A 143,275-nucleotide genomic window follows, 5' to 3' on the forward strand; every position below is an offset into this window, starting at 1 on the left:
TGATAATTTTCAGCAGAGTGACGGTCTCAGCAAAAGTCTCCTCTAGGTTCGTCTCATGGATGGATCTCTGCTCCACCTGGGAGATGACTGTGTCACATGCCTCCTTCATCACCGGCGCTGTGTTGGTTACTCGTCGGCCTGGCTTGTCTGTTCCATTGTGAATGGTGGCAGCTCATTCATCACTTTGTTTTCGCATATTCTGGACATTCTCCTTGAAACGGGTGAGCGCACTGCTATTCCCAGATGAATCGATGCTCCGTTTTTGCAGTGTTGTATAAAACATCAACTTCTGGCATAAAGAAGAATATTTCTTCCAGCAGCTGCAGAAAGGCTCGGTCCTGGAGTTTTTTGACAGGCTGTATGCCTAACTTATGGTGGCCTCATCCCATCCTGGTTGTGTGCGTATGTCCTCCTTACACAGGAGAAGCACAGCGCGGTTTTCCCAAACTGCATTGACAGTTCTACTTTTAAAGTTCCATCGTACAGCGGGTGGCCTTGGAATGCGTCTCTGTGTTGCCTCAGCAAGTGCCTCAACACGTTTGGGAGCGCCTGAGAAAAAGTTGGCAAAAGCAGTTAAATCTGCAAAAAACACCTTCAGGATGCTCATCCTTGCTGAACAAAGTTGCTGCAAGGTCAGGTTCAGCTGGTGACCCTAGCAGTGAACAAACCGGGCATGTGGGTATGTCTCTTTCATTAGCATCTGTACACCTCGGACGTTTCCACTCATTACAGTCACACCATCATAAGTCTGAATGATCACCTTTTCTCCCAGCTTCAGTGGTTCCAGCACACCCTTGATGCTATTAGAGAGGCCAAGTCCAGTTTTATCTTTGACTTTCACAAACTCCAAAAACCTTTCTGTCACTGTATTGTCAGGCAAATTGTATCGCAACACAACCAGCATTTGTGATTTACAGGAGACATCAGCTGTCTCATCTGCCTGTATGGCAACAAATGATGTCTCGTCCACTTGCTTGGCTATCTCCTCCCTGTACAATTCATACATACAGTCTAACAGTTTGTTTTGTACAGTGCTAGATGTTCCTTTGAAGATGGGCTGAGCGTCATTGTGCCTCTGAAGTCTCGAATCGCCCTCACATAGTCTCAAAAATGCATCTGAATATTCAATGATTCAGAAAGTCCAACGACTTGTCGTGCCCTTGCAGTGCGGTTTCACATTTTCCACACAGTTTAATACATGTTATGATCCGACTGAGAATGTACCTGTTTTCCTCCACCTGTTTGTTATGCTGCTCAATGGAGTGCCTGTATGCACTGTCAACTTGGGCTGCCACATTTACCATGTTATTATCTGACTGAGAACGTACCTGTTTTCAATTTCACAGCATTGTCCAGATTACTCCCACTGCTCTCATGTTTTGCAATCCTCTCAGAAAGATGTTTCAAATCTTTGTAACCCGACCTCGACCAATTACCAAGTCTCCACCAAATAGCAGACATGGAAACAGAAGAGTGCATTCTTTTGTATGCTAACCGTTAGCCACTTTTTCTTCAAAAACCACTCCACGTTTAACCCGCAGTTACTTTTACCAGCAGTTTGAGTGATGACAATATCCCGTGGCTGATGGGCAGCAAGTCGCTTTACTTCAAGTTTCTCCTCCAAATTAACGGTTTCAAACCAGTATTCAAGTATGAAATCCACTTTATTAATTTTCTCAAGTGATCTGGCGTTTGTGATCTACCCTCCTCATTCTTCTTGCTGACTAATGTTGGCACCAGACAGACAGACAGCCAATCAGGTCTGAAATACTAAATTATTCTGTAGTGGGGCTACCGGCTGTCAGCCCCACTGGGCATCAAATTTGTGTTATCTCCACTGATCACACTAATATTCTGAGCATGCGTATTAATATTTTCACTCGTACAATGTACGTTGCATTGTGAGAGAGGGGCTGGCCCCATATTCATGCCTAACCTATGGCCTATTACTGCGAACTCGAATCGGCAGAATGCCAACTGAAGCAGCAAGGCAGGGACCAATGAACATGAAATAAAATCCTAACTCAAATGATATGCAATTTAGGAAGATGCTATATTCATAGATAATAAATTATAGGAAGTAATCTTCGAGAAATAAAAATAAAAATTTTGTTGCAGTTTTTTCTGTTGACAAGCCCCTAATGACCAGTCGCCCCTGTAAAGATGTTTTTTAAATACCTATTAAATCTAATGTTTATCCCTTTGTAATATTAATTTTTTGTTACAATTAACACAAATTACATATTTCAAGGCAGTGTCCCAAAGTTGATGTTGTTTTAAATCCCATTCCCATTCAAAGTCACTCTGAGCATTTAGTGACAATGGATGGCACTCTGAGCAAATAAAACATTAAGGAAAGAAATTATACACATTTCACTCATTTATTTTTCAGTTAATTAAGTATTGGTTATCTTAGACCTACAGACCATACTGTATTTTTATCTTTATTAATATTCCTGTCTTCCACATTTACCCCCAATAAAAAAACATTTTTAATCAATATGCAAATTGCCTCTGCACTTGCCTGTCTCACACTGTACTTCAGTGGTAGTCAGGGCCATGCCCTCACCATATTACTGAAAGGCACATGGTGTGGATCTGCTGGAGCTGTGTAAACGCTTCTAATAAGCTGGACCACTACGTCTTGCTAGACAAGGAAAGAAGTTGCACTAAACCAAATAGGCAGTTCCTACCAGTTCTCACAGAATGCCCAGAAGAAGCTGGAGCGTCCTTAACTGTACCTGGAGAAGTATAGTATTCAATATATCCTTTAGTCAGCTATCAATACTAGGATTGCAATACTAGGATTACAGCCATAACCCTGGTTCTCTGAAAGTCTGACTGACTTTCAGTAGACCACTCTCCTTACATGAGTGATGAAGAGGTGTTGCTTATTTGGAATTTACTTGAAGAGGCTGCGTCTGAGCTTTTATAGAGAAGGGACATCTGTCCCCTGATACATACACACCTCTTTACACAGATGGTGTAGTGTAATAACTTCTGAAATATGCACTAGGGGTGTATCCCATAGTTAAATACCTTACTCATACTCTTGGGTTACAGTTACAACCTGAAAGGTTTGACCTCATAGATTTCTTTAATTTCATGCAGCTACGGCTCGAAGAAATAGGAAAATAGTAATTCATTCTACTTCAGCTTTGTGCTTATGGTTAGTAAGCTACAATATTGTTTTAATGAGCCCTGGTCATATAGATACATATATACAGCTCCAGAAAAAAATTAAGAGACCGCTGCACCTTTCTCTTTCCTTTCCAAAAAAGTTCAAAAGGAAGATTTTGAGTGAGGAACAGAAGGGTTAAGATTAAGAGACCTACTGCAAATTGAACGCTTCTGTTCCTCACTCAAAACCTTCCTTTTCAACTTTTCTGGAAAGGAAAGAATAAGGTGCAGTGGTCCCTTAATTTTTTCCGGAGCTGTATATATAGTTCAACATTAGTGTCTCTTTCTGTTAGTCCCATCAACACTAGTATATCTCTAGGTGGCAGTATTGTGATGATCAGTTTATGCCATCCCAATTGCTAAATAATACAGTTTTACTGTAACAAATACCACCAAATAGCCTACTGACAGTGGTTCTCAACCAGGGTAATAGGACATATGGGGTTATGTGGCCTACCACAGAGTAATGAGGCCAAAGACTCAGTGGTTAAATGCATTAATGGTACTTCAGGGGTATTCTGGGCAAAGCTAAATTCAGTTGGTGGTAGCGGAACCCACAAGGGCTGGGAACCACCTGCCTACAACATACACACAAACTGTCTTTTTTAATCTTGGTTCAGTATATCTGTAAAATGTATAGATGACTAAGTTAATGTTACACATTCATTTGTATTCTCAAGGAAAGAATATTGGTGTGCTGGTGCTGCTCTTGACCACTTATCCATTAGCGACCATAGATCATAACATTTTGGCTGTGGTTTAGCCACTCTTTTAGTATCTAATGCCCTTGGCAGACACTCAGAATGTATGTCTGAGTCACCCCAGTCGAAGCCAAGATCTCAATACTGCAGAGCAGCTTCCTGTCAAGGAGAAGGATAATGCAAACTTTCTCTCTTTCTGTCTGAAATGCTGATGAGAGAACCACCACTCTGGGATTCTGCACCCCTTGTAATCTTGTCTCTTTTTCTGTTGTCAACACCTTTCCTGTAATGGCTGCCGGCAGCCCATCATCAGCTCCACAGACTATGAGTTGACCATTCATCCAAACCTCTGTCTGGCCTGTTCAAGGTAAAATTAGATGTTCTAAAAGATGATTCATGATGGAACCGTCCCGTTCATTCTGAACCCACAATAGCCCTGCTATCCAGAGGCAGTGTCTGTAAGGGAGTTTGTCTATGACAGCATGTGACAGAAATGGATTTGATTTGTTACCAAGCAGCTTCTCCTTGGTCCTGCCGGGAAATGTGCTGACAAACTGAGGGTTAGATTACCCTGCATCCTGAGAAGAGCTCCACAGCACTTGTCCCGCGCCACTGCTTGCCAATCAATGCGCATCGAGTTTCCTTTTTATAAGACGTACATTGCCGTTAATGTATTTGCATTATAGCCATTTTTCTACTGAAGTTCACAACGCTCCATAAGTTAAATCAGAGTGCATCTATATTTTTCCCAGTGTCCTCACACCCCTAATGACTTCACACCTCCTTCCACAACCATTACAACTGTGAGTCGTTTTGAATAAAATTCTGCAAACTTTGCACATCTGTTAGGGCAAAAAGTATATGATTTCTTGTGCGTTATTGATGACAGCAACGCGTCTTCAAAACATCGTATGCATCCTGGAACGGATCTGTTCTACAGACCTCTCAATCATGGGCCATTCCTTTGGAGGGCGGACAGAAGAAGCTGTAATACCTTCAAATATGTATGTAACTGAGGTGCACTGCAGCATGCAGCAGCTTAGTGACACAGTGAAAATCACGTCTCTTCCCTCCCCTCATTGCAGAGACACAGAGGAAAAAGTGGGGGGTGCAGAGAGTATTGAAAAGGGAGGGGCTTAGAGAGTTTTTGGAAGGCAAAGGACTGCGCAGCACTGCAGAAACTGGGCGTTGGCTAGAAGCAATAAAAAATAGAAAGGAGAGAAGAAAACAGGAGGTGGAGAGACATGGTCAGAGCTACAGGGAGAGGGCTGCTGGGACTGAGGGAGAGAGTGGATAGTGGGGAATGTGAAAGCGAGCATTTAACAACAGGTCACTGGAAGAATGTTGATTACTAGTTATAATTCAAATGGTAATGCAAAGATGCCAATGTTGGTTCATGCATTCTGCATCGTTTAGTTTCGTGACATTCATGTTACACTTTTTAGCTATAACCGCTGATAAGGTGGGGGTCAGTGGGGTAGTGGGGGTCAGTGGGATGGTTGGGCTATGTGATGGCATGGCTTGTTATTTGTTTCTAGGCTTTTTAATGAATCCAGGGTTAATTGCTTCCTTTTTGAGCAGTTCGGTTGTGGATTTCCTTGAGTGTTATGGATCATTGTACTGTTGCTAAAATTGTACTTCAAATTGTTTGGAAATGGTTCTGAACCCTCTTTAAGGTTTCATTTTCAAGCGTTATTTGTGAAATGAGGTTACATTATCTGTAAGTGGTGTTGAGTTAATGAGCAAATATCTCTATGTCCAAATATGAAAAGATATATAACTTTTTAGGGGTGGTTCTTGTTTCCTCACAGCCCTGCAGGTCTAAGTAAATACATACATTTAATGATCTAGTGCAAATGCATTAACAGAATTAAAGTATCTCTTTCCCATGAGGGACGTGTGTGTGTGTGTGTGTGTTTGTGTGTGTGCATATACATCCTTGGTCATATTATGTCCTTCATTCTCCATTATGGCCAAGGACGAAGGTCAGTTTGTCTAAAGGCTTTCCCACCCCATTTCATTTCACGATACATGACTCCAGCTTTGTTAAGCCCCTGGTCCGCATTGTGTCTGCATGCTAGAATATGTGCACCGTAAACACGATCTCATAAAACGTTTACATTGCTCCACTCCGGGAGAACGGACTGAAGCTGTCATCAAGTGCATATTAGCCCTTCATTCAGAAACATTACACACCAAAGTGACCAACCACACTGCAGCTCTTTAATCATTCAGCACAGGAAATAAGTGTATTTTATATTCATTTCATTTCATGCTGGTGGAGGCTCACTACTACAATAGCTCAGTCTGTCAGTGGCGCTAATATCAGTGCGTTTTCAGTGTTATTCTGTCAGGAAATAGGAAATCATGCGGATGTACATTAAACGACTGATGACTGTACTTAATGTTCTGCGTATTTCGTGAGAAAAGAACTGCAGAGACTAGTTAAATGGCTGCTGCCTGTGTCTGTGTGTGAGGTATTCACATCTCCAGGAGACTAACCTATCCAGACACATACCTCCATGAAAGTAAGGTAGAGACCAATACTGCACATACTTTATCCATTGTTTCTATTAGTCAGTGAATAAAATTTATAAAGTGTCTAGAAGCTCACCCTACTGACAGCGGAAGAAACAAAAACAGTTTCCCTAGAGTTGACACATTTGCTTTGATACCCAAAACAGAAAAGGATTGTAATGCTCTGCATTTCAATACGATGGGAATATACTAGGCATAATTAACATATCTTAGTCCTTTTGTCAGGAGAGGGAAAATTTATAATTTTGCAGCATGAATTTGCCAACCCCCCTGAGAACAGTGTAAAATATTATCTTTTTTGCAAATTATTCAAGTTGAAGTTACTCGTTCCTCAAGTTTGAGCTTTGATATATATTTAATTTACCCCCACAACTGTATTTCTTTTTCTTTTTTCGACTCTCTTTTTATCATCACACATAACCGCAAAACGTGGCTCTGATGTGAGAGCCTCAAATAACATTAAAAATGCAAGCAGAAAATGCATACACAAACAGATTAGTGAGGGGAAAAGGTAGTTGTGATTTACTAGTTACCTTGAAAATAGGCCTGTGCACTATGAGTTTGCATTATATATTACTTGATGCAACGAAGACAGAAATACATGTTTTGGGGGTGGGGTGGGGGGGGGGGTGTATGGCTTCTAATCCCTCGACAGGTTGTAGAAACTCCTTGGGGTAGGTTGGGCTCCTGTAAGCTCAATTGTTGCTTTTGGCCGGTGAATGCTTTCACTTCCAGCATGTGTGAAGCTGAAACCATTCTGGTTGAGGAAGCAGTGTACATCGAAGGACACACCATGAATGGGTGCTTCCATTGCAGAGAGGAAACAGCAGTATACAGTCTGCTCCAGTGCTGTCCGCCGAGACAGTCTTGTACACAGCATAATTACACTGATATTTTACACTAATGCAGGGAAAGGACAGACAGACAGATACTAAATGACACTATAGGAAGGTAATGCAGGAAACAAGTTGGACTGCAAACAGTATTTATAAAACAATAACAAGGAATACAGACACGCTGTTATGCCCTTTCAACGTTTGTGCATACTTTTCACATGCAAGTTTTTCCATGCACATGACAGAAGTTATGACACCTGCACTCATTAAACTATACATTTAGCCAGGCATGTAACATTTAATGCTACATTTTCTGACTAGAAAATTCTACTCCGGTCTGGTAGGCTCTAGAATAGAGACCTGTACTGTCATCTACAACCCTGCAAACTGACCATGGACACACCTACATACACATACAAAAGGAGCCGCGCCATAATCAAATACCCATCCTGCACCAAACATCAGGCAGCCTCCCTACATACACAGCAAATTTCTCAAGCCATTAAAGAGGGAGAGAAAGAGAGTAGCACAGTGCTTATTGTATTAAACAGCCTGTTACGGAATTCATCCACTGAGTCACGGATGATACATGATGGGTATGGAAAAACACTAATCCTTAATGTATAGAATTACAGGGCATCTAAATTTAAGCATCCTTTACCCACTATCCCAACTATGATTTGTGTTGAGGGTTAGGTTTCTGTGCATTCCGCATCGATCAATCAAAAATTGGTGCTCAAACAAAATGGGAACTAACAGAAAGAAAATCACTTTGAATTACAAAACAAAACAAAGGTGAATTTAACAGGGTTTCTAAAATAAATGCTACGGGGGGGAAAAAAACTGGGGGAAAACTGGTTAAGAATGCACCTCAGAAAAATCTTACCAAAATAAATATCCACACCAATTAGCATAAGGCTGGTTTAACAAGCATATTTCTCCAATACTTGACTTGTGTGTGTGTCTGCAGCCTCCCTTAAGGAGAGAGAGAGACAGAAGGTTGGAGGTACGTCCCCCGTCCCTCGGTCCCAGGGGTTGAGGGTGTGTTGGGGATCTGTATCATCTTGTTGTTTGTCACCCCAGCATGTTCTGCATGGGCCTCCTGTTCTGCAGGAAAAAGGCCAAGAAAGGGGTTTTTAGGGCAAAAAAATTTAAAGCTCTTGACTGGCCAAGTCAATCACACAATCTGAATCTTATTGAGCATGCCTTTCACATGCTGAAGACCAGACTGAAGGCAAAAGGGCCATGAAACAAGTAGGAAATGAAGGTGTGAGGATGCCTTGCATGCAAAGGATATTCTACCAACTCCTAAGCATTGACAACTGTACATTATGCTAATCCGTCCAAAGAATTTTAGCATCATCAAATATGGGGACTATGAATAAAACATGCTGACATCTGTAAATGGTTACTCGGATATGGATGAATATATCCTCAGGTGAAACCTGTGCTGGTCAGCTGAGTCTACCTAGCAGTTTTCTAAGGATCAATGTCAGCGAATAACTAGGTGATTCCCACGAGCATCTTTAAAGAAAATCTATACCAAACCAGAGCCTGCAACATTCTGAGTCATTCGGAGCAGACGTGTTCGCATCTAAACCCTTTTACATCTGGACAGGATTTCACCCTCTCTCACTTCATATGAACTGGATTAGCGTTACAAGACCACTCCTGTGTTTTCAGAGCCCACAGTAAATAACCTCCCCTTCTGTTTCCCTACAAATTATGCCCGTGCTGCCCTGCTTTTAAAGCTTTGATAAAGCTCACATCTTGTGTGATCAGCTTTGTAGCTTACCTCAGACAATACATCCACATCCACACGTATAAGTCTACTGTAAAGGTGTCGTTTGTAAGATGTCCAGCATACAAATGCAGAGAAATGGTCATTATTATATAAAGGGTACAAGTGGAAAATATCAGTTGAATCTGAGCCCTTCACAAATAGTATGTTAATAGTTTTGGTGTCCTCTCAACGATTTTCTCTACTTTATTTTCATCCAGTCTTTTTGCATTGCCAGTTTTAAAGGAATAAGGTTCGGGAGACAATTTAAATAGAGGCATCACTTTCAAGCAATGGGAGAAGACACGGATTGATATGGACCTGAAGATCCAACATGGAGCTGTTGGCCATATTTCTTCTGGGACAGAAAGTACGAGGTTGCGAATGCACATGCTAGACGAACATTTTGATGTAGGCCTACATGTCTACATTGTAAAAAAAACTGCGCCTGATCTATTCATCTGTAATTGCAATCGCGCATTATAGATTAATCGATCAGGGGCTATTTTGTTATTATTATATATTTTGGTCAATTTGAGGTCCGGGGCTGTTCAGAAAAGCCCAGGACGCAAAGGCCTAACATGCCACTGCCTCTTGTAGACACTACATACAGGGAGGACATTTCCAATTTCTCCTTTAATCTTATATGCTTTTGGTATACTTTCGAATGAGTTGTTTTTAAGTTGAAGGAGACAATACTTGCGAGTACACTTGCTGGGGTGATAATGAAAAATAATTATCTGGCAATTTGCTGAAAAATATTAATCTTACAACTTTTCTGGTCTTTTTCCCAAAACATTCATCCTTTGACCAATCACTTTTTAGGTTAGATATTTTTCAGACCTGATTTGATCATGTTGCCAATACCGAAAGAAATGGCAGCCTGTGTAAACAGTGTAAATTCATTTCCTGTTCAAAAGACAGCGGAGACAGATGAATATGAAGTTCCCTTAATATCTGCTTAAAAAGTTGCATAAAAAGTAAAATGTGACAATTGTTTGCAATGGTATGTTTCCATTGAATTGTCTTCAGTCAATAAAAAACATCTGGATGGCAAATGGCAAGTAAACATGAAGTGGTTGAAATGTTTCCATGACTCATTTAGCCTGGAGACTTAAAACACTTGTTTCTTTCTACCTGGACATTAATTGCACTCACTTAGTGTCCTAGGTCTGAATCCGTGTCCTAGGTCTGAATTCTTCGCCTACAAAAGCAGGCATGGACAGAATACAAGAATAGAAAACAAGAAGATATGCCGATCAGCCATAACATTATGAACACCTGGATAATATTGAGAAGGTCCCCCTTTTGCCGTCAAAACAGCCCTGACCTGTTGCAACATGGACTCCACTAGACCTCTGAAGGTGTGCCGTGGTATCTGGAACCAAGACATTAGCAGCAGATCCTTTAAGTCCTGTAAGTTGCGAGGTGGGGCCTCCATGGATCGGTCCTGTTTGTCCAGCACATCCCACAGATGCTCGATTGGATTGAGATCTAGGGAATTTAGAGGCCAAGTCAACACCTTGAACTCATTGTTGTGTTCCTCAAACCATTCCTGAACTATTTTTGCTTTGTGGCAGGGCGCATTATCCTGCTGAAAGAGACCAACACCATCAGGGAATACCGTTGCCATGAAAGGGTGCACATGGTCTGCAACAATGCTTAAGTAGGTGGTAAGCGGTTTCCCAGCAGAACATTTCCCAAAGCATCACACTGCCTCCGCTGTCTTGCCTCCTTCCCACAGTGCATCCTGGTGCCATGTGTTCTCCTGGTAAGCGATGCACACGCACTCGGCCATCCACATGATGTTAAAGGACTCATCAGACCAGGCCACCTTCTCCATTTGCTCTGTGGTCCAGTTCTGATGCTCACAGGCCCATTGTAGGCACTTTTGGCAGTGGTACAGTGGTCAGCATGGGCACCCTGACTGGTCTGCGGCTACGCAGCCCCATACACAAGATTATCAGTGTTATTCACTTCACCTGTCAGTGGTCATAATGTTATGGCTGATCGGTGTATATTCAGGTGTGAACTGAATGCAATAAATAAATAGAATATGAAGACAACAGGTATGAAAGCTGCGTGGGATCACTTTTGGAGAGGGGAAAGATCAGAATGCAGCTATGGGCAAAAGACGAGCTATGGCAAAGACCTGCTAACAGCTTGGAATAATTTACCACAGAATTAGAGGTTGCAGAGTTAGTCTTCCACACAGCCCTCTACCAGGTCCCTATAGACTGGCTCACTGCCATCGATGATGGGAGCTACTCCACCTGTGTCAGTCAGCAAACTTGATACCAGAGTTTTGCCAGGTCCTTATAGACTATGTGGTGAACTCTACGTTTTCCACTCAGTCACAGGTGAACAAGGAGTACAAGATGGGTATGAACACACGCAGATGAGGGGTACCCAGCGTGAGGGTGATTGTGTTTTTGCCTACACTCACCACCTGTGGGCAGCCTGTCAGGACGGCCAGGATCCAGTAGAAGGGGAAATGTGTAATGGTGTCGTAGTCGATGAACAGCACTCTCACACGTCCCTCGTCAAGGAGGGCGGTGTGGATTGCAGTTGAGATTGTTTCGCCCGTCGATCTGTTTGGGCAGTATGCATTCGGGGGAGGATCCAGTGTCTCTGGTGACGATGCTGATGTGAGCCATGACCAGCCTGTCACAGAATTTCAAGACTGCAGATGAGATTGGTACCGGGCAGTAGTCATTTACGCAGGTTTCCTTTGCAGTCACGGTTGTAGGGTATGTGTTGAAGTTTGGAAATACAAAATATTCACCTGGGTAAGAGTGACTGAAGTTTGGCATGTCTGCGAGCACTCTCACCCATTTTTACAGGTGCCCTGTTGAGAGCATCCTCTCAAGCTGCATTACTGCCTGGTACGGAAGCTGCACCGCTGCTGATTGCGTGGCCCTTCAGTCTGTGGGGCGCATCATCGCCTTCCATCTCTCCCCTGTGCAAGGAAAGCAAGGAACATCACTAGACTGCAGCCACCCAGGCTATGGTCTGTTCACACTGCTGCCGTCTGGTAGATGTTACCCGGAGCATCAGGACATGCACTTCCAGACTCACAAACAGTTTTTTCCCCCAGGCCATATGTCTTCTCAACCAGCAACACTGATCTATGGTAATATTGATCACATGAACATTTCAAATGCTCTGATGACCTTCGATGTACATTCAGTGTACAATAGCATACTTGAATGTACCATCCATAGGCATATTACACTTATGACTAGCACGCGAATGTGTACAGTTGGGCTTTGTCCAGAGTCTTTAGGCAGAATCTAGACAAGCCGCAAAACTAGGTGAACAAGAACAGGGATGACTGGGTGGCTGTGATCAATGACAGCAGGAGTCGTCAGGCAGAATCTAGATCGGCAACACAACCAGATGAACTTTGGACAGAATTCTTGAATAACTTTGTAAAATATTTGAAAAACATTTTCAGGGTGTATTGAAAAATGCATCTACACTTAAATCAACTCCTCTTGCATGTCTTTCTCTGTCATCAGTCTGCTCTTTGCGCCATCCTCAAATCTCTTTGGTCATTAATGAATCTGTCATTAATGAATCGTCTCCCTCCAGATTGAGACTTTATGGCTTCAGTTAACTTAAGGGCTATAAACAAAAACACCCACACACAAATAGGAACAGCAACAACATAGCCTACTGCGCTCTTGTCCCAGACTGGCACATACACAACTGATCATTACCCACAAAACATCCACTGCTTTTTCAGCATAGAATTAATACCCCATAAAAGTACATGATGACATAGACAGATGCATTTCCACAGGCAGAAAGAGAAAGAGAGATTCAGGGATGGAGAAGGTGACTGGAAAATGCTGTTTACCGATCTTCAGCAAATTGCCAGCGAAAGTACAGCACAATATAAGCAGAGGTGTGGAAAATCCCTGTGTTCAGTGAAAATGTTCTCTGTGTTGCACAGTGACTCTTTGCAGACAGCCTGGCACTCCATCTTGTGGCTTCCTTCACAGACATTCATGGATCAGTGCATTTCCTGTTGTACACATCAGTGTGTCTAACTGCCCAAGCAAGATCCAGAGAAAGCTGCTTGTTCTGGGGGTGGGGGGCTTGACTCATTTTAATATTCTTTTTCAAAATTGGGTTTAAGAAGTTTTCTGAAAATGGGCTGGAACTCTTCTGTCCTAGGCTTAAGGGGAAGCAGGTTCCACCATTGGGGTAGATGGACAGAGAAGACATTCTAGATAGGTATCGGGGGGTATGGTATCACAGTGAGTTAAAGTAGTCCAGACGTTAGATGATGAGAGCCTGGATAAGGACCTGCCCCTCTTCCTGTGTGAGGTAATGTCGGACAAATCTTATAGAGCATTGACCTGCAGGAGTGAGCCAACAGGTTGGTGTTTGCCAGTAACAACGGGGGGTGGTCCAGGGTAACAGCATGGTTGTGTGTACTTTGGGAGGAGGGCACCGTGGAGGTTTTGACTACATTGGATAGGTCTTGGAACTGGAGTTACCAGCAATTTTATTATTACTACACATTTCAAACCATTCTGACATCCCCAGATGGTATTATTTAATGTTCACCTTTATTCACATCATTTTCTTTATTAGTATTGTGTCCTTGTTATTTTATTTACCCGATTTATTCACATTGTTCTTGCATTGTTGTGAGGGAATATTTTGGGGTGGCAGGGAAGACCCTTGATCAAGAGTGTTCTAATTCCCGAGCCAACAGGAATGTGTTCTCAGCATACTGTAGGTACCTTTATTTTTATTGTCAATACTTTGTGTGTTCTCTTTATATGATGAATATGACTTTAAATCAATCTACTTAAAAATGACTAAAAACAAATGAAAACTGCGTAGAAATTGAATTCATGTTTTTTTTTTACTCTGTCCAGCTCTCTTATAATCACTCAAATAAAATCCAGACAGGAGTGAACTCCAGTCAGGGAGTACTATGGTCTATGTTATCAATTTTTACCATGTGAAATGTTCAGTGCAGCACCCCAGATCATATCCAAGGCTTATTAAAGCTTCCAGGGCAAAATGTGTTTGACAACACTTTATTAAATGGAGAAATTATGCAAGGGCAAGGATATACTGTACATACATTAGAGTCAGTCTATTCCAGTCACACTGTAGGGTTAATCCAATCACTGTTCTGGCCGTTGGGCAGCTTTCGACATTCTCCCCTGACTAAAAATACTGCTGAGCTCAGCACACAATGCTTTTAGCCTCATCATCAGGGCAAGACCTTGTCAGGATGAGAGCGCGTGGATGCATTTCTGTGCGTGATAAAGCATACGCGTGCAGGACGCTCAATACTCTGCTCTGCGTCCTCAGTAAGCATTGCAGAATTGCAGCAAACGGGCAGAATTCAACCTAACCCTGCTGGTTATCGCTGGCTTTAATTTCCTTCATTTTAGTTGGTTAAGTTAAGTTAATATAGAACAAATCTTTACTAACAATGACAGCCTGACAAAAGGCAAAATATGTCATTTTCCGAAGAACCAGGAGCTTTTTTTTTATGTAGGACAAATGAATAACAGAAACCACATGGCAACGACACTAACATAATATAACGCAAATTGATGATTGAAATTGTCAGTTTATCTAATCCAGCCTAAATATAAATATCTCAAAGAAATTATATCTCATGAGGCCATAAACAGTAACGAGTTAGGCGGCATACTTTCTACAAATGTCTGGAACTCACCGATCGTATACAAAAATGTTTTTATTAATTGCTGAGGTGAACTTATTTTTGATGACAGGAGTTCTATTAATTGGTACAAATAACTACTTTTTTAAAACATGAAGTATCACTTTTTTTTCCTGTTACATGAAGGTATTAATGGGTTTTTTTCTACACCAATTTCACTTGTCTGCAGACTCATTGCAACAAACTTCTTTAAAATAGAACTGATCCATTCCTCTCTGACTAAGATTAAATGTTGTTGCTTCAATTTTATGAATTTTTTTAGTATTCATTCATGGTTAGAGCTAAGTCCACCTGGAAATATCAACCACGGTTGCTGCAATCAGAAGACCTCTAATGTATTACTCCTCCTGATAGGTCAATAAATCTGAGCTGGCTGTCTCTATACAAATTAGGTTGCAGATGTCCCACAAATCATCCTAGAGCCTAAGTTGAAAGGGGACCTGAATCGGAGAGTGGCCAGGAATTCATGCAAAAATATTCTTAGTGCTAGGTTCTGTTTTTGTTCGGTTGATTTTTGTCCTTTGATTTCAAACCTAGCTTGTACTTTTGTATTATTGTTTACACATGTGTCTTGTATGCCCCCTTGTTCTATCCCTATTTAAGTTCCTCCTACCCCAGTGTTTATTGTTTGTGGTTTTGTGTGTGGGTGTGTGGGTGTGTGTGGGGGGGTGTGTGTGTGTGTTCATGCTGGTGACTGTGTCTTTGGTGAGTCTGTTTTGTTGAATACTTCTGCGCCTGTGTCCTGCCTCCATGCCAGTGTGACACCTAGGGCGTTTTGGTCAGAACTTGCTGCGGTGGAGTGCCATTAACTCCTCGACGGGGGTTGGAGGCCGATATCTCTGTTACCTAAATAAAGAACAATACCATAGTTTCTTTACAGATGGTCAGTAAGGCAGCTCCAATATGGCTTCCATGATTTATCATTCAGAAAAACTATTAGGGTCATAACTTCCATGGATGTGATAGGGATTTAAACTTTGCAAATGACATGAGGTTTTGTCAATGGAAGGACCCAGCCACTGTCCCAAATGGTTATTATTGAAAACAAAAAAAATACATCTTTCTAAGGCTAACTATGTGAAATCAAAACTAAAGGAATTAAACGTTCCCTCCCGAGAGAGGAAATACAGAACAGTTTTCATTTGCGTGACTGCTTGGAGGTCTTTAGACTTATGGGACCATGTGGAGTAGAGTGTTCTGTATGCTTCGCACACATTCAGAGAGGTAGAGAGAGAGAGAAAGAGCGAGAGGGAGAGCGATGAGGAGAGAGGGAGCTACTGATGCATTGCAGATAAACTGCAGATCCTGGATAACCCCTCCTGTTTCAGTTCCAATGGAGCCATCCGCCAAACGCCCGATATGACATCACCAATGCTTCCCCCTCATCCCATGCAGCTCAGCTCTTTCAAGACCCTCACCCCACACACAAACACACACACGAACACACCCTCACCGCCCTATTCCAGGTTAAGCCTAGCAAGCACTATCCAGCCACACCCATTTTTGATATTCACTCTGACATTCAGTTAACAGCGCTGCTCAAACATTTCATCACAACTCACATTCATTATTTATGTGGGATACTTTAATTAGCTATAGACCATGTATTTATAACATTTACCAGGCAGTAAGTTATCCGACAGATTTATTCAATTAGGACATTTATTTTAAAACATTGTCAATACCTGCATCAACCTATTGAAGTCACAGACTGGTTAATTGGGAATGTATGTGCGGGATGACTGTAGGTTTATTTCAGGAACATTACTATTCACTTTTGAAGTGCAACTGGACATACAAACCTACAGGGCTCATTTAGGTGGAGTTATGTCCTAAATCCTTTGAAGGATCTAGGTGGCAGAAAAGCTGCTTACTAAGGGTAAACATTTCCAGTCAAAAAGATGGAAGCTATTATCCACATAGACAAACCACTATTTTATCATTGTGAACAACAGCGGACAAAGGATGGAGACTGAGAGTTAGACATGCCTGGGATAAAGGGTGGTGCTTTGGGAGGCATGGGAGTGGAAGAGGGGACGGGGAAATGGAGATAAATAAGAGATGAGAGAGAGGCTGAGTGAGAGAGGTGGAGAGAACAACCTGTTATTTATGATCAGCTGTGGCTGAATCTGGCCACCTATCAGACCATGTCTGTCCTCTAACTCACCCAGCACACAGCACACATACCCACACATCCTCAGTATCATTTCCAATTATACATCACTAGTCTGACTTTCCTATTAACATATGAGCATTGCCTAAATCATTCCATTCCAACACAGCTAAATCCCTTAATTAATAAAACATATGTCTCAACAGAAAAACTACTAAAGGAAGTCATGTTTCTCTTTACACTAATGCCATGTTGAATTTATCAAAATGACCGTCTCTTGAAACACTCTGAATTTTATAAAATTATACAGGATGTAAGCAGTCTATGAATAAGGTAAAAAAAAATATGTCCCTGCGTCTGTGTAGATTTCCTGGCACTGTTTCTAAATGCCAACATTCTGATTGATTGGTTTTTCAGTCAATTTGTGATTCACTTGCAGGGTGCTGTATTTACAATAGCTGATGATGGTGTGTGCTACTGTAGCTAGACACAGGTATTTCATTGCGGGGGGTTATTTTATCATGCAAAAATGTATCTTCTGTATCTAATTATGTAGATCTTTGTCCTTCTAAGCTTCAATTAGTCTGAGATCAATCACCCTAATACTTATATTGATTACCTATATGTCCAATGCCCTTTGATCTGCCCACTTTCCCCTCCTGGAGAAGAGGGATGAATATACTCTCATATTGCCCTGGCTATACTAACTACTAATATTATTACTACTAACTTAGATAGAATATAATCACTCGTGCATCAAAAATGAAAAGGGACTGAGCAGAGACATACATAATAGAATATGAAGGGGGCCTTGAGTTCATGAGTTCCTATTGGACTTTATTGATATGCAGAGATCTCTTATGAGAAGAACTTATGAGACCTAATCTAGGTGAATCCGTAGACCTTAGCTGGGTCTCCTCCTTGTTTGCAGCTGAGTCTGCAGTGCTGGTGGCCAGGGGAGGCAGGGGGGTGCAACACGCCACTGGGAGTTAGCTGGGAGAGGAGAGCTCTGCTCCTCGGCCTGGGCTGGGCTGGGCTGCTCTGCTCTTGGTTCACAACCTGCTTCTGCTGCAGTGCAATTTGAAATCCCTCCAAGCTGCAGTGCGTTGGAGCCCAAGCCCCAGACTGAATGAGCCCCCTCCATGCATCACATCACACCACCCCTAGCTCTGACAGCCAAAAGCAACATAAAGGCTGGGTGGCTGGCTAATTGTACCTGTAAATTAATGGGCTGGGGCCAACAGGACAGTGGAGAATGAGAGGCAACAGAAAATAGTGGTGTAGGTAAAGAATTTGCCAAGAGAAAGCAAGAAAATTAGGGCTGTATGTTCACCCAAATACAATTGGCCTGACTACACACCCACTTAAAATAAAACAAAGGCTTTAAAGAGTGAATCAACCCTGACAGAAACTAATGTTGATGTGAATTCTGTGGAAGGCATATGGGAGGAAAAGTTTTGTAATTTTTTAATGAAAGCCTTGCCAGTTTTGATTAGGGGAAATATGACCATTTATGACTAACCATTAGCCAAATCCTGAAGCAGTGAATTTTGTTGCATTGCCTGCAGCAGTTGCAGCTACAGGGTTTGCAATGACCTCAGTTACCTCTGACAGGAGTCGAGCAGGACCGATGGGGATCAATAGGATTGACATCAGACCACAGCCAATCAGAACTGGCAATCGATGCTGCGGCCTCACCCCTAGAGAAAACATGTGAGTGCAGGGAGAAGACAGCAGCTGCTCTGTCCCATGCGGTCTCAGCCACAACCCAAAGACTAAAACACATTTTGATCTATTAAGGTTAATGTTATACTAAGATAACAGTTAGATGATGTGGTAGACTATGTTAACCTTGTATTAAAGACTATTAAGAATGGTCCCATTGCTTCTGATAATGCTCAGATTTAAAACACTATGGAAGAGATTTAGCGTTAAAATGCTGAACTGTATAAAGACACCATTCATAAATGCATTTCCAATTAATTAGGCCAATTAGTTAGCAGAGAAAGATAATTTGTTAAGAAGAAATGTGCCCTGAGAAACTGGGGATTTCCATCATTGTATATTGTATATACAGTACATACATGTATGTAAGCTGGTTTAATAAAGCAAACATGGTTTATTAAATTGGATTCAAAAGTAATCATCATGTAATTATAGTTATCACACCTCAACTAAAATAAGCACAATTCAAATTGCCAGACTAGATCCTCAGACAGGAGGGAGACATGTTGGCCTAATTATCGAAAGAATGTTACAGTCTGAATGCTTATTCATTTGTACGGAAATTGGTTAGAAATCAAAAAATATATATATAAAAACAGGAGCACAAGAGGGCAAAACTATCAAAATAATTAAAAGCAATAACATTGAAATGATCAGTAAGACACTTTAATAGACTAACAAATTACAAAACGTGTTTTTAAATAAATCAGTATATTTTGTGGCCTTAAAATGCAAATGTGAAGCAATTGGATGTGATAGACTGTCATGTAATTTTCCAAGGTCATTTCCTCCAAACCTATTGCAGGATATGCCTTAACTCTTATTTTGTCTTTTTGGCTGCTTTCTGTCCTTTATCCTCTCCAAGTGACCAAAACCAGCTTCAGTCATGTTGACATTGAGGCTATGAGGTGATCAATCTAATGTGAGTGTTCCAGCTGAACAGTCCGAGCAGGTCTTTATCTTATTTGGAGAGATTTAGGTCGGACTGGCAATGAAAGAAATGTTTGTTTTTTGCCAATCAGTCGTTTTCCCGAAGGTACAGCGTAAACTTCTTCTCGTGTGGCCTAAGTCTGTGTATAAAGGTCTATAATCAGGTCCGTTTTAAGTGTTATACAATAAATTGGAGAATATTGAATACTCGTGAAATAAATAAGTATTGAATTAAGCGAAAACGTCTGAACACAAAGTTTGAAACGGACGGGATTAGATGTTTGCGGTATATACATGCGCTGTCCATGGTGCTGATATTGGTCTGGTATGAATTGCGTGGGGAAATCATTTCCGATGTGACAGCTTTTGCTGATTAACATTAGGGAAATAAAATGTAGGCTTACAGGACATAAGTCACCTGTTCATAGCCTGATGCTGCACATTGGCTGGTGGAATGAGTAAATGCTGAGGTGCGATCATTTATATTTATTATTTTACAGGAGCCAAACGATAAAGAGATCTCAAAGGTCAATGACACATCTCAATGAATTTCTTAACATCTATATGTTTTCACACGAATTGTTTAATTTCTGGAAAGGTAGTGATAATCGCTACTTTCAATGTATTCTCGCTATGTGTGATTATTCTTCTGCTTTTTAATAACCACCCACAAACACACCCACATGGTGTCTTGAGCAGCACACGGAACCGCTAACAGAGTCTGGGCGGTTGAGACGTGGCACCTCCCCCTCCAATCGATCAATGAGCCAGTAAAATCATTTCCTACTTGCCTCGTTTGAGCGCCTCTCGACTATATAAAGGGTAGCCGGTGAGTCTAAAAATGCTGTGAGCGCCATCCACCCCGCACCTGCACAAACACACCCACACACACTCAGTCCACTCCACCTTGCACACCATCTACACACGCAACCCCTGATCTGGCCGGATGAGTTACCACCCGGTGGACACGATAGGGAGTCCATTCAGGAGAAGCATGGAAAGTAGAACCAGCTACGGTCGTTCTACTGGCACCCCCTCCAGCGGGTTCCGTTCTCAGTCCTGGTCTCGGTCAAGCCCCGGCTCCACGATGACCACTAGGAGCGTCAATATTCCGGTAGCCAGAGCTTACAGCTCCACTCTCCTCAGCTCCGCCGACAGCGTTGATTTCCGTCAAACAAACGGAGACTACAAGCGCTCCAACGAGAAGGAGCAGCTTCAGGGGCTCAACGACCGTTTCGCTGGCTACATCGATAAGGTGCACTATTTGGAGCAGCAGAATAGCCAGATCGAGGAGGAGATCCAAGCGCTGCGGCAGAAGCAGGTTTCTCAGTCCCAGCTGGGCGACTTATACGACCAGGAGCTCCAGGAGCTGCGTTCGATGCTGGAGCAGATACACCACGATAAGGCACAGATCCAGCTCGACACGGACCACATCGAGGAGGACATCCAGAGAATTAGGGACCGCTTTGACGAGGAATCACGCATTCGGGATGAGACGGAAGGCATTATCCGGGCACTGAAAAAAGATATGAACGATTCAGCATTGGTGAAGTCTGAGTTGGAAAAGAAAGTTCAGTCACTGCAGGACGAGATAGCCTTTATCCGTAACAACCATGAAGAAGAGGTGAGCGACCTTTTCGCCCAGGTGCAAGCGTCTCAGGTGACCATGGAGAGGAAAGATTTCCAGAAGACGGACATCACCGAGGCGCTCAGGGAGATTCGCACCCAACTTGAGGGCTACTCCAACCAGAACCTGCAGCAAGTGGAGGACTGGTTCATGTGCCGCTATTCCAAGCTAACTGATGCTGCGGAACAAAACAAGGATGCAATCAAGTCCGCCCGTGATGAGATCGCCGACTATCGCCGCCAGCTCCAGTCCAAAACTGTTGAGTTAGAGGCCGTCCGTGGAACCAGGGAGTCACTGGAGAGGCAGCTGAATGACATTGAGGACAGACACAACAGCGACCTATCCAGCCTGCAGGTATGATCCCACTACGGGCATTCTTTTCATACAGAATTCTTCTGGCAAAGGTATAATGTTCCATAAAGTTATGTATTTTTTGTTTAAACAGAGAAGCAACTTTGGCATATTGGTAAGAGTAAATAATATAATTAGGTGTTTTTCGTTTCTAGATGCTTAAAGTTTATATGAATCTCAAATTGTGAGAGTTTTGAGGATATCTTCCTGACACTTTTGCAGTTTTTATTATTTTGAATATAGGTCTATTCGTATAGATTATTCCCTATTTTAATAATAGAAAGAAGCAGTTTTATTGAGTCACAACATATTGCATTTGTTTTATCTTGAACTAACTGAATGTTTTTATTGTGTTCATAAATATATGTTTTAACATATATTCTGCGCAGTTTAAGTGTTTGTGCATTTGGTTTTGCCTTGACATTGTGACTCAATGCTAACATCCTAAGGACATACCTTTTAAATCCCCAAACCTTGTTTGAGCATCAAGCACGTCAGTAGGTACAGTCAAGACATTATAGGGTTAAGGGGAGACACAATGCTGCAGACCTTTTTTTTTCTTTGCTGCTGAGTCAGAGACGCGGGTCGATGTGTTGATTGGCTGTGTGCTTGCATCACCCCACACAGATTCCAAGGACTGTTGAAAAAGTGTGTATGGGCTGTCCTTGAAATAACGCTGTAGGCCTACACTGCGTCAGAATAAATTATTCCCTGAGCATTAATAACCTTTTGCGCATGAGGTGTCCATATCTACTCTTTTTGCATTTTCACTTCACATGAGGAATATGAAAGTACTTTGTCCTTGTTATTTTGTTATTTCACATACATTTTAATGCAACCCTAGTGCTTTAATGCACTGTCAATTTTTTTAAATGTGCTTTAGAAATATTTACTTACTATATATTTACTTACTATATATATATTGTCATATTGCTTAAAGAAATCTGTCCTTTTAGAAACCTGCCTCCACAAAACAAGTATTCTAAATAGTTCCACACAGGCCCATGAATTAACCAGCTTGTATCTTTACTGCTTTTTTTGTTTACAGGAGACCATCCATCAGCTGGACAATGAGCTCAAGGGAACAAAGTGGGAGATGGCACGTCATCTACGTGAGTACCAGGACCTGCTCAATGTCAAGATGGCCCTCGACATTGAGATTGCTGCATACAGGTAGGCCTATGAGAGCGGAATGCTATTTAACTATTTAAACAACACTTCTAACAAATGTTTGGACAGATTACAGTCCAAAATATAAGTAAAATAAAGTAAACAAGCACTTTTCATAGGCAAACAAACGTTTATATTATCGAAGCATGATACTATATATCCTTTTCTACTTTTCTTATAGGAAGCTTCTAGAAGGTGAAGAGACCCACTTCAGCACTTTCCCTTACCGCCACACTGTCACCTCCTCTAAGAAATCCAAGTCTGAGCCTCCCAAACTGAAGGTCCAGCACAAGTTTGTAGAGGAGATCATTGAGGAGACCAGGGTGGAGGATGAGAAATCTGAGATGGACCAGGCATTAGAAGATATGGCCCAGGAATTGTCTGACGCTCTGGAGGCTGAGGCAGGAGATGACGGGGAGGAGGAAGGAGAGGATGAAGGAGAAAAGGAAGGAGAGGGAGAAGAGGGGGAGGCTGATTCAGAAGAGGTTGTAGCATCCACTGAAGCTCAGGTGAGCTCTAGCGCCCCTGTTGAGGAGGAGGAAGAGGAGGAGGAGGACAAAGAGGGTGCTGATAAAGAGGAACAGGGAGAAGAGGGTGCTGAGGAGAAAGAGAATGAAGATGGTGAAGAAGGAGAAGAGGATAAGGGTGAAAAGGAGGTAGATGCAGAAGTTGGTGATGAAGGAGAAGGAGATGTAGAAGATGAGGTGGTAGAGGAGACAGTCCTGTGCTCTAAAGCCCCAGAATCTAAGGCCTCACCAGACAAAGAGAAAGCTGGAGAGAAGGAGGAAAGTGGAAAAGACGAAACTGCAGAGGGAGAGGAAAAAGAGGAGGGTGATGGTAAAGAGGAAGATGCAGGTAGCATCAAGGAATCCAAAGATGAAGATGACGAGGATGAGAAAGAAAAGAAAACAGATGACCAGGCAGCTGTAGACAAAACAGAGTCTCCTAAAACAGAAGCAATGGAAATTGATGTGCCAAAAGATGAGGACCAGAAGCTAGAGGTCCCAAAAGCCTCCAAGCCAGACTCACTAAAAGCTGAATCCCCAAAGTCTGAATCCCCCAAGACTGGGTCACCAAAAGCTGCATCCCCCAAACAAGAATCCCTGAAATCTGCTGGATCCCCCAAAACTGAATCCCCCAAACCAGCAGGATCCCCCAAATCTGAATCACCTAAACCTGCAGAGTCTCCCAAATCTGAATCACCCAAACCTGCAGAGTCCCCCAAATCTGAATCACCTAAACCTGCCGGATCCCCCAAATCTGAATCACCCAAACCTGCAGAGTCCCCCAAATCTGAATCCCCTAAACCTGCTGGATCCCCCAAATCTGAATCCCCCAAACCTGCAGAGTCCCCCAAATCTGAATCACCTAAACCTGCTGGATCCCCCAAATCTGAATCTCCTAAACCTGCAGGATCCCCCAAATCTGAATCACCTAAACCTGCCGGATCTCCCAAATCTGAATCCCCTAAACCTGCCGGATCTCCCAAATCTGAATCCCCTAAACCTGCAGGATCCCCCAAATCTGAATCCCCTAAACCTGCCGGATCTCCCAAATTTGAATCCCCTAAACCTGCTGGATCTCCCAAATCTGAATCACCTAAAACTGTAGGATCCCCAAAATCTGAATCACCCAAACCTGCAGGGTCCCCCAAATCTGAATCACCCAAACCAGCAGGATCCCCCAAATCTGATTCACCCAAATTAGGATCCCCCAAGGCAGAATCCCCTAAGACTGAGTCCCCAAAACCAGAGGCCCTCAAGGCTACCGAGGAGAAAGTAGACATAAAAAGCTATTCAGAGGAAGAGAAGGCAGTAGAAAAGAAAGACGCTGCTATGAACGGAGATGTGGAGAAGAGTTCCTCAGATGACAAAAAGGACGAAGCGAAGGAGGAGAAGGACATAATCTCAAATGGTGTAGATGAGAGTCCCACCAAAGATGACCCAAACCAGAAAGATGACCCCAATCAGACGGTGGTCATCACCAAAACGGTGGAGACCATCACCACTGATGAGGCCGGAGCCAAGCATGTCACCAAATCAGTCACTGTCACCGAAACTGTGAAGGAGTCTGAGGACCTGCTGCAGGAGAAGATCGTCTCCAGCAAGAAAGTGGAGAAACACACAGTGAAAGTAGTGGCCCAAACCGAGTGACCACGCTCCAACCAACCAACCCACCCCAAGAGAAGGAGGACACAATCACAAGCAGTCAACCCAGAACTAATATAACGAAGACATCATCCAGCTAGAGCGATGTAATTAAGATATCCACCCTAAAAAAAGCTAAGTGAGAAGCCATATGATGCGACAAAGCTACAATTTCAATAATGCATGTTGAGTGAAAGCTTTAAATAGGCTTTGCTGCAGATGTGTCATGCGGTCAGGAAAACTGGGGAGTGGGACTAAGTATGACTTTTGTTTCTTTGTGCAGTTGACAGGAGTGCTCATGGTGAGGGGGTCTGCATGCTAGCTCAGGGAGGGAGTCCCCCCTCTCTAACCTGTATGGATGGATAGGAGAGTGATAGAAATGTATCTTCATTCAAATTCGTTTTTTTTGTTAGAAAAAGGGGGGCCTGGGTGGGAGGGTCCACTTTAGAGACACATTTTCAAACAACTAGCCTTACTTATTATGTGAAGATACCAACTGAGCCAAAAATACAACCGACCACAACACCATACAGTGAAGAAAGAAAGACAATGAACTCCTGATCATAAACATACATACCCAAAGCAATTAAAGCATAAATAACCTTTCACAAACTTCCTCGCCTTAAACATGCTTTTTATCAGTGTCTGTTATGTTTACCTAATGAGTGCAATTGAAAGTTAATCTGTAGATGCGCACACAAACATAGTTGTATGCATAGGATGGACTTGAATTTAAATACTGAACATAAATGAGGTGCTACAGTTTGCAATCCTGAGTCTTTATTGATCATGAACAGTTTCCCAGCAGCATTTGCTCAATAAATGTCATACTGAAATACAAACATGGTATCCTGTTCCTTTTTGCACTTGTCCTGTCATCTCCTTTAACACTTGTATTGACAGTAGCTTTTCTCCATCTTTATTTATTTTTAGAAATAAAACAAAACCACATGAACATCACAGGCTGTCAACTGGAAATATTTAAAGCCATAATCTGTGATGTATTCATATTAGCAAATACTGACCAACCAACAATAAAATGCACCCCAAGGGATTTTGTATTTTAATATAATAGTTGATTTATTACCAAAGTTAACTATTTTTAACTTCATTCACAAAGCACATCTATTTTCTTCTTTTCATGTGCTTCTCATACAATAATGAAATTATTTACCTCAAAACTGAAAAGCTCAACTAATTAATTAAGCAAAACAGCAGTAAAACGACAGTGGAAACAATAGTACCACAGCTGCCTCCTGCTGTGCTCGGTGGCACCGGCTCGGTTCCACGTTCCTGCAGATCCATCGCATCAGTTACTCCCGGACTTGTCTTCATTATCGCCGTTCTGCACACCTGTGTTCAAATACCCATAATCAGTATGGCTAAATGTATCCGTCTGTTCCCCCGTCTGCATGTCAAGCATTGCTCTTTGAGTGTTGTTCTCATGTCTCGTTATCACTTGTAGTTTGTATCCGGTTGCGGGCAAACAGTTGTTTCAATCAAATTTATTTATAAAGCCCTTTTTACAACAGCAGTTGTCACAAAGTGCTTTACAGAGACACCTGGCCTTAAACCCCAAGGAGCAAACAACAGTAGTGTTGAATTTCAGTGGCTAGGAAAAACTCCCTAAGAAGGTCGAATTTTAGGAAGAAACCTAGAGAGGACCCAGGCTCAGAGGGGTGACCAGTCCTCTTCTGGCTGTGCCGGGGGAGATATTAAGAGTCCAATTGGAATAATAAATAAATTACTCTGGGCTAAATCCAGAGTCTATTTGATTTTAGACTAGGTCAGAAGTATGACCAGGTGGACAAGGACAGGGACAGCAACAGGCCCCCCAAACCAGGTAATCCGCAGGTGTGGACCAGGACCTCATCTCCTTCTAAAATGTAAAACTGGAGGAAACTGAGAAAAGTTAGTAGTACATCCCTCATATCCCCCAGCACAATAATATAGCAGCGTAACACCTTGGAACTGAGACGGGGGGGTCCGGTGACACTGTGGCCCTACCCGGGGGAGGCCCCGGACAGGGCCCAACAGGCAGAAAATCAATCCAACCACATTGCCAGGCATCAACCAAAGGGACACCCACCAACCGCAACCCCCCTGAATGAGGGCCGAGTATTACTAGCGGCGTACAGCCCAATTGCAAGTGCGCAACAGAGAGTCAACAACAAGCCAGTGACTCTTCCCCCGAAAGGCATTGGAGGGAGGGCATCCCAGTGGCGACGAGAGCCCACCTGGCAAGACAGCAAGGGTGGACAGTATCAAACCTACTGGTCACCTTCACGCCCCCGGGCCAGGCTACACCTGATTATAAACCGTGCTGTAGAGATGAGTTTTTAGTAGACACTTGAAAGTTTGCACTGAGTTTGCATTTCTAAACTTAATTGGCAGATCATTCCACAGGAGTGGAGCTCTATGAGAAAAGGCCCTGCCGCCAACTGTTTGTTTAGAAATTCTAGGTACAATTAAAAGGCCTGCATCATGCGATCTAAGGTTACGTGTAGGTATGTATGGCTGGATCATTTCAGCAAGGTAAGTAGGAGCAAGTCCATGTATTGATTTATAGGTTAAGAGTAAAACCTTAAAATCAGCCCTAACCCTAACAGGCAGCCAATGTAAGGACGCCAGGACAGGAGTAATGTGTACAATTTTTTTTGTTCTAGTTAGGATTCTAGCAGCCGTGTGCAGCACTAATTGAAGTTTATTTATTAATTTGTCTGGATAACCAGAGAGAAGAGCATTGCAGTAATCTAATCTAGAAGTAACAAAAGCATGGATTAATTTTTCTGCATCAGTTTTTGATAGAAAGTTTCTAATTTTTGCGATGTTTCGAAGATGAAAATAAGCAACTCTTGAGACATATTTTATATTTTCTTCAAAGGAGAGGTCAGGGTCAAGGGTAACGCCAAGGTTTTTTACAGTTATTTGGGATACGACCATGCAGCCGTCGAGGTTCACAGTGAGATCTGCTAACAACGCTCTTTGTTTTTTGGGTCCTAAAGGAGCATTTCTGTTTTATTTGAGTTTAAGAGCAAGAAATTCTCTGTCATCCACTTCCTAATATCTGAAACGCATGCTTCCAAAATAGCTAATTTAGGGGCTTCTCCATGCTTCATTGAAATATATAACTGTGTGTCATCAGCATAACAGTGAAAGTTAATATTGTGATTTCGGATAACATCGCCCAGAGGGAGCATGTATAGTGAGAACAATAATGGGCCCAGAACCGAGCCTTGAGGAACTCCAAAGCATACCTTTGACTTGTCAGAGGATATGCCATCCACACTAACGAACTGATATCTTTCAGATAAATAAGATTTAAACCAGGCTAGAACATGTCCACGTAGCCCAATATTGGTTTCCAGTCTCTCTAAGAGGAGGGAGTGATCAATAGTGTCAAAAGCAGCACTAAGATCAAGAAGCAACAGGATGGATGCAGAACCTTTGTCTGAGGCCATTAGAAGGTAATTTGTTACCTTCACAAGTGCAGTCTCAGTACTATGATGGGATCTAAAACCGGACTGGAGTATTTCATAAATGTTTTTTGTCTTTAGGAAGGCATTCAGTTGTTTGCCCGCAACTGCGTTCAATGCCTTTTTTAAATAAGACAAATAGGCTAAGACGGGAGACTATGAGCTGCTGTACTGTGCAGTCATAAAGAAGTAAGTACACCCCCTGGAAATATTTCTTTCTTTCGTTTAGGACACATTAATATTTAATCTTTGCTTCAGTACTACTGACTGATAAAGGTAACCTAATTTAACAAATTACACAGAGATATTATTCTCTCCAATAACTTTTTTTTTATTAATCTAAAATCTACAGAAATTTAATTTCATAGTGCAGAAAAAAATTTAACTTCATACAGCTGTTTCTAGTAGCTGGCTAACCATCTCTTACATCGACTGGGAGGAATTTTTGCCCACTTTTCTTTATTGTACTACCTCAACAGTATCATGGTCAAGGGCTTCCTTGCGTGCATGGTCCTCTTGAAGTCTCCCCACTGCTTTTCCATAGGACTGAGATCCAGGCTTTACTCAGCCATTTGAGCCATTCTATTGTAGCATTGCTTGTGTGTTTTGGATAATTCTCCTGTTGTAAGATTCATGTTTAGTTCAGCTTCAGCTTTTTGACAGATGGCCAGGACTGGTACAATGCGGAATGCACGTTTGACTCAATGATGGCAATACTTTTTTGTTCTCCCCAGAGATATCTAACTAAAGAACACTGAACATTGACCTATTGGGTCAGGGTTCAAGTCGGGGCTTTGGCTGGACCACTGAAGAACTCCAAGCCACTCCCGAAGCCACTCCAGTGTTGTCTTGGCTGTATTAGGTTTCTGAATGAGGTTTTCTGCAAGGAGTTCTCTGTGCTTTGCTTTGTTCATCCTTCCCTCAATCCTGACCCATCATCCAGTCCCTGCTGCTGAGAACCATCCCCATAACATGATGCTCCCAAAGCCATGCTTTACTGTAGGGAAAGTATTACCCAGGTGATTCGATATTTTTATCTTGGGTATGTACTGAGTTTCTTCAACTTTATGGTATTGGTTTTTACTCTGGCATGCACTGTGAAGTTTGGGACCTTATATAGACTGTCATGTGTTTTTCTAAATCATGTCCAATCAATTGAATTTGCCACAGGTGGACTTTTTTGCTTTGACCTTAGGAGATTAATTGTGAAACACGTGCATTTAATCAATTATTTTAAAAAAGTCTATAAAACAACAACATTTGGAGAAAGACAAGCTGTCTGAATACTTTCCAAAGGGACTGTACCTAAAAAAAATCAAATGATCTCCCTGTAAATGATGTGTTTTTGAGCTGTGCTCCCATTGGTTGTCTTCATGTTGACCAGAGCCATAATACACATATGTACACTGTCCATGTCAATATTTTGCTAACAGAGAGATTTTATCTGATTTATTTGTAAATAGATGGAGTACAGTAGGAAAATAATCTATGGGATGAAAAGCTTCCATTCTAGAAGTTTACCAAAGGACGATTTCAATAAATAAAGTGGCAAAACAACCTACTCTACAAAGAAAATGGAGTAATTTGGATATCCCCAGAACGTCAGGAAGCTGCCTTATGGTCTGCTGAACATCCAAAAGACTGGAGGTTTATGCTTTAATTACTTCTGTAAGTGGCTTTCACTTAGGATTTACAGTCAGGATGTAGTGGGCTGAAGGAAGGAACTACAGTTCATGAAGTGTCATGAAATAGTCATGAAATATCCCAGTATTTCAATATCTTAAAGCAATTTAAACCCATGACTGAAAGCCTGTGTTATCATTCACAGCCATAATATGACACCATAACAATGTCACAACTGTCGGACTTTCTGCAGCTGTTTCTCGCACTGGGCCACATTGGTGATGCCAGGCCCATGCCGGGGGCTGTACGTGGAGGCTGGGCCCCAAATCAATTGGTGTCCAGCATTACGGGCGGCTAGACTGCAAAGTGAATGGGCTTGTTTGAATGTCAAAATGGGTGGTGTCATGTCGTGCCTGGTGGGCCCGGTTTGGGGTTATCTTCAGATGGGGCTGCAGTGTCTCTGGCCCCCCCCCACCCCATCCCTGCCTAGTTTCACGCCATTCTGGTTTTGTAACGGGGGACTGTGGTCAGTCAATTCTGTCTCAGACCCAATTTTTTATGTTTCAGTAGTTGAAGTGATTGAGTTAAAGGGTGCTAATGAGTCCTTTTCGATCCAAGGAATGTTCAACGATCTGACTTAATGGTCATCTGAACATGCAAAAACACTGATGTGTCTCAAGAAGCTCTTGTACTTTTATAATGTTCACCCAGCACATACAGAAGAGGAGTCTAGCTTCTCCTATGGTTTCTTCCTTGGTTCCGACCCAACAAGGGTTTTTTTCCCTGCCCAGTGTGCATCAACTCTTGTTGTTGCTTGCTCCTTGGGGTTTCAGTCTGGCGTCTGAAACAGCACTTAGTGACAACTTCTTATGTAAAATGGCTTTATAAAATAAATTAGATTTATTGATATGGATGATTGTGTTTAGAAGATGGCTTTTACAGGTATGTAATAGCTTTTACGGGCTGTTAGGCACTTCTTTTAAGCAACTTATGAAGCATTTAATGGATAGGTTGCTGATTTGTAAACCCCCTGAAAATCATGACTTAACCTGATAATGTAATAATGAATTAATTGATTGATTGAGGATCTGCCGTACATTAATTAATTAAGTTTGTGGTTAACTAAGTCACCATGTTTTCTAACCACACTGTCAGCTAAATGTTTATCAATAACATTTTCATCAACCTGTACCGTGAAATGATAACGTCACCCAGAGGACCGTAAATACAGTTTATTTATTATTTAGCAGTAAGGAGAGTCTGGGACAGCCTCCAACAATACATTACACATTGCATTGCTGTCAATTGCATTCCACCATCCAAAACCCCACTCTCACAGACAGGCAGAAAATACACACTGTAGGGATGATATGACCACATTTTGTAAGCATTTAATCTTGATGGTGATGAAGTAGTGCCCTGAAAGATATATTGTATTAAGCACCTTGTTTACAAGCTCACTGGATTCGTTCATGTTGGGCTTGTGTTGCAGTTTGTTGAGTTGAGGTTTTGTTAGACGGTTGTTTGGCTTGTTGGGTCTTGCCCTTTCAAGCTTTTGGTTTTTCAGGTTTTTCTTTCTTCTCTTCAGCAGCTTTTTCACTCTTTGGCTCTGTCTTGGGAGTCTCGGTATCACCATTCTCTTTTTTGGTATCTGCTTTGTCATCTTTCTTCTCCTCACTTTTACCTTCATCTTTATCATCTTCGTCTTTGTCTTCTTCATCACCCCCTTCTTTATCCTCTTTCTCTGTGCCCTGTCCTTCTGTGCCTTCCACTCCATCCTTGTCCCCACCCTCATCCTTCTCTTCCTCTTGCTCTCCATCCTCCTTTGCAGCTTCTTCCTTTTCTTCCTCTTCATCACCTATACCAACGAAGAATAATTAGGAATATGGGAATCATTTTGTTGTTAGTGGACTGGTTTCAAACTATTTCAACATCTATGCAAAGCATGAAAATAATATGATCAATATTTACATTATAGCTTTTGCCTTTAGGGGATAATATTAACATTGTAAATATTATTTTTAGTGGATAATATTAACATTATTTAACATTTTCCTTAGGGGACAATATTAACATTATAAACATTATCTTAAGTGGATAATATTAACATTATAAATGTTATCTTTAGGAGATAATATTAACGTTATAAACGTTGTCTTTAGGGGATAATATAAACATAATAATAAAAAGTTAACCTTCTTCATCCTTAGTCTCATCCTTCTCGCCTTCCTCTTCACCATCCTCCTCTTCTTGCTTTTCTTCCTGTTCTTCCTCCTTCTCCTCCTCCTCCTCCTCCTCCTTCTCTTCCTCCTTCTCTTCTTCCTTCTCTTCCTCCTTCTCTTCCTCCTGCTGTTCTTCCTTCTCCTGGGGTGGGCTGGCAGACTCCTGTTGTGTTCGGCTGGCAGAGATAATGTCATCTCCAGAGGCAAACGAAGAGCTGAGGAAGCGTGAGGTCATTAGGTAGGGGGCACTAGAGGTCATGCTGGACTGCATGGAGAACATGGAGCGGCCGAAGGAGGGAGTGGCTGACAAAGTGTGGCCATAGGCACTGGACATAACCCCAGACATGCCCACGTTGAAACGAGACTCTTCCCCCTCCAGCAGCTTCCTGTAAAAGAAAATGATCACAGGAAGATAATGTTTTGGAATAAAAGCCTAAAAAGCCTGGACAGACATCCATACTATTACTTTTTATTGGTTTAAGTTGTAACTCTGGTCAGTGCTCCTTATGGAGTCCTACCTGTAGGCAGCGATCTCAATGTCCAGGGCCATTTTCACATTGAGCAGGTCTTGGTAATCCTTCATGTAGCGAGCCATCTCCTGCTTAGTGGCCCTCAGCTCATTCTCCAGCTGGCTGATAGTGCCCTACAGGAGGTAATGTTAGGAGGTAATGTGACGGATAATGTCTGTTCACAGTGAGTTACAGAAGTTCAGGGAATTTGCCTAAATGCATTAATGTGACCGCGTGTGGCCAACATTTTATAAAAAAAGATTTGTATGGCATATTTTAATCTCTGATAGTCTGATCTAATAGTTATTTACCTATTGATAAACCGTTTCTAAACCTGCAATTATTAAATAACTGTATACACTTTATTCATTCTGAAATATAGCATTGATTATACATTTGCTGTATAATTGTATCTTGAGATTGTAGCACTAACCTGCATGCTGTTGATTTCAGCGCTCTGCTTTTCCTCAATGTCATGCAGTTGTTTCTCCAGAGAATCGTTGAGGCCTCTGCAGGCATCAATCTCCAGCAGCCGTGCCTGGAGCTGTCTACGATACTCCCCGGCCTCGTCCCTGGAGTTCCTCACTGCGTCGCTGTGCTGGGCCACGCTAACTGTCAGGGAGCCAACCTTCCCGCGGAACCATTCTTCAGCAGACTGCATGTTCTTGGCTGCCAATTTCTCGTACTGGGCCCGGATGTCCCTCAGAGCCCCAGACAGGTCGGGCGTGGCGGCCTCCATCTCGACAGCCACCTGTGCCCCTAGCTGTGCCTGGGCCTGGAGCTCCACCACCTCCCCCTCGTGGAGCCTCTTGAGGAAGGCCAGCTCGTCCAGCAGGGTCTCCACCCTCTTCTCCAGCTCGGCCCTGGCCAGGGCAGCCTGGTCGGCCCCGCGCCGAGCATCCAGCAGCCTGCCCTCCGCATCCTCACGGGCCACCACCTCCTCCTCGTAGCGGCCCTGCACGGCGCTCAGGGCCTGCTCCAGGTGCTCCCTCTGGCTCAGGGCAGCCTGCTGCTCCCCACGCGCCTCCTCTACGGCGGCCCTGAGGGCCCGCACCTCCTGCTCGTAAATGGACCTCAGCCGGGAGGGCTCGCCGTGCCTCTGTCTCAGGACCATCAGCTCCGCCTCCAGGGCGTGGTTCTGCTGCTCCAGCTCCCGGACCCTCTCGATGAAGCCAGCGAAGCGATCGTTGAGGTCCTGCAGCTGGACCCTCTCCTGGGTCCTCACGGTGCGGAAATCCGAACTCACCTGGGCCGCCTGGCTCAGCTCCAGCTCCACGGTGGAGGAGGTCTGGGAGGAATGCAGAGCGCGGCCGGGAGAGTAGTACTGCAGACGGGAGCTTATGGAAGACAGGGGGGAGGCATGGGTGGATCGTGACCTGCCCCTGGTCACCACCCCTCGGGGTGCTCCCTCCGTGTACCAGCGACGGTAGGAGGAGGAGTAGTACGGGTCAAAGCCGAGGGAAGTCATGGCTGCTCTGTCTGGCTCCTTCTGAATGTGTCTGCAGGGCTCAGGTGAAGAACCCACACTGATGCAGCTGCAGTGAATCCGCCTCTTATAGCAGGAGGGAGAGCTCTGACGCAAGCGCTTTCCCAAACTCTGACTATGCAGGATCAATAGGCTTACACTGCAACACAGAGAGAGTGAGAGAGAGAGGAGAGAGAGAGGGAGGGAATGAGGGGAAGGACAGGGAGGGGCGTGGAAGAAGCTAAATGGATGCAGGGAGTGTGCGGGTGGTTTTAAGGGCAGATTAATATGTTTCTAGTTTAACTAGCTGTCATGCGACATAACTCTGACAGCATTCACATGTAATGTAAAGAAATGTGGAGTTAGATAAACCATCAGGCTATTGAAGTTTGTCATGTGCCTACTATCTGCAACATTTTCAAAAATGAATAGTTGCATGAGACAACTTGAGTTTGGACTCACTTGAATGAAGGTCCCTCGGTCCTATCTGCAGGGTAAGAGAATGGGCAGCAGCAGCCTACAGTTTGTGTTCCTAACAAGCTTCTCATAGAGTGACCCAGTACCACCCCTGCTGGTCAATATAAGAGCTGCCCCATATCTGCAGAAAACCTTCAGCGATAAACACAGCAGACATGGCTGGAGGAAATGGTCAAATTTAAGATCAAATAGGTTACAAATTGCCGAAATATGACCAAATATATGGTCAAATACATTATAAACCGGAATGCACTGATGTGTTATCCCTGTATTTAATTGAAAATAGCACAAAAAAAACATAACAAATGTTGAAACTGAGAAATGTAATAAAAATCCATGCCCATTTTGAATTTAATGCCACCAACACATTTCAAAAAAGGTTGGGACAGGGGCTTTTTTTTTTGCAACTATTTTTTTTTTGCACCCAGACTCTTTTACTACGGAGCTATGCAATTGCAATATGTGCAGAATGTGGTTAGGCATTGCCTTGCTGAAATAAGCAAGGCCTTCCCTGAATAAGACATCATCTGGATGGCAGCATATGTTGCTCCAAAACCTGCATATATTGTTCAGCATTAATGGTGCCTTCACAGATTCTGATTCTGGCCTTTGAACTGTGTGTTGATAACATGCCGTAAGGTCCCTTTCCTCCTTAGTCCGGAGGACACAGTGTCCAAGATTCCCAAAAATTATGTGAAATATTGATTTGTCGAACCACAAGACAGTTTTCCACTTTGCCTCAGTCCATCTTAAATGAGCTCGGGCCCAGAGAAGGTGGTGGCGGTTCTTGATCTTGTTTGTACATGTTTTCTTCTTTGCATGGTAAAGTTTTCACTTGCATTTGTGGATGCAGCGACGTACTGGATTCACAGTGTTCCTGAGCCATGAAGTGATTTCCACTACAGAATCCTGTCTGTTTTTAATGCAGTGCTGCCTGAGGGCCCGATGATCACGGTCATCCAATTTTCAGCCCTGTCCCTTGAGTACAGAGATTTCTCCAGATTATCTGAATCTTTTAATGATATTATGTACTTTAGATGAGATCTCTTTGCAAAGAAATGTTATTCTTAAATTGTTTCACTATTTGCCTGCCTGTGCAGTCTTTCACAGAGTGGTGAACCCCTCCCCATCTTTACTTCTGAAAGTCTCATCCTCTCTGGGATGCTCTTTTTATGCCCAATCATGTTACTGACCCGTTGCCAATTAACCTAATTAGTTTGAGATGTTCCACCAGGGTTTTTTTTTAGCATTACTCAATTTCCAGTCTTCTGTTGCCCCCATTTTTTAAGCATGTTGCTGGTAACAAATTCAAAGTGGGCATACATCTTTTAAGAAACAATAATGTTTCTTAATTTCAACATTCAATATGTTGTCTTTGTACTATTTTCTATTGAATATAGGTTTTAAATGATTTGCACATCACTGCATTCTGTTTTTCATTACATTTTAAACAGCATCTCACCTGTTTTGGAAACAGGGTTGTAGTTAACTCACAAGAGAAGCAGAGTATAGAGGGAACCATGACTGGTTTTGACTGTAACACTGTACTGCCCGCCGTGTTGTCGACTGACATTCATTTCTCCTGTTCCTCCCCCTGCTGAGCGGATGGGGGGATCCGTCCCAGATTGTCAGCTGGGAGAATGGTTAGCACAGCGAGTTAGCATCTATTTCAGCATAGTGAGTATGAATAATTCACCTGCATTGGCAGTGTGGGGATCTGGTGAAAGAGCAGGCTTGTGAGAGTCCATGCTCAGGTGCAAGTTAGCTGTTATTACAGCGGTACATTTTAGAAGAGTTTAGGGTTTTTGAGTATGTTTTGTTCATGGATATGCTGCTGATAAGAGTGAGAGATGTGTCAGTCAGAGATCTAGCCGGAGTTTAGTGCTGTATATGAAGGTGTTGTATTGTGGATATGGGGTGCTGGATACAATATGAAGGTGTTGTATTGTGGGTATGGGGTGCTGGATACAATATGAAGGTGTTGTATTGTGGATATGGGGTGCTGGATACAATATGAAGGTGTTGTATTGTGGATATGGGGTGCTGGATACAATATGAAGGTGTTGTATTGTGGATATGGGGTGCTGGATACAATATGAAGGTGTTGTATTGTGGATATGGGGTGCTGGATACAATATGAAGGTGTTGTATTTTGGATATGGGGTGAAGGATACAATATGAAGGTGTTGTATTGTGGATATGGGGTACTGGATACAATATGAAGGTGTTGTATTGTGGATATGGGGTGCTGGATACAATATGAAGGTGTTGTATTGTGGGTATGGGGTGCTGGATACAATATGAAGGTGTTGTATTGTGGATATGGGGTGTTGGATACAATATGAAGGTGTTGTATTGTGGATATGGGGTGCTGGATACAATATGAAGGTGTTGTATTGTGGATATGGGGTGCTGGATATAATATGAAGGTGTTGTATTGTGGGTATGGGGTGCTGGATACAATATGAAGGTGTTGTATTGTGGATATGGGGTGAAGGACACAATATGAAGGTGTTGTATTGTGGATATGGGTTGCTGGATACAATATGAAGGTGTTGTATTGTGGATATGGGGTGCTGGATACAATATGAAGGTGTTGTATTGTGGATATGGGGTGCTGGATACAATATGAAGGTGTTGTATTGTGGATATGGGGTGCTGGATACAATATGAAGGTGTTGTATTGTGGATATGGGGTGCTGGATACAATATGAAGGTGTTGTATTGTGGATATGGGGTGCTGGATACAATATGAAGGTGTTGTATTGTGGATATGGGGTGCTGGGTGCTGCCTCATGCTGAGTCATCAGTACAGTCACACTCCACCAGGAGCTCCTCCAAATCATCCACCACTCCCATCCCAGCCTCCTCCCGTCTCTCTCAGTCCCCTTTCTTTCAACTACACAATTATTTTACCCTACTTTGTTCCACCCCACCCTCTCTGTATCTCTCTCTCTCTTTCTGTCAGTCTCTCTCTCTTTCTCTCTCTTTCTGTCTCTCTCTCTCTTTCACTGCAGTATCCTCAGTCTTTGGCACTTCAGTTTTTTTGATACTTCTAGCTTGCTGCTTTTTATATGAATATACAGGATCACACAAGACTGAGTACACACCTCACATTTTTGTAAATATGTGATTATATCTTTTCAGTGAAGAAATGACACTTTGCTACAATGTAAAGTAGTGAGTGTACAGCTTGTATAACAGTGCAAATTTGCTGTCTCCTCAAAATAACTCAACACACAGCCATTAATGTCTAAACCGCTGACAACAAAAGTGAGTACACCCCTAAGTGAAAATGTCAAAATTGGGCCCAATTAGCCATTTTCCCTCCCCGGTGTCATGTTACTTGTTTCTGTTACAAGGTCTCAGGTGTGAATGGGGAGCAGGTGTGTTAAATTTGGTGTTATCGCTCTCACACTCTCTCATATTGGTCAGTGGAAGTTCAACATGGCACCTCATGGCAAAGAACTCTCTGAGGATCTAAAAAAAAGAATTGTTGCTCTACATAAAGATGGCCTAGGCTATAAGAAGATTGCCAAGACCCTGAAACTGAGCTGCAGCCCGGTAGCCAAGACCATACAGCGGTTTAACAGAACAGGTTCCACTCAGAACAGGCCTCGCCATGGTCGACCAAAGAAGCTGAGTGCACGTGCTCAGCGTCATATCCAGAGGTTTGGGAAATAGATGTATGAGAGCTGCAGAGGCTGAAGGGGAGGGGGGTCAGCCTGTCAGTGCTCAGACCATACGCCGCACACTGCATCAAATTGGTCTGCATGGCTGTTGTCCTAGAAGGAAGCCTCTTCTAAAGATGATGCACAAGAAAGCCCACAAACAGTTGGCTGAAGACAAGCAGACTAAGGATATGGATCACTGGAACCATGTCCTGTGGTCTGATGAGACCAAGATAAACGTATTTGGTTCAGATGGTGTCAAGCGTGTTTGGTGGCAATCAAGCATGGTGGTGGGAGTGTCATGGTCTGGGGCTGCATGAGTGGTGCTGGCACTTGGGAGCTACATTTCATTGAGAGAACCATGAATGCCAACATGTACTCAGACATACTGAAGCAGAGCATGATCCCCTCCCTTCAGAGACTGGGCCACAGGGCAGATGAACAATGCCTTGTTAAAGACGCTGAGGGTAAAGGTGATGGACTGGCCAAGCATATCTCCAGACCTAAACCCTATTGAGCATCTGTGGGGCATCCTCAAATGGAAGGTGGAGGAGCGCAAGGTCTCTAACATCCACCAGCTCCGAGAAGTTTTCATGGAGGAGTGGAAGAGGACTCCAGTGGCAACCTGTGAAGCTCTGGTGAACTCCATGCCCAAGAGGGTTAAGGCAGTGCTGGAAAATAATGGTGGCCTCACAAAATATTGACATTTTGGGCCCAATTTGGACATTTTCACTTAGGGATGTACTCATTTTTGTTGCCAGCGGTTTGGTTCATATATTTTGTTGGTAGCAGGGGCATTGATTTGACCCTGATGTTTGGGCTCAGACTCTCAGTTTACTAGGTTTCAGACTGATTCAACCAACCAGAAAACCATGTGAAATCTTTGTTTTATTCTCAGTTTTTTGGGGGCACAGGGAGCAGTTTGAAGCTATGTTTTTGAGATCTTCTACATAATACCTTGCTTTTCTATTTCTATATGTTGTGCGAATGCTGCTGTATATGTAAGTTTAACAATACATATTTACAAAAAAATTAAGTGGGATGTCTTACAGCTACATAAACAACTGTAGTTTTATTGTAGTGTGATATGCAGGCTAGTGGTAGCCTGTTCAAATAAGTGTTGTATACATTCCTATATATGATTCTCCCAATGTCAAACCATGTTGAGGCACAATGTTATAGTCTTTTTCTCTCAAGTCACTGCTAGCTTAGTATAGTTGCCTGTCTCAGTAATGGCTTGGATAAAGGTAGTCCTTGGCCAGAGGAAGTAAACTAGTTTCCCCGGGACATCCTTTCACTGTTTCAGTTGTTCCTCTCAGAAACTCTACCGACACTTTATAGAGCCATAGAAGCAGCAGCCTATTCTGATCTTTACACTTTTATTCCTCAGCGCTCAGTTTAAAAGTCATGTTACTATTTTAGCTCAAACCATGACCTCTGCCATATCCCTCCACTTCTGCCCAGTATGGCTGAGCCTGGCTGTCCATCACAGGGTGAAGTGCCGTCATTGGTGGAGAGCAGTCAGAGCCCAGCTGCTGTGCAGGGCCACATTCCAGGGTTCTATAAAAAGAGTGTGTCAAGAGTCTCTCTGGGCTCACAGTCGGTTTCAGAGTGTGTGTGTACCATAAGGGAGGGTGTCTTGAGCGTCTGGTAAAGGAACCTAAAGAAACACTGCAAACATGACCGCCGTCCATAAGTTGGTGATCGTCCGTCATGGCGAGAGTGACTGGAACCAGTACAATAGATTCTGTGGCTGGTTTGACGCGGACCTCAGCGAGAAGGGTCTGCAGGAGGCCAAGAGTGGTGCCCTGGCCATCAAGGACGCCGGCATGAAGTTCGACGTCTGCTACACCTCCGTGCTGAAACGAGCCATCAAGACCCTGTGGATCATCATGGAGGGCACCGACCAGATGTGGCTTCCCGTGCATCGCACATGGCGCCTGAACGAGCGCCACTACGGCGGCCTGACCGGCCTCAACAAGGCAGAGACGGCTGAGAAACACGGAGAGGAGCAGGTCAAGATCTGGCGTCGCTCCTTTGACGTTCCTCCTCCCCCCATGGATCACGACCACGCCTACCACAAGATCATCAGCGAGGTACGAGCCGTGGGTTAGGTTGGTGACGTTGGTGTTGAGGCGTAGGAGGTGCTAGTACCACACAGAACAGACTTGAGATTCAAGTTTTAGGCGTGTAATTCCTAAAACATGATTTGACTTGTTTAAAACTACTCCTAGAATTTGCACATTTTAAAAGGAGCCCAGACAAATCAAGATGCTCACAATATCCTACAAATCTTTGTTGAAGTCAAACAAATTAATGGAACAGCTTTTAATGCAATTGGATGACTTGATGAATGTCTACATATACCGTCCAATATCAACGTATTGCTTGAGTTACTCAGCTAAGTCATCTGCCCCTGGGTTAGTGAGTTGCACGTATCCCATCATGTTGTGAGGGTATATTTGATCATTGTAGCTTAACCTCCTGTTCCATCCTCCCACCAGTCAAGGCGCTACAAGGACCTGAAGGCTGGTGAGCTGCCCACGTGCGAATCCTTGAAGGACACCATTGCCCGAGCTCTGCCTTACTGGAATGATGTCATCGCACCACAGATCAAGGCAGGCAAGAACGTCATCATCGCTGCCCATGGCAACAGCCTCCGCGGAATTGTCAAGCACTTGGACAGTAAGTATTAGGGTGACCTGAAGATAGAGTGGGAGGGATAGAGGGGAGACAGGGAGAGGACATCGAGAGAGTGGTCAAACAGTGAGAGAGGACAGTTACAAGGATGTGGGAACGTTTAAAATGACAGAGAGCTCTTGAAGGAAAAAGCTAGAGTTCAGGTTTCACAAGGCATGCCCAGGAGGGTGAGGTCAAACATCACAGACCTAACAGACGCATAGCCCGTGATCAAGTCTGCACTCTGGATCCAATGGTAATACTAGTTCTGATCCACTGATAATGTTAAGGAATGGAACACTGGAGTGATACACCGATAATACTAAAGGAATGATTCACTGAACATATTAAAGGAGTGATACACTGATAATATTAAAGGAGTGATACACTGACAATATTAAAGGAGTGATACACTGATAATACTAAAGGAATGATACACAGAAAATATTAAAGGAGTGATACACTGATAATTCTAAAGGAGTGATACACTTACAATATTAAAGGAGTGATGCACCAACAATACTAAAGGAGTGATACACTGATAATACTAGTTACTATAGTATACCAGATGCGTCCTGACATGGATATAGAAGTGCACACACATGCACGGACAAACTATTTCAGATCATAGGGTTTTATAAATAGCCAGCTCCCTGGAGGTCAGACGGCACAGTGGAAAAGGCCATGGACATGGTTACCATTACAGACACGACCTTTCTGCAGAAAGGTTTTGCATTCTACAGGAGTCTCTGGAACTGGGCGATGTAGACTAGGTTGCAAAAGGAAAGTACTGTACTGAAAGGACTGTAACTTAGCTCTCTGTGGGAGTAGGGAGTGACATCTCTCAAAATACATAAATGTAGCTTTTCTTAAGAGCTGGATAGTGGTTACTAGTATAGAAACATATCAGCCTTCCAGGTCCTGTACTGACCTTGGAGAAAAATAACAATCCACAGGTTGAATACACACCTCAGTTGAGCTCAAAATGAACCATCGGTATGGATTTCACCGCGCTAGCCTCTTCTTACATCTTTCTCTCTGTCTCCTCAGACATGTCGGATGCTGCCATCATGGAGCTGAACCTGCCAACAGGTATCCCCATTGTGTACGAGCTTGACGCAGACCTGAAGCCTGTCAAACCCATGGCGTTCCTCGGAGACGCAGAGACCGTAAAGAAGGCCATGGAGGCTGTGGCTGCCCAGGGCAAGGTTAAGAAGTAAACCGGCCAGGATGGTTCAACAGGAGAGAAAGACTATGACTGTCCCACCCCCTCCATCCCCGCATTCACCTGCAGTGCATTCCATCCTGGTTGTGGAGTGTATCTGAGAGGGAGCCACATATAACCCAGATATAGGGGTGAATGTTCCATAGAACTGTGCTGGTGGTAGCAGTACTGCACAAGTCCTGTCTACTCACTCAAACACACAAACACACACACTCTAGTGGAGTGTCACAGGCCCACTATAGGTTTGGGGGAGCCCTGTCCTAAGGGCACCACACTCTGACACAACAAATAAAGAAACCACCATTTTGTGTACGCCTGTTTCTACTTTCATCCCTTCGCACCTGTTTTTCATGTTGTTTTTTTCGAAAAACTAAAACATGTGGTCCTTCTATGTGCATCCTCCTCCTCTCCTGTTCCTCCTAGCTTCTCCTCCGATTTACTCCTCCCTCCCACTTTCCCCATCCATGCATCCAGGGGTATTTCATTGCTTTCAGCGGTGCAGTGGCGGGGTGTGGCAGTGTAACGTTATCCAGAGGACGAGGCGGAGTGTGGAGGAGAGAGAAGGGCTGGGTCAGAGGGTTCGTTTTGGCAGCGTTCCCATGGTGCAGGAGCACCTCGTCCGACTCCCTCCTCTCCCTCCTCAGAAGAGACACTACGCTGGCTGGGGCTGGTTTGGCACTACAAGGGCAGGTGCCGGGGGAGAGTGTGCGCACGTGCGTTTGTGTGTGTTTGTGCGTACGTCTGCGGGCGTGCACGTGTATGTAAAAGGGGTTTAGGGGATGCAAACCAAGACAATGTGTGTGGACACATCCTAAACAGTTGTGGTGTCGGGCCCCTAATACATACCAGTTACAGATGTTATTCTAATCCTCAGAATGAATAGGTCCGTCAACTAGCACCACTAGCAACTGTCCTTGGGTTGATGAATTGGCCGGAGAAGAGGGCAGTAAAAGGAATTACAGTACCTTTTTATTAAATTGAACATAAATTACATTAAACGTGGAGTAGGGGCAGCAGTTTATCAAGTACTATTTTGCACTAACTACTCCAGACCCCAAACGGAAGGATCTAAAATCTCTAAATCGAATTACACTTCCATTACTTTAATGAGAAATTCTTCCATTAAATTTTGAGAAAAACCAACTGGTTATGAGACAAAAAGCCTTGAAATTCTGTTTTTTAATGGGGTGTTTACACTGACAAACAAATTAAGCTATTGCAGTAAAACTTTCTTAAATAACATAGATGCTTCAGGTCATTGTGAGACCAGGGTTGAAGTCCTGCTTGAGGATTTTCTGAGGCATCTCACACAGAGCTGTGCATTTGGCCAGCGCTATCCAGGGCTGTGAGGTTAGGAATTGAGTATTTTTGCCACGTGTCGTCTCGCTCTAGCCACTCCTTTTGCTGGTTTGGGCCACTTTGAGCTGGATCATGGTGGAAGGCCAGATAGCGCTTTCCTTCCAGCATGTGAGGATTCTTGTCTAGACTTCCTGGTTAAGTGAGTATCATGATAAGAATCAGAAAGGCATCAAAGGTGTTTGGGAAAGACACAACTAATCATCCACTGTCCAGAATTCACTGGAGCTGACTAAAATAAAGCATGGCCTCAATCCCAAATTTCATGTCACAAAATAGGGGACAAAAAAAAAAGGATAAAAGTAAAAAGGATTTGTGTAGCATAAAATATCTGTTCTACTTTGCATTGAATATAATGCTTAATTTAAAGTAACAATCATTCATCCACATAATCATAAATCAAGACAGAGAATTGTTTACTTTCAACCTGTACAGTATCAGGCCAGATCTATGTAGAACAGCTTGTGCAATCCTTGTAGTGTTATTATAGAAATGAACTGCCACACCACCATTGTTTATTCTATCTCTAGAAGATGGTACCCTCTAGCGGTGAGAATAAACATTACAGCTGCAGCATACTCCAATGAGACAATACAGACCTTCCAATTTCATGTAATCTTCCTTCCAATGCAGAACAAAATGCATTCAACTAATATTATTGTTTTGCAAACTGCCGTTTTTCTTGTTCAAACGACCTTCCCTTTGTCTTCACCTAATTGAATCAACCAAGATTGAATGGAAAGGCTTCAGTGACCAAAGGGACGAGTTGCTTAAGTAACCCCTTGGTTAAGTTTTCTAACATAATTTGATTATTTAAGTTCCCATGTGAGGACGCAGAAAAGGAAGTATCCACAAGGGAGATCTAGACCCACAGCAACTAAAAATAATTATCTGAAAAGGGGGGGTGCACATGTATATCAGACCTAAAAGGTATTATCAGCAATTGTTTGCTTCATTTACTCTTATTTTACAAGCTAAGTCTGACTAAGGACACATTCTCATTTACACAAATGACCTGGGAGCAAATTACAGTAGTGAGTGCACACATTTTCAAACTGGCTCAAAACCACTGCAATTCAAAGGTTTGGGGTCACTTAGAAGTGTCCTTGTTTTTGAAAGAAAAGCTATTTTTTTGTCCATTAAAATGATAGCAAAGTCATCAGAAATACAGTGTAGACATTGTTAATGTTGTACATGACTACTGTGGCTGGAAACAGATTTTCAATGTAATATCTGCATAGGCATATAGAGGCCCATTATCAGCAACCATCACTCGTGTGTTAATGGTACGTTGTGTTTACTAAGTTTTTCATTTTAAAAGACTATATCATTAGAAAACCAGTTTGCAATTATGTTAGCAACACTGAAAATTGCTGTGCTGGTCTTTGACAACACTATACATTAAGGTTGTCCATTGACAACAGTATTCATGAAGGTTTCTTTTATAGAATAGAAATTGCAAAAACAATTGCACAAGTTCATACCAAGTTCCAAGATGGCTGTGCATTGGATTTAGAACAGCATGCTCAATCAGTCATCTAGTGTATGTAGAAATCATTGGTATAAACCAGTACTTTTCAGCTGCAGACACAGCAGCCAGATCTGGGCTGTTCATTAATTACTGTGTCTGTGAAAAAAAAAGATCTCACCAGAAACAACCAGATGGTATGTGCCAAAATGAGCCCTCATTCAACTTTCTAGTCAACCAAGAGATCACTTGCAAGAGTATTTCCTATTAAAAACATTTTTTTTAAACACACAGGGCAGAGAAATGTAGAAAATAGAAGAGGACGTGATGCAGGGTCCACTGACACACCCAGCTTAATGTTTCCTTTGTAAATAAAAACACATGTTTTTGCTACATAAAACAGACAGAGTTAATTTGATGGAATGCAACTGTGTTATAAAGTTTTTGTGTTCTTGTACGCACGTTGTCTTGGTTATCTGTATAAGCACTTAAATGTATGACAACTGTAGAAATGGCTTTATAAAATACATTTGATTGTTTGAATTTGATTCAGTTGTATATTTCTTGATGCAATGAATAACCCTTATGAAACTGAGCTTTGAACAATATTTAATTTAAATAAAAGTGTTATTTCAAGACAATGTTTTTTTCCAATCTGGTTCGTGTAATAATGCAGTATGTTGAATAGCCCTGGCACAAACATTACCATGACTCGTTTGAATAAATCCCAGTCTAAATGTTGACATCCAAAATGAATGTTGCATGTATGTCTAACCATTTCGGTCTGCATAACATAGCTGCAATAGATGTGGAGAATCTGCGCTTCAGGCGCATAAGGGATTCCACATTCCAAGGTGAGGCTGATTTAGGCATTAGGGATGTGTCTTTACATGCCTGTATGGAAGGTAGATGGGCCAGAAAAAAACGCTCCATTGTGCTTGAACTTCTCATAGGCTAATGTACGACAGAGGAGCATGCACATACCCACAAACCTATATACAGAGCTTAGTTTGACCTGAGTATTTAGGCCTGCCTGAGACATCCTGTTTTTCTTCGCCTGGAACATTCTTAAAGCTGGAGGCGTGAAGTGAAACAGAGATACTAAACTTCATGCAACAATGAGGTTCACACTGACACACAAAGGTTGAGTTATGCATAGGTTAAAAGACTTCTGTGGTATCCCTATGAGAGATTCCATTCACCACTGTTTTGAATTCAATCACTCCCTACACTAACTGAGACAATAGTCAGTCAAAAGCGCCACATACAAAGCCTTGCGGTCTACCCTTCAACTATGAAAATGTTGCATACAGTGTTAATGAAACTGAGACACTGTAACCTATTCAAATAAAAAACAACCTTTCACCTACCAGGGCCATGTCATTTGCTGGGTAGTATTTACAGCACACAACACACATTGACTATACAACTGAGATAACCAAGGAGTTCTGGAGTCTCCAATCTTAATGAGTGTGGCTGAATGACAGAGAGGATGTGCCCGGGCTATGTTAATGTCCCTCTATCACTTCTGTCTGTGTTTGTTTAGCATGTGTATGGACCTCAGCCGGGGATTAGCAGGGTACTCCAGGCCCAGACAGGGGACAGATGGGATCTGAGCAGCCAGCATGGAGGACTCTGTGGTAGGGGAATCAACTTGAGAGCCCTGGAGCATCCATCCACCCCCCATTCCCACTGCCCATCCAGGCCCAACGGGCCACCAAATTGCCAGGCCCATTAGGCCTCATAGGGCCACTACCACTCCCGAGGGTCCAGAAGGCACATAGGATTAGCCAAACTGCTTCCCATTGTCAAGGACAGAGACAACTCAACCCCCGTTTCCCCCATTTAATACACAACTACAGACATCAGGAAGGCGACAAGCCAATAGATGCATTAGAGGCATGTCTCAGGATGGTACACTGTCCCATTTTCCATCCATACAATGACTGCATCAAGCCTTTTACTCTATGAACCAGCTGGATGCATTTATAGTTTGCTTAGGATGGTTTGTCCAACAATAACTTAATGGTAAATGAGGACAGGATGATTTTCTTTGTTAGCAATGTGACTATTTTGAAGACATCCATGATAATGCCATGATGAAAAGATCCTATAGAGGCTACAACAACAAATACACACCTCTTACCTGCACCCAACAACTACGTAGTGAGAATTAAGAAGAAGAATATATAAGCAGAAATATAGCCAGACAGAAAATAATTATAAAATAAAGCAACAACATACCTAACACTGTACACCAGCAGTAGTTTAAGAAAAAACGAGTACTGTCTACTAGCAGCAATCTGGGTAATGTTAATGAACATTTAGATATGGCAAGGATGGCAGTAATATACATTAAATAACAGTGTAAACTAGCAGCAATTGGTAGAATTATTGAATATTATAGATACATACAGTATGAGTGTAATAAGCTTATGAATGGTGGCATAGCATACTACAACTACGTAGTGAGAACTTAAGATTAAAAATGTAAACACTGCAAAAATATGGCGACGTATCCTTCTCATTATTCAACATTTGTTCAGATTTATTTATTATCACGGTGAAATCCACAAACATCAAAAACAACCTCTGTCCATACTTATAAATTATTTGGGTAACATTTTATTAATTCAGCAGACCTTCTCATCCAGAGCAATTTGCAGTTAGTGCATATATTTTCAGATTGCTAGGTGAAACAATTCCACATCCCCGCAGCTAAATTTCTAAAATGTTAACTTAGAATATATAAAAGTAACACCAACATTGCATAAGACATTTGACCTTTAAAGTTCCAATTGAGCAAAACATTCCAAAATAAAATTGTGCAAGTACAGTACATATGGAGGGTGTATGTTGTGTTTGGACCAGCCCTTTCAACAGTTTTCTAGAAACAAAAGGTCATGTTCAGGCAGCAATCCACGAACAGCATGAGAGTACGCGACCCCCCCCCCCCCCCCCCCACATCACCTAGCCTGATGGGGCACTTCAAAGGTAAAAAACCAGATAACGGGATCCCCGACACTCTGATGGAAACGCCCATTTTAGTCTCACAAGCCCCTCCCTTTCTCTCCTGACCAATGGACTCCAGAGGTCAGACATTCTAAAGTCTGCAAGTTGAAGATGTCGATGGGAAGGTTCTGTGAATGATAGTAAGCCTGACATGATCCATGGACTTGCATCTCTAGTGCACCACTAGTCATATAGCATAGCAACACAAGTGACATCAGCGTACAGGTTTGCTCAAGGAATTTGGCTTTTACCACTGATCGTTGTGGTAGACTCTGGGAAATACAGCATATCTTGGTAAGTACATGTTTTTCAAACCCTACTGGATTCATGAGTGAGTGGTCCTGAAAGCGAGGAATAGAAAGTCCATTGCATAATTAAAGCGTTTGTCTGTGAGGCTCCATGCTCTTGCTCTCTCTCCATAGCTGAGGCCCAACATGATGACCACGTCCCCCCCTACAGCTGACCCTTACCTCCAGGCGGACATCCGAATGACCCTGGAAAAGTCTGACCTTTGGAAGTCCTTCCACAACATAGGGACGGAGATGATCATTACCAAACATGGCCGGTAAGATTCCAGTATTGTTCATCCTCACATTATGGTCGCTGCCATCTGCAAACAAGCTCTTGATTGGTCACACACCATTTTTTTATTCCATTCATATCCCATGTCCCATTCATGTTGGTGTGACTTGACTACTTTTTGCCCTGAATGACTTACAAGCTAGCTTTAGCAATGTAGTGAATGTGTCTGTACTGCTGGTACGCTTTGTCTTATTTAGACATTAGTGTTGTGGTCAGAAATGGAGAGGAGAATAATGTTAGTGTGTTTTTGTGGATCAGGAGGATGTTTCCCCACTGTAACATTGGTTTATCTGGACTCCAACCCTACACCAACTATGTCCTCATGGTGGAAATGGTTCCTGTGGACAACTTCAGATACAGGGTGAGAACCGTCATCCTTTCATAATGCCTCATATTTAACATCATGCATTTGAACAATGTAGACAATTGTGCAAACTGTTTACAAGAGATTGTTTGATAAGAAAAAAAGTTAAATAGTCAGGCCTCCTTCTGTCGGGGATTAGAGAACAAACTTGTTCTCCCCCAGCAATCTGTCTGCATCCGGCATGTTGTCCAGACGGTATCCCGCCCACATCCAGCCAATCACCAGACCTGCTGCATATCAAAGACCATTACTACTTCCTGTTTTTTTACACCCAGCTGGTGGTGCAGCCATTTAGCATCAGTCCTCCACTAGCTTCCCCCACTCCAATCAGTCCTCCACTAGCTTCCCCCGCTCCAATCAAAGTCACTGGGAAGCAATCACTCTTGCATCCTCCCACTGGCCCTCCCCTTAGTACACTGTTGTTTTTGGCCCCAGTTTGTCATAGCAGTTCCTTCATATATGATGTTGATTATATTGTACACACATATGCCAGAGGAGACTATTGAGAATGCAGTGTGCACTGCATATTTATACATACGGCACTGAGGAGTATGGGAGGTTATGTGGAGTGTCTACGTGTTAAGTCTTGTCTTGAAGTTGTGTTTCACACCTGGGTAACCCCCCCCCCCCCCCCCCCCCGCTCCCTGTCTCTCTAGTGGAATAAGGGCCAGTGGGATGTTGCTGGGAAAGCTGAGCCCCAACTTCCCTGTCGAACATACATCCACCCAGACTCCCCCGCCCCCGGCTCCTACTGGATGAAACAGTCTGTGTCCTTCCTCAAGATCAAACTCACCAACAATACTCTGGACCAGCACGGCCATGTAAGAAATCTGTTTCACCCTGGACCTCCATATTCCAGACTGCCAGTACTGAACTGCCAGTAGTGTTATTAATTGATTCAGCCTGAGTTGTATTTTGTCCTGTCCTCAGATCATCTTGCACTCCATGCATCGCTACGTGCCACGTTTCTATGTGGTCCAGGCTGACAGTCTGCACAGCGTCCACTGGGGACACTTCCATTCCTTCTCCTTCCCTGAAACCTCCTTCACGGCAGTCACTGCATACCAGAACACTAAGGTTTTCTACAAACCCCTTTATTAAAAACATGCAGCACAAATGGCACACCTAATTCCCATGCTCTTTGAGAATGAGTGCAACATAATCTGATGTACTCCTTCCTACTCAGATTGCTAAACTGAAGATTGACCACAATCCCTTTGCTAAAGGATTCAAAGGGGAGAACAGCCGTACTCACAGCAAGAGGTAGGTATCAATACAACCATAACAACGTGCCAGTATACTGAAATAGAAAGATTTCTAATTTGTTTGATTTGATCCCCCTCCTAGGTGTCGACCTAACCAGAGTCAAGGGAACAATTCAAAGAAAGCCAAACAAGACAAAGACCCAGAGTACAAAAGTCCTCCTGGTACATACAAATATAAATATTTATTTCATATGAAATTGTTATTATGTAAAAGGTTGTCCAGCCCATCGGCTTGTTGAGAGTCTTATTTATTCTATACATTTTCCCCAACAGACCTCCAGAGGGCGAAATTAGAGTGTGAGCCAGCAGAACCAAGGAGGACCCTGGGATCCACAGGGAAAGAGTCTGTGGCAGTGCTCTTCTCCCCATGGACCATCGAACAGGACCCGTCCCAGAGCCAGAGTCTACACACTGAACTACTGGAGCTCCATAACCACAGACAGGATTACAGCACTGAGGAGCAGATGGTACCTGGCCATTCATCTAGGTCCTACCAACCATACAGGTACTGTACAACCAGCAGCCATACATGAGCACAAACATACATATACACATATTTATACACAAACTTGACATTTTAGGGATATTGCATTCATGGTGATGTAAATCATGGCAATGCAACCCTTTTCCTGTGTACATCAGAATTCATTGTTCCAACTACTCACCACATGGAAGTCCTTAGCTATTTGTTCAGTTCAATAATTGCCCAAGTGAATGTGACAGTCCAGGACCGGGGTTGCCCAACCCTGTTGTAAATACTGATCTTTGTAATTTTTAAGGAGAAATCCACCATTGTGTACAAAATATTGAGATAAATAGAGTCGCATTAACAGGCAGCACACCAAACAAGAGTTAACCTGTGGCCTTATTATGCCAGTTATAGCAGTACACTCAACAGACCATGTGAAGTTAAAAGTCCTCTGAAATGTTCAGTCAGGGTCTTAAAGTTCACGTAACTGGGTTGATACCACGACCGCAACAACGACCGTCATTAGTAACCATATTATGTTTCCCATTCTCTCTAGATCGGTTGAGTATGGTAGACTTCCCTCTCCGTCTTCTGCCGTGGAGGTTTGTGAATCCCGGCGTAGCTGTGAGCCTCACATCCCAGATGTAGCTACTGTTCCTGGGCACGAGACTACCAAATCTGACCCTCTCAGGGACGGGTGTCACCGACACCACCCCATGGTTCCAAACATGCCCCAGGACTACAAATTGTCCCCTGTTCACCTGCCCTTGTCCTCCAGAACCTATCCTGGGCCCCTGGGTTATAGTTACCCCCTCCATGGCCACTACCCCACTGACCCAAGCATGGGTCAGTGGGGGGAAGGCGGTGCAGTACATTACCCTGGACAGTACCTTCCTCCCCTGCCCTTCCACACCAGCCAAACACAGACCACAAACCACAGTGCCAACCAATGCGGAGGTTACCACCTAGGAAACACAGTGGCAGAATGGAGCTGGAGCCAATACATGAGTTTGGACAATGAGGCTGATCTGACTGTCAGACCACAATAGTTACATTTGAATCATATGATGTACTAACCAATATATTGTATTGTAGTTTTTTTGTTTAGCTTGTTCTCTGCCATACACATAAGTGTCAAGTGGCGTGTGCGATTTTAAATAAAAAGCAGGCAGATGAAATGGCAGGAGGCTATATTATACAATATTGGACTTAAAGGAGAGTTTAACATTTTGATGATTTCTCACACTGAAAAAAGTTAATATTCCACTTCTAAATAGAAATATTTAAAAATGGAATTAAGTCATTAGAGTGTGTGAAAGTTTAAAAATGAATCAGACCAAAGCATAACTTGAAATCAATATTTTCCTTAATGTTACTTGAAAGAGATTCAGCCATTCATAAATAAACTTGCTCAGGTGCCCTGATCACTTCAATAGAGTTCGCTTGTGGTGGCTAAAGTTCGCTGACATTTTGTAATGGTTGTTTAAAACTGAACTATTGATTAAAGTTACAGTTGGTCCATAGTCTACCTTCAGAGTGAGGAATCATCTTACATCAAATACAATTAAAAGAAAAATTCTGGACTGAGTCTGTTTTTGTAATGTGCCTGCTGATCCAAATGAACTGCTTTCAAATGGTTCTGGGTGTTGAATGATACATTGAATGATGCATCTAATGTTGTGTTGATTCATCAGATTTAAAATAATTGAAATCAGAATATAACCAAAATTATGTAATGATATCCTATATTAAATATAATTCATTATCAACTGAGATCCCCATATCAAGATATTTCTCTCTAGGGAATTTGCCAAGTCGTACATGGCTTAAAAATATAGTTTGTCAAAACCTATTTGCTTGAAGTTCCTCTTACCTTGGGTTGTTTCTAAAGGCCCATAGGGTGATAATCCATTATTAGCTATTATTTACTTCTTCCCCTTCACAGAGTTAGCTTAAAAAGCATTAACAATATTTACATTTTTTATTCATTCAACTGTGCGACCCCTATAGAAAAAGCTAAATTGCAACTGGAAATTCCCTTGAAAACTCTCCAAACTAACTTTAACCTGAAATAACCTGTTGCCTATGTCTTCACTGCGAAAAGGTTGTTATTGTGGCAATATTCTTTTTTAAATTGCAATGATACTTGTTTTTCTGTTAACTTTGTTCACAAACAGGATTAACTATTTCCTGCGTTGTGTGTCTACTTGTTTCCTTATGTACATTTATTTTTCATGTTCTAGATTAAGCTAACTGGGGAGAAGAAATGTCTAGTAATGGATTATGACACTAAAGGTCTTCAGACACAATCAAAGTAAGGGAGAATTTCACCCAAATATGAATATTTGGCAACTTTTACCTTTAAAACAAGCCATAGCTGACTCCAACATGAAATCAATGTTTTTCAGAAGATACTGGACAGAGAAATCCAGAGGTAAGTTCTTCCTTACATTGGAAAGCATAGAGACACACATCAATAAGTCATAGAGCAGTTGGTAACGCAGGATAAAGATGTTGAAGTGCCCCAAGATTAGCCTTAACCCTGATGATAGAGAGAGAGAGAGAGAGAGAGGGAGAGAGGGAGAGAGAGAAAGACATCATGATTATAAGGTTGGCCTGGTTTCCAGGGCAGAAGGTAGGAGCATCTGTGCTGTAAATGTTTAATGGAGAGTGCCTGCAACTAGGCCATTGTGCTTCTTGGAGCATGTTCTACACAAGGCCAGGGTCAGTGGGCCTATCACAAAGCTCCACATCTCTGCATGTTTTTATACACTACCATTCAAAAGTTTGGGGTCACTTAATGTTCTTGTTTTCCATGAGAAAATACATGAAATTAGGCAAATTGAATAGGCAATATAGTGAAATGAATAGGAAAAAGAGTAAATTACATGGTTGGAAATAAGGATTTTTAATTGAAATAATAATTTTGTCCTTCAAACGTTTGTCAAAGAATTGTCCATCTGCAGCACTTACGGCCTTGTAGACCTTTGGCATTCTAGTTGTCAGTTGTTGAGTTAATCTGAAAAGATTAATCCTGAAATAGCTCACACAAGTTGGATTGGCTTGATGGAGCTGACTATAGTATAGTTATTGCATTGTTTGGAGCAGTGGGTCATTGTCCTGCCGTAGGAGAAAATTGGCTCGAATCTAGTGCCATCCATAGGATATGGCATGGTATTGCAAAATGAAGTAAAAGCCTTGTTTCTTCAAGATCCCTTTTACCCTGTACAAATCTTCCATTTTACCACCACCAAAGCACCCCCAGACCATGACATTGCTTCCACCATGCTTGACAGATGCGTCAAGGATTCCTCCAGCATCTTTTCATTTGGTCTGCGTCTCATGAATGTTCTTCTTCGTGATCCAAACACCTCAAACTTAGATTTGTCTGTCCAAAACATATTTTCCTTCATCTGTCCAGTGTCTGTGTTCTTTTTCCCATCTTAATCTTTTCTTTTTATTGGCCAGTCTGAGATATGTCTTTTTCTTTGCAATTCTGCCTAGAAGGCCGACATCCTGGAGTCGCCTCTTCATTGTTGACGTTGAGAATGGTGTTTTGTGGGTAGTACACAGAGGTGGAAAAAATACAAAGTAAAAGTACTCGCTGTGTTCACCAGTTTTGGGAAGTTCTTATGTTAGAGCAAAATGATTAGTTTTGAACTCCCTTTACCTTTAAGCCTTCATTTCTCAGAACAAGAAAAGACTGACAAGTTTCAGAAGTAATGTATTTGTTTCTGGACATTTTGAGCCTGTAATCAAACCCACAATTGCTGATGCGAGTGGACTAATAGTGAAACCGATAGTGAACGAATATAAAGAATCAGCCCAGCAGTTTTCAGCTGTGTGAACGTAATTGCTAAAGGGTTTTCTAATGATCAATTAGCTTTTTAAAATTATACATTTGAATTAGCAAACCCAACTTGGCCACCTGGAATGCAGGTGATTGCTGATTGCTGATAATGGACCTATGTAAATATTCCATAAAAAATCTGCCGTTTCCAGCTACAATTGTCATTTACAACATTAACAATATTTACACTGTATTTCAAAATACTGTACAATGTGATCAATGCTAAATTAATCTCAAAACAATAGCATATGTTAACTTTGCATTTTGTACAGTATTTTGATAAGGAGGTGTAGGCACTTTGTAGCTTTCCTAAAATAATAATGCAAAATTATGAATTCAGTGCCTTGGACCTGTATTAAACAGGAAAACTTGATTTAAAACTTAGTTTAATAAATGGTTAGAAATGAATTAAATAACATTATTAACTACTTCACATACAGTTATATACTTTGGGATGCACACCACTAGTTGGATATCCCCATTTCAAATTGAACAAATCAAAATCTGTTTTACAAAAGTATTGACCCACCAAACCAAAGTATTTTACTCCCAAAATCTCTGGGGAAATTAATTGATGAGGAAGCTTGTGGCATTGTGCATGCAAATAGCTAGTAAATTAGAATCATTTATAACAAGAATATTGAAATTACATTTAGCTCCTGTACAGACCAGTATGTCACAGCTCCTCCTGTGATTCATGGAGGTTGCATCAGCCTGGCTGAGTATGTTCCAGAAGAGGTGGAAAAAGTGCAAGTACTCAACTGGGTTTGGCTGTGTTCACTACTTTTTGGGAAGTATCTAATTACGATTTAAGTGACCAGGTAAAGGGAGTTCAAAACTAACCAGTGATCAATTAAATAAAAAGAAAGAGTGTAAATGTCCACTTAATGTCACTGGTTAGTTATGCACTTTGTTTCTCTGGTCATTTTGCTATAACTTAGGAACGTCCCAAAACTAATGAACACAGCAAGTACTTTTACTTTGTACTTTTTCCACCTATGTGTACCAGCTTTACACATGTCAGAGGGAAATCATCGCCAAATCTAGTTAACACAACTGCTCCAGGTTGTTTGAACCAAGCTTGTGGATCACCATTTTCAAATAGTGTTACAGATTCAAAATGGTATTGAGATCAGGCTTGGACGGGGCCGTTGTAGGACATTCACCCTTTTGTTAATACTCCAATGTTGCTTTGGCCTTGTGCTTGGGATCATTGTCCAGCTTAAACGTGAATTTACTCTAAAGCTTCAGATTTTTAGCAGATTGAATCAGGTTCTCTTGCAATATTTCCCAGTCCTTCCAGATGAAAATAATCCCCATCACATGATGCTGCCACCAACACACTTCACTCTAGGGATGGTGTATATTGAGACATGGGCAGTGTTAGTTTCGTGCTACAGATAGCGCTTTGAATTTTGTCAAAAATTCCATTATTACAGCTGGTTGCTGTCATGTGTTTGGATGGTACTTTTTGTCACAGGGCAAAATTCCTATGGAAAAAATGTAGGAGAAAGGGAGTGTAAAAAAGAGTGATAACACAAAGAAGGAAACTATTACTGCACTACTATCATACATTTTTCAACTATTAGCACAGCATATATCGACCTTTACAGAAATAACTATAAAATCCAAGACCATTTTCAGGCTTCAAAATAAAAAAGAATCCCAGCCTGAAAGGATCCTGAGAAGGCTATAGGTTCAGCTGACTATGCCAAAATAAAAATGAACTAACATATACTATGGGCTAATAATTTTTTCTGTTCTTTCTGCTGCATTTGCACAAGTCACCCAACGAGAAAATAGGATTTCTTTACAGGACAAATGGATGTTCCAGAGGGGAGATGAGGCAACAGAGAGGACGGCGTGACTCAGCAGTCAGAGTTGAGGAAATGCCATAAAAAATAGAGAACAGAAGAGACATACCTTTCTCTAAGGAGCATCTTACCTCTCTCTCTCTCACACACACATAAATGCAAGAATGCACCCAAATAAATATTGAGAATAGGACATAAAATGTACAGAGTGAGTACACTTTGTGTGAACACTTTCATTTACAAAACCAATCAATGCTGACTCATTAACTTACCTAGACTGTCACAGAGTTGCATCCTGGTCGACTATTTAGCAAGCATAGGGGATTGAGTTTTCCAAATTTTTCACGGCTCCAAGGGCATTAAGCATCAATTTGGGCACTTTAATCCAACATTGCATACAATTAGCTTGAGGTTGAGCGGGTAATGGACTGGAAAGAAGCATGGATCGACATGGTGCTTCAGAGCCTGAGGAGGGGTCAGCCATCATTCACTTCAGAAAGTATTGCAGAAGCCACTGCGATCACAGACCAAATTAATACATTGACTGTACCATTAATGATTCCAATTTAACCTGGCGGATAGCCATAACGCCAAGGGAAATGAGCACAGACGTTGTATAGAAAGCTAAATAATCCAGAACATATGTGAAGAACTGTTTTAGCTTCTTGGGGCCTAGTTCGAGAATCTGCAGTAGTCTACATGACAAAGGTTGGCTGGTGAACAGGTAGAAACACATATATTGTCCGTAAATAAGCAATAGGAATATTAGGAAGAGGCACACAATTGCTTCAAATTTGGCACAAAACAATGCCCTCTTGTGGGTAATCATTGGTCTGTTGTGTTTATGCAGTAAAATGTAAAATGTAATTGACTAGGCTACAGACTCGTTTATTTCAGGAGCACACAGACCCAGAGACAGTTACGTAATGGCCTTATTTATATCGCCGCCAGTTGCAGTGTCACTTTGTCCTATAGTCACCCAGCAGCAGTGGTAACCCCAGAGTTGGCCACAGTCGAGCCCTCATTTATGCACCTGTTGCTGGGTATCATTGCAAGCATCATGAACCCAGCCGGCTGCAGCGGCTGGAGATGACTTACAAGGAGTGGAGTATAAGACACGAGTGTCAAGAAGCACAGCTCTAACGTGGTACAGTTTTCTAGTTCAATCTGAGTGGATGTATAAAAGACGCAAATGTGGAATGCCCGTGTCATGTTTGGGCAATGGCTACTCTAAAGCACTATGGATGGGCATGTTATTTCATCATGTGAATTGCTGGAAAAGGTCTTCCTAAATAACATAAGAGGCTGGGTACAAACTGGTTTCCATACCAATGAAAGAACTCAAATGCAACTCTCCCATGACCTCTCTCCTCCATCACAGAACACACTCAGCTTTATCACAAAACATACCTTAAAGAAATATGACATGGTAGGCTGGGGATTGTCAGACTATGCTGATGTTGAAGCAACTGTTCACTGAAAGGGTATAGTGAACTGCATATGTATTTACCCATTTACAATGAGGAACTAAAATTCAGTTAACAGGGATTTTGTCACTGATTTAAAGGAAGAAATTGTTGGGTGAAAATTAAAACTTTTTTTAGCATAAAAATACACAAAGACTGAATTCAATAAGAATGCACCCCCTTGGCTTTGACATAGTAAAATAAGGTGTGGTTCAGCCAATTGCCTACAGAAGCCACATAATATCGTCACATGATCTCAGAAAAAATCCACCTGTTTCTGGAAGACAGAGAACAGTAGATAGCATATCCAAACACCACCATAAATATCCCGAGCATGGTTAAATCCATTATATATTGAAAGAATACGGCAGAAACACAACGGTTTGGAGCAGGCCATCCACCAAAAACTGACAAACTAGGCATGTTGTTTTGGTGATCAGTGGCCCCAACAGAAACCGAACAAGCTAGAATTCCACAGCCAGAACGGTAGAAATGGTTTGCATGTCCTTATGACCAGGGTGTTTCACAACACTAGGCTGTATAGAACAGAAAACCATTGCTGAAAATAATAATCTACTGACGCATTTTCAACTGAAACCTGAGATGGTTGCATTGCATGTAAGGTCTGTATGCATACAATTTTCTAACACGGGCCCATGGACTTAACCTCACTCAGACTGAGGGGTACCTTCCACAATGGCAGTAGGAAAAAGCTTTAGACTAAACCTTGCCCTTGAGAAGTTTTTAACTCTAGGTCAGTGCTGCGTCTGCAAGCATTCTTTTATTAGCACTTCATTAACATTCATTAATTGCTTTCTTTCTCCTGGGCACAGCCACAATGAAAACTGGAACTTACAGAAATGAAGCAGAGAGCAACTGTCCCCTGCTCCAGATATTTAGTCAGTTTGTCAGTCCTGCTTCAAAAACAACACCACCCCCTCTAAATCTGTGCTGAACAGACTTATTTGGGGCATTTTCATTCCCTCAAAATAAAGAGATCATAGCAACTTAAAGAAGTAGACGTAAATTTTATTTACTTGTTCTGTACATAAAGGGCCATACCATGGGAAATATTAACACACGTAAATGGTATAAGAAAATAAAAGGCACAATTTTTAATTTTATGAATTAAGAAGACAACATTCAGGCTCTCTAAAACATGAGGAAAAAAGCACAGTAATACTGTTAATGCCTTTACAAAACAAATATGAAGCAGTTTAAAAACATATACCTAACAAATGTAAATTAGGATTGGTGTATTGCTTAATCTGGGGGTTTAATATGGACAACGTAAACCAAACTACATTTAAATAGATTGATTCCACAATTACTGAGAAAAAAACCAAGACAAAACTAATTTGAATGAGGAAATTTGAAATGACACAAAGCAGCATTTGACCTGGAAGAGAAATCTCCAAGCCAAGAGGTCATGCAGAGGCCACCAGCAGGCATTAACTTCCCTTTTTAAAAGTCACCTTCGGTCCAATTTTTTTAATAACAGTTATTTAAAACAGCTGGCTAACAAAAAAAACAAAAAAAGATTACAGTCTGGACACGATCGATAGATGGTATTACTCTACCCAATGAAAAAGCACTGGGGGACTGAGGGAAAGCACTTGGGGAGAGACAAAAGCAAGGGCAAGCATGTTTTCTTCTTTACAGCAGAGATCTAGTGGAGCACTTTATCAACGCACGCTCACCCCTCCTCACACACACACACACACACACACACACACACACACACACACACACACACACACACGCGCACGCCAGAGAGCAGGAACACTCTGACATCATAAGTCAGACATACCAAAGATAACTGTTTTCTCCTCAGGCCCCACGTTGGACAGTCAACACGGCGTGACACAGGACCGGGTGGGTGTATTCAATCACTATAATAAGGCCCATCCACACTTCATGCAAAACACAGCAACACAGCGGCATTCTCTGGATAGTTCTAGAAACTTCCGTGCAGTTTCAATTTTGGAACAGACCGTATTTAAGGCTAAGTGGCTCTGTTTGCGTGAAGTGTGTAGCTGCCTTTAAAGAACCTAGGGAGAGAACAGGGAAGGATTGCTTGTGCTAAATTTGCATTTTTCAGTGAAAGGCATAGATGGGGTGTCATTGGCTGGCTGCGACCTTTACCCACCTCCCGTGACCTATATTGGATGCAGGAGGCATCCGTCTCATAGAAAAGCCATTACCCCTGAACAGTACTTACAAGCCCTATTATAACATTGGCTATAGCCTGGTCACAGCCATGCAGTTATATTACAAACACCTCGCTCAGCACTCTGGAACTTATGGCACAAATTAAAGAAAGGATGTCATCCCATATGGCCATTTCACATGTTGTCTGGGGATAACATAAATAAAGGAACTGTGGACTAGGTCAGTGTCACTGAGGCTCTGGGCTAATCCAAGAGGACTAGATCCACACGGCCTTGTCCTCTGTCAGCCTCTGCCTTGCCTTCTAGTCAGCTCAGCTTGTGTCCATCCAGAGATTCTGATCCACACACATAAACAGATAACAGTAAACTGTGCGTGTGGTTAATATAAAACAATAAATGATTGTGTTGAGAGTCCGTTCTCAACCCTCACCCTCTCCTCACCCTCTCCTCACCCTCTCCTCGCTTTCACTCATCAGGTGAGACAGCTTTTTGGGAGCCATGGAAACACATAACCATGGCAATGAAATGAAAAGACAAACACTGACCAGTCTGTAACCAGGTGGGGCGGGGATTTGACGGGAGCCTTTTCTGGAGCTGTAAACAGTCAAAAAGCCGAACAATGGTTGGCATTACGATAACAGGGAGCACTGTGGCACAGCCCTAAGCAGGCAAGCGCGTAACCTTGGTGACACTGGCGGGTGAGTTGGAAACAGCCATCAGGTTGAGGTGTTGCTGTAGGGAGGTTGGCTGGGGGACCAGGTCATTCATTCTCATCTGGATTCTGGGGGTCCATTATTTTGACGTGAGTGAAGGGGAAGAGGCCCCTTCGGCCATTCACCTCTCCCTCCCACTGACCACTGATGTTCATCCTGGTCACTTTGACTATATCTCCCACCTGAGGACAAACGGAGGAGAGAAGAGCACCCACCACAGGTTAACAGTACAGACAATCAATGGGATCATTCCAACCCCCCATGTATTTGACTCTACGGAGGGGAAAGCTTTGACACTTCTTGACCCCAATCTGCACAGACCATATGCTATTCACTCCGGATTAAATGTGGGAAGTTGGCATTCTTAAGAGGATGATTAAAAACTAAAACTGAAGGGCAGGCTCTAGATGTTGTAGCAGACAGATTGGCTCGTGATAAATATTCAAGGACATTGAAGTCATCTAGACATACATACAGATGCTACCATTATCAGAATCCTTCAGGCTTATTCCGCTACTTTGAAAAGATTACAGAATGATGGACGAATGAGGTCCTGATCACTCCACATCGAATCCCAATGTATAAATAACATGAATTATCTATACCTAATGTTGTGCGGTCATTAAATATTCTAATCAGAGCATTAATGATGCTTGTACATAATGAAGATTAATGCAAGGTTAATCAAAAATGTTGCATTAGACTGGCAGTAGGTGGATTTCACCAGGTCAGGTCAGGTATATAACTGGGTATTTCTTCATATTAACGTTACTATAACGAAAGGTTCTGTTTCCTGAAGCAGATAGGGCCCAAAATAGCCTGCAATTTTTTTTAAATTTATGCTGTAGGCCATGAACTCCTCTGAGTAAACCAGAGAAACTGTGACAAAGCTAGCAATGAGACTGAGGAAAACAGTGAAATGACACTAGAGCAAAAGAGACGCTTTAAGATGAAGTCACTGAAAAGCGGTTCAGTTACTAAACTCTTAGCAGCTCCACACGTTGGGCGAGACAGAGTGATTGTTAGCAGAGCTATTGGTCTTGGATAAAGGCATGTTTCAGCTAGACAAATATGTGGCCTGCAAGACCATGTCTACAAAGCATCCAAATGAGTAAGTGAATGACCATGAAGGACAGCACAGTGACTACGGAAGAACAAATCTACATCTCAATGCTTAGTCAGGCTCAAAGTGTCGGTAAGAAGAGTGGGTGTAACAGTGCAGCAACACCAGGGGAAGTCCCTGACCAACTTGCACCCACCTCAGGACTTCTGTGAAAACAGATGCACCATGACTACACTGTCTCAATTAAAGGCGGTTTACTTAGTCGGGGGTTCTAGTACACTGACGCTGCTGCTTACTAGTTACTGCACGGCTCTCACTTTTAATCGCTCCCTCTCTACTCTGAAACAAGCACACTGGTCTGGATCCGAAGCAGATTCCATGATTAAGTTAGATTTGACTTAATCCACGTTGGTGCGGGCTACAGTAATATCCACTTACTAAAACCGGGCTGTGTTCTAGGGGAGGCTGCTGGTAATCCAAGGCATTAATCAGGCTTGCTCTAGTTTGTGAAAGACAAGGTGCAATTAGCACATATCTGATAGGGTTGCCCTAACAACCATGGGACAATGCAACCAAGCGTTGTGGATGAAGAGCGTCATCAACAACGAAGAGTCATCATAACCATTATTTAGAAGAAAGAGAAAATGGATTTCTGCCCTGGCTCTTCACAGCTGCCGCAAGTTGGAGCTTGTAGTCAGCCTCGACCGGTGACTAGTCATCACAGTCAAATAGCCATGGAGCTTTTAAGTGGCAAAGCAAGGACAGGAGATATCTAGCAAATTTCAAATCAATGAAACCATGACATGCTACAACAAAGAAGAAGCAAAGTCAGGCTGCAACTTCATAATCTGAATTAAGTTAGTTGTAGTATTTTTTTGTTAGTAGGAAAGGGAGAATGCATATTGCCTGGATAAGTTCTTCCTAACTAGGTAGCTTCTCTATTCGGTTGGATAGAGTCAAGACAGACTAGTGCTGAATAACCTATGGAAGCCAGACGTTTGTGTAAGTAGAGCAAGTTAGCTGGGTTACTGCTGTCAATCTCTTCTGCTTTAATGTCTGTCAGTCCCACAGACAAGGCCCCACGGTCAATCTTCATTGAGCTCCTGGAAACAACAGAGACGGCTGCAACCAAGCCATGTCATGCCAGCTAGACAAACATCTAGATTTTATCGTTATTTATCGTCCTTCTTAGCTGATTGGCGGAACACGGTTAATGAGACATCTCAGGGTTTCTCTCGGCTGCTCTCTAAGGCATCAGTGGGGTTATTTCATACTCATTTTGCACGTCATGTTCTCCAGCCTCCCCTTGGGGAAGCTGGTTCTTTAGGGGTGATCTCTGGCCCGCAGGAGCCCGTGGAGCTTAAACAGAAAAGAGTCCAGAGCCACCTGCCACCGCTGATTACTCAGCATCTCTACTCCACCAAAAGCTGACTACATTGCACATCCTGCAGAAAATCAACACAGACTGATTGATAGGGTCTACACCATGAGCCAGGCCAGGAGACCTTGGTGAAGACACAAATTAGTAATGCAAAACATTTCTGATGCAACAAGCATATTCTGTCTCCAGCTCAGCTGTCTATAAATGACTCAGTCCATAATATTTGACACAATGGGTGAAGTGGCAGAGGGCTTGAGCTCCTCACAAAACACAGTGCAACTTCCACACAATACCAGCTCATTAAAACTAATGAATTGTACGCAAGCTAGCAAAGCAAAAGAAACATTTTGAATGTCAGCACAAAGGACAAATTGGAAATGAAGGGCTTGAAACCTCCCATAGCGAAGATATTCTGGGACAGAAAATGAGGGACTCCTACCTCTAGAGCCAGGGCAGTCTTGTCATAGGCACAGGGTACTCGTTTCTGGATAGCCTTCGCCATGACTGGCCCATTCTGCATGGAGGGCAGGGGGGTGATGAGCACCCCAGGGGTGCCAGGGGGCAGGGGCGAAGGTGGCTGAGGCTGGGCGTAGGCGTGGGCCGGCTCAGGGATGCCGTAGCTGTTGGAGTTGCGGGAGCTGTGGGGGGGCTGACCAGGGTGAGGGGAGGGCCGCACCAGCTTCTCAACGTAGGGCACAGGAATCATGCCCACACGGCCCTCCTTGTTCTTGGCACTCCACCACTGCTCTTCAGGCTTCTCCAGGATGATCAGGATCTCCCCCTTCTTGAAGTGCAGGTCCTCAGCATCGCTACCTGTGAAGTCATACAGAGTCCGCACATACTCCAGGTTGTCCTCTGGGGCAGGCATCGTCTGAATGGGGCCGGTGCCAATGGCAGTGTTAGGGTACCTGGAGAGGAGGTCAAGCAGGGTGAGACAAACAAAGACTACTGAAACATTGAGCTGACTTCATGGAAATATACATACTAGTCCCACTTCAGATAATTAGACAGGAACAATAATAAAAACTCTAAAACATTAGCAGGAACTTTGCTATTAAGGTAAGGTTTTTAAATAAACACCTGTTAAATTTAGGACAAACAGTGTACAGTTAGTTAAAAAATATTTTTTTAACATAGTATGATGTGTCAAATCATTGGAATTCCAAGAAACTTGAAAACCTAACTTAATTGGTTTGAGTGCTATATGACCACAATTGCTTACCTGGGGGCGGGTTCTATCAGTGTAGTCGTATCCAGGTAGTGGATTTTGTAGAACTCCAAAAGAGCAGGGAGGTGCTCGAATTCTTGGTCACCTATCTTGAACCTTTTGCTTGGCAAGGAGTTGATGATATAGTGGGATACTTTGGAATTTTCAGACACTGACAGTACATAGTCGCCAGGGCAGGTCGAGGAATCCCGAACCAAAAACATGCCATGCCTCTGTCCTTGTAATCTATTCTGCGCCTCCTGTCTCGACACAGGTCCAAAATACCAACTGGACCGGTCTGATGAATCAAATCGTGCAGATGACATATTCGATAAAAATTAAATTAATTAAAAAAGAAAACTAATATATTAGTTTCAATAATAAATTAATCTCAGAAGTTACCTTAATTCGCTAGATGGAGATATTTAACGATAACGACGTCAATGCGATTTTGACAACTTGTCTACAATGAAGGGCGAGCCGTCGCCCTAAAGTTATTGTCTTGAATTGATTTCTAGCCGAAGGCAGCAAGCTTAAGCTAGCTACATCCAATAGAAACGTAACCTGACGTTTCAGAGACAGGCTGTGACTAGCTTGAGACAACTTTAAACCATAATGGTTCTTCGTGTATTGTCAATGAAAAATGTCAGTCAAAAACTACGAACAACTACACAAATAGAATGTCTGACTGCAACAATGATCAATCAAGGTTCCCCTTTTCGCTCTCTCTTCCGAAAAAAGTAACCATCAAACGTTATCTCATGAAACAATATATCTTCAGTCACTGTCAGTAAATGAGAACGGAAAAGGTCGCCTCACTTGATCAAACGAATCTCCATGTTGATACAATGTCGCAAATAATTGCGCGCTAAAGCTCAGATTGTTCCTTTGTATATTCTTTATCGAAGTAGTAAAGCAGGATTCAGGCAAATATCTGTATTTTTAAAATCCTTTTCATAAGTCCCGAAAGACTTTTGAGGCAGTAACAAAAAATGGCGGCCTGCTACACGTCTTCACATAAAATGAACTCACAATAGCGTGACTCGGCTCCGATCCGTGAATTTAAAGACTCACAAAAAACACCGTTTTATGCGTATCTTTTGGTGTTCGGAAAAATTAAATAATAGTGTTTCTCCAGTATTTTTCTTTTCCTTGTTTATGCTCGGCTCCACTCCTCCAGCCTGATGGAGTCCGAGACCGAAAAATGGCGGCTAGAGGGCGGGTCTGCGCGCTCCCACTCTATCTGCACGTCACTGACGCCTTGAGCGAGTGCTGCTCAAACACTATGGCGGCGTTCAAGACATCTCGGAACCCGGAAATCTATGCCCTCCTACTCCTGTGCCTTCATAACAATTGGTGGAAGACAGTATTCCATTAGTTAGACGTAAGATGGCACAACTAAAACTAGCTCATCAAATAATATAACATTATTTATAAATGTATTGTTTTAAATATTGGTTATGGTCCTATATCTTCACAACATTTGGTTATATCACTCAATAAGGTGGGCAAACTAAGGCCAACAATTTAAACTGGCTTGAAGATGTGGAGGATGGTAAAGAAAACATTCCAGCCCATTGTAAATATCTAAAACAAGGTCAAATGTACGCTAAAATTATAATTGGCCATTTGCCTACATGTTTTAATGACTACCCCTTTTCTCCCCTTGATTGCACAGCTTTATATGTCACTACAAAATGGTGTAGCCCTATGTTGAATTTCAATATCCTGATGTAAAAGGGATTTTGAAAGGAAACTCACAGGGGTATAGTCATGTGAAAAATACCCTGTTATATATTTTTTGTTACATATTTGGTACTCATTGGTACTCATTGAGCTACATTACAGCTAAATTAATTGATTAAGGAAACCCAATTAAATACATCTATGCCATCAAATTAACAGAAATACATGTTAATTTGATGGCATAGATGACCAGATGGACAAGGACAACAAATAAATACATCCCTAGCATCAATAGCTGGTGTTATCCCCCTTGGTGACAATTTATGTTGTCCTTGTCCATATGGTCATGCTTCTTACCAGGATTGGATTGGACTTTGGACATAACCCAAATGCATTCACTAATTATTACAACTTGTACACTTAAAATGTTCACCCGGCACAGCCAGAAGAGGACTGGTCACCCCTCTGAATCTGGATCCTCTCTAGCTTTCTTCCTAAATTTCAGCCGAGTTTTTCCTAGCCTGTTCCTTGGGGTTTCCGGCTGGGTGTTTTGTATAAGCACTTTGTGACAACTGCTGATGTAAAAAGGGCTTTATAAATACATTTGATTGAAGTTTCCGTTTCTTGTAACTGTCTATCAGTCTCTTACATCAACTAGGAGGACTTTTTGCCCACTTCTCTTTAAAGTACTGCTTAAACTGTGTCATAGTCAAGGGCTGTCTTGCATGCACAGGCCGCATGAAGTGCCCCACAAGATTTCAGCAGAAATCAGATCTGGTCCTTGCCTTGCCATTCTATAACCCACCACCTCTTCTTTTTGACCATTTCGTTGGAGCTTTACTTGTTTGGTCATTGTTCTGATGCAAGATCCATGTTTGGTTCAGCTTCAGTCTTTTGACAGATGGTCTCACATTCTCCTCAAGAATTCTCTTGTAGAATATGAATTTGTGGTTGACACAGTGATGACAGGTTGGCCAGGCCCTCAAGCAGCAAAGCAGCCCCAAACCATAGTGCGACCCACTCCATGCTACACGTTTGGTTTGAGGTTCTTCTGTTCAAGGGCAGGGTTTTATCTTCACCAGACATGGTGTCTGGCATTGTGGCCAAACAACTTTACCTTTGACTCATCTATCCAGAGTACATTGTTCCAGTAGTTTTGGTCATTACAGACGTATAGTCTGGCAAATGTCCATCATGTCTTGATATTCTTTTTTGAGAGCAGAGTTGTCTTCTATCCTGATGCAGTCCAAGTTTGTGCAGTCTTTTTCTGTCAGTTGACATGAGCTTTTCGACACTGATTGTGGCAAGTTAGGCCTATAGAACGGTTAACGTAACTCTTGGATCCTTACAGATGTTTATGAGCATCTTACGATCAGATCTTGAGCTCAATTTGCTGGGACGACCTGTTCTATGTAGATTGCATTTTCTTAATTACTTTACTCCATTCATAAATGATCCATTAGACCGTGGGATTATGCTTGGAAATGGCATTTGAACCTTTTCCAAACTCATGGGCATAAATAATATTTCTTCTGTGCCCCTCGGATAGGCTTTTAGATTTTGGCAAGATATGTTACCACAATCCTATGTGGTTATGACCAAACAAGACCAGGTTTCTCATCTACTATCCCTCTCATGTTATTCTCTGTTTATTTTCAGATAATTTGCACTTGTTTCGGTGCACATTAGTAATTTCTTGTGATGGTTAAGGAAAGGATGAACTATCTTTCTCAGAATAAGGAAAATGCAATTTGTTTCAATGTTTTACATTCTTTTTGTGTGATTTTTGAAATTGGGTTAACTTTATCGGTTAATCTGGTTGGAATTTAGCTAAAATATCCTGGTGTCCAAATATGTAACAAAAAATATTAATTTCAAGTGGGTGTACTCACTTTTTCACATGACCGTATATCTAACTGTTCAACAACAATATATTATTTTTAAATGGGCTATGATTCAGAAGGTAGCTTGTGATTGACATCAACATTTCACCTCACTGAGACTGCTAATGCTCAAGAGAAAGTTGCTGTATAGGCTATTTAGTCTAAAAATAAATAGAGGTCCCACCAGTGTATTTCCTCATTTTTTATTCCTATTAACCCTCAACTTCTCCCCCATTCAAGCTTCTCTGAAGTGTCATCATCTTGGCCTCCCCACACAGCCAGAAATGGATGCTGTATTTTAATGCAGGATGTTGCAACCCAAAACACCTACAAAAAACATAATGCTAATTAATACAGGCATGGCAGGCATTAGAAGTAACATTAGCACGAACAATATCAACAATATAAGAACAGAAAATATAACATTAGGACACTGAGTTCCTGTCTGCCTCTTTTGCTTTGTTATTCTAAGAGTTTTCTTAGTCCATACCTCTTGAGACAAACTGGCATAGAGCCGGTCTCATCCCTGCAACACAGTCTGAATGTTAATAGATTTGCACCCACTGATTGTTACTGGGAAATGCCTGCCAATTCCTGCAAAGGCTCACTGATGCAAAAATAATTATAAAACAGGATCATTTATTATGGTAATGTAAATGTCTGCAAATCTTACATTAGGCCCATATTATTTGTACATTGCATTCTTTCACTGACCAATATGTAACCTATACTATGCAGAAGGATTCATCACTGAAGGATTAGCTGAATGTTGGCAAAACTACTCTCTACTCCAGGCAGCACTGAGTCAAGAGCTGCCCTCTGCTGGACCCACTGTTGGTATTCTGTGACCAAGATTCAAACCTCTGGGTACAACGGCACAGTTGTACTGTGGGGCAGTGACACTTAGACCCCGGTGGCACTTGGGGGCGAGAAAATCTTCTAAGCAATCTCTTTAATTTCCACAAAACGTTCCAACTGCAGAAGGGTTGTGTGAGGATGGTGAAGGTCACAAGATCCCAAATGGATAAAGGTGTCCGAACAATGCGTCATCAAAGGATCCAGGCAAGCCTAGTTCAGCCGGCCCACAATTAGAAGAATGAATGTTGTTGTCGCTGGCTGGTTTCGATCCATGGTTTTCTATGTGGCAGACTGTGTCTTTAACCATTACGCTATTTAAACAGCATGAATGCAACTTTTACCTCAGCCATTACATTTTTGCAGACATAACGTGGACAACAGAACGTTTATTAACCGAACTAAAGTGTACTCTTATACATTACTGTAGTTGTCTAGCTAATAGATATACAGTACCTATAATGAAAACAATGACTCCAATCACTCCATGGCTGGTTTGTTTTTTTAGAAAACAATATCAATATAAAAGGGTCACATAATACAATTATTCTCTTAAATATATGAGATTCATAGTATAACAGAGTGTATATATCATAGTGCGATGGCTGAAAAGTATAAAGTGGATAAATATTTCTGAGAGAAAAAAAACTGAATCAAACAGGGGTTGAAATATTGAAGGGCCGAGATATACCCACAACACCACACGGCCTGCTGCTATTCAGTTCCTCTCTGTATCATCCCCAAATGTAACTTTACCCCAGCCATTACATTTTTTGCTGAAATAACGTGGGCAACAGAACGTTTATTAACAAAACTAAAGTGTACTCTTGTACAAAGATTACTGTATATGGTCATCCATACAATAACAGTTGAATAGGAAACCATGACGCTACGTGAACTACGAGGAAATTGAAAGCACTGGCTGAACCTCAAATCGTATACTATGTACTATAAGTATGGACTTCGCAGATGATGGTGAAATACGTAATGTTTTGGATAAACATTTTTATTTCAATAAATCAATCAATCAAATGTATTTATAAAGCTCTTTCTACATCAGCAGATGTCACAAAGTGCTTTTACAAAAAACCTGGCCTTAAACCCCAAGGAGCAAAAAACAGTAGTGTGGAATTCAGTGGCTAGGAAAAAAACCCTAAGAATGCCAAAACTTAGGAAGAAACATAGAGAGGACCCAGGCTCAGAGGGGTGACCAGTCCTATTCTGGCTGTGCCAGGTGAACATATTAAGATAACAATTATAATAATTAATAAATAGGTGTGGGCTGAGTCCAGAGTCTATTTAGACCTAGTCCAGGTTGGAAGCATGACCTGATGGACAAGGACAGGGACAACACAGGGGAGGGGGAGGTGTCAGCACAGTGAGGCATCGTCTCGATCTGCCACACAACCAGGAGGACTCTGGACAGGGACAGCAACGGGTCCCCCAAGCCAGGTACTCCGCAGATGAGTGCCAGGACCTCATGCCCTCCTAAGTTCAAAATGGGAACGAGACTGGGAAAATTCAGAAAATGCATTCCTCATATCAATATATTTATATTTATATACACTCACCTAAAGGATTATTAGGAACACCATACTAATACTGTGTTTGACCCCCTTTCGCCTTCAGAACTGCCTTAATTCTACATGGCATTGATTCAACAAGGTGCTGAAAGCATTTTTTTAGAAATGTTGGCCCATAGTGGTAGGATAGCATCTTGCAGTTGATGGAGATTTGTGGGATGCACATCCAGGGCACGAAGCTCCCGTTCCACCACATCCCAAAGATGCTCAACTGTTGACTGTGGGGGCCATTTCAGTACAGTGAACTCATTGTCATGTTCAAGAAACCAATTTGAAATGATTCGAGCTTTGTGACATGGTGCATTATCCTGCTGGAATAGCCATCAGAGGATGGGTATATGGTGGTCATAAAGTAATGGACATGGTCAGAAACAATGCTCAGGTAGGCCGTGGCATTTAAACGATGCCCAATTGGCACTAAGGGGACTAAAGTGTGCCAAGAAAACATCCCCCACACCATTACACCACCACCACCAGCCTGCACAGTGGTAACAAGGCATGATGGATCCATGTTCTCATTCTGTTTACGCCAAATTCTGACTACCATCTAAATGTCACAGAAATCGAGACTCATCCAGACCAGGCAACTTTCTTCCAGTCTACAACTGTCCAATTTTGGTGAGCTCGTGCAAATTGTAGCCTCTTCTTCCTATTTGTAGTGGAGATGAGTGGTACCCGATGGGGTCTTCTGCTGTTGTAGCCCATCCGCCTCACGGTTGTGCGTGTTGTGGCTTCACAAAAGCTTTGCTGCATACCTCGGTTGTAACGAGTGGTTATTTCAGTCAAAGTTGCTCTTCTATCAGCTTGTATCAGTCGGCCCATTCTCCTCTGACCTCTAGCATCAACAAGGCATTTTCACCCACAGGACTGCCGCATACTGGATGTTTTTCTCTTTTCACAACATTCTTTGTAAACCCTAGAAATGGTTGTGTGTGAAAATCCCAGTAACTGAGCAGATTTTGAAATACCCAGACCGGCCCGTCTGGCACCAACAACCATGCCACGCTCAAAATTGCTTAAATCACCTTTCTTTCCCATTCTGACTTTCAGTTTGGAGTTCAGGAGATTGTCTTGACCAGGAACACATCCCTAAATGCATTGAAGCAACTGCCATGTAATTGGTTGATTAGATAATTGCATTAATGAGAAATTGAACAGGTGTTCCTAATAATCCTTTAGGCGAGTGTATAGGTAGCTAGGACACGTTTTTCCTGAAATGTGAGTATAACGTTTATTTCACAATATTTGACTGCATCACCGATGGGTAATACAACGCCGAGCGTGTTTTCGACATTCAGGCAGCTAACTTAAGCACAGTTATGTCTGCCTATATCTGGTTGGCTAGCTAGCCAGCTAGTAGTAAACTACTAAAGTAATGAAGGTATCTAACCTAGGGTTGCGGGATCGTCCCGTATTGAAAAATAAAAAGCGCTGTCCCTTACAGAATCAATACGGGGTGCAATTTGTTTCGTACAAAACCCTTAAGCTTAGATTGCCACGAAAAATTATGAAATCAAAATAGTTTCATGAATAGTTTCAAAATAGCAGAGATGTTTATAATCAGAATGACAGGTGAGTTGTCAGTCACCGAACGTCATCGTTGCCCTGGTTACGGAGACTCAGACGCAGGGTAACATCAGCAGTGCGATTCTCCCAAGTATGTTGATAGTTCTGTAATAAGAAGATACGACCCTCCGCACGCACGAGCTGTGTATATGTGTGAGAGAAAGGTAACCACATAACCCACTTGGTGGAAAGTAAAGTCACTTTTGTTTAATATAGCACATTTATAAACAACAGTAGTTGACACAAAGTGCTTTACAGTCGAGGCAGATGGATTAACATCTGCCTCAAAACAGGTATAAGTGCAGGCGCTAGAACAAACGTTTTGGATGGGCTTTTGATTGCCATGGGCACATTTGTCCTATTTATCCATATATAATAGTAGCTTAAGCACGACGGACGGAAAGCAAATAGTATTTGCATGCATGGCTTGCTGAGGCTATATACTAGCAACATACAGAGCTGTCAATCAAATTTGAAAGCTTTAGTAACTGCAGTAGTTATACGTTCTTTGTAGCATAGTGATCACATCACTTAAAGCACATCTTCGATCCGATCGCATTTGCAGATGAAGGCAAGACAGCTAGCCTACATTCCCAACAGCAGATGAAGGCAAGAGAGCTAGCCTACATTCCCAACAGCAGATGAAGGCAAGAGAGCTAGCCTAAATTCCCAATAGTTATTAGTGAAGTACAGTATTGGGAAGCATTACCCAAACTATTTTGGGGGGCAAAGAATTCTTGCTGGGAGACAATGCCCCTGTGCCACCGGGTCTGTATACATGATTAAGGGAATAATACAAAAAAGGCAACCATACATAATTGTACATATAATACATATAGGGCAAGACTAAAATGGAAAACACTTAAGACAACTAAAATTATGTAAAATCAAATCAATAAGAAGTTAAGAGAAATCATAAAACCAACAACAGATTAACCAACACAGTAAGAGGAAGTAAAGAGACTTGACAAAAACCAAGGGACAACATCAGACTGAACTAAAAGCAAGCAAAAAAATTTATGTATTTAAATTTGATTTAAAATTGTCAATGGTGGAATGGGACTTAATGTGGGATGGGAGACTATTCCAGAGCATGGGAGAAGCAACAGACAAAACTAGGCTACATAATCCTTCCTGGATGGGGGGTTCTTGCTTCTTCCAAATCTTCCAAATAGTTTATTTTGAAAGACCAAATATCTTGCCCATGTCTATGATCTGATGTTTTAATCCTTAATATAATTGATGCAACTGTTACTCTTATTTAATCTACTTCCATTACATTAATGTTCACAGTAGCCGAGGACTTTGAAAATGATTAATAGAAATGCATTTCTATGCATACAAATTGGTGCATTGAAATTCACCAGAATGTAGGGAATGAAGCATCTGACATTCTCATTGGGGAGGACCACCAGACCCTGCTTCATTTGTGTCCCCAGGGTTTGGGGCCGCTGGCAAGGTGTCCCTTATTCTTCCACGTTGAAGGTGGCAACCCTAATCTAACCCTACAGCGTGATATGTTGTTGACTTGCACAGCTGCATTTGGTTTATTCATTATGATTCTTGCACATCTAGCTAGTGTTAATGGTTATACAATTGTGCTCATAAATTTGCATACCCTGGCAGAAATTGTGCAATGATGGCATTGATTTAGAAAATATGACTGATCATGCAAAGAAATTGTATTTTATTTAATGGTAGAGATATGAAGCCATTTATTATCACATAGTTGTTTGGTTCCTTTTTAAATCATAAGGATAACAGAAATCACCCAAATGGCCCTGATCAAAAAACATACCCTTGAATGTTTGGCCTTGCTACACACACAAAAACGTGACACAAACAGGTTAAAGTGGCAATTAAAGGGTAGTTTCCCACAAATGTGGCTTTTTAAATTGCAATTAGTGTCGAAAAAGGTGAAGGTTCTGGAGTGGCTATCACTGTCTCCTGGCCTTAATATCATCGAGCCACTCTGGGGAGATCTCAAATGTGCAGTTCATCCAAGACGGCCAAAGAATTTGCATGACCTGGAAGCATTTTCCAAGACGAATGCGCAGCTATACCGCCTGCAAGAATTCAGGACCTCATAGACAACTACTACAAAAGACTGCACGCTATCATTGATGCTAAAGGGGGCAATACAAAGTATTAAGAACTAAGGGTTTGCAAACTTTTGAACAGGGGTCATTTCATTTTTTTCTTTATTGACATGTTTTGTTTTATGATTGTGCCATTCTGTTATAACCTACAGTTGAATATGAATCCCATAAGAAATAAAATGTGTTTTGCCTGCTCACCCATGTTTTCTTTAAAAATGTCACATATATTAGCAATTCTCCAAGGGGTATGCAAACTTTTGAACTGTAATTGCTCACTGACAATAGTGAATGGAGGATGACATCAGGCATTCTCAAAGCAAAGTTTATATTTCTGAATACAAGGATACTCTACTATGTAATTACTCATTTGAATTCGTGGAGATTTAATAAATACAAAGTATTTTGTACAATCATACTGACAATGTGATGTCAACCAAAGACATGGTTCATAACAAAAAAATATAGTCAGCAAATCAGCAAAGATCACTACAGTATTGTTAATGCATTTAGTGCATTTAACACTTTGAATATTAGGGAATGTCAATCTAAAAATACTGCAAAGGAACTGAAGAGTGTTCACCTATTTCCTTGAGGTTTAGTGTGAGGGACATTGATGGTCATTGTGAGGGGACATTGACACAAGCTACAGTAGGAAGGAAAAACAAAGAGAAATACAAACACATTATATTAAGGGTTACTCCTGATAAAAATATCCAATATTCCAGTTTGTTTTAAACTTAAAGGATCTTGGAAACCCTAGGTGAACCATGATGTGGAGGTACTATCACTCTGTGCTTACATTCTGAGGACTAACACATGCATACAGTTTTCCTTTTATAACAACTAAAGTTAGCACGATGTGCAAGACTCATACTAAATGAAAATAAAGTCAACATACCGCTATCTAGTCAGTCGCGCGGTGGGGTTAGATACCTGGCTTCATTACTTTAGTTCAGCAACTGTAGCCTACTAGCTGGCTAGCTAGCCAACCAGATGTAGGCTGACATAACTAACTGTGCTTAAGTTAGTTGCCTGAAGTCGAAAAAACACTCGGGGTTGTATTTCCCATTGGTGATGCAGTCATTTGCTGAAAATATTGTTATAAAAATAAACGTTATACTCACATTTCAGTAAAAACGTGTCCCAGCTACCTATAGACTTCAATCTACTTGGATCCAGTTCGGATTTTCCATAAGTCCCACCAAGCGAGCCCACTGAAACCACGCACACGAGAACTTGTCGATCGAATGTGTCTCAATAATGTGTAATTATAAAATTCAGATTAAAATGTAATTAAAATGCAGATTTGTAAATGTAAGTCAACACTTGTAAATGTTAAACAACAGTTGTAAATATTTTACAGAATTGTGTTTTTTTGTGAAATATATTTTACATTTTCACACATTTTATTTATATTTGTGAAACATGTTTACATATTTACAGATAATGTTTTTATTTACAAAATATTTTTTCACATCTACAAATCCTATTTTTATTTGTTGTGATGAATATACGCAGGGATTTTCTATATATATTTACGAATATTGAGACACATCTAACTCCATACAATGCGTTCTGAGTAATTGCTTAGCTGCACAAAATGTTCTGCTAGTTTTATGCTTTGACGCCACAGGTATGATCGAGGCTTTAAGATAACGTGACGCAGACTTCCGTTGACCAATGGGAATGCTGCATTTTTAGACCTATGTTGGTGTACCCATAGACATAATAAAGAGTAGACGCAGCATTGGCTGCTGGGCGCGAGAAATACGGCCGCCATCTTTGACTGGTCATACTCCTATTTGCGTAGCAGCAGAAGCAACGATGCCAGAGCACTGTGCAGCGTACTCCTGCTCATATCGGCGGACCATCGAAAGCAGGGCTCAGGGGATTACTTTTCACAAGTAAGATTTAACTATACCGTACTATTGGTTGTATTTTGAGACTAGAATATTACCAGAGAGTTGAGAAGGAGCAAGGATCTTTGATATTACTGTACTGAAATCGTATCCAGCTAGCTAGGCCATGTTTACTGCACCAGCCGGTGTTTGACTAGGGGAGGACTGACAATTGACTAGGGGAGGACTGACGATTGACAAGGGGAGGGCTGACGATTGACGAGGGGAGGACTGACGATTGACGAGGGGAGGACTGACGATTGACGAGGGGAGGACTGACGATTGACGAGGGGAGGGCAGAAGATTGACAAGGGGAGGGCAGAAGATTGACAAGGGGAGGGCTGACGATTGACAAGGGGAGGGCTGACGATTGACGAGGGGAGGGCTGACGATTGACGAGGGGAGGGCTGAAGATTGACGAGGGGAGGGCAGAAGATTGACGAGGGGATGACTGACGATTGACTAGGGGAAGACTGACGATTGACAAGGGGAGGACTGACGATTGACTAGGGGAAGACTGACGATTGACAAGGGGAGGACTGACGATTGACAAGGGGAGGACTGACGATTGACAAGGGGAAGGCTGACGATTGACAAGGGGAGGACTGACGATTGACAAGGGGAGGGCTAACGATTGACTAGGGGAGGACTGACGATTGACAAGAGGAGGACTGACGATTGACAAGGGGAGGATAAAAGCTTAATCGGGGTGATGTTTGATAAGGCGACAGCGGATACTTGACCAAGGGAGGGGTGACGTTTGACCGATGGAGGGGTGATGACTGAGTAGAAGGAAGAACGGAGTTTCTGGGGACGAATGATAATGTTCCAATTATGGATGCTGTAGAGGCTTGATAAGTCATATTCTATAACACTGACTTAGATTACAACTGACGCAAGAATGCTATTGTAGAAATAAAGCAAATATTACTGGTATAACATTGGCCAGCTAATTTTACACAAGTGGCACAGACTGTATCATATATATTTATATAAATAAAAGACGGTATTATCATTGTTGGGCAGTACTAGCTTAGCTAGTAACTTAGTATTTTGGTAGTAGCTTCACTATTTCCAGAATCAAGTAACTTTTCAGTAGTAGTAACTACTTTATTTACCAAGTAGCTTGGCCACACAAGCTACTTTTCTTGTCATGTGAAATTAGCACAACTTAAAGTAGCTTCCTATGTAATGAACTAGCCTACTGCTGTGTTTGTGTTACTTAGCTTGCTACATTTGACTGGGTGGTAGTTTTTGTGTAGTGAAGCTTTATTCATGACAGAGTAACTAATAGCTTAGCTCACTGCAATTTCCAAGTTACTTGCCCAACACTGTGTATTATTCACGTGTAATTCACCCTAACAAAAGTAAGTTACCTCTCATGTCTCATACCCACCCTACTTAAAATAAAGGCAACAGAACATCTGATAGTAGAATGGTTTTCAAACAAGCTTATTATTTAGTTCAGCGGTATGTGCTCACCTACAGGTTCAGCCAAGATCACTTGGAGATCCTATTTAATTCAATCAGAGCGTCAGGTAGGGTTGGTGTTCTTTTAATTACAATTTTGAAAATATACCTAATGAATATCTTTATGTCTTGTGAGTAATGTATGTATTGTGTGCCTGTTTTCCATATAAGGAGGCTGGAATAACAATCCATCGGCACTTCCAGGCCATCTTCCGCCGCCTGATGGTTCGGTGTGGTGTCTCACCTGTGTAAAGCACTATATAAATATAATGTATTTTTTTAAATTATTATTTTAATAAGGTGCTGAGTGCTGCAGAGAGGGTGATCCGCCAAGCTTCACCAATGCCAGCTCCTAAGGTGTCGACAGTCACAGACAATCGTCTGGTAGGAGATTGGAACGGAGGATGTTTTTCTGCTTGGGGAACACATTGAGGAGACTCAGTTTGGCATCGACAACCATCATTCTGACTTGTTGTCATTGGTTGTGTCTGTGTTTCTCAAAATAAGGCTGCACCACATTACCGAACTCACCTCTATTGAACTGCAGAAAGGGAGCACAAGGAATAACTGTCCTCTTTCAGGGGTTTTAGAGCGTGTGCATGTGTGTGGTTCCACGACAATTCAAGACTTTAATCCTAAATTCCAGCATCCCAAAACTAATTCTAAGCTTTATATCTGTACTTTAACCTTACTCATCACACATAGTATCTTTATGTCATATCTGTCATCATTCTGACAAGATTAACACTGAAACTGAAAGCAATGGCTTAAAACTGCCTGAAAACAGTGGTCTGTCACATTTTATGTGAATACTGCTGTAAATGTTGGTGGGTCTGTAAATACCTCTGTTTGTTTGTGTTTCATGAACTCTAGCCTCATGGTGTGTCTCCAGGAATCCAAATGTTGGTCTCCTTTGCCTTGCACTGGGTTTGTGAGCTTGTGTATTATGAATTTTATCTTTACATTATGTCCTTGTGTTTGTGATTGTCTTAGCCCTGATCTCTTTCCCTCTGGGTTCTGAAAAGCACTTGTAACTGTGTTTTGAAAATTGCTACATTAATTAAGTTTGCAGACTTTTCAAGGGAGTTTCAACAAAGTAAATGTGCAGTTTAAATAAAAACTGTCACTTTTCATTTCATCCTGCTATTTTAGACTGGGATCCATGTGTGTATGTTGGGATGGGGGCTGTGAAATGAGAGAGAGAGAAATATATATTTCTGACTTTACTGCCACTATTTACACATTAGGTGTTTCAATCAGAATGATAGTCAAACTGGAAATGTTCCTGTTTTTCTCCCTTTTTGGGGATTATGTTCAGTTTTGATGAATATAAAACTATGAATATTAAAATACGCCGAACCATGTGTCCTGTATCATAGCTACATGTATGACCTTTGCAGCAAAAAAACCCGCGTGAAAATCAGTAAGGTATTCACTGAGGTATGATTAATTAAATGCGCAGCTCGTTTCACCTGCCAAAACAGATTACATTGAGTGGAGTGGCGGACCGGTCCAAGATGGCGGTCTCACGGCTCGTCAGCGCCAGTGGGCAGTAGCGGTCGATGCCGCGTCTACTCTTTATTATGTCTATGGGTGTACCCCCCAACACATTTTCCTGTGAAAAAAATTGGTGAAACACTACAATTGTTCCATTATATCACAGTGTATATATTATGGACATCTATTTGCATTATAATGTAATCTACATGTTAGCCCTTCAATAGAAAACATCTATATTTTGATTTTGACTAGTTAATAATAACCAATAATATAATTAATAATAATTTTGGGTTGCCAGCAACATTGTTTGGTAATACTGCCACTCAAAATTGTCAGTGTATCATTATGTTTTAGTGTGTTTCAGGTGCAATAGCAAACTTTACCATTTAGTCCCGAGGCTACAAACCTATGCAGCTGTGTGTGACTGTGCTAGAAGACCTGGCTCTATTATTTGCCGTGCTGCTTGTGGCAAAGTCATTTCTAAGTACTAGCACAGGCCCTCTAATTATCTCTATGGTTCATGTTTTCCGTGCTGGAAAAAGCGAACCGTACATTTGCCGCTTGTCTGACTCTGAAAACGATGTCTGCAATGGAGGTTCCAGGACCAGACAGTGATTGGAGGAGCCCAGCATTCAGACAGAAAGTTGTTGCACAAATGTGAGGCAATTTTGTTTTTAAACATTGTTTTTATATGTTGCACAGCTTTTTATATTTTAGTTAGCTGCTATAACGACACACTAGCTAACGTGGTTAGCTAACCACAACTTATTCAGTGCTCTGAAATCCGACGGGATACAGTACAGTAGCTAGCTAGCTAGCTAGCAAATTAGTTAGCCAGTTAGCTTATTGTAGCTAACGTACTGTAACAATACTGAGTTGAGTTAGCTAACCACGAAATCATAATCGGAGTTAATGTAGTTAGCTGTCATTAAATAAAGTCATACGTTTTTTGTTTTTAGCCGTCTTGAGGTTTGGTTTCTCAGATTTCCTTACTACGTAGTTACTACATGGTTAGCTTGCTAAACAACCTGCCCAGCAAAGCCAAATCGCTATCCTTCCTGTGTTTTCTTCCCTCGTAACGTAATAGTAGTTTTCACAGAGGTTTTAAACCTATATTTGCCTGATTTGTGCATACTCTAATGGTTAGACCCAAAGTTAGTTACCTACCTAACTATTAGATTGCTCGGCTAGCTATTGACAGTTCTAGCCACAACAGACCCCGGTGTTATTCCTGCTTATCATTGGTTTAAAATCTGTCAGGAGTGAAATATTTTACCTTATATTAGCTCCCGCAATACAGCAGGCAAAATCGATCAAATCTCAACATTGATTCGATCTCAACTAATCCCTTTCTCTTTTTCAGTGAGGAGGCAATGAGAAAGGCTGGTACTGCACATACCAAGTCCAGCAATGATATGGAAAACCATGTTTATGTAAAAGCAAAAAATAGAGTGAGTAAAAGTTTTAATTCTGGAACACCTAATAATTGTCAAAAAGTTTCATGTGTGTATTTGTTATTATTTAGCTTAGGAGAAATGGTCATTGGTGTGGTTATTTCCTTCTGAACAGGAAGAATATTTGTCCCTAGTGGCAAGATTGATCATTCACTTCAGAGACATACGTGAGTACCCCTCATATCTGTCCTACTATTTAGGTACAGCATACAGGACTGGCTAGTACCAGCGGTACCCCAGGCTCATTCCAAGATGGGTAAAACCTTCCTTAAAGCAAAGGTTTGCTATTTTTGAACCTGGGGCCTTTTTTCAGATTATTAAGCATAAATCTGGACTTTGGAACTTATTTTCTCTTTCTCAAATGATTACAGTTTTGAGTTTGTTTGATATGCTTTTATTATTGTTATTAAGCAAGCCTCTCTCTGGGCTACAATGGAAGTGAACGGGGCAACCGACATAGCATTTGAAAATATATGATACATTCGTTTTTCCAAAACGGGAAGGCCAGGGGTTTATTGACAGTCTCTGTATGTTCTTCTGGAAAATCTAAATTTAGACCCCCTTTAAACCCCAATAGAATTCTAGAATACTGCTGTTGTTTACTGAATATTCTCAAAATTAAATTATAATTTTCTCACACATTTCAAACAGAATCCAAAACCAAATTACAAGTTAACTTGGTTTTAAAGAGCATGTGCTCTTCTTTAATTTGACAACACATGAATGTTACTTGGAATAATTTAATTTGTTTTCTCCCATTAACAATCAAAAGAAAGAAAGAAACATCTAAGTTTATATAAAACGATATATTGCAACGAGATTGAGCCAGCAGTCAAATTAGGTCCGTACAGGTGATCATAATGTGTTATCATAATAAAGGATTGCATTAGGTAACAATAAATCCCAATTCTTACAGCACAAACTCTCCTCCTTGCTAGGCATCTGCTTGCACCTCTGGCAAGGACACCAAAAGTTCCCCAAAGTTCTTGCCCAGGCCTCAGGGTAATTGCGGATCTTCTTCAGCTCTCCTCTTATACATTGCTTCAAATTCCTGGTCTGAATACTCTGGCTCAAACCTGTTGGCATTGCCGTCAAAATAGTGGGCTGGTTCAGGCAAGCAATATTCTGTGTTCCATCGTTTATCAAACAAAAATGCCAAATTGTATTTGCTGCTGGTTAACAGACGTTAATACACTACTAGCTAACGTGGGCTAGTTTTGTAAACAAAGCCTTCGACCAGATAGTCTCCTCGTAAACAGATTTAGCTGCGCGGCATTAGCTAATACAACACGTTATCCAGAAAGAATAAACAGCGATAACCATTGATCCAATGCCTCTTTTTGGCACAAATTGTTTTCAGAGAACATACAGAGACCTATATCAATATGCCATGGCCCTCCCGTTTTGGAAAACTAAATGTATCATATCATTTTGAATGTTATATTGGTAGTCCCGTTCACTTTCACTGTAGTCAGGAGAGCCTTCGTTTAAAAATAAAAAATAGAAAAATCTCAAATCTAATTCCAAAACAAATAATGTCTCCACAGTCCAGGGATAGGCTAAATAATGGACAAAAGGCCACAGGTTCAAATATAGCAAACCTTTCCTTTAACTACTAAGCCCCCCACTCTTGGAGTTGTTGAATGAAGATTTTACAGTGAAGTGTGTAAGCTAAGGTTAACATGTTTTAAAATCTGTTTTGTGTATATTGTATGTTTTTATTGTTGTAATACAGGGCATGGTTTTTCATGTGTAAATAAAATGTACCAAAAAAATACAAATATCATGTTGAGTTTTGTAATTGTCTGTGGTTTTGTTTTTCAGATAAAAAAGCACAAGGAGGGGGCCCAGGTAAATGTTGGTCTAATCCTCTATATACTCTAATACATTTGGAACAATATATCCGCCCGCCTATATTATTGTACATATTGTCTGATATTTTCCAGATCCCATGAATGCCCTGACAACTCTGACAGGTGTTCCAGGGGTTGCAGGCTCCATCAGCATGGGGCCTCGACCACCTGGGGCACCAATGGGTGGCATGGGGACCATGGGGCAGATCCAAATGGGCCAGCATACCATGGCAGGAGTGACTGGAAATCCTCAAGCGAGTGAGTGAATTTCTCAAGCTTTTTAACTTTTAGTACCTTATGTTTATTTTGGAACGTTGCCTATTAGCCCATACAAACAGTTGGATAAAAAGCCTACTAGTCATGACATCTGATTTTCTGTTGGGGACCTTCAACTCATGTTTCTTAGTGCGGCTCAGATCATGTAACCAGAGATTAGGGGCAGCAGAGCAGGTACAATGTCACTGGAGCATGGGGAAGGATGTGGAGAGCTCTGAGTGGGATTTCCACCCACACAACTTGGCTGACATGCGCTGCTCCACAACTCTATTTTTGTGTCTGTCCACATCCGTAGCGAGGCTCAGGTGTAAAGCATTTCCTCCGGGACTTTCCCGAAGTTTTCAGCAGGTGGATGTGTGTTTGTTTTGTTCACATCCTCCCTGTAGTAGGAGGTCCAGTGCAGATGCAGATGCAGATGCAGATACAGCAGGCTCAGTTCCAGCAGTTTCAGCAGACAGCCATGCAACAACAGCAGCAGCAGCAGCAACAACAACAACAGCAGCAGCAGACTGCCATACAGCAGCAGCAACAACAGCAGCAGACTGCCATACAGCAACAACAACAACAGCAGCAGCAGACTGCCATGCAGCAGCAGTTTCAGGTCCAGCAGCAGCTGAAGCTCCAACAGTTACAGCAGCAGCAGCAGCAGCAGCAGCAGCAACACAATCAGAACCAGCAGCTCCAACAGCAGCACCAAAACCAGCAGCAGCAGGCCCCAAATCAGCAACAACAGAACCAGGTATAATCTCCAAAGCCCCACTAGGATAGTATACCACTTTCACATCAAAGTGGAACTGACAGCATTTTAGCAATATGGAATCTTGTTTAAAAACATTATAATGTGCACACTGTAACAACATGACGCCCTTTGTAAACATTTTTAACTAGCAGTCACTCACATACAGTGGCGAGAACAAGTATTTGATACACTGCCGATTTTTGCATGTTTTCCCACTTACTAAGCATGTAGAAGTCTGTAATTTGTATCATAGGTACACTTAAACTGTAATTAATTTATATTTTATTGCATGACATAAGCATTTGATACATCAGAAAAGCAGAACTTAATATTTGGTACAGAAACCTTTGTTTGCAATTACAGAGATCATACGTTTCCTGTAGTTCTTGACCATGTTCGCACACCCTGCAGCAGGGATTTTGGCCCATTCCTCCATACAGACCTCCAGATCCTTCAGGTTTCAGGGCTGTCGCTGGGCAATACAGACTTTCAGCTCCCTCCAAAGATTTTCTATTGGGTTCAGGTCTGGAGACTGGCTAGGCCACTCCAGGACCTTGAGATGCTTCTTATGGAGCCACTCCTTAGTTGCCCTGGCTGTATGTTTTGGGTCGTTGTCATGCTGGAAGACCCAGCCACAACCCATCTTCAATGCTCTTACTGAGGGAAGGAGGTTGTTGGCCAAGATCTCGTGATACATGGCCCCATCCATCCTCCCCTCAATACGGTGCAGTCGTCCTGTCCTTTTGCAAAGAAGCATCCCCAAAGAATGTTTCCACCTCCATGCTTCATGGTTGGGATGGTGTTCTTGGGGTTGTACTCATCCTTCTTCTTCCTCCAAACATGGCCACTGGAGTTTAGACCAAAAAGCTCTATTTTTGTCTCATCAGACCACATGACCTTCTCCCATTTCTCCTCTGGATCATCCAGATGGTCATTGGCAAACTTCAGATGGGCCTAGACATGCGCTGGCTTGAGCAGGGGGACGTTGCGTGCGCTGCAGGATTTTAATCCATGACGGCGTAGTGTGTTACTAATGGTTTTCTTTGAGACTGTGGTCCCAGCACTCTTCAGGTCATTGACCAGGTCCTGCTGTGTAGTTGTGGGCTGATCCCTCACCTTCCTCATGATCATTGATGCCCCACGAGGTGAGATCTTGTATGGAGCCCCAGACCGAGGGAGATTTACCATTATTTTGAACGTCTTCCATTTTCGAATAATTGCGCCTTCTCACCAAGCTGCTTGCCTATTGTCCTGTAGCCCATCCCAGCCTTGTGCAGGTCTACAATTTTATCCCTGATGTCCTTACACAGCTCTCTGGTCTTGGCCATTGTGGAGAGGTTGGAGTATGTTTGATTGAGTGTGTAGACAGGTGTCTTTAATACAGGTAATTAGTTCAAACAGGTGCAGTTATTAGAGGTAATGAGTGGAGAACAGGAGTGCTTCTTAAAGAAAAACTAACAGGTCTGTGAGAGACAGAATTCTTACTGGTTGGTAGGTGATCAAATACTTATGTCATGCAATAAAATGCAAATTAATTATTTTAAAATCATACAATGTGATTTTCTGGATTTTTGTTTTAGATTCCGTCCCTCACAGTTGAAGTGTACCTATGATAAAAATGTCAGACTTCTACATGCTTTGTAAGTAGGAAAACATCGGCAGTGTATCAAATACTTGTTCTCCCCACTGTAGATTTGGTTATTTTCACATTTCTGTACCTTCATAGAATGTTGGACAGTTATGTAGTGTAAGGCATTTTGTGAGAATTCTTTAGCAATTTAGTGGAAATCAATGCACATTTGGACATTCACCCTGGTTTCCAAAATAGTTGTGCATGGAAATAAAGACAGAATGCCATGATATGCAAATAAATAAATTCCTTTTTTTTTATATTATATAGTATGAAGACAACATATCAAATGTTGAAACTGAGAATTTTTGTTATTGTAAAAATACATGCCCATTTTGAATTTGATGCCAGCAACAATTTGGGACAGGGGCGTGTTTACCACTGTGTTGAAATGTTTTCATATTCTTGCAATGATGTAGGATTTCAGCTGCTCAACAGTGGGGTCTCCTTTGTCGTATTTTTCATTTCATAATATGCCAAATGTTTTCAATGGGTGATAGGTCTGGACTGCAGGGAGGCCAGTTTAGCACCCGTACTCATTTACTATGGAGCCCCTCTTTTGAAATACGTGCAGAATGTAGTTTGGCATTGTCTTTCTGAAGTAAGGCCTTCTCTGAAAAATATGTTTTGATGGCAACATATGTTGCTCTAAAACCTGTATATTTTGTTCAACATTAATGGTGCCTTCACAGATGTGCAAGTCACCCATGCCATGTGAACTAATGCACCACATACCATCATGGTTGCTGGCTTTTGAACTGTGTGTTGATAAAAGGAGAGGGACCATCTGGCCTGTTAAGACTGGAGGATGTGTCCATGATTCCCTAAAAGACCTCTTCTAAGAATTCAGCCAGGTTAGCGACTGTGGAAGCGTTTAGTTAACTTTATTCAAATGTTATTGGGACGCCACATTACATTTTCATTTTCCACATTTGCCTGCATTATTTCAGTCAGTTGCATAATTTTTTTTATGTGCTGGTATGCACATTCACTGTCAGTATTAAAATGTTAATAAAAAGCCATTTGGCATTTAATTTTCAAAGGCGTTACCCGCTATGTGGTTCACATAATTCAGATGTGAAAAGTGAGAAACAGCGCCACCTGTTGCAATTGAATTTCCACGCTCTAATGCGTTTTCCTAACTTAATGAAAATGACACTGCAATGAGATGTTGGATTTTGCAGGTCTTATTGAAAGCGATCTGATTTGTAAAACATTTTAACAGAAAAAATGCTAACAATCCAGTTGAGTAGGCTACAGTTTAAAATGCTAATTAGGATAATTTTGTTAGGACATTATCTTTAGTATTCTATGGGCTATTTTTTCCAGACTGATTTTTGATTACTGCAATTTTAATGTTGTTTGCGAATGTCTCTGATCTGCTTTTTCAAGAGGGATTATCCACATCAATTCGTAGTATATTTGTATGACTATGCATATTTAGAATAAAATTACCATCTTTACTAATATGCCCATTAAAATAAGATATCCCACACCCCTGTCAAAACATTTCCAGCACCCCTGATTATTGATGATTCTTTGCCTGGTCTGTGCTGGGTTTGCAATCTATTTTTGGTTTGTTCAAGAGACTTCTTTGCCACGCATTTTTAGTGCAAGTCCCTATGGCGCTGTCTAATGTTGAAATAAGTTGCTATTGATGCCGTGTGTTGTTTTAACCACTGTCTTACAGGTTTTGCATGTTACATTAGTTTGACTTCTCTCTGGAAACTTTCCCAAACAAGATTAATTATTTTTCAGCACCAACTCTTCCCTTGTCTTCATCACATTGTCCTTACTTAAGCTCTGCACTAAGTGGAGAGAAACACACTATTCCTTCCTCTGACATGGACGATATTTTCATGTGTGATGTCTGTTGAGACTGACAGCATCCTTGCATGTGAAATCATGACTGTAAAAAAAAATGGATGACGCCCATTCGCTCTTTTCCATTGGTGAAAACTGAAGCCGCCAGTGTCCCGATACGGCGCTGACATCTTGGACTTGCGTCTGCGCAGATAGCGATCTTGGGACCAGTTCTGCGCAATAGTTATGCACAGTAGCGAGCAGGAAGTAAAGCCGTAAAGCCGCAAAATCAACGGCCCCACCCCTGTGCCCCGCCCTCACAATGTACTGCAGAACAACCCATTATGTCCATGTGAAATTATATCAATTATAGAAATTTAGAGATTTAATGTAAAGCTCCAATCTCCTCAGTCCTCCAAAGGAGGATGGCGCTTCAGTGGCTCCTCGGCTCAGATAGCTGTCAATCACAGCTGTGAATCACGACTTCACACCACCGTTTTTAGAGCATTAAATAACTAACTAAAAACCAACTTATTTTAAAAACAATCTCTTGAATTTACATTAGCGTGATACAAACTACAGTAAATGACAGAAACCAGCTTCGGAAAAAAGATATTTGAAGGGTAATTTAATTGTTTAGTTGGTCTCGCGTCCCATTGAATAACATGGGGAGGGCGGGGTTTATGACCTATACTGGGACCACTCACCAGGGGGCGATCGAGACGTTTTGGCTTCACTTTTCAGGGCTTGTGCGGCACGCTTGTATGAAATAATGGAGAAAAGAGGGAGTGATCTGAAGCAGCGGTATGAGGATAGAAATGTACACATCGTTCAAAACACTGCTACCTTCCTTGATCCAAGGTTTGAGGACAGTTTTGTGACAGTTTTGTGAACACAGTGGTCAAGCATAGGCTTCTGGGGCTAACATATATTGCACAGGAGGAACACATGCTTCAGCAATCAATACAACTAGTGGGAAAATAAAGGGGAAGTATGCAAGAAAATAAAACTGATTTGAATAGCCTGCTGTCAAGCATAAACATTTAAAAGGTGAACAAACACCGGGGCCAGGAGAGGACCCATCTGGCACTGCACAACCCTCCCCACAGGAAAAACTGGCCAGTGAGTTTTTGATATATAACAAAATGCCTCTGACAAGTGCTGATGAGAATCGACTTGCTTGGTGGAGAACAAATGAAAAAAGTCTACCAGAAAGTTTTTGTGCATTTCAGCTTTAAGCTGTGCATCGGAGTACGTTTTCAGTACCTCTGGGTTCATTTGCAGTCCGAGACGATCTTTACTGACCCAAGACAATATTGACATGCTAGTGTTTCTCTCAAGGAACCTAGCGATTGTGAAAAAGCTGAAATAAATCACAAACACTGTCATAAGGATGCGTTAGCAAATTTGTTTTAATCATCAGTGCTCTCACTAAAACTGTGTTGACATTCACAGTCGTATGTTGTTGTTCTTGAATAATTTTGACTAAAATACTGCTCAATTCTGTATAGGTGGATACAGCTAACAATGTGACAGTCTTTGAATTACAACCTGATAGCGATTGTATTTGCTCACAAAGCGATATGTTGGTGATTTTTAAATTGACCTGCATCAATTCATTCGGCCTACGATGCCTTACGCTACGTCATGAAATTGAATCAAATACAATCTCATACAAAGCTGATTTTGCAGCGTATAAATGTCATTTAAATTATTTTACATATATTATGATTGTTGGTTTGTCACATCTGCCGAGTACTTAAAATGCCGCCAGTTTAAATTGTGAAGTAGACATGCTGAAGGCATTTCAGTATGTTGGCGCATTAGAATACATGTAGTTGGTTCAAGTGTGAGGCTTCAAATGATCCTTTAGCATTCATGTACCTTCCCCCATCTCTCTCATTAGATGCACCCGGCAAGGCTCCAGCAACAACAGATAACTCAGTTACAACTCCAGCAGCACACCCAGTCCATGCAACACATGGTCCAGCAACAACAGGTCCCGCCCCAGGCAGCCCAGCTGCCTCCCCACTCCCAGCAGCAGCAGGGCATGGTCCCACATTCTTTGGCCGGGCAGATGGCCCCCACACAGCACGTGACCATCAGCTCGCTCGGTCAGCAGCAGCAGCAGCAGCAGCAGCAGCACCACAAGCACCAAGCCTTGCAGGTAAAGCAGCGGTGGTGTTGAGAAAAAGATTCACGTCAAGTTTGGGTCACCGTTTACAACAATGGCAACCTTTTGTTGTCCTCTATAAGTTTACCACCGATCGTATACTGTTTTTACACACCACTCTGCTTGCTTGCTTCCCTGTGTGTGTGCGGCCAGGTTAGAGTGTTGCAGCAGCAGCAACAGCAGCAACAGCAGCAGCAGCAGCAAGTCCAACACGCAGTAGCTCTGGCTCAGCAAGCCGTACCGGTCCCTGGCCCGGTAAGAGCTCAGCACGGCAGGCTGACTAGAGACTGAACGGAGTGCATGTTTTCGTATTTACCCCTTTGGAATGACCACACTAGGTCATAAACTTTTGGGTCAGATGCCGTGCGAAAGGCAGGATAATTTACTGTGGATTTGCCCTGTGTCTGTGACCATACTTCTGCGTAGTGTTGCGTGTTTGAAACTTCTGATCTTTTTCTGGTAATATAAAATGGTTTGGTACCAGAGTTACATTTTAATTTTTCCCTTGCCTCGTCTGTCGTCAGTGAATAGTAGGATCAGGTCTGTCAGTGGGTTCCTGCTCGACTCGTTTCTTTTGAGCTGTGGCAGGCATTTAGTTCTCACCACTTTGTCCTTGCTTGTTGCACAGAAATTGGATTATCCAATGGATGCGATACAGCATGGAGACATTTTGAAACTGATCATTACATAGCGGATTAGCGTAAGGATCCTGCGAAGGATAATCCAATTGGCCAGCACCGTACGAGTTTCAGGGTGTTAGTACCTGAATATGGTTTCCTTGACTCCACTTATGGCCTGTGGACATAGTCAAGGTGGATGACTGGACAATGTTTTTCCCCTCGAGCAGAGTAGAAAGACTAGAATTTCTGGTTAAACAATCAGCGTTAATTCACTACCCTAGTTACTGACATGATGAACTCAACATTGATTATCATTAAAGCATTCATTAATTCTGCATGTTCCTCTCATTGTAACCAGAATGACTGTTTCGTCATCTGCCTGGCCCGCATCTCTTTAAAAACAATGCCTGTGTCTCGCACACACATGCAGCACACACATTTTACACATCAGTCATTTAGCAGACACTCGTATCTAGTGCTATTTACAGAAACACTTGGGTTGACTTGCTCCAGGGCGCAATGTATTGTGCATTTCTTTTACTGGCCCAAAACTCTGATCACCAGGTCATCTCCTAGCAATCGCCAGTATAAATACATCTGCAATGTCATTTCATCTGCAGTCTGAAATTGCTAACTCAATGCATTCACACACTAATACTGAATAATATTAATTCCCCTGTATTGTGAATAGGCTACACATGTTGATTCAGCCAGTTTCACATTACATTTACCGTTAAATGAAGTATGCACTCAGGTCACATACTCAGTCATTCTTTTGAAACAGCTATAGTACCAGCTCAGTCCCACGTTCCAGCTGTATCATTAGTTTTGAGGAAAAAAAAAAAGTGACATTAGAGAAAGCAATGCATCCCACTCCCAAGATGACTCTCTACACAACTGAATGCAATGATTTTCTGATGGGTCAAAGACAGGGTGGCATTACTTTCAAAAGGTGACTTTTAGTCTGTGTTTTTGGAGGCAATTTCCATGGGTTGATAATGTGACTCGAGTGCACCTTTTAAATGAAATGATTATTATTATTGCTATTCAGCTATATCAGTGAAGTCTATGTGATTGTATGATTGTTTATTTCACATATTAATGTATAAATTGCTTTTTCTTTTCTTTTAAGAAATGGTACTTTAAAATATTCTAAAGTTGTGATGTAGTCCGATTTTATAGGCCCAAGGACTGAACCGAGCAGTTGATGAGTTTTTCTGAATCAAATACCATTTTGTGACTTTGTCCAATTCCATTATTTTCTGGTATTGTTTTAGTATTCAGTACCATGGTGGTAGAAAGTGTTGTGATACTAAACCAGGCATCAGTGTCATAGTAAAACAATGGGTACTGTCACAATACTACTTCAGCTACATCCATGCCGTTGTAGTGTTGCTCTTAGTGTTATCAGGAAATCAACTGAATTTGTCATTTGCATATATCTTGCTTTCTGAGAATTTAGGCCTGGTTCACCACCTCTCTCTGGTCTCCAGGCAACAGTGATGGGGCTAGGATTCACTCCCTCCAATCCTCACTTCCTTCCCCACCTAGTATTCCCCTTGACCTCTTTACCCCACTGCTACTTTTCCCCATGGAATTTTTCTCAGATTGAAACCCACGGGTGGGCTGCTGAGGGAAATGACTTTATTGTAACCTAAAGCTACTTCAGAATGTCTTGTCCGCCCTGCATGTGTTGTTCACGCTGCAGCTGCATGCATACGCTGTTCTGAAAAGACCAATTCTTCAATGGTGTTAGACATTTTGAATGCTAGGCGACCACCTGCATTCAAACCAAATCTCCTTCCTCCCCCACCTACCACTTCCCTCTAACGCTGTAGAAACATTTGCTTAAGTGTTTTACTTTCTGTTTTTTGGCCTACTAGCTTCAGACTTTATGATGTATGTTTTTGCTTGTGTAGAATTTACCACCAGCCGGAAATGGCGGAAATCAATAGGCAAATATTACAGCCAATCAAAACAGCGGTGAAGTAATTAATATAATTCCACTATTACAGCAGATTTATGTCCACTTTCTTCAATTACAATGCAGTCTGTAAAACCTATTTTGTCTATCACCTTCAACTCAGGTTCTGGATCTACCTGCACTACTCTTAGAGGCAAAGGCATCATTAAAGGACCCCCAAACGCTCATTAAATTGTTACATTTGCAGTTGGGGAATCACTGCTGAGACTCTTACTGGGGTTAAAAATATAACTGTTTCTAGATTAAACAAGAGCTACATACATCATCTTTTGCATTGTTATTTTAATCAGTTGACAGATGTTTAGCTCCTGTACATACAAACTGCATGGTTTGGCCTTGTAGAGAAGGAGCATGTTCTCACTGGCCAAGGCAGGCTTTTGTCATGGCAACCATTCTTTATGTGATCTCTGACCCCGAAGCCAGGGCCGTATGATTGTCAACACTGCCTGGCTGCGTCTATCTAGGGTTGAAGATCTATGTGCCAATGAGTGTGTTTATGCTCGTCTTCATGTGTAGAGTTTTGCCTCTTGTGTGTGCATGCGCCTCATCTCCGCTGATGCACTGCGTTTCTTGTTTTGCTTGTGACATGTCTGTTGTCCCCTTTGTCCTCCTCCAAGATGGCTCGCCCTGGGATGCCAAATACAACCCGGTTGCCCCGTGCTGCCCCGAACCCCGCCATAACTTCAAACTCTGCTACCATGGGAGGACAGCAGCTGCCACAGGTATTTACGCCAGGGTAGAGTGACCAGGCAGTCTTTCTACTCTGACCCTGACCTGACCCCCCATGGTGACCAGACCTAACTCCGTGTCCCTGTGGTGTGCTTCGTCATGCCAACCTCGCCCCTCAGTGCAGTTCTCCAATACCCCCCCCACCCCCCCTTCCTTACAAAAAACAATGGAATTAGACCTGATAATGAACGTAGGATCTCATGCTGAGTCATAATACACCTCTGTGGATTTATGGAATGAGCTGAACTTTCCCATTTGGAATGGACAAAGGGTATGTTTATAGATGTTGTTGGAATTCTAGTGTATTATTTCTTTCAGTGTTAGGACAGGGGGCCAGTATTTGTAGTGGTGTTTGGTAAGTACCAATAAGAAACATTTTTTCCCCCTCAGCTTCTTCACGAGGCACTGAGGCCTTGCTGGGCGTAATGGCTGAGGATTGTTGGATGGTACCGGCATCCAACCAGCTAAAGATGTGCTGGGGTCTCTGCTTGAAATGTGTCTGGTGTCAGCCCCCTTTTTTCTTTTCTCGTTCATTGGTTCAGCATACACTACTGCCATCGCCGTCGCCGGTACAGGTTCTGACGCCTCAGTCCATGCCCCCTCCTCCACAACCACAGCCATCGCCACAGCCCCCATCCTCCCAGCCCAACTCAGTCAGGTGAGCAAATATGACACACCCGCTGTCTTACTGACTACACTATGAGATTCTAGAGTCGGATTTCGGCTGGAGCCTTGACTTGTCATTCCCTGGTGTCAACGGCCCCTTTGTATTGTGTTCCTCACAGCAGTTCTGGTCCCACACCGTCACCAGGGGGCTTTCAGCCAAGCCCATCCCCCCAGCCCTCACATAGCCCAGGAAATGTACGCACCCCCCAGAACTATGGCGTCCCTTCTCCAGGACCTCTCAATACCCCAGGTACTGTCCTAGCTTCTCACCTCCTTATTATAGCTAGCATTCTTAATTGGCTTCATGTGGGATGTTGTTTTGAATGTCCCAGTAGGCCACGTTTCAGAAGGTCAGTCCGGCCTATTCCCAGTGTCCCCATAACAGGGTTCTGATCAATGTCTTGCATGGCTGTATGCTGATGTGTAGGGAACCCCAGTTCAGTGATGAGTCCAGCCGGGGCCTCTCAGCTGGAGGACCAGCAGTACATGGAGAAACTCAAGCAGCTCTCCAAATACATTGAGCCCCTGCGCAGGATGATCAACAAGATAGACAAAAATGAAGGTATGCGCTCACGACGCGCTCTTTATTTATTGTCTGATCTTGGCTGTTCCCACTCACTAAAAGGTGTTGTGTTCTGAACAGATAGGAAAAAGGACCTGAGTAAAATGAAGAGCCTGCTGAACATTCTCACTGACCCAAACACAAGGTGAAACAATACAAGGGTTTATTCAAGTGTGTCAGTGCCTGTCTGTGTTTGTCTCAGCAGTTATTACATTTTATCTGACTTGCAGGTGTCCTCTCAGGACCTTACAGAAGTGTGAGATTGCGCTGGAGAAACTGAAGAACGACATGGCTGTTGTAAGCTTGACACCACGTGTTTTAACTATTGAGCACATTAACGCTGCTCTATTTATGTTTGGTTCCCAATGTCTTTCTGTGGTAAATTCATAAAGGTTATATGTTAAGTGAACGGTCAAAATCTTAATCCTGGCAACTACTTAACAAAGGGTTTCCTATTTTGTATATTAAGAGCCGGCCTAGAAGAGTGAATGTCTCTTACTGAGTGAGTGAGTGAGTCCGTCGTTCCCTGACTGACTTACTACCCCTTGTTAAATAGCATAGTGGTAAGAGACGCAGGCTACGGAACGACATCTCCTTTGTTTGACTCCTGTATCTGCCTAAACACATTATGCCTAGGATTTGTTCAGGACAAAGACTTTGCTGGTTATAACCTTCACTAGCTACGTTATAGGAAGCCTAAAATAAATCAGTTCTGGTGGATATTAGGATTTGTTCAGGATAGACAAACACTTCGCTGCCTACACGATTCTCTCGTCTTTTCACCTGACAAAAGTCAGTTATAAATATATCGTCACCTATATTGATAGATACTCAATGTCATTCACGAATGGCTAATTAGCTGTTAAAACAGCCAGTGGTAAAATAGGATTTATTCAGAATAAAACAAAACTTAGCTGGCTACAACCTTCTGTAGCTATGGGAAGCATAAAATGAAACTGTTTACTGTAGTGATGGCCAAATGAGGCTTCATTAGCGTTATTTTTGCAGCAGGATATTATGCTGGCAGCACTCTTCATTGTCACAATAAAAGCCATAATTGAAATATGTAAGGCCATATAGTTAACAATCTAGTATGTAAAAAAACAACAGACAGCAACAACATTGGAACGGACATTAAACATAAAATCACAGACAAGATTGTTAACTATATCGCCTTATATAGTTCAATGATGGCTTTTATTTTGAAAAAGAAAATCTGAGTTAGCGCTGCTAGCATAATATCCTGCTGCTAGAAGAACGGCCATCACTAGTTAACTGTTATATTCCGACTATTTCTTCAGGATAGTCAAACACTTCGCTGGCTACACGATTCTCTCGTCTTTTCAGTTGATGTAAAAGTCTGTTAGAGTCACCTATATTGATACACTAGTTATTCTATCAATGTGATTCACGAATGGCTAATAAGCTGTTAAAACGGCCAGTGGCAAAAGCCATAGAGTTAATAGATGCTGTATGTGGTGATGGTAAAATTACTAAGAAACGTTACAAAATTTAACACAATGCGTAATGGTGTCTAGCGACATATTACTGGCTAATATGTTTTTAAAACAGCCAGTGGCAAATGTCATGCAGTTCATATACTATTTGTGTTGGAGGTAAACTGAATAAGAAACGTTACTCAGTATAACATGATGGTTAATGGTGTCTAATGAAACTTGACATGATGTTAATGCAGGACAATATTATATTATGTCAATATGCGATAATGACACCTGGCAAACAATGTTGTAGTGGTTAAAGACACAGCATTTCACGTGGCCGACCTGCGTTCGAATTTTGAGAGGGCAGCCACAATCAGTGCTTTCTATTGCGGGCTGGCTGAACTAGGCTTGCCTGGTTTCTTGTTCCTAAATCTGTTCTAGCCGACGCCGCCTCCTCCACCTGTTCCCTGTACCAAGCAGCAGTACCTGTGTCAGCCAATTTTGGATGCCGTCATGGCAAACATCCGCTCGCCTGTCTTCAATCATTCATTGTACCGTACCTTTGCCCCTGCCATGACAGCCATCCACGGGCCCCCTATCACGTGAGTTCATATAGAAAGTCTGTTAAAGAGTTCAGTTGCAAAATAGTGAGTCTGCCACCCGAAAACCATGTGCATCTATTCTCCACCCCGCAGGGGGCCTGTGATAGCAGCCCGGAAGAGGAAACATGAGGAGGATGACCGCCAGACCATCCCTAACATCCTTCAAGGGGAGGTGGCCCGCCTTAACACCAAGTTCCTGGTCAACCTGGACCCGTCGTTCTGCAGTAACAATGGCACTGTGCACCTCATCTGTAAACTAGGTGAGTTCGGGGCTGGGCGACTACATTCAGCTGGGGTGCTTTGTCAAAGTGATGCATGTCTACACTGTATAAGGGCAAGTTAGCCCAAAGATATATTGTATTTGAAAATAACTGCTTCACAGCTTACTTACATTGATGCATGTTTACATCTCATTTACATTTCTGGGGTAACCTGGTAACAGATTTTTTTTTCAAGTCTGAATTCCTGGTGCCTTTTTATAAAAGCTTGTATTTGAGAACACATTATGTAAAAAATACTGAATAATGAACTTGGCCTCTTACCATACACACGAATGCACCCTGTTTCTAAATCCGGAATGTTGCCCATTCCAATATTGCGGTGACAGTAATGCCCTTTAAATGTTGTATAATTAGAAACAAATGATTTTGCAAAAATAACAGGTATTTATGGAGGGGTATTTCAACCTACATAGGTTAGATTTACCTTGATTAAGCAACAATATTATGTGCATGGCCCATGGTCCTTTATTTCACTGGATTGTCATTACTGTACCTAGCTAGCTAAATAGCTTGACTAAATGTCATTTGCTGTATAAAAGTCTCACTGCCTAGGACATGATTAACTACCCACTTCAGACATAGTTGTAAACTGAAGTGGCTTTTCCTTGGTATAAAGCATGTCCATCACTAGGCAACCAGAACTGTCAAATCAAAAAATCTCCAGCTATATTTGCTCAGCGTATCTGGGTGCAGGCTACTTCATCCTAAAACCCAACCTTATGGTTTATTAATAATGTAACTTACAAAGATATTAATCAAAATAAACACATTGTTATATCTGAAGAGAGAAGATAAGGTATTAAGGTTAGTGAGATGGTTGGCTTTTGGCTGAAGCGGTGCTGTTTAGGGAAGTGGGTTGTGGTGACATACTACTGGCCACATATAATAGCTAATGCTGTGTGAAGTGGACTAGACACTGATATGAATCTGACCTCCCACTCAGAACTCCGTAATATTCCTGCATAGCCTACATTTCAAAACTCCCCATGATATCTTTTCCAAGTGTATGTTTCATTTTGTTATATATTTTTTAAACTGAACCACATGTTTTAGGGTTAATTCTGTACATAGGTAACAAGTAAGGATGTTGAATGCTGTGTGAAATCCCACCGTCTTAAAATACCGATGTCTAATGCTTTTATCTGTTTTATCCTTCCAGATGATAAGAATCTGCCAAGTGTGCCTCCTCTCCAGCTCAGCATCCCTGCAGACTACCCTGACCAGAGCCCTCAGTGGGCAGACGATGGCCAAGTGTATGGTAAGACAAATTTTAGTCAAATGTAATGGGGACTCCCGGGTGGCTCAGTGGTCTTGGGCCCCACAGCGAAGTGCATCTGCATCATCTTACTCAGGTTGTGGCCCTAGGAGTCCTGCAAAGGGTTGTCCCTGGGAGTCCTTTTAAAGCGTTGTGTGAAGTAGCTCAGCACAGTGTCTCATTGCATCGAGACTGGTCACAAAATGTTTATTCAGCAAAACAACTACCAGTAATGATTTTGAATCCTTTTTTTCTCCTCCAGGTGCTAACCCCTTCCTACAAAACGTTCATAGAAATATGACCTCCAAGCTCCTTCAACTCCCAGACAAGCACTCAGTGACTGCACTGCTCAATACTTGGGCACAGAGTGTCAGACAAGCCTGTCTATCTGCAGCGTAGGGGAGAGCCTCACATCACCTCACCATCAAACCTTTGGGGGGGGACAACATAACTTATCATAAAGACTGAGTGAGCTGGAAGGAGTTGGCTGTCTCCATGGAGCATTTGCTCTTCCCTATCACTAGGGTGTGCTGCTGAGGCTTTTGGGATGGGTTTTCTAGAGATTTGAGGTGAAAAGAAATTATAACAAAAAATTGATTACTTTGCCGTGTAAAGCTTTCAAGTATGTATTCTTGTTTGGGGAATTTTTCTTTCTGTCATAAATAAATACTTTTCTGTTCTCCTGTTTTTTCCCTAATGAACGTAGACGCATCCCCATCATTTTTAACTGTTAAGAAGCAATTCCGCCAACAACAACGGCACAACCAACATACTTTTTATTTCTCCCTAATAAATGTATATCGATTGAATGTTAAAGTTAAGTCAGCTGTAAATGTAGTCCTTCAATGGTGATGATCTGTGCTGATCCTGATCTTGGTGAGAGAAGCTGGAGTTTGGTAATGCTGGCTGGGCCTGCTGTGTGGTTTGTCTCTCAATGCACTGTTCTCCTCAACCTGCTCCTCTGTACAGCCTGCGTCCTCTTCTGCTTGTCTGCAATGCTGGAGCTCAGGCTCTTTTTGATCGATGGGAGGACGACTTTCTCGGTCACACCGGCCTGGTTCCCAGACCTGGAAAGGGTATTCAGAGAGATTGTTTTAAACTGCAAGATTAATGTTTATTCATATTAAATAAAAGATTCACTTACATTCTCTTGGGAAGTGGTACTAGTTGGGGAAACTTCACTACATCGGCCTTGCTAAGAGGGAAAACAAATAATGAACAATTTACCAGTATTTCTTTGTCCATTTATTTAAATCATTAAACCAATGCCTACATTTGTCCAAAAGTATTCTGTCACTTGCTGCACATATGCAATCACTAAAGCCCTTAAACTTAACTCTAGACATCAGCCAGCTCCACTCTGTTTTTTCATTGCAAGCATATAATCAGGGACGTATTTAGATCTGTGACACAAGGTGTGTGCAATTAATGATGTGGTAGAGCAGAAAACCTGCAGGCTCCAGACATAGGTTAAGAGTATGAAGATCGTTTGACCACTGTTTACCTGGTGCTGTCAGCAAGGTTATCCTTTGTCATTATCTGGTTCTCTTGAGTGATTTTGTTGAACACAACGCCTCGGAGGACAGACTTCACACGTGTAATCTACATGAAACAATCGGGGAAAGAGATGCCTCAGACAACACACGGAATAACTAACTAGTGCAATGTTTTTTTTGTTAGCAACACACAAGCAATGTGTTACAATCTGCTGACTCAAGTACAAACCTCTAATGTTATTCTCTCTGGACAGGCGGGCTGGGTAGAATTTTTTTTTTTTTACCTTGGTAGCTACACTGCTCAAAAAATTAAGGGAACATGTAATCATCACAGTTTAACACCAGGGATATCAATCTGTCCAGTTAGGAATCATAAGCGATTGTGAAAAGTGTCACCTGTTTTGGTGCAAATGAAAGTGACAACTGGTACACTGGAGAGGCAACAGCAAGACAATCCCCAAAAAGGGAGTGGTTTTGTAGGTGGTGGCCACAGACAATTGTTCTCTCCTTATCCTTCCCAGCTGTCAGAAACAAACTGGAGGCATGAGGGCCCAACATCCTTTAGTGGGACCTGTGCTCACAGCCCAGCACCGCCCAGCGATTGGCATTTGTCAGATAACACTAGATTGGCAGGTCCACCATTGGCACCCCGTTCTCTTCACAGATGAGAGCAGATTCACACTGAGCATGTGACATGAAAGAGTCTGGAGACGCCATGGTGAACCTTATGCTGCCTGCAACACCATCCAGCATGACCAGTTTGGTGGTTTGTCAGTGATGGTCTGGGGAGGCATATCCTTTTAGGGTCACACAGACCTCCATGTGCTGGCCAACGGTACCCTGAATGCTGGGGTGAAATCCTCAGACCCATCGTCAGACCTTACCCTGGTGCAGTGGACCCTTGGTTCCTCCTGGTGCAGGACAATGCCTGGCCACATGTGGCCTGAGTGTGTAGGCAGTTCCTGGATGACGAAGGCATTGATACCATTGACTGGCCCTCACGCTGCCCAGACCTGAATCCAATTGAGAAACTCTGGGACATTATGTACCAGTGCATCCAACGCCGCCAAATAGCACCACCGACTGTCACAGGAGCTCAATGATGCCCTGATCCAGGTCTGGGAGGAGATCCCCCAGAACACCATCCGCATAACTTTTTAGTAAATATCAGCATGCAAAGTAGTTGTAAACTATGAAGGCACGCTGTACAGAGGACATTTGAACTACAACAAATATATACTTTGTCATGACGATAAATATATGGATGTGTTCTAGACAAATGTGCCCATACCATTTTAATGACTGATTTGGTGATCTAGAGTGTTATTATTTTTAAGACTTATGAAATGTAAAAGTGTGTTAACTCCGATCTCCAGCAAAATAACTAACTTCATGGTTTTTGAGGCAGACAGCCTTGCTTCCCTGCTTCAACGGGACTCATGCTCCACCCCCTCATTCCGAGATAATGATTGCGGACATCAAATGCCAACTAATTTCTCTCATAAACATATAGACAGCATTGTGGGTCATACTGCTTCCAAATGTTGAATTGGTAAAAATAATTTCTGTGATGAACTATTAATTCATAAGGTTAGAAGTCACTTATGAAACATTTTCACGCCAATGCAGAGAAAAAGGTGTTTTGGAAGATTATTGGATGGTATGTTATGCAGATTAAACCAATGCAAACCTATGTAAAAAAAACATTTTTCACAATTTAATTGGCGAACAAAGGTTTCCCATCAGATTCCCTGCACACTGATGTGAAAGATAAGATTTATGAAAGGTTAACGGTCTGACCTCCTGAGACTGAAGGCGGTTGGCGTTGTAGAGCTGCCGTATGATGGCTTCACACTCTGGCAGGGTGGCGGGTCGGGGGGGGTGGGATGAGTCTCTGTGGATTCGGAGGGGCTTGAGAGATGTGATGAGGCCTCCCCATATCCCTGACTTGTGTTCTTGCCTTGCTACTCGGGCAGCCTCATTGTAGACGTGAGCCACAGTAGCGCCTGGGGCTATGGTGCTTCCGTGGGGTAAAACAACATTTGTAGACAACATTAGGGCCTATGCACGCTACAGGAGACTCAGTGAGATTAATAAGACCTCATTTGCATTAGAAATCTTCTGTAATGTGATGTCTATTGAAAATATGATTGATTAGTTAACTAACAACCTCTTGTGAAAACTCATGTTACAAACTCAGCAACAGTAGCTGTCTAGCTACCTTTAGTTGAACATATTCAGTGTTGTGTTGTTTCATATAGCTCAGTTATCTAGCCAAGTAAGTTTTCATGCTTGTCAAACTCTATAAATACTGCTACTTGGTGCACGAAACACCTTTGCTATTGTGACTCATCAGAATGGCTGATCTTGGTAAATGAGTCTGGACCTGTGGAGATGAAGATTCTGATGTGGTATCATAGCAACCATTCCTGTAATGCAGCAGATTGGTCGTAATGACATGAAAATGCTGTTAATTTGGGTTTGCATTTATACAAACATTATACTCTGATTTGTATCTTAACATGGTGGGAATTAGCGTTCATTTGAACACTTCTGTGTAGAGGTATAAATGCAGGTATATATGGATGCTTACCTGACCCCTGGATCTTGAGATGGGCATGTGTCTTCTAAAGACTGCTCTCGGTAGACCCCCCTCTGTGCCTGGTTCTCACTGCACTGTGCCTGTAGTTTTGTATTCCTGCAGCTTGATCCTGAAGAAATACCTCAGGTAGAAACATTTGACCCCAGCAAGTAGTAATCTGCCATATGCATTGATTTGTATCATGGGATGTGATCCTTTCCGTTCTTGGTCCCTAGAGAATTAGTTACAACCAATTGGTTGCAGCATAAATGTAAAAGATGTAAAAGATGATTTAAGCCTACCTTCTCTGCAATACTTTGAAGGCTCCATGATCAGCTTATACTGCAGCTCTATAACGTTCAAGATGCAATGTGAAAATGACAGAACAGGTGACAGACAACTAGATGTCTGACAGGGGGCAGCAGCATACTGTACATCTACTGCCGTCTGGAAAAAAGCTATTTTAATATGGGTCCAAGAAATCCTTTTCTCAAACCGTTTCATGCCAAAGATCCTCAAATATGCTGAGCCTATTGCAGAACCCCCTACTGTTTTTATATATATATATATGTATATATATATATATATATATATATATATATATATATATATATATATATATATATATATATATATATATATATATATATATACACATACACATTTGTTCACACTGAAAACACATCTGTAGGCCAATATACTGTAAGTATCAAACAATTAATCAACGGAGTTCATCCAAACAATTCAGGGACTTAACTGCAATATTGAAGAGCCTTGATTTAATATATTGTTGATGGCCTAATATGGAAAACACTGCCCCAACTGTATACACAAACTGTCAAAACTGTCACATTAGTATCAGTAATTACTTAATTTGCAAAGCACTTTTCTCACACCCAAGCCACTGATTTATCAAAATCATGTGGTCAATATGTATTGACATTACTAACACTATACTGGATGCATGCATTGTGATTTGAATACTTTTAGCCTACATGTTTTTGATGGTTTATTAATGAAACCTATGTAGAAAAAGCATTAGTCTCATCCTCCACTTGATTTGTTGGATTATTGTGTGGTCTTGAGCAATGAGCAAGCAACCAAAAACAGGATTCTTATTGCACTGGACTTAAGCTCCTCCATTCCGGGGGATCTAATTTGTGATTAAGGCCCTGCTTCAGCACAGCAACTCTCAGTAGATTCTGCACAGTTAAAGACAACATTTAATGCCATTCGGTTTCTTATCACACTACTCGCTCAACCAGGAAGTCTAGATTAGAATGCTTATATGCAAGAAGGAACACACTCTCTGGCCTTCTACTTCATTTGAGCCCACAGGTGCCTAAACCACCACAATGAGTCCTATTGTAGGCAAGTCAAGGGAACCATAAACCAAATGAATCCAAGCATACACCCAAACCTAATTTACAGGACCTCTGATCTAATCCAGCCCTTCTCTCTCATGTACAGGAACGTTTCTTATGAAAGGCCAAGGTGACTAATAAAACATGACAATAGGGGTGGATTGGAGTGTGAGGAGGTGGTTTCTCTCATAGGCATTATGGTTTTATAGTTTGAACATATTTATTCATTCAAGTTATGTGTTTGTCACACTTATAAACCTTCAACAGTCCAACAAAAAGTTAACAAATACACCATTTCAACCACTCGGGTACACATACCTATTAAGCCCACCAAATCTAATCTTAACAATTTCTACAAAACAAGGTAAAATTAAATACTAATCTCTCATTTTAAAGTTTTATGAATTTACACATGCCAGGTAAAGACATTTCATAAAATATGTGAAAAGACTGCACTGCATTGAGCTTAATGGGTACCAAATGTACCCAATAAGCCCATGGGTGATTCAAATAACCCCATGTCCAGATTTTGTGTTAAAATAATGCTCAGAAATATATTTGAAATTGTGGACACATTAACTTGAACTTCACGCAACTGATCATTGACATTGGCTCATATTACATTTGAATGGTCATCAATACAAAAAAATTAAAAAGACTAATAGAAATATTGCATTCGTCAACTTTGACGGCATCATTCACCAGTAATATAGGGAAGGCTTATCTATCAGCTGCTGTGCAATGAACAAATTCCATGTGCACAAGGAGCCCACTAGATTGGTGGTATTAACACTCATTAATACGCAAATCTACCATGCATTCGAGCTGAACAATCTCCCTTAAAAAATGCAACACATGCAATGAAGCTTAACAACAACAAGTTCTCTAAATAGCAGTCAATGAGACACTTTTTTAGATTGACATTAACATGCTGATCCCTCTTCGTCCTCTGTTATAATGGCTTAAATATCTTCTGTTCAGGGGCATTCGTTTTGCACATTTTCATGTTAACATGTTCCCATAATGGGAAGCTTCTGCCATCTTCCACTTCCGGGTCACGGGGGCAGCAGTCTAAGCAGAGATGCCCAGACTTCCCTCTCCCCAGACACTTCTAAATAAAACATTTGTTCTCATAATATAATGCAATCAAAAACACCTATGGCATCTGTTTCTTTACAAAGTAAACAAATGAGGGAAACATACATAAATTAAACATTACAAAAGTATATTTTTTCTCTAATCGATTTCAATCCCAAGATGGTAGTGGGCTTAAAGGGTATGAGGGCTAAATAGGTACACTTAACCTAACATAATGGTAATAATGTTATCTTCCTGTTGTAGTTGAGCAATCATTTTCATGTGTGTGACTGATATGAAATATTTATAGGACTATGAAAACATTCGCAATCCATTAAACTGTCTCTTTGAAACTCACAGAATTGACAAAATGCGAATGGCAAAATTTCCAGACGCAAAAGGTCCTTGGATACAGTGTTAATAACAATCATGGAGTTTTTGCACACCACTTCATTGTCTATTGACTGCACTTCATGAGGTGGCTGATTGTAACCTTGATAATTTGGTTACCTGCTTTGTAAAAAAGTTGTGCCCAAATGTGTGAGGATGTCTTTAAATTATGATCATCTGACAATTTTGTGCTTTTAAATTGCATGGTTATCGAAGTTTTAAATAGTTTTCCTCAACCCTTCTGTTCTCACATCTTTTTTTAAAGCCTTTTCAGTAATTGAACAAGGCCAAACTCATGTTCTGGAGCTTCAACAAAATGGTGCCTACACACACAGTCACCCTGTTTCTGGCACCTAGCCAGCTTTGCAGAAATTAAATTTCCCCAGACCAGAGCCTTTGCATGGATTATCTTTAGGAGCAGGCCAGACTCTCGCCAAGCACAAACACTGGAGAAGGGAAGGGAGAGGCTGGCCCCGCTAGTTGTCACAAAACACTTTAGCATTCACCCTCTTGACAGCGGAGCAAAACATTTAAAGAGGAACAACAATCAAATAATCACCTATTTGAAGTCCCAGCTTGCAAACAAACCATTGGTTTAGCAAACTAAATGAGAGACAAACAGAGCAATGCATTTCCCTTGATAACTGCTGCACAGCTGAACCTCATTTGAGAGTTCATGATAAAGATGCAGTATTGAGGCCAAGTCAGGGGAATGAAGGATGAGGTCAAGGATGTGGTGGATGTGTTATTGGTGTAAGTGAGAGGTCTCATCATTGTTAAGGATGGTAAGTGATGTGTTGTTAGTTACGTCTCCAAGAAGTGGTTGACAATACTATGTACTGTGAGTGTTCAGTCTGCCTGGCAAATTAAGGACCATGAAGACAACCTCAGCCTGGCTGGTGACTGTAGGGCCCTGAGGACAACCTCAGCCTGGCTGGTGACTGTAGGGCCCTGAGGACAACCCCAGCCTGGCTGGTGACTGTAGGGCCCTGAGGACAACCTCAGCCTGGCTGGTGACTTTAGGGTCCTGAGGACAACCTCAGCCTGGCTGGTGACTTTAGTGCCCTGAGGACCACCCCAGCCTGGCTGGTGACTGTATAGCCCTGAGGACAACCTCAGCTTGGCTGGTGACTTTAGGACCCTGAGGACCATCCCAGCCTGGCTGGTGACTTTAGGACCCTGAGGACCACCCCAGCCTGGCTGGTGACTGTAGGGCCCTGAGGACAACTTCAGCCTGGTTGGTGACTGTAGGGCCCTGAGGACAACTTCAGCCTGGTTGGTGACTTTAGGACCCTGAGTACAACCCCAGCCTGGCTGGTGACTGTAGAACCCTGAGGACCACCCCAGCCTGGCTGGTGACTGTATAGCCCTGAGGACAACCCCAGGTTTGGTAGGTAGTGTTTTTCAACCCTCCTGGGCGCCTGCCCTGCATGTTTTAGATCTCTCCAGAATGGGGTTTTCCTCAGGGCTCTTAAGAAACACTGATGTAAAAAAAGAATGTGAAAACTTTTGGCTTGTGTTTTACATCAGAGATCTTAGCCAATAGAAAGGAAGAGCAGCAGATTGGTGATATATAATCTAATTCAGATAACTGAACAATTGATCGATGCATCACTACATTAAATCAGTTTAAGTGTAGAATCTGTGTTTCGCATTAAAATCTCCTGTAACTTGAGCACAATTTCCTGTCACTAGCTGGGCCACAAATGCGTTATTGCTTCTAATACCTCTTACGTTAATGTGAAAATTAGATGGAGGGGTTCCCAATCTCTTATAAAAACTATTTTCAGGGGGTTAGGACCTATGTGAGCTGGAAGTTAGTTCAAAGGTTTGGTTTGGGGCTTTTAATTGGATAGAAATCTCTGTGAGGTGTAAGGTGCAAAGGCCATATAATAGAGACGCTTGTCCGTTCTGTAAATATATATTTTACCCCACCACCTCCCCCCATGAAAAAACATCCTTTATTATACCTAATTCAAAATTGTCACTATGCAACCACTTGGCTTATAGTGTGTCATACTGTATTTTGGCACTGGCTCAACCAGTCAAACCAGGTAAGCGGAGCCGGCCAAGAAGAGCGAATGTATCGTACTGACTGACTAGGTAGTGCGAGGTAAGCATCCGTTCATGCTTTTTGGGGTAATATAGGCTAGAACAAAACCACTTGGGCAGTAAAAGAGTAGGGGTTTACGCAATTCTCTAGTCTTTTCACTTGATGAAAAAGTCAGTTATCATCACCTATACACTGCGTGCACAATAATTAGGCAAATCTTATTTAAAGATTTATTTTATTTTTGAAAAATCACAATGCTTTATGTCAATCCAAAATATAACTGAACCTCAAACCTGAATGTTAAACAAAGCAAAAGTTAGTTTTGATATTTCTCAGGGGAATACATGATAATACAGAATTATTAGGCACCAATTGGTGTGCAGAATTATTAGGCAAACAAATCTCCCAACTCACGTGTTTATTCTACATTTTTAAAGTGTAACAAATAAGTAACACAAAATTACAATAAATTAAATGTATTCAGTGACCAATATTACCACCCTTCTTTTCAATAACTGCCATGAGCCTTCCATCCATGGAGTCTTCTTGATCTGTCCACGATTACCTTTCGCTGAAGCAACCACAGCCTCCCAAACGCTGTTCAAAGAGGTGTATTGAGAAAGGCCCACAAATACTCTATAGAATTTAAATCAGGAGAGGTAGGGGGCCAGGTCAATATTCTGGCATCTTTGTGGCCCTTGCTGGCTAGCCAAGCAGTAGAGTACTTGGATGCATGTGATGGAACATTGTCCTGCATGAAAATCATGGCCTTCTTGAATGCTGAGAACTTCTTCCTGTACCTCTGTTTGAAGAAATCTTCCAGAAACTGGCAGTAGGTTTGGGAGTTGAGTTTCAGTCCATCTTCAACCCAAAAAGGTCCATCTACCTCATCCTTTATGATAGCAGCCCATACCAGTACCCCTCCTCTACCTGGCTGGTGCCTGACTGAAGTGGTGCTGTGTCCATTAGTGATCCAGCCACGGGCTCATTCATCTGGTCCATCAAGAGTCACTCTCATTTAATATGTCCATAAAACCTTTGAAAAATCTGTCTTCAAGTATTTCTTTGCCCAATCTATACAGAACATTTCAAATCTTATTCAGTGGTGGTTGTGTTTCAGCCTTCTTTACCTTGGCCATGTCTCTGAACACTTGACACCTTGCAGTTCTGAAATAGGATGGTACTGGAGGATGATGGGTTCCTGGTAGCTTCACGTTTAATTATTCTCAAGTCTTTTGCAGTTAATTTGCATCTATCCTTCTCCATGCATTTTTTACACCCCCAGTTGACTATTCGCAACAAAACCTTTGATTGTCCGGTGGTCACATCTCAATAGTTTAGCTATTTCAAGAGTGATGCATTCGTTTGAAAAGCATTTTTTTTTTTAATTACTTTTCAGTGTCAGTTAAATCTTTTTTTTGGCCCATTTTAACTGAGGTCATGAAGCTGCCTAATAATTATGCCCACTTTGATATGAAGTGTAATTCACTGTTGCCACACCCTCCCTCATTACACAAATACATATCACCTGAAAAGGATACAATCCAATGAGCATTCAAGTTGATATGTTTTGGAGTTGGAAAATGTGTATAGTAATAATGATACAATCAAAATACTCACTTGCCTAATATTTGTGCACGCAGTGTATTGATAGTTATTGTATCAATGTCATTCACGAAAAAAAAAAAAACGAACGTTTTGTGTCAAGAAATTAAATAGCTTTGGCAGTGTATAGTTCATCATCAGTCTCGCTGCAATTGCTCAATTATTATGACTATTCCAAGTAATAAGTTAGTAGATGCTAGTAAGCCTATTACTGGCTAATAAACTGTTAAAACGGCTAGTATCAAAAGCTATACATTTTATAGATGCTATACATTTTATAGATTTGTGGTGGAGGTAAACTTAATGAAACGTTAGTGCGTGACAAAATTATCTAATGTCGAGATGCTATGCCGACAGTAGTCAAACGTGTAGCTTAGCGGCACAGTCGTTAACGTTAAACCATTCCTCGTGTCTTGGTTTGATTTCAAATCATGTTAGGCTGGGGATTGGATTCATATCGTGATTTGACATTGTTTGTACTTTTCCTTTGTACGTCCTATCGAGTTACAAAGTGAATTTCAAGTTAATAGTCTCACCTTTATTTTTCCGTCTGAGGTCATCTATTTCACCGTGTAGTTTCTGTAGGGTTTCCTTGTGCTGTAGTTGCAAGAACTGAATATTCCTCTGGAGCGATGCAACAATATCCATGTCGCGGCAAGAGTGGACTTCGCCTCTGTCCACAGCCGGGGAGGAATCGGACGGCGTATCAACGTGGTTGGCCGGCCAAGGACGTGGATGTGGTAACTCAAGACATCCAACACGGGACCAGTGTGGCAAATGTCGTACGGGTGGAAGACTGTTGCCTGACATAGCTAAACTGCAATTAAGTTGACTAGCACGAAATACGCTTTAACTTACTGTACTGTAGCTGTCGTACAGTAAATGGCTAACAACATTGGCTAGCTAATTAACCAGCAACAGGTAATTTGCTAAGTATACGCGCATTATTAACAATCGTGCAGAACGCCTTATTGTAGATGTCCCCACACACAGACACAATAATATGCCATGTTTAAGATGTTTTTAAAAAATCAGCAAAGGTCCAAGTCAATTACTCACAGGTATTAGTGTATTTCCCTATACTAGGTCCATCGTTGCCATGCCAACCAGACTACCTGGCTCTGATGCCCTTTTACTGACATTTGTGCGCATGTCCACTAGTAAAGAACACCGTGCTTTTCTTCCTTCGCTTTTCGATTAAAAACATGCAAATACATAAGTAGGCTTTGCGACAGCCAGGTTCTGGCTTGACATTGCTCACTAAGTGACTAATCAGTTGTTCTTTACTTTAAAATCAAACAGAACCTTCAACCTTTGGTTCTCACTATTGGCTGTTTTTTTCAATTATTTAGAATTTTCAAAACCAAACCGAATTGGTCTAGGTATTTGCCAATTCTGGGGAAAATTTAAGGGGTACATGGTGTTGCCATTAAACCCAATTTTTCCTGTTTGCAACAATCAGTGGACACCCATGAGTGTCTTTTAAAACCTGCTTTAAAAGTACCAATTACATTACACATTATTTCATGACTAGAATATTTGTGCAAGAATCATTCATGTATATTACCTGTTAATATTGTAGTAATTTATTGATATGACCTGCTTTTTGGCTATATTGTATTTCATTCATTTGGAGTAACTGGGAATTCTGTGCAACTGTGTTGTATTGATGGTTGATTGATTGATGGTATTGCATTGTTATGTCTTTTGCCAAGTCATCATTACACATAACTGGTTCTCAATTGGCTTACCTGGTAAAAGAAACATATCAATTTTGACAATTAAATTTAAAACAAATTTAAAATGGCTATAAAATTGCAATAGTAACGCTATTTGGTGTTTCTAGGTTCCATTTATTAATTTTTTTAACAAATCAAGCAAACTATTGCATATAGCAACCAGGGAATGTCATCAATTTCTGGCAGCGTGCCCCAGCCTCAAATCATTGCTTCCATTTCCACAACATTGCAGGGCTTGGGGGGAGATATACAGAAATATCACATACTTCCCCTTTTACTACTACTACCACCACCACAATTTGTGCAGAAATAAAAATAATCTACAAAAATACATGGTACCATCATATTAGAATTAGAAAGGGTTTATCAGTTTGTGGCAAAATAATCTAAGGTATACCTAGCAAAGATCCAGACATTTCCATTTTAAGGATAGAGATCCGTGAGGCAACCAGCGATGGTTTAGTACGGTTTCCCAAACCAGGGGTCACAACATCATGAGGTTGCTAAATTTGAAAATGGGGTTAAAAAAATAAATAAATAAGGAAAGATATTGTGCATAGAATTGGGGTTTCACTAGTAACCTCCAGCAGCAGCAAAATGCAGTTTTATTTAACAGAGTAGACACGACTAGGTAGTAAATCACACTTGATATACAAAAAACTGTGATGTTATTTTCAACCCAGTTATTGCATGATCTTTCTATCCAATTTTTCTTTTAGATGAAGTGGGGAAGATAAGAGGTTTTAATGAAAGCAGAACTAGTGCATCAAAAGGCAGCTGCTCAGACCGTTGGACCACATTTGATATTCCATTATGCGTTTTAAAACATATTTCCTTCACATCAAAATATGATGAGATCAGTGTAAATAAATGGTGAGGTTACAAATGTTTTAAAACCACTCAAATTTAAAAGATTAATAAATCAAAGATTTCGAATGCCACAATACGATATCTGAAAAAAGCAATGCTCTTTTGCATTTATTTACATGATTAAAAACACTATTACACAGGTGGCCAAGCATGAAGGCAAGTGGTGAAGAAAAGCCATGTCATATCCCTGCTAGTGGGACTTGAGCCTGAGTTTATCTCCAAACAGGGTGATAAAGAGTCCATAGAGAAAGCCTCCTGTAAGGATGAGCAGAGTGCTGGATATTGGGCCAAAAGAGAACAGTGCCCCAAAAATGTAGAGAAGTAGAAGCATCAGCAGGACTCTGTAGCTGGCTAGAGGGCGTAGACTCAACCGTGGTCGCCGGTTTCTCTCTGCTGTACGCCGTGTCTCTGGCCTCCTCTGCTTGCCGTCTGCCGCAGCCTCAGGGCTGGCCAGGTAGTGTCGTCCCAACCGGCCCAGGAAGTCCGGCCGTGAGCACAGTGCTTCCATTTGACCTCCAAACTGGGGATGTGAGAGGGGCAATCACGGTGATATGTCACAGACAGAACTGACTAAAACAAAAACAATGTACAAAACTGATGTACATAATGATATATACAGTTAAATGAATGCACTGCTGAGGTCTAATCCAAGTAATGATTGACAGGTTTAAGATATCCATTTTAAAAACGGCAAAGAATTGCCTTGTCATGTACCCTCTCATTAATGACAGATGAGATCTTGAAGAGCAGTCTGACCAGGACCGCATTCTCATAGCTCCTGATTGGCTGAAGTTCTGGGTCTCCTTGGTATTCTATCTCAAATCTACGCAGTCCATTGATGATCTGCAAAAACATCACAATTTACAGGAATCCCTTTTTGATACAGTTGGGCTACCAGTCTGTGGTAAGGGTAAGTTGAATAATTAATGTGACCTGCATCCGGCCCAGATCTGTGAGGATGAGTCCATTATCCCCCTGGATACAGTCAGGTAGCTGCCTGGAGTTCCCATCATCCTGACCAGAGCCTAATGTGGCCATAAGCTGAGACAGCTGCCCTGTATTCAGCTGCAGACGACACAGCAGGACATATTTTCACAAACAAATGATTAGATGAGTTGAAGAATTAGGTTTGAGTAAATACCAATGGCTGAAGTGCTCTAACCTACCCGAAATATCTGACAGAGGTAGTCCAGTGATCTCTCCAAAAACTCATGGGTCTTCTTGACACACTCGCCGGTGTCGTCCATTTCTCGTTCATTTAAGGTGTGGTTAAGGTCAGGGAAGCCCAACCCAAACCAGGACATGAAGGAGTTGTTAGCTGCCACCTCAGCTGAGTGATCTGATATCCTCTTGGCGGTTTGCCTCGCCTGAGCAATGATCTGAATGAGCCTCAGGATCTAAACCACAGAAGAATGACAACAGTGACCACTGCTGACTTGCCTCTGAAGCTAAGCAGAGTCAGTCCTGGGATAGAACACCAAATGCTGGAAGATGTTTTGGAGGGCCTGTAGGGGCACTTTTCCCTCTGGTCTAAAGATCAAATCCCAATGCCCCAGCTCAGGGAATAGGATAATGCCACCTATTGGATGGGTCAACAAAACCAGCTTGCAAATGGCCAATTCATCCTCTTTCCTCCTACCATAAGAAAAAAAGTATAATTGTAGGCAATCAATGTGCAGTGCTTTTTTTTAGTTGGATCACTGGCTGAGAGGGTCATACATCATGACTGGCAGCAATACTTACCCTCTCACAGCTAAGATGCTGACATCTTGTGTAAATGTAAGTATGTCAAACTAGTAAACAGGCTAGCAGACCTAATTGTTTAGCTGCAGGTGTTATAATGTACATATCTTTCCTTCCTTTATAGAAACGCGTGTGTGTATGTTAATGTTTGGTGGTGACCAAGCATAAATACACTGGATATGTAATGGGTTGGAACAACGAGTCATCTTAAGTCAAGGAATTCACAGCCAATCGCTCAGGCGGCTCCAGCTAGATTGTTTTATACTAACTTTTCAATTACTAACATTTTAACATCTTTCTTGCAGGCTTTGTTATTGGATTTGGGCATTTTTTTTAAGCGTGGTTTATAACTGTCATTTTCAAGCCAACTATCATTAACATGGCATCCGTTTAGGCCCATGCCCTCTCTTGTTTCTTGATTTAGAAATGTTTTTTGACTCTTGCAAAACACTGGATCTCAAAGGATTGTGGCATTTTATATTTATTTTCGGACAATAAGAAAATATTAAAATTTTCCCCTTCAGCAACAAATATCTTCAGAGAACACACTGACATCCACTACTCACCGCGCCTCTCAGCTCTGTGCCAAACATCTGTTTGTATTGACAGTCCTGGCCCTCCAAGCCATACACATGACTCTTCACCCTGAACACCCCATCTGTTGCCATGGGCTGCCGGGCAGACAGAAAGCTGCCACCGTGGCCCGGTGTGAGGAAAACCCGGTGCTGCCGGTGGTGGAGGACGTGCTCTGGCTCCAGAAACAGCTGCTCTCCTGGGCGGGCAGGTGGGAAACGGGAGCAGGTTTATGGTAGGCAGGTCAGAACAGGTAATACTACAGGCCACTACATCGAACAAGCATCATAACGCTGGCTGAAGGTGTTCGCCATTACCTTTCTGTATCATCTCTGATAGGTTTGGCTGAGCAAAGACTTTGGCCACCCTGAAGACCATTAGTGCGTTTTGGACATTGACCAGGTCTGTGCGTACCACCCTGTTTAGGAAGCCCTGAAAGAGCTTTGTGTACATAAGCAGGTTTTCCTGAACAAATGAGGCCCTGAAAGAAAAGAGGAATAACTGGTCAATGCTAGTCATTCCCTCAGAGTTATACCTTGAACGGAAGCACTGCTAACATTTCTCAGGTACACTTTTAATCTAAGCTCACCATTTATCAGGTACACCTTGGATTGGATCTGTCGGAGAAGTGGTCTTCTCTCCTGTGTACCTCCAAGGCTGGATGTAGCTAAGCCATGTCTCCAGGACCTGAACACAGACAGAATGTGGGGGCAGTAAATTGTGTTAGATGGACTTAATGAGAAAGGTTTGATTGACAACACCCCAGCCCACCTGGGAAGAATGTGGATTTGAAGTGTGATACCCACCGCTCTGAAGGAGGCATCTAAAGGCCAGTGACCAAAGCAGTGTTGGAGAAACACATAGAGCTTCTGCTGCACAAAACGCTGGACCACCACCCTACAGTGACATTAACAGTGACAGGGACATTGCGAATTAGACAAAACTCTATTTGAAGTTGATGCTGGGGAGAATGGGGACACTCATGTCTGAGCCTAAGGGTGCTCACTGCTCAGCTCACCTCTTGAACTCCTCTAGGGGGCTAGTGTGGGAGTGGGCTGAGGGTGAGGAGGACACCTGCTCCGGCTTTAAGCTGCAGGAGAAGGCATGGAGGTGCTTCACCAGCAGACGCACCACCAGAACATGCTCTTCTGTTGGGGTGAAGGGCTCCTGAAACAGCAGCCAGTCATACACAAATCCACAGGGACAGCAGCCAATGACACTAAGCTCCACAGACACCGATACCCAATCACATAGTGGGCTTGGAACATACCCCTAATCCTATGAACCCTTTGCAATGGTTACCGTTTGTCAAATAACTCAGCTTAAGAAACATATTGTAAATTGCTCAATTCATCAACCGAAACTGTTGTTACCGCTTAGCTTGTGACATTTCACCTGTGTCTTGCTCAGAAACAGGCACATACTTCAAACAGATACAGATCCATTATTAGAATGAGGAAAGTAGATGATTTATGATTATCAAAATGATTTGGGCGATTTAGTAGTTGATGCACTGTGTATATAGTAGTAGTGTTTTTGCATAGATGGAAGAATTAGACAAAACTGGGACACGTTAACCACAGGATAGTGTGCAACACCAGACATCAGCAGGACATGCTTTATATGAAATGACACACACACACAAACACAGAAAATCTAAAAACAACAACAGTATGGTTTGAGGGCTCATTCTTCTTTCAAGGATACTTCTCTATTGGACAGATCCTACCGAGATATTTGACATAACGTTAACACGGTGCCATATGAAACAGATGTGTATTTCACTGGTTGGGCCAGCCAGGCAAAATGGTTTAATAAAATGCAACGTAACGGCCTTGCTTTCTTCAAGAGAAGTACCCTTGACATCCTAACCTTAAGGCTACTCTGTCCTTAGGGGCTAAGTTTACCTCCAGCAGGACCCGTGGGAGTGGGAGTGAATGAAAGGGGGAAAGTACTTGGTACGTGTTGAGGGTCCCAGAGCCAGGAGGGGTCAGGGGTTGGCACGGCATGCTGGACAGACTGAGGCGATACTGCAGCAGCGCCAGCTGTACGACCCATCACAACCAGGGGAGGAAGAGGAGGAAAACCAACAAAAACACAGTGGGGAAACAGAGAGAGAGGGTGAAGAGAAAGGGAAGGAGTGAGGCGAATATGATCATAGAAAAGGAGAAAAGGGATGGTGCATTGGAAAAGGAGTGAATCCAAGAACATATAGATATAGTAAAGAGAAGTGGAAAAACAGAACACAAGGACAAGAACAAAAATAATTGACCACAGGAACACAATGCTATGACAGCTAAGATGATGCAGTGCTCCCTTTTCACACCCATGAGAGAATGGGCTTTAAACAGTTAATATCCCGATCAACGAGAGGCACAGAAAACCACACATGGTTAATAACAGATGTGTTAAAGACATTTGAACGGTTCACAGGTAAAAGATTTGTTTCAGTTAATTGGCCAAGACCGGATGTTTCTCAGGATTAAAAGGGGGTACTGCATCTCTTACCCTCTCTGGATGACCTCTAAACAATGTAACAAAAATGGCATAGACTGTAGCCTAGACTACTAAGGGCCAGCTGGAATGGGATAGACTGTAGCCTAGACTACTAAGGGCCAGCTGGAATGGGATAGACTGTAGCCTAGACTACTAAGGGCCAGCTGGAATGGAATAGACTGTAGCCTAGACTACTAAGGGCCAGCTGGAATGGGATAGACTGTAGCCAAGACTACTAAGGGCCAGCTGGAATGGGATAGACTGTAGCCTAGACTACTAAGGGCCAGCTGGAATGGGATAGACTGTAGCCTAGACTACTAAGGGCCAGCTAGAATGGGAAGGCCTGTACTCCTTTGGAGATTTGAGTGTGTGGATAATGGAAGTGTGGTGATATGCAGTCGTTTGGCTTAGCACATCATGGAGCTCGCAACACCAGGGTTGTGAAGTTGATACCCAAAGGGGCCAGTAAGAATAATCTGAAAATGTAAGTAGTCACTACTTTAAATTTGACTTGGATAGGAGAGTATGCTACAAGACTGACATGTAAATGTTAAATATTCAAGTGACGCGTGGAGATGATAACCAGCTGAGCAGCCCAACATGTAGAACAGCCAAGAGCAAATCAATAAGTAGCCACAAGCAGCATGCACAGGGCGCGAGTAAAGCAGAAGCACTACTACCAGATACACATGCCAAATTGGTGCAGTAAATTTGCCCTGCAGCTGCCCATAGGACAATAATTCAGCAACCAAAAAAGGAAAACCATCCATAACAATTAAGACCACCTTTCAGGTAAAATTGGTTTGTCATTTTACTTGGATCATTTTGATGGTGATCACCAATATGAAATTGGCAGTAGACAGAGTAAACTGGACTAGTTCACCAGCCATACAGCCCGTAGAAGGTGTTAACACCTGCAAGGTCATCCTTGTGTGGCTGTCACACATTTCAAAACATATTTTTCTAGGGTTATGTCCACACTGCCCTCCCTGCTGTTATTTAGATACACCATTTGAGGTTTCGCAGTCCGTCCCATCATCTTGTAAAAGTGAAGGTTCCACATCATGATGACTAGACTGACTTTTTCTGTCCCACTTGCAAAGGTTGGATATACAGCACTCTTGATAGGTATTGGGACAGTAATGTCAAAGTTTTTACTTTTGCTTTAAACATCACGTTCATCTTTTAATCGTATTTTCATGTCTTGAGTGTACAACAAAAATAGCAAATTTGACTTCACTGTTCCAATACTTATGTAGGGCACAATAATTTACAGACAATTATTACTGCAATTATTCTTTGGTACAATTGATACTACCAAGTGTGAATAGTATCAATTCTCCTGAAATCCTTCATACATGAAAAGTAACATTATCCAGGAACCGAACATTATCACTAGCTATCAGATAGCAACGTTTATAGTGGTTTTGCCATACATGTTTACTTTACATTAATTCTTTAGTTTCTGCTGGCGTTTAACACCCACTTTAATCAACGTTTATGATAGTTAACCCCTGTACAGTTAGGTAGTTAGTTTCTTCTTAAAATTCAATATGATACAGATAGCAAGTTTAGAAAACACCACTGATATACGCCACTGATTATACTTTCCATATTTGTGCCCGTCCTTAAAAAGAAGATTAAAGACTACAAACTGAGGACAGACCTTGTGCCTGACTTCCCAATTACCATCAAAGACACAAAATACATTTTGTATATCCTAGTGTTGTCACAACAACAGAATTTTACACTTTGATTCGAAGTATGATGATACTTGATACTGAAATGATACCATGGCAAAGAGCAGGTACATAATCACATCCCCATAACAGTGCCTAACCACATTCGATAAAAGATTCACCAAAAATGAAAAGCAAAAAGCAAAAATTAAGGTTTAAAGTTCCAAAATGTTTGTGTAGTGTGCAACACTAGTTTACCCGAGAATGCAGCACAAAGCAGATAGACACAAACTGCATTTCTATAGCCCAGGTGTGGAGTCGTGCAAGTGATTATCAGATGGCACTATCCCCTTCTACCAAATAGTAATGGTTGTATCCCCAAAGTCATAGCCAGAGGACAGGTTCATTTTATGCAAATGACCAAGCGGAGTCCATGTCTGAGGGTGGGTGGAGGTAGGCCTATTCATGATACTCGAAGGGGAGAGGAGGTTGTGATTAGCCAGTCAGCCGTGCAGTGCTGCAGTGCAGGGGAAGGGGAGGACAGGGGAGCCTGGTGGTGGGATGGGTTATTTACTTACCTTCACCTGGGGGGACTGCAGTTTCTGGTACATCTCCAGAGAGTAGTGATGCAGCCAGATCTCCACAAACACCTGGGGGGGAACAGAAAAATAAGAGAGCGCAGACTTAGTCACGTATCCCGAAACACTTTCAGAACAAATTAAGATGGAGTCTCACCTGTAGTAAAGCCTCTGACCTCCAGATCTCCTGGGCTGCAGGGTCAGCGGTGACTGAGGGCTGATGGGTAATGTGGCGCTTGAGGAGGCTGGTGCTGTGGATGCCATACCCCGCAAACGGAACGCTGGGAGCCCTAGAAAGCAAAGACACCCCAGTGAGCTCGGAGTTGTAGCAGAAGGAAAGCAAAGACACCCCAGTGAGCTCGGAGTTGTAGCAGAAGGAAAGCAAAGGGAGGCAAAGGAAAAACATCTTTCCAAAGTTCTCCTACTTATCACAAATCTCACAAAGCTCTCTCAGTTACACTTGACTTGATAAATCCCCAATGTTGACTACCTGGGAGCAGGAGGAGACACAGAGCCTCTGTTGTCTGGAAATGGAGAAGGGGGAACACTGCCCTCTGTAGGGAGGAAGTACTTCAGATAGGTGTCAACCAGCACAAAATACGCAGTGTCTGAACTGCTCACATGCTGGCCTGGAGGGTAGTTCTGTGAAAACACAACATAACACTTATGAGATCAAATAAGTCAGATTTTTGTTTTATGGACGTTATAGCCCACAATCAACAATTACTGATAGATGAGCATTGTTTACCTTTGGTGTGATCAGGCTAGAGGCAAACATGAACATGTAATATTCAAAGGGATCTGAAGATGGTTAAGGACATAACATTAGACTAAAACAATTGTTTAAAACATTGTCTTTCTGTGAGAAGTTGAGGTCTGGGTATCAAGGATACTGAGTGCTAGGCTTAGTGTTTGCAGACCAGACGGAGGAAACTGCAACTTGTTGTGAAAAAGTGGGCAATCAGGGAGGACGCCTTCCTGAATGGATGCCTTTACTGGACCCTGCAAGACAGAATAACAACTAAGCTTTGCACCAATCCCTGTTGTGGAACACCTCGCTACATATCACATTAAGATTAAGTACTGTTTAAAGACAGCTGAGACTTACAGGTAGAAAGCTGACAGGTATTTCATACTTGTACTCTTCTGCTTGGAGTTTGTAAACAAGCTTCATCATTGGCCCACTGGAAAGAACATTTAAGCAGAAGGAATTCAGTATATGGTATAGTACTTAATTATCCCTCCCAGGATGAAATGGGAGAGGGAACTGGCTCGGCAGCGGCTCTTGTGCCTGACATTTGGCTGTAATGCAACGAGACATACTGCAGCCCAAAACAACACCAATGGAGCCTACTGAGCCTACCTAGGATCCAGAAATTCCATGACAATGTTGTACTCGTTGCTGCGTGCCTGCAGGAATCGCAGGTTCCAGCCCGTGATGACCCCATCCAGACTCCCAAAAACGCTCTCTACCAGCCAGGGGAAGATCAGGTGCAGCTCCTGAGGAGGAAGAGCTCAGTCACTAAAGCACGCCTCCATTGTTCCCCCTTAAGTCACCCTCCACGTCCATGTCAGAGGAACTGGAAAGGAAAGGTCCGGCGGAAGGCGAATGCGCTCGTTAACCAGGCTGAGTTTAGCCCATCCAGATACAGGCACAAAGCTGACATGCTGACTGATTAAACAGGGCCACAGTTGGATAGCAAGGCGCGCGCACGCACACTAACACACACACCACAGCAGCTGTTCTAGAGACCATGGTTTCCAGACGGCATCCTCCCGGCCCGATTCCCTCTGATCCCACAGAACCCACAGTAACAGCTGCTACACATTCCCCGTGGGTAGGGCTGTGACGCCCATGGAATTCTGGATGACTTATTGGACAGCCTTTAACCTAACTGTTTCAATAGCAACACAACCGAATGTACAAAATACATTTTAAACTAGTGACTATGAAAACAAGTAATCAAGAAAAAAAAAAAAAGGATTAATAGCCACATTGCCGAACTGACAGCATGTTCCATCTTATAAATACAAGGCAGCCTATGACCTTTAAAAAGGGTTATTATAAGGACAAATTCAGGTCACTACTCACTGCGCCAGAAACGAGAATATGGCAGGGACTTCTGACAACAACTGACTACAAAGGAGAAAACTTTGCATGGGGGGGGGGCTCCTGCTGCTTATGCGGTCAGTGGGCTCACGTTCTATGTGGACACCGAGTATGACTTTCAAGAATGTTAATCCACACAAGGCTGCAGGCAATATTGCTACTTGCCCCTGTCGAAGTGTATGCGATTATTATTTCAAACACTATACGAAACAGTTGATTTCTAACACCCCATTCTGAGGATGCACATCAACTTGCCAGAATGCATTTTCAACCTCACATTCCCACTCTGTGGTCCCCACAAGCTTCCTGATATCCTCAATTTTTCCTGTACCCAAACATGGAAAAATGGCAGAGCTAAAAATGACTAATGTGCTTGGGCTTTTATCATATACCCAGTCTTGTCCATAAAAGCCTGTCATTTGCAAGGCTTTGTAAAAAGCTGGCATCGTTCTCTTTTCAGCCTCTCTGATCAGTCGACTACTTGCTAAGTCATCACATTTGCAGGGACGTCCTGATCGTCTTGGCAGTTTCATACACCTTCCACTTAATAATTGTCTTGTCTGTGCCCCTAGGCAGACTCAAGGCTTTAAATCCAGCAAGTCAGTTAGACAAATTTTTATGTGCTGTAATGGTGAAGTGGACATTTCTGGGAACAACAATAGCTCAGCTGCAAAATGGTAGGCAAAAAGCTCACAGAAATGCAGAGAGCTGAAGCATGAAGCAAGAAAAGCTAATCTGTCTGTGGTTTCAACATTCAGTACAACTTGACTCTGGAAGCTACATTAGCACATGAAACTGGAAACGTTCTTTGGAGAGATATACAGTTGTGCTCAAACGTTTGCATACCCTTTGAGAATTGGTAACATATGTACCATTTGTAAAGAAAACATGAGTGAGCAGGCAAAACATGTCTTTTATTTCTTATGGGATTCACATTCAACTGTAGGTCATAACAGAATGGCACAATCATAAAACAAAACATGTTCTTAATAGTGCTATGGACCATTTTTATGTGTCCTGAATAAAGAATAGGATGATGAATACTGTGTATTGCCCCATTTACCATCAATGACAGTGTGCAGTCTTTTGTAATAGTTGTCTATGAGGTCCTAAATTTTTGCAGGTGGTATAGCTGCCCATTCATTTGGCAAAATGCCTCCAGGTCATGCAAAGTCTTTGGTCGTTGTGCCTGAACTGCATGTTTGAGATCTCCCCAGAGTGGCTTGATGATATTAGGTCAGGAGTCTGTGATGGTCACTCCAGAGCCTTCACCTTTTTCTGCTGAAGGGTCAACTTGGCCTTGTGCTTAGGGTCATTGTCATGCTGGAAAGAGAGTCCAAGAGCGTCCCATGCGCAGCTTTTTTGCAGAAGAATGCAAATTGCCTGCCAGAATTTTCTGATATCATGCTGCATTCATCTTGTCATACATTTTCACAAGATTCCCTGTGACTTTAGAGCTCACATACCCCCAAAACCTCAGTGAGCAACCACCATGCTTCACAGTGGGGATTGTATTCTGTTCACTATAGGCCTTGTTGACCCCTCTCCAAACATAGAGCTTATGGTTGTGACCATAAAGCTCTATTTTGGTCTCGTCACTCCAAATTACAGTGTGCCAGAAGCTGTGAGGGGTATCAAGGTGTTGTTGGGCATACTGTAACTGGGCTTTTTTGTGGCAACTCGACCATGCAGCTCATTTTTGCTCAAGTATCGTCATATTGCGCTCCTTGAAACACCCACACTGTCTTTTTCCAGAGCAGCCAGTATTTCTCCTGAGGTTACCTGTGGATTTTTCTTTGTATCCTGAACAATTCTTCTGGCAGTTTGGCTGAAATCCTTCTTAGTCTAACTGACCATGGCTTGGTATCAAGAGTTCCACGGATTCCACATCTTAAGTGATTGAACAGTACAGTACTGACTTGTATATCTTTATATGTCCTTTTCCATCTTTATAAAAGTTCCATTACCTTGCTTCGCAGGTCTTTTGACAGTTATTTTCTGCTCCCCATGCCTCAGTATCTAGCTTGCTCAGTGAATCCACGCTAACAAAATCATTGACTATTTATACACAGACACTTATTAAAATTTAAAAAGCCACGTGTGGGAAATTCACCTTTAAATGCCATTTTCACCTGTGTGTCACCTTATGTGTCTGTAACAAGGCCAAACATTCAAGGGTATGTAAACTTTTGTTCAGGGCCATTTCTGTTATCATTATGATTTAAAAAGGAGCCAAACAACTATGTGATAATAAATGGCTTCATATGATCACTATCCTTAAATAAGACTTTTGCATGATCAGTCCTACTTTCAAAACCAATGCCTAGATTTCACAATTTCTGCCAGGGTATGCAAACTTCTGCCAGGGGAGCACAACTGTATCACACTTCACCACAGGCAGTCTTATTGACTAATATGGATTTGGCAGATCCAAGGAAAACGCTAACTGCACAAATGGTCTGGGGCCGTTTTTCATGGTTTGTGCAAGGCCAATTAGTTCCATTGAAGAGAAATCGTAATGCAGCATACAATGACTTTCTAGAGAATTCTGGCATTCCCAGAAGAGTGGAGGCTGATATAACAGCAAAAGGGCGACGAACACCACCATATTAATCCCCATGACTTTCTAAGGAGATGTACAACATGCAGATGTTCACATACTGTTGCCCATGTAAGAATTTACCATGAAAGCATACGAATCAGTGGACAATTAACTTTCTGCATGATTTTAAAGGTGACTTGTTACACCTCATGTAATTTAGGTTTGCTAAACAAAGGGGGTGGGGACATGGTAAAACAATTGCTAAAGGTATTACCCCCACTGACAGAACGTCAAATTGATATCAGTTTCGCGGGTTGAGGGTGAATCATTCCATTAAGGACAACATTTAAATCTCATGAACAAATGGAAGATCGGCCAACTTCACCTTTGCGGGATAGTCATCAATAACTTTCACCAGCTCCTGGCAACGCTGGAGAAAGGGCTTGGTTGTAGAGTTCTCTTTCAGGTTGGCCTATAAAAAGAAGGAAAAGATAATTACAGCCGATACCAGTACCAGCTGGAGAGTGCCACTTCTCCATTTGACAACAGAAGCCAGGAACAACCGGAGGGTGCCGGTGCACCGATTCATCACAGCCACTCCCAGTGAACTTAACACAGTCGATATTGAGATACTGTGTGTCTTCCGAAGCACATCCGACACGTTCTGGCTCTTATCGTGCTGCTCGCTCAACCAAGACGTCTAGATCAGAATCTTACATTCTGGAAGGAATGCACTCGTTCCACCTCGATTGAGACCACAGGCGCTCAAGGGGGAGGAGGCAAAGCAACCATATTTGATTACTAACCACCCAAAACTAGACCGTTCTGCCCAGTTGCCCCGTCTTTCGGAGGACCCCTTTGCAAATCAACTGAACACATCAGACACAGGCATTTCAGTGGACACTTTGTTAAAAATTAAGTGAAGACAGTCATCTTGATGATGGTTAAAGAATCTCTAGCGGCATCTTTCAGTGTAATGTGTGGATGTCAAATTCACATATCAGCAGTAACAGAGCACTAACTGCCACTAACCAGAAGGAAACTGGGCTGCTGCAGGGCTTGGGCAGCCATAGAAGAACCTTGATGCGATGAGTCAGTTCAGAATCCTCTTGACACCTGGGTATGCAGGAAACCAGAAAGGATTCAGTGGCTTTGGCATTGTTGATTCTTTTGTCAAGCAAACAACTAGCTAGCTAATATATCTAGCCATAATTATTTATGAATGAAATTGCTCCTTATGGAGATATTTCACAATGGCCTTGGTGAAAAACCTCTCGTTCCGTTCTTAATAATTGCTCCTGCAGGATGCTCTGGATAAGAGCGCATATTATATTACTAAAACGTAAATATTATTAGTATTTATGAAAACATTTACAGGTAGGAAAAGAGAAAAAAAAACATGATATTTAATGTAAAAGAATAAACAATATAAACAAGCAATTTTGGAGCTAATATGAATGCTTGTCAATCAAAGATGAAGGCATATTTCTCTCTGTACCCCAATGGAGGGGCAAAACGATATCAACCTGTAATAAGCAATGCACTAGTGATAAAAATGTGTACTATTTTTACTGACCAATCTCTGAGTCGTTCATTAGAAATAAGTATTTAAACTAATTTGATTTATTTGAATAAGTAACACCCAGAGCAAGCAGGACCCCATATCAGCAAATTATAGACTTTCAGGATAAAAAAGGCTTACTGCAGTAATTTGTGACTAAGTGCTGTAATAGTGGGTTCTATACAATTGACATTTCTAGCTGCTATACAAAAACTGGGTCTTTTTATGGCTGCAATTGGATTCGAATGTCAATGTTGTACTATTGTCCACTGCACTGTGACAAAAATACATGGCTAGATTTGCTTGAAGAAGGCCTACAGTACCTGCATTATTATGCGCGTACAGTATTGTTCTAACGCGATGGTGGCGATTATTAATATTAGTTCCTTTCCGACGACACCCCATATTTTTGTGAGTACCAAACGTATTTCTGAGGTAGGCCAAAATTTAGAGATTTAATTATGTTTATATTCTTCTGAGCTCTAAGGAGAAAAAAATTGACCTCTTCGGTCTGGTACTACTTTAAGGCAGAATACCTGTGTAACATCCACCACTTTCTGTAACTAGTACCGCGCATGCTTAGCTTAGCAGCTAACCCCGCTGACAGTTTGTGTGGCATGCAGCAGTATATAACAATCACAGGGCTGACCAAGCAGTTTGTTTTGCTAAAATACTATAGCCTCATCTCACAGAAAAGAAAACTACAACATACACTGGGTAAAAATGTGTCTTACCAAGCTACATCGACAAGAAATTGTGCGACTTCAGTTCCAATCTACCGCGTCTCCCATCACACACAGCAACACTGAAGCGGAAATGATGTAATTACCGTAAAACAAAACGAAACGAAATGCCCACTTTCTTGTGAATACTGTGCGTCATAGTGCCTCTGTGTGGACATTAAAAGTGGGAAGGAGTCAAGCTATCTGGAATTAATTTCCTTAACACTGGATAAGTGTTTCTGATTTCTATGATCAAGTCAATCAATAAAATTCGATCAGGGACTTTTACAAATAACAAAGAAAATGTTTTAAACCTCCCATTTTGAGCTGTATATGTAATATGTTGTATATATGTGCATAATCTATACTTTTTATGTTTGAAAGTGAATGTTTTTGATGACATTCGGCACTGATACATGAAAGTACAAAATATTCGGTGGCCAAAAATCCTGAATATACATTTTAGCAAATATTATCTAGGAATATCTTGTCACTTCTAGTCCAAAACTAGCAGAATCATACAGTCTACAACAATGCAACAAAAGCAGGATGGGATAGAAAAAATACTGGGATGTCTCTTATGCGCTCCGCATTCTCACTTAAAATTACAGCGCTAATTAGGCCTCCTTCTTGAAGGCAATGCAATCACTTCAATCGCAAGTCGGTGTTGACACACAACCCTCAGTGGAGGAAGCAAACAATATAGTATTTGATTTACCACCCACTATACCTATTATGTTTTTACTAGCAATACAGTAGTTAATTACATTATCATTCATTTAAATGCATACATCTATTCTCCCGGCACTGCCTAAATCTACTTCATGGAAGATTGAATCAAATCTATTTTTAAAACCTTGTACCATGAATTTGGAATTTGATGTATTTCACATACTATATTCTAGCTGTATGTTCTATATCTGCAAAGTAATTAAATCCTTTCTGTTCCACTTTAAGAGGCTGTCTGCTGACAGGACTGAACTCCTTCCATTGGATTGAAGAAGCTCTGGGCTACTCCACACACAGCCGCGGGAATATCTTTTGATCATGGGGTGCTGGGAATAAACGAACAGATGACGCATGCCCATCGACTGCGGCACCCGCAGCACCCCGGCTTCCCACGGTCATGACTCCGGGAGTGCACAGAAACGACATTGGAGCGGTTAGGGTTAACTGACCTGCTCAGGTACAGAAAGAAAGTGCTTCACCCGTTCGGGATTACCACCAGCAACCCGGTTAGTGGTCCAACACTGACTGTGCTGCCCATGATTTCATTCAATGTAATAAGTCTGGCGTGTTTGATGTGTATGCGAACCCCAAGAAAAGTAGGCTAAATGCTATAATTAAAAGGAATATTAATACACCAAACGGAACATTGGTTGAAGAGGTTACAGAGATTTGCCTTTTATATAGGTTGTCAGTGTTTTTTATTGCTTTGCAGTTCCCTGTAGTGGAATGCACCATCCGTATTTTGGGCGTTAATGAATACAAATACATTATCCTGCATTCAGATCTCCGACCTGTGTCTCATAACCAATTATTGGCTATGCAACTTATAGCGTACGACATACACCTGCGATTATGCTGACCCTTTTTGGTGGAGGTGTGGGAAATGTGGGTCGGGGGAAACGTATGAGGGGTTTTGGCTCCAAAAAGGGACTGAGACGCGTGTTAAGGGCACACATCGTCAGTCAGTCGTCAGTAGCTATTTCTTGTGGATGGTCTATCAAAACAGCAGAATACCAACGGTGGTCACACTGAGAAAGGGCGAGTTGTTATCCAGAGCAAACAAAGTCTTAGTTTTATGTATTTTTGTAGTTTACTTTAATATCTGGACTATACCCTTCAATTGTATGCATTGACACACATAAGTTGTAATGCAGGCCATCTGGAAAGTTCACCGATGTAAGATTTATTAGTACATTTCCTCAAGTGAGGCTTAGTCTTTATGTGTCTTGACTATTTACATTGTTTTGATCAAATGCTTATGTTGTTTCAATGTTTTCGTTCAAACTGTGCTAGCCAATATGTCTGTTTGAAGCTAGCAAGTGGCACCGAAGGTAGCATAGTTATTATGATCAGGGGTTTGCAAACAAACTTGTTACATGAGAAAATATCACTCAAGACCAGTGAAGTGTTGCCTAACTACTGCCAATGTGCAAATGTAGCAAACACCATCACAGAGTATACACTACTGCAATGTTTTAATATGTGTTATATTATTTTTATAAGCACATTTTAGAATTAAGGTTATCTACACAGTTTACATCCAAGTGTTTGGAAATCGCAATTAGTAGTCATTATTGGAAGATCTGCCCAAAAAACTGGAATTCAGAATTGTATCAAAATTGTGCAGCCCAGTAGACACCTATCGGAACAGTGATTCCCATTTCAGATTTTCATCTAGATGAGAGGCCCCTAAGCAAAATTTGCAGTCGGGCTCACTAGCAGTCGGGACCCCTAGCGGTCAGGGGCCAAAAGCAACCGCTTATGTCGCATAAGCCAAGAACTGGCCCTGATACATTTATAACTCTACCTTCCCACAGCTAGACCACTTCTGCCCATAGGATTTGTCGCTATCTGATTGTATATCAGATTGACCCAATAAACCCCTATTACTCAAGTATCTGCTGACTAAATATGGATCATACCACCTTTTTTTAGTAAGGTTGTAGCCCTGGTACCAGATATCTGTCAGAAAAATCTGTTCATTGAAGGAACCCTGAACTGTGTATTGAACCCTGTACTTGGATTGATCCTTCACACAATATGCTCCTATCTCAATTTCTAGTGAACTCCTGAATACTGGCATGAAAATCACTAATCTGTTTTATGTCTGGAAGGTCTCAAACCCCAGAGGTATCAATCAATCACATTTATTTATAAAGCCCTTTTTACATCAGCAGTGGTCAGAAAGTGGTTTTACAAAACACTCAACCTGAAACCCCAAAGAGCAGCAACAACAGTGTTGTGCACAGCAGCTAGGAAAAATTCTAAGAGGGGCCAACATTTAGGAAGAAACCTAGAGAGGAACCAGGCTCGGAGGGTTGTTCAGTCCTCTTCTGACTGTGCCGGGTGAACATTTTAAGAGGACAAGTTGTAATAATTAATAAATACTACTCCCCCAACACAATACTATAGCAGCGTAAAACCTTGGGACTGAGAGAGGGGTGTCCAGTGTCACTGTGGTAGCGACAGGTAGCACATATTTATTTCACTCGATTTTCAAATCCATTCCAAAGTATTCACCTACTCTTGTAACAAAAAGTAGCAGGCATGGTAATCTGTGATCATAGCCCACTTGTGTTGCAAAGGGTCAGAACGGATTTGTAACTGTAGTGGGGTCTAGGTATATTGGGGGTCTTTGTGTATAGCAGAGAGACTTTTGTTCAACCCATAAAATTGGTCCAGCAAAACACTTTATGTGGTTAATTGAGGACAATGTTGCAGAGCATGTCCAATGATGGTTTAGGGTCAGATCACATGATCACAAGTTGGGCTGCATCCTCGATTACCTTCAAGAAGCCAGATTAATACATTTTCTTATTGGAGAAAGGACAAGAGGAAGAAAAGAAAGAGAGAAGAATTAATTAATATATTTGCTGGAGTGTGGAAGTGTGTGTACCTTAAAGAAGATGCATTTTTTAGAAAAAGGACTGTGGTGAATTCACTGTTCAAAGCAATGCATGTCTACTTTTCTGTGGTCAATTATTACTTGAGGATATTTCCTGATGTTTTCCTGAACTTGCCAACACCATTTTGATGCATGTCAGTCATTACAAACAACAGATCTAGATCCTGTAATTTGATTTGCCTACTTTTACATATTTAGGGGAGTAGCCTAAAGGCATTTTTTAAATCACATTATTGTTTTTAATAGCCGTAATGTGTCCTAAAATGTTTAATTAGGTTAATTGATGGACTAACCACGTTCTGACAAAGTTAAATCAATAATTGTGTTGTTACTAGTGTAGTAGACATTTTTACATTACTACTTTTGCCATACAATCCATGTTGCTGGAAGCCACACATTCCTTCAGCAGTCTTCAGCAATAACACTACCTGGACCTCCTCATGGGTGCAGCAGCTACAGAAAGTTACATCACACACATAAGAATCACATCACACATCGGAAGGACTGAAGCTGCAGTCTAATTAGCAGGGTTAGGCTCCAGTATTTGGTTGATGAGAGAGACAGAGCCCTGGAAAGGAAGAGGCTGGAGTATTGGATGAATCCAATACTGATCTACAAAGGGTGTCTAGACAAGCTGACTTGTGGGGAAGAGAGAGTACGTTACACTGGGAGTATCAACTGTAGGAGTTAGATGAGGACAAAACACGAGAGAAGGAATGAGAGGGAGAGAGAAAATACATTTTTGGGACATCTTGATAGCTGCCCAAACTTGTTCTCACAGATTAAGATACACATCAGCTTCCACAGAGCTGCCATGTTGAAAGACTGAAAGGCCCGGCTCTGACTGGACAGGATGAGGGGAGTGAAGCATGATAAAGAATTAGTTTTATTATTTTGCCCAGATGCTTGTTGACTGTGTTTTGCAGCGGGTGACAGTTGATTAAAATTGCTTTAGAAGCGGTCGGCATACCAGGCATCGGCCAGGTGCCCTCAATGGCTCTCGCAAACACAACCCATTATTATAAAATAAATGGTCTTTTTATGAATTTACGCAATTGGAAATACAATCTATTATTGGAAAATCATCAGTATGGTCAAATTAAATATATTGTCAAATGATTTTGAAAATACAGTAATGCAGTAAGGTGTAATGCAGTAAGGTGAAGTAAAATAATGTTTTGTTAATCATACATCTGCATAATTTGCTCATTATTTAATACTGAATTGTGTGGGCCTCCATAATTATATAGTGCTGCGCTATACAGCATTAACTGTATTCATGTATTTATTATATTTAACAAAAACAGTTGGTCAGTACACATGCCTTATGTTTGTCCAGTAGTTACAATATCCCCCTCTTCTTTTTTTATTTGTACTTAGATATTCTAAGTATGTTAAAGACAACACACACCTGAGGCCTAGGAGGTGGGTTTGGAATATGATGGGGTGGGCAGCTATGTTTCTGGCACAGATAAGAGAGTAAATTGCCATCGAAACCTCCTTTTACTCTGCGTGCTTGGGTCTGCACATTTTCTTTTTACCATCCTGTTTTGCTTGGGATTGAGGATTGGACAAAATAAAGGTGACTGCTTCAATTCTATCCCTATTGCCCCTGTGGCAAATTGGCCCTTTATCAAACAGGGCTTCATCTATCAGTGCAAAGACGGGTATTGAAATTGCTCCACCGGCCACAAATCAGGCCAATGGATCGGCCCTTATCTGAGACAAGGCCGTCATCACTCTGAGGCTGCTGTGAGGAGAGCAGTTGGGCAGTAAGGGGTGTTTTTCTCTGTTTTCCTGTGATGGATGTCACCTCACTGACCCCGCTCTGACCAGATCACCTGAAGACTGTTCAAACCATCAGTTTTGTCACTTCTCATTGAAGACTAACCAGCAGACAACACCAGTGTTGCTAGTATTGTTTTCTCCAGGAATGGGAAATGTAAGAGTCTGGGTGAATCAACACCGTTATTCTGAGTGATATAACAACAATAACTCAGATGTATTTTAGCCAAGCCCAGGGATTGTCCACCCGTGCCAGTGGCACATGTATGCACCCCAACAGGCAAGTGGGTATGCACCCCAACAGACAAGTGGGTGTAAACCCCAACAGGGCATTGGGCATGCACCCCAAAAGGGAAGTGGGTATGCACCCCAACAGGGAAGGTGGTATGCACCCCAACAGGCAAGTGGGTATGTACGCAAACAGGCAATTCAACAATATGCCAAGGAGATGGTTTACCCCGAGTTGGTTAAGCAAAGTAGTTAAAAAGCTGGCTGCAAACAGTGACTCTAAGGTCCTGTCAACGTACAATGCCCTCCAGAAATATTGGTAAAAATTTTATGATTTCGTTGTTATTCATCAGCTTGATCTTACACCCAAAATATCAGAGAAATCTAACCTTTAATTGAAATAAAATTCTCAAAGCTACTACAAAAATATGCAATCAAGAAAAAAATAATCTTCTCAGAAACATGTAGGTCATAATAATTGGACATTGCGTCCATGCCAACAAGATATTTGGACATCATGCCGGATGAAAGCCTCTACTTTCATCTAGACATAAATGTCAGTACTTGGAGTTTGATAAACATTATTCAAAATGTAATTGGAACCTGGATCTGTAGTCCGATGTCTTGATGAGAGGAGAGGCTTTCCTCTGGTCTTTCCATCACAACTTCAGTTGATTTACACATCATAATTATTGGCCCTGCAGCAAGCAGGGATTGAGCACTGGTCTCCCAATGACGTCCTGGAGGGCACTGTACATTCAAAGGCCACACGCGGGGCACAAAGGGCACAAGAAGGGAAAACTATTTGTTGTGGAGCACCTCAAACCCTGCTTACAGGAAATCTGTAAGGGGAGAACCCCTCTGTCTTGGTACCCATCACTTACCACCCGAGATACCTCCACTAGGCCACGGTGAATGCCTCCGTCTTGTGAGTGGGGCATTCGCGTGGTGCCCTTCTCTTTTCACTTTCCCCCTCAAAATGAGCATGTAGAGTTTTTTGGTGTACAAGCAAACAAGTGTTTTGCTGAATAGGCTATTCCAACCTGCCCTGCACTAAAAGGAAAGACAGGGTTATTTCAATGTTGTGCTGTGCCACCAGCACCACTGCCACCACAGCCACAGTTTTCCTGAGTGTGAAACTGCACAAAGAATAATGATGGCCATAACCTAAATGTCCCCAAGGGCCTCCATATCAGATCTTTTGCACTTGGAACCCCACTGGGTTCCAAACAGTACCGTTTCGGAGACCAAAAGCATGGCAATGGGATTGGATCTGGTAGCCCTCAGTCCATCTATAAATCGGGAAAAAGGGGGTGACACTGTCAGGCAAAGCCAGGACCCATGATAACAAACTATAAAGGGAAGACACTGAGGAAATGAAAAAAAAACAGTTGATGCTGCTGCAGCATAGGTCTATGTTCTGTAATTTAGCTAAGAAACCCTCTCTTCTGTTTGTTCCCTGTCTGATAAAAAATGTCTACGCTGCAACATGCCTTACAGGGCCAAATCTTTGTGAGGTCTTAAGGTAGAAGTATGTACTTTAGCGCCAGATGACTGCCAAATCCTGAGCAAGTGTTTAACTACTTTTGTCCCTCATGACAGTGACCTTTAAATATTTTTTTCATCAGATTCATGTGTCTTCCATTGCATGTCCTCAACTTGCTCAGCTTCTTCAAATTTGTTTATTTGTTCTAACAATCTCACAAAACTCTCAAGGAATATGTTTGTGAATGAGTTCATAGTTCAAACATGTCTGATCCAACAGTTGTTTTCATTAGTTTTGTCTTTTTTAGATTCCTGTTTTATCTTTTCTTGAAAAATATACTTCCCCAAGCCCTAACCCTATGCAATTCAATACATTAATGACATATGGTGGTGTATTTAGAGGAACCTGATGGACATATTGAATGAAATGACTTCTCTGCCACTTGACTAATCTAATGAGTAAAACAATAAGCTTTTAACAATTTAAATTTGCTACCTCTTCAATGTTGATGTTTCTGAAGGTCCTCTGATGCTTCACCCAAACTGTTCAATGTTATACTGTTTTTAGCAATATTTAATAGTATAATTGTAATATAATTTACAAGTAATATATTTGTAATGTCATCTCAGTACAAAATTAGAGCAGGTGGTCTCCAGTATTATCTCAATTCACCTGAAAATAAATTCACCCATAGGTCCAAAAGAATACCCAAACATAATGTTGACTCAAAAATAGAAGTGCGTATGACAGCAATTCACTCTGATCCCTCTGACCTATAATCAATCATTCATTGTTATTGTTGCTTGGCAGCTTGTTTCCTTGCATCTCCGCTGATCAATTCCCTGAGTTATGGGCCTGACCAAAAGCACATCCACAGTCCAATCCTACTCTTAATTATGTTTTAACTACTCCGCTTAGATTGCATTAAACCCAATCGCAGCACTATTAACCTACTGCAATTTGATCAGTCCATTCTAATCAGTTTTATTTGATTTTACAATCCAGTATAGAGTGATGGAAATTAAAATGCACATCACAAACGTATCTAGATGTAGTAATCACAATAACACTGAAAGATATTACACACAATTGTTCTATTATTTTACGCTGTCATGTTCACAACCCGCATGGTATCGTTTCATCTCTATTGACGCAAATTCATTAAAATCCACATGCTATCTCAACCCAGCATAAAATCACCCATGGGTACCGTACATGGCAGAAAGCAGCAGAGCACAATGAGACTGTTGCCCGCCCTTTATGCTCAGAAATGACTGGAGGTGGTGAAATTCTAATAAAATTTAAGAAAGTTGTTGGGAAGCCCTATCCCATCATCCTCATACCGTGGCATGGTGTGTGAGGTGTTATCAGTCCCTCAGGGGTGGGGAGGAACTCGGCTGTGTACGGTGTCAGCGAAGGGGGGGTGGAGGGAAAACTCTCACACACAATGAATACCTCCAGGAAGTTAAACAGGTCAGGACTCCAGTGAGCTGATAAGGGAGGAGACTCATGAATTAAAGAGTGAAAAGGAAATATGACATTTTTCTTTTCCCCTCTGTCTATCGGGATTACTCAGTTGCCTGCGAAATTACCTGGAGAGAGGTCTGCCTGATAATGGAATGGCCGGGAACGCGATTCACTCCAGTAGTTTCTCTTGCAGCACAGTAAGGGCAGAGTGGCATTGAAAATGGGAAACACTTTGGATTGTGGTTTATGTATGGCAGTAGAGGTTATATTATGATTATAAATCATTAGTATTTACTGTATAATATGCTTCTTTCCATTTATTTAATGAATTTACTTTAATGGTTCGTCCCTCTTATGCATACTGATGTGTTATACAGTCTTTGGTTAAGAAAAACACAAGCAACATTCCAAATCACAGTTCAAAATGGATTCCCTGTTTATCCTTAAAGTTTATGCACAGTTGTTATAGTTTCACTTGAATTCAATAAGGGACACATGTCCTTCCCTTTATTTCTCACTTTCTCTAATTCTCCCCCTACGGAAAACCCTAGAGGGACATTTCAATTAACCCTGAACACACCAGAAAAGACAATATATAAAACCACCGGAGGGAAGGGTACATAGTTACTTAAAATGTTTCAAATATATATAGCGAGCAAGGTAGAACTATATGTACACATTAATTCCATTCAAAATCCAAAAACACCACATATAGATAGCGAGCTATAGAAGCTAGACAATCTCTAACGTCACTAGCTAGCTAGCCAATTAGTGGTAAATGGTGATCCTTGCTTGCTGCTGGAACTGTAAGTGGCAACCCAAGTGTTGGCAATGCATCTGGCTTCAGTGCTAGAAGCTTTGTATACCTCATTTGTTTTTTCATAACTTCCTAAAGGGACTGTCTGCAAAATGTGCCCTACAAATTATTGACTTAGTGGTCACTGTGGAAAACTTGGATGCATACTGAGCTTGAGAAACAAATGCAATCTTTGGGGAAGTTACATTTTACACATTTTAATCTTTGCGGAGGTTGAATAACACACAGTAATACACAGTAAAAACGTAATATCTTGTTGAGGCTTAAACTGATGGTTTGCTTGCTGAATCAGAGAATGGCATGTAATGGGCTGTACACATTCAAATTAGGGTGGGAAGTGAAAATATATAGATGCCATTGGATAGATTAAAAGGAGATGAAGATGTGATGTCAGGTCTTCCAAGCCAAATCATAACAGAGTGATTCAGACTCCCATTAGAACTCATAATATAAGTCCCATTATTCGATTTTCAGATGAGTCTCCAAAGAGTCAGGCATATCAAACTTACAGATTTTTTGTTCTTGATAATAATTTTTTGTACTGTGATAATAATTACACATGCCTTAGTTCAAATGTTGATTAAATTCAGTAAAAGTGCAGATTTTGCTGGGAATACACTTTAAAGAAAGAACTAGTGAATGTTGAATCCTCTCCTATTTTGAGGGAAAATAAGATACGGTTCATTTCAATTCCTCCACTTGAGAAGCAAGTGATTAATGCTTGAGCTTTAATGGCCAGCCGTTGGGCAGTGATAGACAAGGCTGAATGTCTTCTTACTCTAATTATTGTTTTAACTGAGTGCTGTAATGGGGTTGGGTGCCGGAGCTAGTGTTTTATTGGGTCTCTGCCCACTGCTGGGGCATAAAGACAGGCTACTACAAAGGAGCACAGCGGATGAGTGTCTCTCTGCTCCAATCATCCTCAAACTAGGTATTACTGTCCATGGCCCACCAAAGCTCAGCAAAGTGTGGCATGGCATATCAAAGTGATAGAGGAAACCATGCACGATCATAAATGGCCTATATCCTCCTTTAACCTTTCAGAGAATGGAACTGTAGAGGCGTATACAAACTCAAGATGATTAAGCATTCATAAAAGGTAAAAAGTTTGCTGCGCAGAAAAAACAGTTCAAAAGTTGTGTGATGTAGCATCACCTATTGCTATTCACAATTGCATTGCATCCACAGAGGGAAAAGGTTAAATTGAGTTTTGTCAGACAATTTAACCAATACATAAATAACATTCACTTCCAACTTAGCCAAAAGGTCACCTTGGTCTCTACGGGGTATTTTGATGGGCAAACAAAGCGTGCCGGCCCCTAGGCGAGAGTATGGGTAAACACCCTCTCTAATGGGGTCCTAATCGGAGGAGGCAATCTGCACAGAGCTGCCCCTGGCTGTGCTGCTTGGGCCGCCGAGACAGAGGTGACTGTGTGGCGGTTATTATTAGCGCTATCATTGATCAGACAGCCGGATCGGCGGGGATGGAGCAGGATGATGGATCTCATGGCTCTAGCCCAGCCAAGGCAGCTGTCAGGGCCAAGACAGGGGGTGGAGAAGGAGTGGAAGGAGGGGAGATTGGGAAGTGAGATGGGGTGATGATGGTCTGGATGATGGTCGAGAATACATTCAAATGCTGGCACTTCACAATACTGTTGTCGTTGTTGTTTGTGTGTTGGGAAGATTGGTCTGTGGTGGGTTAACTCCAAGGTGGGAGCTTCTGAAAAACAGAGACAATCTTTGAAGTCTGATAGAAGCTGTGGCTTTATTGAGTCACTTCTTTTACTCCAATTTTCCTCCGTCTAATTTTCCTCTATCGGAGTCTGAGGGTAGAATGTGCTGAGAGCTCCACTCTAACGGTGACTATCAGTCAGCTAATGCTGATGGAGCCTCTTTTAATGCCCTATCCTGCTCCCCACAAGTCTTTAAAAGAGAGGGCAGACAAGTAGAATTAGAAAGCGATAAAATCTAAAAAATACTTCTCTCTATCAATGTGGCATCAATATGAGTGAGACATTTTTATTCTAATGTGAAAATAAACAACAAAGTATAAATAAGGAAATTGTAGTCATGTAGCCTGTTTTGTGCGAAACAGAGATTTGCAAATGCATATTTTTTTCAAGGGAAAGAAAATATACTACAGCTTTATTTAGGACAGTTTGGGGGCACATGCATATGGACGATGCAAATCACTCTGTAATCCACAGTATATCCAGGACGGACAACGGAACTGTGGAGATCATAAACCCTAATATAAGAAAAGATTGGGTGAACACACTATTCTCGTTGTCGGGGTCAAAACCTGACCTGCCTACCTCCGGGAGGGTGACGTAAGCAGACATAAAGGTGACATTACATACTTCTGTCTCATATTAATCTTTCAGTCGTATTTTCATATGCCTTCAGCGTACAGCCAAAACAATATGTTTGTCTATACTGTCCCAATACTTACGGAGGACACTATATTTGAATTTCCTGCCCGAATAAAGCCTCTACTCTTATCCAGACATTGTTAACGACAGCATGTGGAGTTTGCAAAAGTTTGCTAAAACAAGGTTCTATTATCACGTACACCAGGGATAGGTTTGGTATAAAAAGATTGATAGTCATGCAGATAATAACCTACTACCCACTTTAAGGTATGGTGGTGTTTATGTGATGTTATGCTGCTCTTTTGTTTCCAAAGGCCCTAGGAGCCTTGTGAGAATACATGGCGTCATGGGCTCTGTCAAGTACCAGGAGATTTTACAGCTAAATCTCACTGCCTCTAAAACTGGGCCGTCGCTGGATCTTCCAAAGCATTCTTACCGATTCACACAAAAATGTCTCGCTGACCAATAATTCAAGCTTTCGCAATGGCCCTCCCAGTCATCTGACTTAAAGCCCATTGAAACATGTGGGGTGAGATGAAGATGAGAGTCAACAAGCAAGGACCAAAGCCTGGGCTTTAAGTCAGATTCTGCATGCATGAAATGTATGTATATCTTTAAAGAGTACCAATAATCTGCACTATAAACACATGTAAATGCTTCACAATGAAACATATTAGAAATGTAAAACAGTAAATATTATTTCACATAAACTGAAATTCAGCCTGGCTTATAACCTGAGTCTGGCGCATTGTCGGGTTCACCATTTCCCTCATACTATAAGATCATCTTTCATCTGTTTTGAAGCCCTCAGAGCCTTATCAAAATGACAAATGTGTGGGGCAATCCATGTCTTTGTTCAGCTGCCTGGTGGGTGACACTTGATGACACCTGGGCATGTGGATGAGTGCATCTTATGATACATGTTGCTCTGGAGGATTCAGGTAATTAAGAGTGCTATTCATTGCAAAGTGCTTCCCACTGAATGGCAAGTGTTGGCCCTTAGGGAGCAGAATAAAACTGAGTCTTTCAGAATGGAGCAAAAATTGTCATAACCAGTTCTTTCCAATAAATGAATAGAGGCCTAAAGAAAATCACGCATGGAAATGATGCAACCAACACACTAATGTATTTATCTCTCTTTTTTACAATTGATATGCATTGATATTACCATAGTAAGGACATACAGTATGCCTCCTGTACATGAAAATATTGTCAAACCAAATATTACTTAAGAAAGACACGTTCAGCTTAATGTTTAATCAAAGGGTGTGTAGTTCTGTTAGGGTTTTTACACTACCGTACATTTCCCAACATTTTGCCAAAAATGTTGATTCTTTTGTAATATAAACTTTCTAAAATCACACTGTCAAGCAACTATCTTCAGGGTGTTGTAATGTAGGATACTTATTGGCAATGAACATGGTTCAAGGTGATAATTATCAGACCTGTGAGAAGAATGGACTCTGTGATAGTGGCAGAGAGATCAGTTAATTCTACTGAAAGCTGGATATGTTTCTTTTCTATGATAGAGTAAATGGTGATTAAGGCAGAGGAACTGAATATCAGCAGTAAGCTGGCAATTATTCTGTTTTGTGTTAAAAAACATAAAAACAATGTAGCCTACCTTTTGAATAAAAACAGGACTGGACACTGATAGGGGTTGGTCAAGGAGCTGTGTGAAGTTAATATTGAAAGATTTATGTAAATAATGAGGCACATTTACTACACTTAATAATTTACTCTCTCCTCCATATTCTAAAAAGGATTTAAAGGGTACTCCATAAGTTCTGGAACAGTAAAGGCAAAATTGCTATTTTTGCTGTACAGTCAACCCACATGAAAATACGACTGAAAGATGAATACGAGGCAAAATTACATAATGTCACCTTTTATTTCTGTCCAGTTAAAGACTTAAGCACTGTTAGATTTTCATTCACACCGTTTGACTACTGTATTTGTTTCTTATTGATCTAATGTTTTCTGTTGCATTAATCGGTCACACATAAAGAGCTGTGAATGTGCAGTTCCATCCTTTGCTTTACCTTTGGAATCTGTGTCTGGTGTCAGTAGGCATAATCCAACATAAAGACTAGGGAGATGTCTATGAAAGAATATTAGGCGATTTGGATACTAAAATAAGAGGAGCTTAATTGGAGATATAGCACAAACGCTGAGCATAGCCTAGCCAACAGAAATGTCCTGAAAAAGCAAGAAATCACTGGTGTCTTCAGCAATATGCAAAACCAGGTCAACCAAGGAAAACAACAGCAGTTGATGACAGAAAAATGACTAGAGCTGTTTAAAACAACCCTAAATAAGTGTCAGGGAAATCACCAACAACTTCCAGAATGCTGGGGTGGAAATGTTACAATCTTCTGTTCTACACTGCATGATGCAAACCTCTGATCAGAACCAAAAACAAAAAGGCCAGATTGTAATTTGCATTTCACTTGTAGAAAATGAAATTGAAGTCAGAAACTCCCCAAAACAGGCAACTGCTCAAAATGGCTGCAGTGAAAGCTTGGCAAAGCCTCTCAAACGATGATACAAATAGTTTGTTGATATACATTTGTCACAGACTCACTGCTGTTATTACATGCAAGGGATTTGCGACTAAATAGTAGCTTTTATACTGCTTTCAGTTGAATTGTCCCAATATTTATGTTCACATGAAATGGGGTTTGGAGCTTGAAAGTTGCTGTTACTCTTGGTTCGTAAAACACGTGGCTAGAAATAAAAAGTGACGGTCTACTTTTGTAACATATTTATCTTTCAATCGTATTTTCATAGGCCTTGAGTGTACAGCAACAATAGGAATATTGACCTTACTGTCCTAATACCTGTAGACGGCCCTGTGGCTTGTTGGGACATTTCTGGATTTTGACTTGTCAATGAGGGTCAATGATGACAAGATTAGACCAATTTACTGTCCTCCTTGTGTGTGTGTGTGGGAGGGGCAAAATATTTCCCAGGCAGGTTCATCACAGCTCAGTAGAATTACAGTTCTTAATTACTGTCCTGATAGTGGAAATGGGTAATTTCTATGTTTTTCTTAATAATAATTAATCAACCTTTTGCGTCATTTGTGTGTTCTCTGGCCCTTCCCCATGTTGATAGATGACTAAGGCTGCAGTCCAATCACCAAGTATTTGGCACCCAAGCCCTTGCTCTCAGGGGAATCTCCGTCGAAAATGGATGTAGTTTGATTGCCATTTAAAGTTCCTGTTCAAATCACAACACCTGCCCACTCTACCACTGATTTAGCGTTGACTTACCATTGATTTAGTGAAAAACATTGTTCACTTGCAGGGTTGATATTACCCACAATTCAATGCAAACAATAGTCACGTGTTTAACGCTAATGATTGCAAAATATCATTTTTAATCAACACAACCACTACAGGTCTCATAAGTACACTTGTGTGAGAGTGAAAACCTTTCAAGGGCTGGGAGTGTAGGGCTAAGGGGCTGTCTATCAATTAATCAATCACATTTTTTAAAAACGTCCTTTTTACATTAGTGTAGTTAGGGGTGAGAAAGAGTGGTTGGAAAGGTTTACCACTTAGGAGGTTACCGGGGGACAGCTGGGGAAATGAGTGAATGGAATATAGCCTTAGTGATTTATAAATATAAATGTATAATCTGACTCCATATTGGTATTAAATAAATGTTATCGTAAATGACAATATGTTGGAAGTTCTTAGCAAAGGTTAGCTACTCCTTTTGTCATGAGCCTAACATTAAAATTACATATATTTCTGGATCCATCCAGACTAGTCAGAAACCAAGAACTCAGGGATGCCCACTATGGCATATGTGTCCCTGGGACCACTCAGACTGTTCAGAGACCCAGAAATCAGGAATGCCCACTATGGCATGTGTCCTTGGGACCACTCAGACTGTTCAGAGACCCAGAACTCATGGATGCCCACTATGGAATGTGTCCCTGGGACCACTAAGACTGTTCAGAGACCCAGAACTCAGGGATGCCCACTATGGCATGTGTCCCTGGGACCACTCAGACTGTTCAGAGACCCAGAACTCAGGGATGTCAAGTCTGGTCACTTCCACTTACGTATGTGTGTGTGATTATCAGTAGCCTTATGAGCTCGAGTGTGAAGATAAATGAGGAGTGCCATAGTAATCTTTATTTCAAAGTAATACAATTCATTAAAGTAATAAAGTTACAATACAAAATATAGTTACATACCAACACAATTCTACATCATCCCATCTATTCTAAAAGTATATTAAGTATACCATAAGACCCATTATAGCAAGAAGGTGTGCTAGGAGATTCTGTTAGACTCCTAAATGGGAGGTCTCTTTAATGATGACAAACTCCTATATATGACTACAATACAATGTGTTGGGAAGTCTCTTTAATGATGATAAACTCCAATACGTTTTTGGAGACATGGCTATTTATCCTAAAATCAGACATGTCTAAAACACTCCCCCAAATAGTCATTAGCATTACTTTACCTTGGCAAACACAATGAACACAAAGGACAGGAACTGTCCCAAATAATCAACACCAAAATGATCAAATGGACAGGGCGTTGCGGCCAGTTGTTGTCAGACATGCAACCAGGACAATCATTTCTACAATGTGAAGTTTGATCCATAACCCATACAGTACAATAAAGCATATCAGCCTATTCTGCCCTTTATGGGGAACAGGGGAAATCCAAACACTACAGATAAATGTCCACAATATCATGCATTTAGTTACACTCCAGTTTACTCTTAGTTTCACACCTCTCCAGATGAGCTCAGGAGGGTTTTTGAACAATTTAAACGACAACCCCGTTTCCAAAAAATGTGCGACACTGCATAAAATGTAAATAAAAACAGAATGCAATCATGTGCAAATCATTCATTCAATAGAAGATAGTACTAAGACAACATATCAAAAGTTAATACTGAGAGATTTTTTTGTTTCTTGAAAATATATGCCCAATTTGAATTTGATGCCAGCAACACGTTTCAAACAAGTTGGGACAAAGGCAACAAAAAACTGGAAAAGTTGTGTAATGCTTAAAACTAAACCTGTTTGAATATCACAAATCTAATTATGTCAATTGGCAACAGGTCAGTAACATGATTGGGTATTAAAAGATAATTCCAAAGAGGATGGGTCTGGCTGAAGTGAGCATGGGGAGGGGTTCACCACTCTGTGAAAGACTGTGTGGGGAAATAGTGGAACTATTTAAGAATAACGTTTCTCAATGTAAAATTGCAAAGAGTTTGGGGATCTAATCATTTATTTCTGCAAAGAAAAAGAACCGCCCCCTCCTTCTCTGGGCCAATCTAATTTTAGATGGACTGAGACAAAGTGCAAAACTGTCCTGTGGTCTGAGGAATTAAAATGTGAAATTATTTTTGGGAATCTTAGACATCCTCTGGACTTAAGACGAGAGGGACCGTTCGACTTGTTATAATTGCACAGTTCAAAAGCCAGCATATGTGATGCTATGGGAGTGCCTTAGTGCACATGGCATGGGTGACTTGGACATCTGTGAAGGCACCATTAATGCTGAACAATATAGACAGGTTTTGGAGCAACATACTGTATGCTGCCAGTCAGACAACATATTTTTCAGGGAAGCCCTTCTTTATTTCAGCAAGACAATGCCAAACCACATTCTGCATGTATTACAATAGCATGGCTCTGTAGTTAAAGAGTCTGGGTGTTAAACTGCCCTGCCTGCAGTCCAGAAAAATACAACAAAGGAGACCAAGCACTGTTGAGCAGCTGAAATCAAGGAAGAATGGGAAAACACTTCACTTTCAAAACTACAATAATTGGTCTCCTCAGGTCCCAAACGAGTATTGTTAAAAGCAGAGGTGATGCAACACCTCCCGTGTCCCAACTTTTTAAAAACCTGTAGCTGGAAATCAAACTCAAAATGGGCATTCATTTTTTCTAAAACAATAACATTTCTCAGTTTCATCATTTGATATGTTGACTTTGTACTATTTTCAATTTAATATAGGGATGAATGATTTGTAGACCTTTAAAGTCTGTTTTTATTTGTATTTTACGTAGCATTCCCACTTTTTTGGAAATGGGGTTGTAAAATAAAGATCATATTTTGAATGTAAGTTCAAACGTGATAGACAACTACATTTTTCTTGTACATTTTTGCTCAACTTTACGAAGGGTGCCAATAATCAGCAAAAAGATAGACACAACTTTAATTAGAATGGGCAAAAAATTGGAAAGGAAATGTAAAGAAGATTAGAAAGAAAATAAAATAAAGAAGAAAAAGACCTCAGAGACTCCCCTCTAACAGTTTTAATGCTTGAAATATTACTCTGACATTTAATGCTAATTCCTATCGCTCCAGTACCTCCCTGTCTATCTAAACAGAATAACCAACATTATTTGCATTTACATTTTAGTAAATCAAGCAGGACTACCTCCAAAACCCAATTACACTTGTATTTAAAGCATGATGAGAGATACAATTTCAGATAACGGATTCTGTGGTTTTCTTTGCTTTCATGGAAAAAAGTCTCCTTACTGCATAGGGTCACTTGTGTTTTTGCTTTGTATTTGATTAGCCAGTGTGAGTGTCTTTATCACCCACTGTAAAACATTTAGACCGTAATGAGCATTTTTCCTTTATGCATTGCTGCAGTATGGTGTAGCCCTCTCATTATAAACATGCTGGGCCTGCAGTTCGTCACCTCTCCACTTTCCTGTGCATTCCCTCCCCTCATTTCCCCCACCTCCTCTCCTACCTCAACAGGGGTTGAGTGCCTTCATATGTCACCCTGACAGATACAGCCACTAGTGGGTAAACACCTCAGCCGGACTCAAGGCTGCACTCTGGGCCTCTGCAGTTAAAAGGCCTGACCATAATGGTTTGATGACTCTGTTGGGGTGAATTGAGATTACACTGAAAGTGAGCAAACCAACCCAGACTTGGCTGAAGTGTATGTACTGTGTGAGAGTTTGTGTTTCTTTTCAAAGGTAATTACATGTCAGGTGAACCATGCCCTCGCATGGTTGGGGGAAAACATTTATTCTTTCATTCTATTTCTTTAAAGATTTCCTCTTACACTCAAACCCTTATACGGGTTGAAAATGGCATTTTAGGAAACTGAAAAGCACATACACTGGAATGCTGATGTAATGAACACCGGGACCAGGGGTTTGAGGTTCCAATTGCGGAACGCAACTGTCGATTTATTAGCAAAAGCACAGGGGATAAGGCATGAGCAGAACGAGAGACAGGCAGGCAGGTTTGGTAACCGGGTGATCAGTCCGCCAAGGTGACAGTACAGGCAGGGGCAGGCAGGCAGGTCAAGAGGCAGGCGTCTATACACAGAGACAAACGGGGA

General features: G+C 41.8%; 8 protein-coding genes and 1 long non-coding RNA gene across 18 annotated transcripts; 4 read left to right on the forward strand and 5 right to left on the reverse strand.

Moving 5' to 3' along the window:
• The first annotated feature begins 20,353 nt into the window (after positions 1-20,353).
• On the forward strand, positions 20,354-25,659 carry nefma (neurofilament, medium polypeptide a). The gene is made up of 3 exons (XM_020053113.3): positions 20,354-21,503; positions 22,549-22,673; positions 22,852-25,659. The coding sequence occupies exons 1-3, from the start codon at positions 20,469-20,471 to the stop codon at positions 24,821-24,823; spliced, it is 3,132 nt and encodes a 1,043-aa protein (XP_019908672.2). The 5' UTR covers positions 20,354-20,468; the 3' UTR covers positions 24,824-25,659.
• Positions 25,660-31,133: 5,474 nt separating this feature from the next.
• On the reverse strand, positions 31,134-34,193 carry nefla (neurofilament, light polypeptide a). The gene is made up of 4 exons (XM_010877916.3): positions 33,081-34,193; positions 32,657-32,781; positions 32,112-32,524; positions 31,134-31,774 (listed from the first exon to the last, which is right to left on the reverse strand). Exons 1-4 carry the CDS (start codon positions 34,113-34,115, stop codon positions 31,464-31,466), a joined length of 1,884 nt encoding a protein of 627 aa, XP_010876218.2. The 5' UTR covers positions 34,116-34,193; the 3' UTR covers positions 31,134-31,463.
• A 5,648-nt stretch (positions 34,194-39,841) lies between these two features.
• Positions 39,842-42,476, forward strand: pgam2 (phosphoglycerate mutase 2 (muscle)). The gene is made up of 3 exons (XM_010877918.4): positions 39,842-40,356; positions 40,765-40,945; positions 41,990-42,476. The coding sequence occupies exons 1-3, from the start codon at positions 39,940-39,942 to the stop codon at positions 42,157-42,159; spliced, it is 768 nt and encodes a 255-aa protein (XP_010876220.1). The 5' UTR covers positions 39,842-39,939; the 3' UTR covers positions 42,160-42,476.
• Positions 42,477-47,918: 5,442 nt separating this feature from the next.
• LOC105015087 (T-box-containing protein TBX6L-like) lies at positions 47,919-51,729 on the forward strand. Its single transcript, XM_010877942.1, has 9 exons — positions 47,919-47,924; positions 48,423-48,565; positions 48,841-48,943; positions 49,603-49,767; positions 49,877-50,023; positions 50,133-50,209; positions 50,294-50,373; positions 50,485-50,716; positions 51,237-51,729. The coding sequence occupies exons 1-9, from the start codon at positions 47,919-47,921 to the stop codon at positions 51,727-51,729; spliced, it is 1,446 nt and encodes a 481-aa protein (XP_010876244.1).
• Positions 51,730-59,385: 7,656 nt separating this feature from the next.
• Positions 59,386-64,671, reverse strand: crkl (v-crk avian sarcoma virus CT10 oncogene homolog-like). The gene is made up of 3 exons (XM_010877919.4): positions 64,361-64,671; positions 63,578-64,046; positions 59,386-60,876 (listed from the first exon to the last, which is right to left on the reverse strand). The coding sequence occupies exons 1-3, from the start codon at positions 64,669-64,671 to the stop codon at positions 60,742-60,744; spliced, it is 915 nt and encodes a 304-aa protein (XP_010876221.1). The 3' UTR covers positions 59,386-60,741.
• Positions 64,672-67,891: 3,220 nt separating this feature from the next.
• Positions 67,892-75,244, reverse strand: LOC109616624. The gene is made up of 3 exons (XR_002197840.2): positions 75,142-75,244; positions 74,598-74,660; positions 67,892-68,241 (listed from the first exon to the last, which is right to left on the reverse strand). It is a non-coding gene; the product is annotated as an uncharacterized LOC109616624 (long non-coding RNA).
• Positions 75,245-79,314: 4,070 nt separating this feature from the next.
• On the forward strand, positions 79,315-98,099 carry med15 (mediator complex subunit 15). 6 transcript variants are annotated; one of them, XM_010877924.5, is made up of 18 exons: positions 79,315-79,542; positions 80,249-80,336; positions 80,455-80,506; positions 82,164-82,190; positions 82,286-82,450; positions 82,855-83,207; positions 88,547-88,807; positions 88,967-89,068; positions 92,035-92,139; positions 92,683-92,804; positions 92,935-93,062; positions 93,240-93,374; positions 93,456-93,519; positions 93,605-93,671; positions 95,258-95,418; positions 95,512-95,678; positions 96,859-96,957; positions 97,217-98,099. In XM_010877924.5, the coding sequence occupies exons 1-18, from the start codon at positions 79,406-79,408 to the stop codon at positions 97,351-97,353; spliced, it is 2,370 nt and encodes a 789-aa protein (XP_010876226.2). In that variant the 5' UTR covers positions 79,315-79,405; the 3' UTR covers positions 97,354-98,099. The 6 variants fall into 6 exon arrangements, with proteins under 6 accessions (XP_010876226.2, XP_010876228.2, XP_010876224.2 ...); XM_010877922.5 differs by having other exon boundaries at positions 79,319-79,542; positions 92,932-93,062; XM_010877923.5 differs by having other exon boundaries at positions 79,319-79,542; positions 82,858-83,207; positions 92,932-93,062.
• Positions 97,862-108,657, reverse strand: si:ch211-222n4.2 (uncharacterized protein LOC101885505 homolog). 3 transcript variants are annotated; one of them, XM_010877920.4, is made up of 7 exons: positions 108,057-108,645; positions 101,334-101,381; positions 101,044-101,173; positions 100,251-100,470; positions 98,459-98,556; positions 98,099-98,149; positions 97,862-98,021 (listed from the first exon to the last, which is right to left on the reverse strand). In XM_010877920.4, the coding sequence occupies exons 1-7, from the start codon at positions 108,328-108,330 to the stop codon at positions 97,886-97,888; spliced, it is 957 nt and encodes a 318-aa protein (XP_010876222.2). In that variant the 5' UTR covers positions 108,331-108,645; the 3' UTR covers positions 97,862-97,885. The 3 variants fall into 3 exon arrangements, with proteins under 3 accessions (XP_010876222.2, XP_010876223.2, XP_019909144.2); XM_010877921.4 differs by having other exon boundaries at positions 101,044-101,161; positions 108,057-108,644; XM_020053585.2 differs by lacking the exons at positions 97,862-98,021; positions 98,099-98,149 and adding an exon at positions 98,280-98,357 and having other exon boundaries at positions 108,057-108,657.
• Positions 108,658-109,352: 695 nt separating this feature from the next.
• Positions 109,353-124,257, reverse strand: smpd4 (sphingomyelin phosphodiesterase 4). 3 transcript variants are annotated; one of them, XM_010877929.4, is made up of 20 exons: positions 124,146-124,257; positions 122,883-122,966; positions 122,236-122,322; positions 118,562-118,698; positions 118,307-118,382; positions 118,092-118,200; positions 117,947-117,999; positions 117,689-117,840; positions 117,356-117,488; positions 117,199-117,270; positions 114,401-114,490; positions 113,464-113,612; positions 113,252-113,342; positions 113,035-113,132; positions 112,763-112,926; positions 112,439-112,644; positions 111,296-111,526; positions 111,063-111,194; positions 110,844-110,972; positions 109,353-110,649 (listed from the first exon to the last, which is right to left on the reverse strand). In XM_010877929.4, exons 2-20 carry the CDS (start codon positions 122,919-122,921, stop codon positions 110,320-110,322), a joined length of 2,478 nt encoding a protein of 825 aa, XP_010876231.3. In that variant the 5' UTR covers positions 122,922-122,966; positions 124,146-124,257; the 3' UTR covers positions 109,353-110,319. The 3 variants fall into 3 exon arrangements, with proteins under 3 accessions (XP_010876231.3, XP_010876230.3, XP_010876233.3); XM_010877928.4 differs by having other exon boundaries at positions 114,353-114,490; XM_010877931.4 differs by lacking the exon at positions 114,401-114,490 and having other exon boundaries at positions 124,146-124,256.
• Between the last annotated feature and the right edge of the window lie 19,018 nt (positions 124,258-143,275).

Source organism: Esox lucius, chromosome 14 (assembly GCF_011004845.1).
Source record: "Esox lucius isolate fEsoLuc1 chromosome 14, fEsoLuc1.pri, whole genome shotgun sequence".
Lineage (NCBI taxonomy): Eukaryota > Metazoa > Chordata > Actinopteri > Esociformes > Esocidae > Esox > Esox lucius.

What these genes read in the sequence shown, in the direction of transcription:
- nefma (XM_020053113.3), top strand. Translation starts at nt 20,469, where the DNA reads ATGAGTTACCACCCGGTGGACACGATAGGGAGTCCATTCAGGAGAAGC. An exon ending in GCGACCTATCCAGCCTGCAG is followed by an intron (nt 21,504 to 22,548) that starts GTATGATCCCAC and finishes TTTTGTTTACAG; the next exon opens with GAGACCATCCATCAGCTGGA. An exon ending in ATTGAGATTGCTGCATACAG is followed by an intron (nt 22,674 to 22,851) that starts GTAGGCCTATGA and finishes CTTTTCTTATAG; the next exon opens with GAAGCTTCTAGAAGGTGAAG.
- nefla (XM_010877916.3), bottom strand. Translation starts at nt 34,115, where the DNA reads ATGACTTCCCTCGGCTTTGACCCGTACTACTCCTCCTCCTACCGTCGC. An exon ending in CTGAAATCAACAGCATGCAG is followed by an intron (nt 32,782 to 33,080) that starts GTTAGTGCTACA and finishes TACCTCCTGTAG; the next exon opens with GGCACTATCAGCCAGCTGGA. An exon ending in ATTGAGATCGCTGCCTACAG is followed by an intron (nt 32,525 to 32,656) that starts GTAGGACTCCAT and finishes TTTCTTTTACAG; the next exon opens with GAAGCTGCTGGAGGGGGAAG.
- pgam2 (XM_010877918.4), top strand. Translation starts at nt 39,940, where the DNA reads ATGACCGCCGTCCATAAGTTGGTGATCGTCCGTCATGGCGAGAGTGAC. An exon ending in ACCACAAGATCATCAGCGAG is followed by an intron (nt 40,357 to 40,764) that starts GTACGAGCCGTG and finishes TCCTCCCACCAG; the next exon opens with TCAAGGCGCTACAAGGACCT. An exon ending in AATTGTCAAGCACTTGGACA is followed by an intron (nt 40,946 to 41,989) that starts GTAAGTATTAGG and finishes CTGTCTCCTCAG; the next exon opens with ACATGTCGGATGCTGCCATC.
- LOC105015087 (XM_010877942.1), top strand. An exon ending in CTGCATACCAGAACACTAAG is followed by an intron (nt 50,024 to 50,132) that starts GTTTTCTACAAA and finishes CTTCCTACTCAG; the next exon opens with ATTGCTAAACTGAAGATTGA. An exon ending in AGCCGTACTCACAGCAAGAG is followed by an intron (nt 50,210 to 50,293) that starts GTAGGTATCAAT and finishes TCCCCCTCCTAG; the next exon opens with GTGTCGACCTAACCAGAGTC.
- crkl (XM_010877919.4), bottom strand. Translation starts at nt 64,671, where the DNA reads ATGTCATCTGCACGATTTGATTCATCAGACCGGTCCAGTTGGTATTTT. An exon ending in CTGATAGAACCCGCCCCCAG is followed by an intron (nt 64,047 to 64,360) that starts GTAAGCAATTGT and finishes CCTCCTCTCCAG; the next exon opens with GTACCCTAACACTGCCATTG. An exon ending in AGACTGCCCTGGCTCTAGAG is followed by an intron (nt 60,877 to 63,577) that starts GTAGGAGTCCCT and finishes GTTTGTCCTCAG; the next exon opens with GTGGGAGATATAGTCAAAGT.
- med15 (XM_010877922.5), top strand. Translation starts at nt 79,406, where the DNA reads ATGTTTTCCGTGCTGGAAAAAGCGAACCGTACATTTGCCGCTTGTCTG. An exon ending in CAGAAAGTTGTTGCACAAAT is followed by an intron (nt 79,543 to 80,248) that starts GTGAGGCAATTT and finishes TCTCTTTTTCAG; the next exon opens with TGAGGAGGCAATGAGAAAGG. An exon ending in AGCACAAGGAGGGGGCCCAG is followed by an intron (nt 82,191 to 82,285) that starts GTAAATGTTGGT and finishes GATATTTTCCAG; the next exon opens with ATCCCATGAATGCCCTGACA.
- si:ch211-222n4.2 (XM_010877920.4), bottom strand. Translation starts at nt 108,330, where the DNA reads ATGTCAGGCAACAGTCTTCCACCCGTACGACATTTGCCACACTGGTCC. An exon ending in TTCAAAGTATTGCAGAGAAG is followed by an intron (nt 101,174 to 101,333) that starts GTAGGCTTAAAT and finishes TTTCTACCTGAG; the next exon opens with GTATTTCTTCAGGATCAAGC. An exon ending in TCTCAAGATCCAGGGGTCAG is followed by an intron (nt 100,471 to 101,043) that starts GTAAGCATCCAT and finishes ACCCCACGGAAG; the next exon opens with CACCATAGCCCCAGGCGCTA.
- smpd4 (XM_010877928.4), bottom strand. Translation starts at nt 122,921, where the DNA reads ATGGCTGCCCAAGCCCTGCAGCAGCCCAGTTTCCTTCTG. An exon ending in TAGATGCCTCCTTCAGAGCG is followed by an intron (nt 113,133 to 113,251) that starts GTGGGTATCACA and finishes GTCTGTGTTCAG; the next exon opens with GTCCTGGAGACATGGCTTAG. An exon ending in ATCAGAGATGATACAGAAAG is followed by an intron (nt 112,645 to 112,762) that starts GTAATGGCGAAC and finishes CTGCCCGCCCAG; the next exon opens with GAGAGCAGCTGTTTCTGGAG.